Source organism: Ambystoma mexicanum, chromosome 7q (genome assembly GCF_040938575.1).
Source record: "Ambystoma mexicanum isolate Mex_15411 chromosome 7q, UKY_AmexF1_1, whole genome shotgun sequence".
In the NCBI taxonomy this organism is placed as follows: Eukaryota; Metazoa; Chordata; class Amphibia; order Caudata; family Ambystomatidae; genus Ambystoma; species Ambystoma mexicanum.
In genome coordinates, this window is record NC_090941.1 from 237078329 (window position 1) to 237222507 (window position 144179).

Sequence of the window (144179 nt, forward strand, 5' to 3'; positions counted from 1 at the left end):
AATCACAGTTTCATATTCTGAATTGTGGCGCGCTGTGTTGTGACATAATGTGTGTTGTCTTCCGGGTTCTGTGTAAAGTCGCGTAGTACTGGAGACGACTGGGCGTGTTTCATTACGCACCCTGTAACGTCACGGAGAAAGGCAGGGAATATGAATGCTTTGATAATATCAGGCTTAGTCGCGGGAAATATGATTTAGTGTCGCAAAAGCAAGTCAGCCAGGTCAATAGTGCCAGTCATAGGATTATCACATAATGTCGACGCACACCAGCCGGATTTATCGTTTCTTTAGTGGACAAAAAGTCGGTTGACGCCCCTAGGAAATTGTACTATTAGCGAACAAAAGGAGTGCTCTTAAAACACTTTCACCCTGACAACGAACAATACAAACAACGTTCTCAGAACACCCCCATTTTGTGTAATTGCAACCATTTCGGGACACTGCGAGTGTTCTTAGAACACATTCAACTAGACAGATTACAATACGGACAGCGTCCTGAGGACACCCCCAGTTTTTGTATTTACGGACAATTAAGTACACCGCGAGTGTTCATAGCTCATTTTTACCTTCCTTGCGAACAAAAATGACACATACTCCGTCCTCTAAACACCCCACCATTTAGTTTATTTACAAAATGTCAGAACAGCCGTGTTCTCCGCGGACAAATCGAACGCAACAAAAAGGTCTAGCACATAAAAAAACAAAGCATTGAACCTATCTCATACTCCCCCACCCTCCCCAAACACTCTTACACACCAACACACGGCACTAAATACAATTTTTTATCCACGTTTCACTGCGCTGTACACGGTTGACTGCGAATACAAGATGGCGGGCGCCACAGAAAATCTGACGCGCTCCACGCCCCTCGCCGTCCAATCATCGAACACGTCGCATGTCCGCGGACATGACGCAAGCCCATGGGCCAATCGGGGTGCTGTCCCCGGAGCGAACAGGGAAGTCCGTCCGCGAAGCAAACGCAGATATCACTAATTTTTTTGCCTTTCATTTTAGTCATTTTTAAAAAAACTACTGGACAGATTTACACCAATTTTACAAAAGCACGCTTTTGGGACCAGGCTGCCGCTCCTGCCGCAAATTTGGTGTAAATCCGTCCAGCGGTTCGGGCTGTAGCCGTGCGCAAAGTTTTTTCCCATTCAGTCTATGGGAAAAAAAAAAAGTTTTGGGACCCCCCCTATAACTTTTCCCCCCTGGACGAATCCTCACCAAACTTTGCAAAAAAATTCAGAGTGATCCAACTACTTTTTTTGCAAAGTTTGGTGAGGATCCGTCCAGGGAGAGCGAAGTTATAAGCCGCCCAAAAAGTGCTCTTCCTATGGAAATAGCAACTTAACCATAACTACATGGCCACTACCGTGGCCATGTAATATATATATATATATATATATATATATATATATATATATATATATATATATATATATATATATATATATATATATATATACATCACCCTATACTTAAGGTGGGTAGGACTCACATAGTAAATCTGAAAAAAATGAATTGCTAATAACGCTTGAGTTGTGTGACGGATTTTGTTCAAATTGTGAAGAAAACTAGGTACTGCCATTAGTGGTTGGGGGGAGCTAGCGTAGATATTGGGGGATCTTGGTGAGGACTTGGGAGAGCAGGAATGCATGTTGTTGCTGTTTTTTTTTCCTATAGCCATGGCTATAAAAAACATAAACAAACAATATTATTGGGTTTAGTAATACGCTCCGCTAGAGAGGAAGGAACCTGGTATATCCTCGGTTATACCCGTGGCTAGCCGATATTTCAATCACAACTGCGTCAGAAATATGTTGAGTGTTATGGGGGAATGGCAGAGGGCAAGGAAGGTGAAGAGTGCATTAGAGAAATGGGGTGAGCTGGCAGAGGTGTGGGGGACACTTTGTGAGGGCTTGGGAGAGCAGAAACGTATGTTCTTTTTTTCAATGTTTTTCCGATAGCTGCGGTTATGACAAACAGAAGCAAACAGTTACATTGAGTGTTTGTATACCTACGGGTATACAGCGTGGTGCCAGGGCATACGAGCCGCTTAAAATATCACTTCAGTCGATTGGTTGTAACTGTAGACGTGGCTATGTAGAATAGCCACGGGAATGAAGCCATACATTTCTGTGCAATGATATTATTCTGTGCATGTTAGACCACACAATTGTACATATGTTTATGATTACATATCCTTACCTTTACCCTTGTGTAATTTGAACTGTTGGCAATGTGTGTTTTTGAGGGTATTTTAAATGTATGTGTATCCTCTTCTATAAGAGTATGTTTATAGCCGTGGGTGGAATAAACGCAGTTATTATAATAGATGATTGAAAAAAAAGTTTTGCAATTGGTTGGTGTTAGTGATGCAATTATGTACTTGCCTGTTATCGGCTGCAGTTAAAAAGTGTCGGCCCTTTTAGTATTTTGCTCACTACTGTCCTCTTTTTGTGCCATTGATTTTGCAGAAGTATTTAGGCACTATTTTGTAGACATTTGCCATTCTCATTGCCAAACCCACAGTGTGTGCATGCAGAGCCTGTGGCTGAAGTTGCTAGTAAATATTAAAATGTGTGTTTGTAGTGTGGTGTGTGTCTGCTATATCAAGTAATTGTTGTTTTTTTGTTGTTGCTGAAGATTACAAATTTAATTTTTAATTAGATTATATTCTGTGCTACATTTTCATTGTTTTTGGAACGTATACATTTTAAGACAATAAGTTTCAGTTAAAATGTAAAGGTTTATTTTCAGTGGAAATTCTGAGAGTGCACGTGTCCTGTGATTTAGAGCTTGCTGTATTTTAAACTGCTGTCCATCTTCTTACAAATTTCTATTTGGAGATTCAAGAAGATGTGGATGAATTCCTTGCTTGTAGTCCACTGCAAATATATCCGTTTGGTGCACTGATCCATGTAGAATGTTTGTCTTGTGAAGGAATTGAGGTTGGCCTGAGGTTAAAGGTTTATTTGCTTGGACCTGTTTCAATCTTTGTCTGTACCTCCACCATGAAGCACATCCTGCTGTCTGGAGTTTTCTCTGGCATAAAATGACATTTTCAACCATGACCAAATCATGACATATGCAGCACATAACTTGTTACTGCTGTATATTGCGGGTTGTTAGCAGTGGAAGAGACTGAGTATTCCTGCTTGATGTTGGGGTAACAGCTGAGAGTGCACTTCTAGCTGGTGATGTTATAGCCGGAAGAACAGAATATTTTAAAGGAACACAGGTGGAGTTCTGATTGGGGTCCATGTGATAGATTATGGGTTTTTTCAATCCATCTTTTTTCCCAATGATTATTACATGTGAAGACTCTACAGTGTACTACGCACAAATATTGTTTGAAAGATAGTGCATATGATGTACTACATATGAGGGTAAATATATTAAACATATGTGTACAACTGTAACTAATTTATTTTCCATACAGTATATTCTCTAACTATTTAAATATTATTTTTTTTACCGACTGAAAAGTGCAATTTAGGCCATAATTACTGTGCATACATCACTGTGGCAATATCTAGTGTCTCTACCTCTGTGCACCCCATGTTTCCCTCCTTATCTACATCTACCCAAACTCACCAACCCTCTCTACCCCAACCACCCACCATACTCCCTCCCTCTTTATCATCTGCCACCCTACCTTACTCTGACTACCTCACTTACCCAATCTACTTATATCATTTGTACCACCAATGTACTGCCACCACCTCTTTTCCCATCCATGCATCCTACCCACACCCTCTCTACCCGTACCCAGCCTACCCCCACCCTCATGACCCCTACCCACTCACTCTACAACTACAGAATCTATGTATGCTTCTGCACCATTCTGTCACTATATCTTATACATCTCAAATTACAACTGACAAGGACTACTGAATACACACATATATACATATGTAAATAATTTTCTTTTAAACATTAATATTTAATAGCTGTGGCTAGGTTACAAGCGATGTGAGTAGGTGAACCACACTCGCAGTTAATCACAGCAAATACTGGACAGCATAACTGCGGCTATGATAGTGCCAATCACTGCGCAGAACGCGTAGTTGTGGCTATCCGCAGGGCACATGAGTAATTGGGGCTCTGATGAAGCACAATGATTTCTATAAAGACAGTCTAACTGTACCAGACTTATCTATACTTCATGTTAAATTCAAAAGCAAGAGCAGTGTAGGTCAGTTCCAAGTCTAACTGTTGCAGAAGTGAATAGCGTGTATAAAAAGTACACTATTCATCCTCTACATTCCCATGAAGTAATGGATGACAGTCTAGAACTGTACCGGATGAAACAAACAAAAGGTGCACCAATCAGTGTGTGGGTGAAAAAAACATTAGAAGCGTGCTTCTTCCCTATTGTGTGCCATAGACCTTGTAACAGGGTCCCAATTCTTCCATCACCGATTTATAGCTAAGTTGCATTTTATATGTAATAAAGAAATACTCTACTAGGTATGGTTGAACATTTCTTTGGGAAAAACAGTACCCAGTACATGGGGCTCCACACATACATATCTAATTGTGGATTAAAGATGCTCCTAAGTATGGTAAAGAAGCTGATGGCTGTGTGATGGAGTTCATACAAAAATATATTGTTTGTTCCATAACTGCTCAGCATGTTAATGTGGATATACCGAACAAGGTTCAATGGTTTCCAATGCACTCTGTGGGAAGTACTGCCACAGAAAATATAAAAGTAAAGATAAGTACTACACTCGGTGCAGATTTTGCTGTCCTAGGCCTATAACACTAATTGGTTGAGCAGCTACTCTTATGTAATCAGTTTGAAAGCATGTCACTGGTAACATACATAGGAATACATACCATTTAACAAGAGATAAGGAATGTCAATTCATTAATAATTACAATCATGTAATTGCTCAACTTTGGAATGCAACTATTGATATATAGTAAATTGCAGATAACACAACAGCTTTTGCTTGCTATTTAACAGTTTACATGACGGAAGTTGAAAGAGCAATGTATCTGAAGTGTTGGCAGGCTCATCAGCAGACAAAAGTCTTAGTCAGAATCTTCTAAGCTTTGTTCTAGAGTGTGGAATCTATGAAGCTGCAGATCGACTAACTAGATTGCCTCTGTGTGGATGTAGCATTAAAGTAGTATGTATACATCTTGGCCCATCTACTTCAAGACATCAGGTATTGAAAACATTGAGGGAAATTCAGCAGATAGCTGAAAGTGTACCTCATAGAACAGAGATTTTGAAAACCAACTTGATTGATACATTTTTATCCAAATAGGTCATCAGAGTTGGTTAATCTTTGTTTGAATCAAGCAGCAGAATGCTACTGATATTGAAACATTGAAGCAAACAATGACAGAGGATAGTTAAAAGTACATTGATGTGCTCGTCTAGTTAGACATGACAAACCAAGTCCCGTCAACCATATGAAACTATCTTGCCAAACAGCAGAAAATAAATCATGCATTTATGTTTGCCTTTTGAAACTTTTAACAATCATATTTTGTAAAAAATACATTCAAACATATGTAAAATTTGACCAGTGCTTGGAGCCATTGGAAAAAGGTAGTACACCAAGAAGAATGCTTGGCAGCTAAAATGGCAAAAGAGACTCCTGGAAGGAAGTCAATATGTGTTTGGAAAGCCTTTAATACACATGTAAGTGATGCTCACCATGGAAGAAGTGTAATGCAACAAAATAAAGTTGCTGATAAATTATGAAACATCCCTAAGCTCACAATGAAGAGCAGATTAATTGATTCATTACCATTCATTGACTATTTATTGATAGAATCTAAGGTTCTTACACAGTCTAACACATGACAAGCATGAATGTTCTTGTGTCTATTACAGGCCTCCACTGGTGTACATTAGTGGTCCACCTGAAACTAGAACATCTACTTAATTCATGCTTTGAAAGCAATGATACAAACAGTTACTGATTGCGCTCTGTCATGTATTTTAACTGATTCTACAGGCTTAGCAGCATTCAACATAGGTGGTGTTACTTTTCATTCATTGTTGATGCTACCAGTGGAGCATGATACTGCACTTAAGTATCAAAAACCTGTTTAAAATGCAGCACAAGAAGTAGGAAGACTTATCAGACAATTGAATGCTTTGATTGAAGATGAAGTGAGCATGGTGTTTAACTTGTGTATGTAACATGTCTTGCCCTCCGGGAAAGGACAGGGAATGTGTCGTGCCTCCCTGAAACCACTGCTGGGCCTGGGGACGTTCAACCCACATGGTAGTCTGCCGCCCAAGGCCAGGGACATGATCCTTTACCACCCTGGACTCTGGCTGGGTTGTGTTACAGCTTCTCCCTCTGGGAAAGGAAGAGGACCCTGCTGAGGCTCCTTGAAGCCACTGCTGGGGTTGTGGATGGTCAAACCACATGAGGGTCAGCCGCACAAAGCCAGGGACATCACCCCCGACCATCCCGGAGCAGTGGTGGGCTGCATTACAGAATTGCCCTCCGGGAAGAGATGGGGACCCTGCTGGTGCTCCCTACGACTGCTGCTGCACTTGGGGATGGTCATCTACCATGCAGGACAGCGGGCCAAGGCCAGGGAAATAACCCCTGTCTATCCTGAAGCCCTGGATGACCTGCTTTACAGTTTCTCCAGCAGAGAAAAGATGGGGACCCTGCCGGGGCTCCCTCAGAACACCACTGTGCTTGGAGATGGTAGTAATACATTCTAGGGCAATTTGCGTTAGTCAGACCTCTGTGGATTCCCTCTGTGGACTCCCACTGGTGTCTTCTTTTCAGAAATGTATGGGGTTCCCAGTTTACTTTGTTGGCTGCAACACCCCAGGCCCAAATCTGTAGGTTGTCCACAAGAGCAAATTCTTGCAAAATGTACTCTCCCGAAACACTTGGGGATGCCAGTGGTTTAGCCTTTTCCCTTTCCACCCAGATAGGTGCACCCACACATGTGAGGTACTGTTTTTGTTGGGACACCTGTGGAAACGTGGTAAGGTGGGACATGTGTTGTTGGTGGCATGTTTCAGTGGTTTCCAAGTGTAAAATATCTGAAAATTGTGCTTTTTCCCTAAATTTCTGAATTTGCCGTGGCTTGTGGGTAATACATTCTAGGGCAATTTGCGCAGTCAGATCTCTGTGGACTCCCACGGGTGTCTTCTTTTCAGAAATGCATGGGTTTTCCTGTTTTCAGTGGCTGACATACCCCAGGCCCAAATGTGTAGGTTATCGACAAGAGAAAAATCATAAAAATGTGCACTCCCGAAACCATTTGGGTTACTAGTGGTATAGCCTTTTTCCTTTGCGCACAGGTAGGTGCACCCTCAAAAATGAGGTACTGTTTTCATTGGGATAACCTGGGGGAATGCGAGAAGGTAGGACATGTGTTGTTGGCGGCGTGTTTCGGTGGTTTCCAGGTGGCAAATGTCTGAAAATTGTGTTTTTTTTCCCAATTTCTAACTTTGCCGGGCCTTGTGGGTAATACATCATACGGTGATTTGTGCAATTCAGACCACTGTAGATTCCCAAGGGTGTCTTCTTTTCAGAAATGCATGGGGTTCCCCATTTGACTTGGTGGCAGTGACACCCCAAGCCCAAATATGTGTGTTGTCCACAAAGCCAAATCCCGTCTTCCCCAAGGCATTTGATGTACCAGTGGTTTGGCCTTCTCCCTTTGTGCCCACGTAGGTGCACCCCCACATGTGAGGTACCATTTTCATTAGGGACACCTGTGGGAATGTGGTAAGGCAGGACATTTGTTGTTTTCTCTTGGTTTTCATAACATTATCATACATTTGCTTCTGCGCTTTGTTACACAACCATTTAATTTCCCAAATGTAACCTACATTTAGTCGCTGCTTTAGTCAATGTAGACTTTTGTAACCTGCACAAGTCACCTAACCTTCAAAAGGTGTGCTTGTCCTCTTTCAAAAAATGCATGCTTGTCATTCCTCACCACATTTGTTTTCCTCATTTACACATGCTAAATATGTCTGTTTAGGCCATCAGCATTAACATCCTGTCACAGGTTTCCCCTTTTCTCACCTGTTTCCTTTGCTTTGCGGAATCCTTAGACGGGGTCTTCTTCCGTGTAGTTCGGGTCTTGTACAAGCCCGCTCGGCCGTCTTCGGATTCCAGGATTCGTTCAGCTACTTTGTCCGGGATCAAAGGAAACTCCAGGAAACTTGGAAAGATGGCAGCACACGGAGGCGGTCTGCGCGGAACGCAGAAAGAACAGGATCGAGGAAGTAGAAGGAATAAGAATAGGAGGAAAGGCCAGGAACCAGGAAGCAACACAGTTCCAAGAGTACGAACTACGGCACACATCAAGCCACAGCTATCAGTAGCGTTGAGACGCGCGGAACCGCAGGGGAGTGGCTAATTTATAGAACGTGCTGCATAGGACGTAAAGGTCGATAGACCGTGTTCCGTGTTTACGGCCATGTTGGGTTTACTACAGCGAGTAACCCGTGCTAGGGACCAGGAAGACCAGAAGCGGTGTGATCGATGGATCATGACAGCATGCCCCCTTCTAAAACCCGTTCCACCGGGTTTACCTGGATGTATTCGGTGAAACCTTCTGAGCAATCTGGGGGAGTTTAAATTCGAGACTGGTTCCCATGTACGTTCACTAGGTGTATAGCCTTTCCATTCCACCAGGTATTGAAGTCGGCCTCGTCTATATCGGGAGTCACAAATACGAGAAACTTCATATTCCAGCTGGTCATCGACAATCACAGGACTAGGTTTCAGAGTTGTCCGGGTGGTTTGGATGAATGGCTTCAACAGAGATTTGTGAAAAACTGGATGTATCTTCTTCCAGGAGTCGGGAAGTTGGAGTCGAAAGGCCACAGGATTAATGATTTCTTTTATAGAGAAGGGCCCATAATACCGGGGAGCCAACTTATTCGGTCTGAGATGTCAGAAGTTTTGAGGATAGCCATACTTTATCCCCAATAGAGTAAGAAGGTCCTGGTCTTCTCTTTGAATCTGCTTAGTGCTTGGTTTGGATTCGCGCTCTTTCAAGATGTTCCTTGGCATCTCTCTGTACATTGATGAGTGTTTCAATCCAGGAATCGACAGTTGGAATAGGTGTTGGGTGTGGAAGAACAGAAGGTAAGACCGAAGGGTGGAATCCTTGGCTGCAGAAAAAAGGGCTGGTCTTAACAGCCGGATGATCCAAATTATTGTAGGCGAATTCGGCCACTGGTATTAAAAGTGACCAATCATCCTGGACTTTGGTAGAGAAGCAATGAAGATATTGTTCAAGGGTTTGATTCACTCGTTTTGTGACACCATTGGTTTGGGGATGATACCTCGAGGAAAGAGCTTGTTGGATCCCTAGTATCCTGCAGAGGTGTTTCCAAAACTGAGAGATATACTGTGGTCCTCTGTCCGATATGATCTTGCAGGGAAGTCCATGCAGTCGGAAGATGTGTTCCAGGAAAATACCAGCAAGTTCTGATGAGGATGGTAATTTATACAGAGGAGTAAAGTGAGCCATGTGAGTGAATAGATCAATGGTGACCATGATAGTGGTATAACCTCTGGAAGGCGGCAATTCCACAATGAAGTCTGTAGCTATGATTTCCCAAGGTCTTGTTGGTGGTGTTGGCTGTAATAAGAGACCTGCTGGTTTCTGGTTATCATGTTTGTTCTGATTACAGACGGAACAAGATTGGATGTACAGTTGTACATCAGTCTTCATCTTGGACCACCAAAATTGTCTTTGTATTAGACGGAGGGTGTTAAAAATACCACGATGAGCTGAGTGAAGAGTATCATGGCAGAGATTTATTATCCTTTGTTGTAGTTTCTGTGTGGGGATGACCAGGTTAGTATCCTTGAACAAGTATTCGTCCTTGATTCTTAAGTCCCATTGATTCTTCTCTGAAAGTCCTTTCCAAAGTTCTGAAGTCTGAGTTTGCATGTAAATATCTTCAAGGAGGTTGTTTGCTTGAGCTGCAAATATGGTATGAGGAAACATCTTGGGATATGTCCGATCTTCCAGAGGTCCGTAGTCTGGACATCGAGAAAGGGCGTCAGCTATTATATTTTGGGTTCCAGGGACGTGGTGAATCTGAAACTGATATTGGGTAAAAAAGAAGACCCACCGAGCTTGACGGCTATTACTACATTCCAAGGCTTGCAAAACTTGTAGGTTTCGATGATCCGTGGGGACCTGGACCGGAAATTTGGCTCCTAGAAGTAGATGGTGCCATTCTGTGAAAGCCTGGCGGATGGCTAGCAGTTCCTTTTCTAAGACGGAGTAATGGGTTTCACTAGGAGTTAATGTCTGAGAAAGGTAGGCGATGGGATGTTCCAAGCTGTCCTCGAGTTGTTGTTTTAGAATGGCTTCAATGGCGTAGTTGGAGGCGTCTGTCTCCACTATGAATGGTCGATTGACATCAGGCTGAGCCAGGATGGGAGCTTGTGTAAATTCAGATTTTAACTGTTGAAAGGCTTTCTCTTGGGCTATGGTCCAAAAGAAGGGAACATCTTTTTTCAACAAGGCAATGATGGGTTGGACTATCTCGGAAAAGGAAGGTATGAATTTCCTATAGAAATGTATCTGTTTCACAGAGGCGGGGCTAGGCCAGGATAATATAGCCTTAACCTTGGATTGATCCATACCGATACCATCTGGAGTAAGGACAAAACCTAGGTAGTGAACGGTAGAGGTATGGAAGATGCATTTCTTGAGTTTCACCAGGAGCTTATTTTCGCGTAAGCATTGTAATACTGCCTTAACATGTTCTTCATGCTTGAGAGGGTCCTTCGAGAATATTAGAATATCGTCCAGGTAGACAATCACAAAAAGGAACAGCATGTCCGAGAACACCCGATCCATGAAACGTTGGAAAACCGCTGGGGCATTAGCAAGTCCAAAGGGTATGACTAAGTATTCAAAATGCACATGTTCTAAAGGCTGTTTTCCACTCGTCTCCTGCCCTGATACGGATCAAATGATAGGCGCCTCTGAGATCCAGCTTGGTAAAAACAACTGCGCCTCTTACTGCCTCCAGGATATCTGAGATCAAGGGCAACGGATAGAGGTCCTTAAGGGTACACTGATTTAGACCTCGATAATCCAGGCACGGTCTGAGTTCTTTGGTGTCTTTCTTAGGAACGAAGAACAGGGAGGCCCCTGATGGAGATTTAGATGGTCGTATGGTGCCATTTGCAAGATTTGTATCCAGGTACTCTCGAAGGTCTTTCATTTCAGGTTCTGATAGGATAAACATCCTACCAAAAGGAAACACTGCGGAAGGTTCCGTTTCAATAGCACAATCTTCAGGTCTATGGGGAGGTAAAGCCTGAACAATGGCAGAGGAGAAAACATCAGAATATTCTTGGTAAGTATCCGGAACCCGGATGATGTTTGAGACTGAGATTGTACCTTGATAAGTTGTAGGCAGTCCTTCCGATGGTGTAGGATCAAGGTCTGGATGTAGGCAGTGGGACATTCAAAACTCATAACCCAGTGAAGTGGGAGAATGGGAGAAAAGACTCCCCAAATCTCCTTGTGCCCCTGGCCAAGAGGATCGCGGCCCAGACACCCGCCACAAGATGAATTTGTCTATCTACCAGACGACCAAATACCCTGGTACAAGAACATACGGATGTGCCCACCAGCCTGCCCTACTCAAGCCGACACCTGCGCATGGATGAACTCGACTAAGCCCTCTACAACAAGCACCGACATCATTAGAGATGCCATGACGACCTAGCCAACTGTGAAGAACACACGTGCAACCATGCACACTGGACACTCCCACACCAATCCACACAAAGAATATACTCAGTGCTATGACGTAGGTGACGGATACACCCACTGACGCGCATCTTTATTATTTTTCACATAGGTTTTCCGAAATGCAGAAACGCAAGACGCACAAAGCACTCGTTTACATGCTTGCTGACGCTTCTCCCGACCCTTGCATCGTGATGAAAATACAACGAAGACATGATACGGCCTATGAAGCCATGTGACACCGCAACATAAGTGCCGTGCATTACACATCCCCACCTATGAACCAGGCCCAAGAAGGCCGCAAGCAAGAGCCGCCATCTACACTGAACGAGCAAGAGTACAAGTGTTGACCATGCAGAACGAGCCCAGCGAGAGCTGACAGCCAAGGGAGCGATGTTGCAACTCATATGCTACCAGCCGAAGCCAAGGTCACACTTGTAAGCAAAAGCAGGCCCGCAGAGGCAAATACAACTTTAAATGTGCCGAATTCTGCCTCAGCCACGGTCTTTCCTCACGTGACCAAGCCAAACCTGACAAGGTGCCAGACCCACAAGGGAGAAGTCGCCTGGGTCCCACGTCTGGGACACAGGCTGCAACAATGAAATGACCCAATGGACACCTACAGCGATGGGAATGGTCTGCTCTCAGGCCTATGAGCAAATCCACGCATTGTCTGCACGAACACATAGTTACATATTGTTGTAAATGACAGGTACACCACGAGCTGGGAACAACGATGGTCCCTGAATGGGGGGCTCGGGAGTGGACCAATCAGAACATGGGGGCACTCATCACTGACGCCACTAACATTAGCCAATCATTAGGGGTCTTTGTGTAACAATTTTCATGTATCTAATAGAAGGGACAACCCAAGTATACCACCTGACTGACCCTCAACCACTAACAACGCACTCTATATGTATGCTATACTAACCCTACCACTCGAGGAACCAATCCAGAGTGGCGATAGGTTTTTCGCTAACTTTCCCAGGTGACGCAAGTAGCGCGTCATACTGAGGCAAAAAGGGGCCTGCGAGCTCCATGAATTTCAAGAGTCTGGACGGACGCGTACGACCCTAGACCCATCCCTGCCGTTATTCAAAAAACAGCAGAACCACCTTGCTTCTTGCGTGTGTCTCATACTCATTTTTGGGAAACGCAGGAGGAGTTGGGGCCTCCCAGCCCGAAGGTCCGCGTACGGCTCAGCCGACCCCGGGAGAAACTCCCCGACAAGTTGGAGGCACTTCTGAGATCTGGTTACGATCTACCTTTTTATTTTTCCGAGTACTCTAGTTGCGAGGAGGCCCGGCGGCGCGGCCCCCTCTGCCGCTGCCCCCTTTTTGAGGACTACAGGACCATCGCGGAACAGCGAGAAGACCGGACAGCGCAATCCGGATATTGGCCCTCGGGAGCCGGTTGAGAAGTATCCCGCCCGCGGTTGGCGAGTGTCCTGACGTGGTCCAGACGAGGGGAGGTGGCGAGCCGCTTGGAGGGGTGCACGCAGTCGAGCAGCCCCGCATCAAGAGAACTTGGTGAGTATGCCACACCCAACAAGCAATGTGAAGTTGTGAGGGATGGGGGAGGAATGGAATAAGGGAGGTGGGAGGTGGGAGGTGTTACCAAGGTGTGCGGCGAAGATTTGATAAATTAGTGTTGGCGGTGAAGTGATTGGTAGCTGGACAAGTGCGAGAGCAGTCCGCTACGCTACGAAGAAGAGTGGGCGGAGCACGAAAACATCACGTGCTACCGCTCGTAGACACTGATTCGCTTAGGTTGCGACCACCTGTAAGGGTGTGTGGGTGTGGGTGTGTGTGTGTGCGGTTTCCTACGAATTGGCGATTATTGTTCAATGAGTAGATGAGGATCCTTATTGATCGAGCAGAGAAACTCGATAGATAGATGACGTTTTCCTGTAGGCGGTAGCGAACTGGTTGCCTAATATGGAAGATAATTGGCTGGTTAAGCCCTCCTGTTGAGGGGCGTATCACACGCGAGGCGACGCAGTGTGTGCAGTCTGATTATATTATTGGTTACCTTTTTCCAGGCATGACAAGAGGACAGCTGTGGGGTTAACGGGGATAAATAGCAAAACTTATTTCGAGCATTCTGAAGTGTGAAAAGAACTTACCAGTAGTTTTGGAAGAGGTCAGCGACGTCACCCGTAGGGCTTTCATAGGATACCTCGACCACACAGCGTTGTTGAAGAGTGGTGGGGAAGCGAATAGTGGTAAGGCGGAGGGCACGGAGGTCAACGGCAACGATTAAATCGGGGCCAGGTGGAGAGGGGGACGTGACCGCGCACGGAGAACGCCGGCCACGACGAGTGAGGAAGGAGGAGGAGGGGTGAAGAAAAGTGGGACGGCTATATAAGCACGTCACATAGGGCACGCAGCCGCAGGGGGCTACGTGCGCCTTGGTCGAAGGGGGCCGTAACAGTATTAAGGAAGAGAAACAAAGACAGAGAAAAGACAACATACTTGCAAGAACTATATTTGACTGCTTTTTCTTTTTAGCGGACGGTCGCAAGTCCCCAAACTACGGGGCCAGGTAACACATCTGCAATTGTCATATTTGATTGAGTTTATTTTTAACAAGGTAACGACTACCATATTGAAGGGAGCTAACAACACAGTGCTACCATGTCATATGGGATAGGATCGGGAGGGTGGGGAAAAACCCTCACTACCCCGCTACAGCACATATGTAAAACACTATCACCCCATAGGGAGAAACTAATTAAATACAGCATAGAATGGACACAAGGGACGGACAACAAAATGACGACACCCTGGCCGCCTAACGGCAGTTTCGACCCATATGTCCAACACTCGCTACTGACACATCTACATAACACATACAAAGGGAAGAAGTTGACGCACCATGTGGAGGTGTTTAACTTATGGAGGATGTTCCAGGGGTCCCGACCAGGACCGACCGGAATGTTCACTGTGGGGGAAATAAAGGAGAAGAAGAAGATTAAGGAGGAAGAAGAGAATGGGGAAAGGAGGTTGAAAGCACACAGTGCGAAGTAAGAGGACAAGAGGGGGGGGAGAAGCTTAGCAATGTCAATGAGGTAGAAATAAAAAAGGAGCGGAGCGACGACATGCCCTTAGCGAAAGTAGTGAAAAAGGAGGAAGGGGGCTTATATCCTGTAACGGAACTACGAGAAGTGGTAAGGCAACAACTAACGGCGACTATGGGGTATTCGAACCCAGCATACAGCCCACCACCATATGCAGCTACAGGTGGCTACACGGGGGGGTGACGAGTGCGGTTGGGCCAACTTATACGAAGATGCCCGCAAGGGAAGGGAAGACTAGTGAAGAACAAATTGCAGCCATAGGACACGACGAGTGGGTAGTTGCGCAGGTGTTATTAAAATTGGGACATTAATGGGAGAAGAGAAGGAGGTAGTAAGGAAAATGAACGAGGATGATGACAATAAGAGTGAGATAAAAGGGGAAGGAGGAAAAGGAAGGAAGGGGAACGGTTAAGAGAGGAGGAGGAGATTTTGGAGGAACGATTGGCCGAGTTAAGGAATGAGCAAAACACCCTGATTAAACAGCTTGAGAAGGAGGAAAGAGAGAGAAGGAGAGAAAGGAAAGAAAGTAAGAATGAGTTAGAAAAAATGAGGGAACGAACTGAAGAACGGAAGAGGGAAGCTGAAAGGATGAAGGCGGTAGCAGAAAGGGTATCTCGAGCAGCACAGCGCGACAGGAAAAGGGAGGAAGAAGAGAAAGAAAAGGAAATGGAAATATGGAAGAGAAAAATACTATCAGAAACCACAAAGAAATACGAGGAAGGGAAGGTAATAGAAAGCATATTAGAAAGGGAAAGAGAGAGATGGGAATGGAGGAGAGAGGAAGAAAGGATATTAGAAACGATGAGTAGTGAGGTAATGGAGGAATTAAAAAAGAAAAGAGAGGAAATAGGAGGAGAAATAGTAGAGAAAAGAGAAGGGGAAAGAGGAGATAGGAGAGGGGAGAGTGGGATAAGGAAATATGTACGCAGGGACACAGAAGTAGCAACAACATCAGCACAAAAGGGAGCAATTGGTAAAGAAGAAGTGGGGGGAACGGATCTAATAGATTTAAAAACAGAGACAATTGGGGGGAAAAAGACAGATTGGGGGTTGTCGCTCCTGGAGGATTTTTGCAGCGAGGAAGAAGAAGGAATGGGGGGAGAAGGAAGAAACGGCGAAAGGGAAAGCTTAGACAAATTGTACATCACCCGCACCAACAGGGAATCACCATGGGCTTGCAGAAGGAAGGAAGAGCTGGGGGGAAGGGAGAAAGGAGAACAAGGAATGGCGGGAAGGCAAACACGTGCAGCTATACCCTCATCATCTCGTCCAACATATCCACCCACACCCGCTCCTGAACACACACCCTACGCCGGCAGGCTTAGAGATCTCCCCGGACGCAGGCAGGAAGAATGAACACACATGCCCACATCAAAAAAAAGGAAATAATAAAAGAAGGGGAAGAGATGAAGGGGAAACAGCTATGAGCGGGGGAAATATGGACATAGCAGATGACATAGACGACACAGAAGAAGAGGAGGGGTATACGGACTCAACACCGTGACACCCGGGGGGGCAGATAGGACACAATCTAATGCCACTTTTGGAGAGAGGGGGGGTTAGACCACAATACGTCCCTTGGAAGCATGCAGATGAGGAAAATATAAAGTGTAGGCTCCCATCACTAAGTGGAGGAGCGGGAAATAGATATATGAGATGGAAAAACACACTGCAGGACAGAAACTGGCAGTAGGAGACGTGAAGGGCCTACTAATATCAATATTAGGGGATGCAGCAGATGACATCTGGAAGAGAGCGGGCTTCCCCGGGGTCACAATAACAAACACATCACATGACGGGGCGCCATTTGCGAATTGCAGGCATGCATTATGGCAAGCACTAAGGGTACAATACCCAGACACCTCAGACATAGGAGCAATTACATCACGCACGATGCGTGGGAACGAAGATCCTGTTGATTATATCCAGGAAATTCAGGAGAAGTGGCGTATGGAAACTAGAGAGCAGTGGGACAAGACACCGGCAATATTTTATCATATACTAATACAAGGGCTCCCGGAGGCAGTACAGAAACAATTGAAGAAAGTAGTGGGGATGGAAGCAAAGGCTTGGCCGGAAATACAACTGACAATAGTATACCATTGTAGGACATGGCAAGAGAAGATGAAACAAAAGGAAGAAGATAGAAAAGCAGAAGAGGCTAAATTAGTGCAGAAAAAACGGACTAAGTACACGATGGAAGGTGCACTAATAACTACACCTACAACAATGACACCAAACCCCACGCAAGTAGTGGCCACACAAGATCCCTCCCAAATACAATCACCACAAATTATAACACAACAGCTGCCACCACCACCACCATACACGGCTAACATGGGAGGAGGATACATGACATCAGGAACTGGATATTATAATAACAACAGGGGAAGGGGAGGAATGATGAGGGGGAGGGGATATGGCTATCATGCACAACAACAAGGGGGAGGATTCAGAAGCTTCTACCCCACTGGGCAACCAGTATACCAGGATAATTCTGGAAGTTTCCCATGGCAGACCAGGGAACCACCTGTATGTTGGATTTGTGGAATGTTAGGACACATGTCACGCACATATAGAATGAGACCCTCCACACCAGCATGGGGGGAACAAGGACAACAAGGGCCTACAAGGGAGCAGCAAGGTTACTAACAGCTGCAGGGGCCGCCAATGGGCAGCACGCAGCAACAGTTAGTAACACAACAACAGCCACAGACATATTCACTACCACAACAACAGGTAGCAATAACACAACAACACCAAGTGCAGCCAGTGCAGCAGCCCACTCAAATACAGGACCATAAGATAACCTGCACTGATACACAGCTAAAACAAACACAATTGGGAAGGGTGACTGTCCTGGGACACAACCCTTACACAGGACGTCCTTGGTCTGTCCCATCCTGTCGGTAACACCTAATAGTGCAGAGGAACCACGCATTGAGGTAACGATAGGTGACAAAAAATTATCATTCCTTGTTGATACTGGGGCAACCCGGTCTTGCATAAGGGAAGGGAAATTTAAGATATCAGGTGAGGCCATGAACACCCAAGGATTCTCTGGGGCTAGGTTGTTGGTTCCCTTTACTGATAACATCTCTTTATCTATTGGAGATTATGACATGTCCGTCCGCTCCTGTATTCAAGGGAGTCCCCAGTAAACATACTTGGGAGAGAAATAATCAGCAGGCTAAATATGACAATCTCCTTCACGGAGGACGGCATAATTTGTTCCACTCCAGGAATAAACATGCTCACTGCACGGCAAATTCTGCAAGCATACTGTGGACAGACAGTAACCATGGCTGAGCCAGTGGACGGCAAACTGTTCCAGTACGGAACGGACATGGCATTCGCCTGGATGCCAGGAATAGAAGGAAAGATCTGGAGGAGGCCAGCAGCATATTTGTTCAGGCCTGAGACACCAGCCAATGAAACGGAAGGGAAGGTGATTTTGGTGAGCATCGAGAGTATTATAGCGACTGCTGATTATATCGCAGTACATGCCCAAGACCGGGAAGGGAGAGCATGGAGGGCAGTGATAGCGCTGGCTGAGGGATGCAGGCTCACCCAGTGTTCGGGAGAATTCTCTGTTTAGGCTGAATTTCCTAACCTAGTGAGTCCCCCAGCAGCTTTGCTGGATTTCGGGAGTTTGTTTTTTTTCCATCCTGCCAAGAGTGAGACTCTTTTTCTCCCACTCTTGGACATGTATGTGTGTAATTCCCTTGAATGTCAATGTGTTCTATGGGCTATGGAGTCTTTTACTCCATAGGGTCTCATATGTTTTTCTATGTGTGTTACACCGCCCCCTATGTGCCGTAGCACTGGGGCGTCCTAGCGGACCTCCACCATAGACTCCATACCCGGGGACTGACTACTGTCTCCCCGGGCATGTAAAGTCACCATTGGCTTTACTAGACCTAAATTTACTAACAGAACTAGTACAAACCATCTTATTGTGGAAGTACTAGTAGGGGTAATTTGATTACTCCTGGATCTGTTACTCGAGGGGGCACAGTCCCGTCCCCCCGTCGAGTTTTGGCTGGTGGCAGTGGAACCTACTTGTTATGTTCGACCCCGAACCTAACCCTATGGGATTCGTCCCATTGTTGGAGATTGATACCTTTCCTCGTTAATCTCTAACATACCACCGGTCTACTTATCGTAAATAAGTTTATCGGATGGTATTTTCTACCAGAACTCGGTTTTTAAAATGGCGTCTGTGTTCGTCTCTGTGACTCCTAAACCAAAGGTTGAGCCCTTTGTTCCACTTTTGGCGGGCTCTGTACAGAGACCATCCAAAGTGGTGCCATTCTGTCTGGGTTACCACAGGGGTGTGGGAGGGGGTTTAGGCACCCTGGACCGAGTTGCCTTGCCAACTCCGGTCGCACTCTAGAGTGATTGACCCAAGTGGTGAGCCTTCCCGCTCACCACTTAGCATGTGTTGATTGACAGCTAGGCTGAATAAATGGGGGTTTTCTGCATACAAGCAGGGCTTTTGGGACTGGATCTTCAGAAGTCGCCACAGGACCTAAGAATCCGACGAGGGTAACGCTGAGCCAACCTGCAACAACGACACCTCCGGTGGAGCCCTGCTGAGCCGACTCACCACTTCCCGACGACAGAGGAGATCTCCCTGCCGGAGAGTCTCTTCCCCTGACTGGTGGGAACAACCAGTCGCCTTTGCTTTTTATTCGCCTCAGGACACAGTGGTCGAATTGCCCGTGCAGCGCACCTCGGCAACCGGATAGCCACTACCCCTGTACCGCGACCAAAAGGTGGTGCCTTGTGATGGAGCACTCCGCAGCTGGTCTCTTCCCTGGTGGTGCACCGGACTTCACTTTTCTTCGACGATGAGAACCTCTCTACTCTTGGCAAAGACCCGACGTGCACCCACCACCAGGAACAACTGCCCCCGCCGGAGCTGTCTCTCCACAAACAAGGTACCGTGTCCGCCTTGCTTCCCTTTCGATCGGTTCGAGTGAGGTGTCTTAATCCTCTCCTTTCCGTTGGTTCGCCTCCAAGCTTTTCTCATTTATTGTTCTGAACTGGTTCAATCTGCCGATAACAATTTGCTACAAAGACTTGAATGCATCTCCACTAGAGACTTTTTGGGACATAACGCCTTGCCTCTCTCCGAGTGGGCCTGGCCTCTGAACTTTATGATCTATTGTGGTTCTTGCCTTCTTACCGTACATTTTGCCCGTGAAGTATTGAACTGCGTTGATTTGGTAACCTGCCTATCTTTTTCTCTCCCGTCCTAACTGATATTAGAGTGCCATCTAGGTTGAGGTATACACCTCTGTCTGTAAATAAGTGGTGCCGGTAGAACCTAGACTTGTCGAAATATTGCTAGGGGGATTGATCGTTTCTTCTTCGTAGAGTAATTGTGTTTGATTTGTTTGCCGTGAAAGTGCCATAGTGTTTTTCATAGATGTTTTCGTTATAAATCAATACCTTAATATCTTTACACTAGGCCTCGTTGCGTGTTTACTTGTCTTGCTGGGAAGAATTGCCCTATTTTGTATACTCCACATAGTGCTCAACTCTTCTTGAGGGAAGTCTGACTGCTCAGCCACAGCTACCAAGTGAATCTGTGTGGTACAGACTGCTACCAAGTGGGTTCACCGCCAAACGCCTGTAGTCCTAAATCTTTTGCAGTGGTCCCAGAGGGAACTGCACAGGTTTCCACCTAACACCCAGGTGTCCGATGAGGAGCTCTTTTCAGAAGACAAGGAAGAGGGTGAAATGGTATTCATGATGAGTGTGGATATATGGCTAAGAGTGACATATAAGCAAGTGGCACAGAAAATTGCCATGGCACTTGAAGCACCCGCATCTACACCAGTTCCCTTTTACGAGGAAGATATGGCAAAAGTTCCAACATCTCTGAGGACCACCAGTCCCTATGACGTGGGCTGAATAAAGAGTATCGGGGGAGTAAGAATAAAGCTGAAAAAGGGTGCAATACTCCCTAGAGTAAAGCAATACCCACTATCAAAAGAGCCAGATGAGGGCATCTACGAAACAATAACGGCCCTAATAAATAATGGCATACTGGTACCATCAGAATCACCATGTAACACGGCCGTGTACCCAGTGCGCAAAGCTAAATGTTGGTCTTGGCGTTTTATCCAGGACCTCAGACCCTTGAACAACATTGTGGAAGCAGAATACCCCATAGCAGCAAACCTGGCCACAATATTATGTGGAATTCCAGCAGAGGCCTCACGGTTCACAGTGATTGACCTCAAAAATGCCTTTTTCTCAATACCACTGCATCCAGGTTCACAAGACTTGACAAGCTTCACGTACAGAAACACAAAATGGAAACACACCAGGTTACCACAAGGGTACTGCGAGCCACGCTCAATTTTTAACAGAGTAATACAGATGGACTTGGGAAACGTCGAATTGGAAAGTACGGTGCTGCAATATGTTGATGACATAATAATTTGCAGCACAAGCGAGAAAAGGTGCAGGGAGGACTCATTGAAAATGTTGACAGTATTGGCGGAAAAAGGTTACAAGGTAGACAAAGAAAAGTTACAGTATTGTCAGGAACAGGTATTATACATTGGTCAAGTAATATCCCAACACAGAAGAAAGATTGCACCACAAAGAGCACATGCTATATCAAACACGCCACTGCCACAAACAGTGAGGGAGCTGCAGCAGTTCCTGGGATTGTGCAACCACTGTAGAGCATGGGTTTTTGATTACAGCTCATACATAGGACCCCTACTTGAAGCATTGAGAGAACGCAATATCAACTGCTCCGGTACTGGCCACCCCAGATTATGAACGGCAGTTCTTTATCTTTTCATATTGCGACTCAGCGGTACTGAAAGCAGTATTGGCTCAGAAAACAAGCATGGGACACAAGCCAATAGCGTTCTACAGCAGTCACTTGGACCTTGTTATGTTAGGCCATTTCCCTTGTGAACAGAGTCTCGCCGCAGCTGCATTCGCGGTAGAAAAATCATCATCTATTACAATGGGGTGCCCAACCAAACTATTTGTGGAGCATGCACTATTTGCAATATTGAACAAGCCTAAGTCCACACTAACCACGCAGAGGGCGTCAGGTTATGAGATCATCTTGTCTAGACCAGAACTATCAATTGTTAGATGCAGTACAGTTAACCCTGCAAGGTTCATAGCGGAAGTTATTGAGGAAGGTGATTATGCTCACGACTGTACGCAGACTATCGAAATGTACTCATGTACTAGAAACGTTGAAGAGGATGCGCTCAATGGTGGAGAGCTCTTGTTCATTGATGGGTCATCAACAATAGACCAGAGTGATGGGATAAGAAGAACTGGAGCAGCAGTTGTAAAAATGACAGAAGATTTGCTGTGTGTCCTGGTGAAATGTGTACAGTTACCACAGCATTATTCGGCTCAAGCAGCAGAATTGGTTGCACTGATCTTGGCGTTGAAGGAAAGCGTTGACAAAAGAGTTACTATATATTCTGATAGCGCATATGTCACATCAACTGTCCACTCAGGGTTGATAAAATGGCAAAGAAGGGGGTTTAGGAGAGCTGATGGTACACCAGTACAACATGCTCTCTTGTTAGCTGAATTAATTGAAGTAATCAATGATCCCCAAGAAATAGCTTTGGTTAAATGTCCCGCACACACTAATGGAGAAGACCATATCTCAAAAGGGAATGAAACAGCAGACGCACATGCCAAACAAGCGGCGTATTTTGGTGAAATATGGAACCCCCCAGAGTCAGAGAGAGGGAGAGGGAGGGGGATGGCTAAACAGATGTTGATGAAAGAAGGGTACACCCATCTCCCAGCCACACAGATAATGGAATTACAGGCGGCCGCACCAATGGCAGAAGAGGAACTATGGGTAAAAAGAGGATGTACGATGTCCCCAACTGACGCACTGTGGCGTCAGAATAACACTGGAAAGGTGTTCATGCCATTGGCACTGTTGAACACCGCCCTGGCCCAGCTCCATCACCCAGCTCAAACAGAAAAGGAAGTCATTGCAGCACAAATTAGGGGAGACTGGTTCTGCCCGAGTTAAATTCTCATGTAACAAATTTTATCAGCAATTGCCTTACATGCCAACAGTTTACGGCCGGTCACACGCTGCAAGTGATAAAAGGTACTATACCCCGGCCAGAGGGACCCTTCCTGCACATTCATATTGATTACGTTGATATTATCAATGTATGTCAAGGAAATAGGTATATGATTGTAGTGGTATGCCCATTCTCGAGGTGGATTGAGTCAGGACCCTGCTCACATGCAGATGCGTTCAGAGCAGCTAAATTTCTAGTGAGGGAGGTTTTCCCCAGGTGGGGTGTGTGTGAAGTGCTGCGGTCAGATAACGGCCCACACTTCGCTAATGAAATGTTTCAGCACATCACGTCTTTGCTGGGCATTAAGCATAAATTTGCATGTGCATATCACCTGCAGGCCAACAGTATTTGCGAACGCCTGAATGGCCTATTGAAAGAAGAAATAGCAAAGATACAGCAAACAACAAAGAAGAGCTGGTTGTATTGTCTTCCGCTAGCTCTATTTGAGCTAAGGAATAGGCCAGGGTGTGACCACCACCTCACTCCTCACGAGGTGGTGACAGGACGACAAATGCGCCTTCCTCTAATGCCTACATCAAGAGCATTCACAGATTATGAAAACAAAGCAACTGTTCTTGGTGATGAAATGTATCAATATGTGTCTTCTTTGATTACTAGTGTAGCGTTTGTATCTCAAAAGCTCGAGCGCACGCGGGGCGGGTCTAAGAGTTGTCAACAAGAAGACACCTACAAAGAATTGGGAAAAGAAGGACTAAGCAAAATTGCTAAAGGTGACCACGTGCTACTCCGCAACTTCAATAGAAAGTGGAACGGGCCACGCTTTACTGGTCCTCATTTGGTAGAGGAGGTAGCTACAAGAGCGGTGAAGTTGCAGGATAAGCGTGCTTGGAATCACCTACACGACGTGAAGATCTACAAACTCCAGACCCGCCCTAGCGTTACCGACAGAGCCATTGGAAAAACAGCGACAGCATCGGCTGCAGAGAAGGAGACGTCGACCACAGCTGACGACATTAGTGTCACTACACCCGACCACCCCCCAGAGTCTTCAGAGACAAGTACTGAAATAGACACTGGACACTTGCCCACATCCCATCCCATGGTCACGAGATCGAAAAGTAAACAAACTTCCGCCAAATGAGCCCCAAACCCCCTGCCCGCTAAGGTCACCCCCAATTGAAGGACATTGTTTTGTGCACACACATGTAAACACGTGTTTGTTTTCTCTTTTTCTTCTCTCGCACATGCAGGTACCGTGTGTAATTGTATTGTTAAGAAAATAAGTAACTAACAGTGTACATTGCCCCGGAGTAGATGCTACCCACGGATGATAACAACCCTGAAGCCCTATCACACCAATTTGTATATCATATAAGAAGGCCAAAGTACCTAAAAAGAAGGAGGGTATGCGTATATTACACCGCATTTGTTTTGGCCATAGAACAACCACTTCCCCATCTTCATCAGCACTTACCTGCTCTAAGAGATAGATCACTAAGGTTGGCGTGGGAACAGCTCTTCGCCTGGGCACTGAACAACTACTTGATAGGGAGAGCTTGATAACAACAACTAACAATAATAACAAGCGAATTGAGAATTTTCAGGCGGGCAACTTTAACGTCACAAGAATAAGCTGCCGGACTGCAGCAAGGTAAGAGCAAATGCCGGTGAGACTAGATTTTGTAATAAAAATGATAGGAGTACTGGTCATCACTTGTCTATTGGCTGCCTCTGTATGGCAGAAAAGTTATGCTATCAATATTATGGCTGCACCCAAACCTAACATACCCCCTCCCATGGCTGCAACAGGTGTTACGTCAGGTGGTACTAGCAACCCTCCGCATAAGGGAAGTAGAGTTAAACGCAGCACATACTCAGATGATAAGGGTATTGATAATTACATAACAGATTCAGCACACGTCTCGAACAACATGTGGTACCAGCACATGACCCAAATAGGTAAGCAGACAACAGAAGGCAACTGTTATGTTTGCTCATTGATCCCATATGCCATGAGTGCTTCTCGAACATTCGTCGCCACAGAAATAGAAGAAAAGACGGCACGATGTATAGTACATCTGGCACTATTCCAAACGAGAGGGCGATTTCAAGGAACGGTGATGAGAATGGAGTGGAAAACGTGTGACACATACCCGTACGAAAACAATTTCCTCAAGTCATATTTGAGTTACCACAAGAGCAGTTTGCATGCTGAAGCGTACAGATACATGACAAGTGGCCCTGAAAAGGGAGAAACGAAGAAAGTAACACTACAATACCTATCATGTTATTGGTACGCCACTGAAGTTCCTGGTACATAAGGCTTTTGGGAAAGGCCACTGGTAACAATAACAGGGAAGGTATACATGAACAACGAATGGGACATAGGAGTGGTCGGTAGCAACATGGTAACAAGAGAAAATATTACCACCATAAAGGAACACAATGACAGATGTTGGACGACATGGGGCAAGTACGTACCCATGCTGACATGGATGGAGAAGGATGAAGACCCAATAAGCATACTACCGCTGAACGCGCCCAAGTTATGCTACCAACACAGAGGAAATGTGGAGGTGGGATACAACACCAACTGTGGAAGCGTGTTAGAATTACCAGAGGGGGATGCTGGAACGGCAGTGATAATGGATCACTATTGGGCCTGCGGAAATAAGGCATATCACACCCTGCCCCCATTGTGGAATGGTATATGCACAATGGTACACATCAATGTACCATCGCTAGTGGTGTCCCAAAAACATGTGAATATGGCCAACTTCCCTAAGATGGATGAAGGGAACAAGAGGAAGAAGAGATCTGTACAATCAAAGGAGAGAGAGAACAACAACAACAACAATAATGTCCTAAACAGGAAAAAGAGACAAGGAGAACCCTTAAAAGGAAACTACCTGTGGGGAAGGTCGGAAACAGCACTCACTTCTATCCCACCAGAACACAGGTTATTTAGCAGAGCTGCTATGTTCTTCGCGTCAATAATACACCCTGGACTACAAGCTTATGCAAACACTAAATGGCTCCAGATAACCCGATGGGAACTAATGATGACCATTAATTCAACAGTAAACGGATTCAATGCAATAAAAGAGGAACTGCGAGCGGTGAGAATGGTAGCACTACAGAACAGATATGTATTGGATCTCCTCACAGCAATGGAGGGAGGAGTTTGCGCAAAGATAGGACAATCATGCTGCACATTTATTCCTGCTAACGATGCAGATAATGGTACACTTACCGAAGCAGTATCACAACTGGCCCAGATGCACTCCAAAATGATGGAAGAAAGTAAAGGAGTGAAGAAGGATGATAGCTGGTTTTCATTGTTATGGTCATGGATGCCATCATGGCTGTTGGACGGGCTGAAGATTATAGTTGGATGCATAATACTGGCCGGAGCTGCATTGATTATAATAAGGTTTTGGAAGGCCAGGAAGGCTTGCACTACAGACAAAATGATCGAAATGGTTGGTATGCACCCCTTGATGCCAACTGATGATCACCAGCACACAGACACCATAATAAAGGAAAGAGAAAAACTGCGCAGACAGATCATCACCAACCACCTAGACCCACCATCCGTAAAGCTCGAAAACCCAAGAAACCCGAGGAGCTACATCGGAAGATGGGTATACTGCAAACCGGGAGGAAGTTGTGTATATATGTATTGGTCATTTGAGGACCATGTCAACCACTACGGACACCTGGGAGGAGTGACTAAAATATGGAGAGTAAGAGGAGATAGAGAAAAGGATATGTTTGTGGCCGACAAGTCGACCAGAGGGGGGACTGAAGTGGGAGAATGGGAGAAAAGACTCCTCCCAATCTCCTTGCGCCCCTGGACTAGAGGATCACGGCCCAGACACTCGCCATGAGATGAATTAGTCTATCTACCAGATGACCAAATACTCTGGTACAAGAACATACGAATGTGCCCACCAGCCTGCCCGCCAGCCTGCCCTACTCAAGCTGACACCTGCGGCATGGATGAACTCGACTAAGCCCTCTACAACAAGCACCTACATCGTTAGAGATGCCATGACGACCTAGCCAACTGTGAAGAACACACGTGCAACCATGCACACTGGACACTCCCACACCAATCCACACGAAGAATATACTCAGTGCTATGACGTAGGTGATGGATACACCCACTGATGCGCATCTTTATTATTTTTCACATAGGTTTTCCGAAATGCAGAAACGCAAGATGCACAAAGCACTTGTTTACATGCTTGCTGACGCTTCTCCCGACCCTTGCATCGTGATGAAAATACAACGAAGACATGATACTGCCTATGAAGCCATGTGACACCGCAACTTAAGTGCCGTGCATTACACATCCCCACCTATGAACCAGGCCCAAGTAGGCCGCAAGCAAGAGCCGCCATCTACACTGAACGAGGAAGAGTACAAGTGCTGACCATGCAGAACGAGCCCAGCGAGAGCTGACAGCCAAGGGAGCGATGTTGCAACTCGTATGCTACCAGCCGATGCCAAGGTCACACCTGTAAGCAAAAGCAGGCACGCAGAGGCAAATACAACTTTAAATGTGCCGAATTCTGCCTCAGCCACTGTCTCTCCTCACGTGACCAAGCCAAACCTGACAAGGTGCCAGACCCACGAGGGAGAATTCGCCTGGGTCCTACGTCTGGGACACAGGCTGCAACAATGAAATGACCCAATGGACACCTACAGCGATGGGAATGGTCTGCTCTCAGGCCTATGAGCAAATCCACACATTGTCTGCACGAACACATAGTTACATATTGTTGCAAATGACAGGTACACTACGAGCTGGGAACAACGATGGTCCCAGGCTGGGGGGCTCGCGAGTGGACCAATCAGAACATGGGGGCACTCATCACTGACGCCACTAACATTAGCCAATCATTAGGGGTCTTTGTGTAACAATTTTTAAGTATCTAATAGAAGGGACAACCCAAGTATACCACCTGACTGACCCTCAACCACTAACAGCGCTCTCTATATGTATGCTATACTAACCCTACCACTCGACGAATCAATCCAGAGTGGCGATAGGTTTTTCGCTAACTTTCCCAGGTGACGCAAGTAGCGCGTCATACTGAGGCAAAAAGGGGCCTGCGAGCTCCACGAATTTCGAGAGTCTGGACGGACGCGTACGATCCTAGACCCATCCCTACCATTATTCAATAAACATCAGAACCACCTTGCTTCTTGCGGGTGTCTCATACTCATTTTTGGGAAACGCGGGAGGAGTTGGGGCCTCCCAGCCCGGAGGTCCGCGGACGGCGCAGTCGACCCTGGGAGAAACTCCCCGACACCAGGAACAAGGATCTTGCTGCCCAATTGATATACGGGTTGTGTCTTTGAAGCCAGGGCATTCCCAAAACCATGGGGTAATGGGCCGACTTGATGATGTCAAAGTTTATTTTTTCTCGATGTTGGTATATAGCAAGCTCGATCTCCTTGGTCTGAAGGGTTATGGGTCCAGAAGAAAGGGGTCTTCCATCAATTGCTTCCACAGGTTGCATGATAGTCCGGGATTCGTTAGGGATATGGTGTTTTAGGACCCATTCATGATCTATGAATACCCCCATAGCCCCACAATCGACCAGTGCCAGGATGGGATATATTTCTTTCTTGGATGATGACAAGAAGGCCTGTAAGATTACCAAGGACTTTTGTCCAGGAGAGTTCAAGGATGGATTAGAGGTGGAGCAGACATCTCTCTCCCGAACCTGTGCTCCATTTAGGATCGGGAGCTGGCGTTTCCCGAGCGCCATGGAGGGGCAATTGAGCACTCTTACTAAATGTTTGTCGGATGCACAATACATAAATAATCCGCTATGGATCCATCGCATCCTTTCTTGGGGGGTAATGGGTGCACGGAAGGCTCCTAATTGCATTTGTTCAGGCTTGTTGCTTGTAGTAGAAATGCATTCAGAGCTCGAAGGTATCTCAATGGAGTTCTTCTGGAGTGGTAACTTGGTTTTCTTTTTCTCCGCCCTTCTTTCCTGAATGCGAAAGTCAATTTGTAGAGCGAGATCGATTAGGGCTTGATAGGAACTCGGGCGTGCCACTCTGGCTAGTTCATCCTTGATATCTTCGTTTAGCCCTCTTCGAAATAAGGTAAAACAAGCTTCAGAGGACCATTCCTTAGCCAGCTGTTTGAAGCGTGTGACATATGAGAGCATATCCTGGATACCCTGCTAGAAGTTGAGTAGACGTTCCTGGGCACTGTAAAGCTGTTCTGAGTGGTCGAACATGTTCTTAAGGGCCTCTATGAAGCCGTCATAGTCATCCAGGAGAGCATCCCCAGAGTTAACCAATGGGGTGACCAAGGTCAGGGCATTCCCAGAAAGATGCGAGATAATAAAGCCCACTTTAGCCCTGGGCGTAGAAAAATAATAAGGCTTAAATGTAAAGTGGACCAAACAGGAATCTAGGAATCCACGAAGGCTCTTTGCTGAACCGTCAAACTTTTCAACGACACCGCCTAGAATTACACTCTCCTTTGTGGTGGAATCACGGGATAACACTAATTGTTTTAATGCAGCGTTTTCATTCTTTAGGTTTTGCACTTCGGTCGTCAGCTCTTGCATGCCACGCATAAGGTCCTGGACGGCCGCTTCCACGTCTGTATCAAGATCGGTCAGGTGGCGTCTCAATCTGTCACAGGTTCCCTTTTTCTCACCTGTTTCCTTTGCTTTGTGGAATCCTTTGCCGGAGTCTTCTTCCGTGCAGTTCGGGTCTTGTACAAGCCTGCTTGGCCGTCATCGGATTCCAGAATTCGTTCAGCTACTTCGTCCGGGATCAAAGGAAACTCCAGGAAACTTGGACAGATGGCAGCCCACGGAGGCGGTCTGCGCGGAACGCGGAAAGAACAGGATCAAGGAAGTAGAAGGAATAAGAATAGGAGGAAAGTCCGGGAACCAGGAAGCAACACAGTTCCAAGAGCACGAACTACGGCACGCGTCAAGCCACAGCTATCGGTAGCGTTGAGACTCGCGGAACCACAGGGGAGTCGTTCCGTGTATACGGCCATGTTGCGTGTACTACAGCGAGTAACCCCTGACGTGCCAGGGACCAGGAAGTCCAGAAGGGGCGTGATCGATGGATCATGACACAGTCTGTGTACTCAATGTTTGACTTGTGGTATTGCTTTTATTGTGAAACATTACAAAAAATGTTTGATTTCCTAATAAGAAGTGTCAAGGGAATGTAGCAATCTATTGCTTTTCTCAATATTCACAGAAGCCATTACCTTACGGGTCCAACCACGTCCAGCACATACCTTTTTTTCTGTCATGTTTCCAATTTTTCCCCAAACTATAGGAATTTTACCTACATAGTTGTTGCCTGACCTCCACAAATGACCCCTTACTAAACTTGGAATTTTGTCTACTTTTCAGAAATGTATGCCTTTCTGTCTTCCCATTCAGCTTTCCTACCCTCCTCTTCCATTCCGCCCACGCATGTCCTATTGGAAAAAACTGGTAAAATCGCCTACCTCTCATAAAACTGATGATAACCTTATAAAAATATGTTTCACACTCAACCTGTTCTTAAATACCTGGGGAATGGCAAATTCAGAACAGAACACCATTTGTTCCTAGCTCTTACACGGAAATAACCACAGGCTTCTTTGTACATCATTGTATTGGCATTTTTGACTCTCTTTTTGGTTATTTTCTCTCACCCCCATACAGTTAACTAGAATTCCTTGGTGGCAATCTGACCGCCTACATGTGGGAATAAAATGGGCCAAATTTGGCCAAGATATCACATGCAACAAAAACGTTACAAGGGATTGAATGGAGACATACCAAAATCACCAAAAAAGGTCTTGGCACTGGGAGGGAAAACCATTGGCAGTTAAGGGGTTAAAATAACCTTATTTTTGTCTTTTTGGCTTTAAAATATATTTTTTCTATGTTTCAGTTTTATTTAATGCACCTCCTAACAAATACTTGAATCCATATTTTATGTATTTTCAGAAACTGCTTCAATGCATTTTGAACCTTTTCCAGAAAAATCTGATTGCCCATATCAAAATCTGATTGCACTCCATCTCTTTGAAAAATGTTGACAATGTCAAAATTAATGTTTTCATTATGAAAAGATGCCATGCCAACATCTCGCAAAAAAAGCACATTCAGCTTTATTCAGATTGTGCCTTGCATTTTCCATTTGTGGACAAAATAATTTTGATCGCATCAACATTTGTCTCTGAGCAATCCCATGAAAACATTCAAAAACCTCCACAATGCACAACTATAATATCTGGACATTGAAAGTGAGCCATAATCTTACAGAATTATAGTAAACTCATCCAGTTTAGCCAAGACACTGTATACCACCAAACCTCCACTCCTTCCAATCCAATAGTACCAGGCATACCACACAATTCAGTGTACCCTATTCATCCAACAATCTCCCAACATTCACACAGTGAGCTTTTTCATAGCAATAGCAATATCAATCTTTCCTACACACAACAATTAAAACATTGTCTACCCTCTATTTCAGTAAACCACAACCAGAACATCTCATTGGCTAGTCCCCACAGTCCCCTTTCCATGCTAGGCATCCTTAATCGACCTGGATGTGACACACGCTGTTCGCGGACTGCTGCAGTGTCCGTGGATGTTGTAGCACAGGCCAGCTCTTCGACACTTTCCATTTTCATGTTTGTAACACTCCACCATTGGCTGCTTTCAAACAGTCACACATCTATCCAGCAATCACATCCGAAATCTCTACACCTAACCATGTGATCTCAGTTCAACACTTTAGATGTACAATTGAACACTGAGTGTACATATCACCTGTTTATCACAGCCATCTGCATGAAAAACTACTGTGAAACTCTCCAACATTTCTATTTCCAGATTCAATAATATCTGCATCTAACAATACATAGTACAGGCATGCTTATATTTTTTAAAGTATTGCCTGCAACTCTTTTACAAATATGTAAAGAAGGTTCCTGCTACTTACCCTGTAATAAGCTTCTCAATAAGCATATTCTCTTTTTTAACCACTCCAGCAAAATCCATGCATTGCAGCATTGAGCACTTTCTCACATCAAGCAGCAAATACTTACAATGCTGTGCATTTAAACATGTTTCTTTTTCGGAGCAATTTGATGAAAGTTATATGATTCATATGTCCATTTATAGCAGCACTGAGTGTAACTTTTTACTAACTGAAGGAAATAGTAGATGCAAAACATTTGTACAACATTTTTAAGTGGCGCTATGTGTGTGCAAGTTTAACATGTGGAAATAGATGCAGACATGCCAACATGACCCATTCCAATCTGTAGGTGTTTATAAAGGTTTTATTTTTTATTTGCATTCTGTGACTTGTAATTCCACATATCCCATTATACAACTCAGACTGCAAGTCCCACAATGCAAAGAAAAAACACAGGATTGGAATGGAATATTCGAAAGTGCGACATTTATATTGAATGAAAAATATAAAATGCAGTGTGTTTAAAAATGTTTCTTTTTAGAAGCATTTTCATGAAAGTTAAAAGATGCATAAAACTAATTCACCATTGCCATATATACCCACTAACCTTCTTGATCAATTACAGGAAATAAGAAGATTGCCAAAACCAGCTGCTGCAAAAAGAATACCCTACACATCCTACAAAGAAAGTACATTAATGTACCATGCATATTTCTGTAGATGTAACAATAAACCTCCATTATATATTAACCCAGAGTACTCTTTTCCAATCAACATTTATTTCAATCTATCTCATTATATTGTACCATGCACACTCTTTCTGTTCCTATTTCAACAACACCATTACAACACCCACTGTTTCCTCAAAACATCACAATGTCCCTACTTATTCAATCACACCACCATGTCCTTCTTCACTAAGCCAACCCCATCACTCCTCTACAGACCCTTACTCTTCTAACCTTCCAACCCACAACTATTATGCCACTTCACAATCAAACACCACTCTAGTCATGTCTATAATAACTACCACACACCCATGCACCATACATACATATACATTCCACAACTTTTAAACCTAAAGTTTCATTTTTCTGAACAGACACAACAAAATGCCTACTAAAAACTCTGTAGAAAAGAAAGAAAAAATAGTGCAGATAAGAATAAAAGCAAGCCATATATTCACCCACCTCTAAAACAATGTATAGAAAACATTGAAACAAAAGAGCTAGTAACCTCACTCAACAAAACTAAACCAGCCACAACTAAAAAGGTAACGCCCCTCTTCCAGAAACTAAAAGTAAAAAAAAACATTTACCAAGAAAAGTAAACCTACTAATGAACCTACAACTATATCTACCAGTTTTACCACAGCCACTATAAAGCAATCCAAAAAATCTATGTTACAAAATGTTACACCGTAGAGTTCTTCACAATCTTATAAGAAAAGCTGAAAAGTCACGATCTACACTTAAAAACTACTGCACACGACTAATCCCAAAAGCTCTAATTGACAGCACATTTCTACAAAAGAGAACATTGTTTATATTGATTTTAAACAGAATAAAACATCTACATAAACAAATTAATAAATAACAAAAAGTACTTCTAAACAAGTGCAATGTCAATATAAATACATTTTCAAACTTCTGTAAAGGTAAATGGATTCACACAACCAGCACATATTTCAATGAAGAGACTTATAAACAAGAACAACAAAAAAAAACAAGTGCCATAAACAATGATGACCGAGGGTATGAAATTTAAACTAAACGTTCCTACAACCCAAACAAACCGTCCACTGTACTAATGGACATGCAGCTCAATTTTTTACGTATGGCAACAAGCCTTTAAATGTTTTCAACACTTCCTCAATCACTACAGAAAAAAGTAAAATGAAAAATATGCAATTCATGGACTCTTGTTCAGTGCACAGCCACAATGCACATTGAGGACATTCATTCGCCTGCATTTTAGGAACTGCTTACAAAAGCACATTCCACCACATCAAAATGTTAGCAACACATGATGCAGCTATAAAGAATCCTCTGCGTACACTATACTATGCAAAAAGTCCTGCTTTAGACATGCAATATTTAAATTACATTCTCCTACATGGAACAGCCACAGAACTCCTTCACTTTGGAACTTCAGAAAACATTACCGAAAACTTCACAAACAACCTCCTAACAAACACATAGACAAAAGAAATTGCAATGTTTCAAACCACATCTGCTGAAATACCAGACCAAGTGTGTGCCTGTTGTGCAGAACCTTTTATAAAAAGAGCACAATACTAGAAGATATTTCCTACAAAATAGAGGACAACAAAGAATCCCAATGGTTACAATTAGTTTTATTTCTAAAAGCAGAAAATAAATACAAAATAACTGACTCTTCAATAGTTTGCATGTACTGCAAAATAAAGCTCAACAATAACCAAATGCTGTCACGTGCCATCACTAACAACTTGAAATATTCTCACTTCCAAAGGATCTCCAACAACTTAACTACTATGAGAGTATTATAATACAGACAGTGCACTCATTTCAAGCTATGTTATGCCTTCAACTGTACACAGCTATGACCTCCATCTGAGTTACTAAAGTGCATCCATGGCAAAGTAGTATATTTGACATTAGATCTTAAATAAAATGTAGAAACTCTTGGAGTTCAACACCCAATAGATAAATCTTTGATTGTACTAGTTACTTGTGTACCAACAAAAGACAAAACTATTTGGCAACAACTAGTAGGCTTAAATAAAATTAGACAATCCCTACAAAATCTGAAAGAAAAAAGTGAATGCTACAAAGCTATAAACATAGAGGAAAACTTAAAAGAAACCACCCAGATAATTCAAGATTTAGGTGCAACGGGCCAATTAGAATGTGTAGATCCTGTTACTGCAGCCAATATATTACACCAGTATACAATTCACCCACTACACTCCAAGGACACAATTGAAGATGCATTAGAAACATATCAAAAGCCTCAAGCCAAAGAATCCCCAATTAGCATATGGGAAAAAAGTGTAGAAGCACGTTCTTTTCCTTTACTCTTTCCTACAGGAAAAGGAGGAAGATATGATGAAAGGTCGACACAAATTAGTGCATCAGAATATCGCTCTTTATAAATGTATTCTGAAGACTGCAGATTCAGACAAAATGTAGAAAAGATTTTCCAACACCTCTTTGAAAGTGAACTGGTAACTCTATGTTATAGATTTGCACACACATTAAAAACAGGCTCACATTTTTTTAAACATGTTCACTACCCAACTTCTTAAAAAATAAAAGACAAAATATGAAGTTTTGCAGCGAAGCATCACAAATATCCTGGCAAACATGTGTGGTACAATGGAATACTCGTTCCTTTGTCATTCTGCTATACTTTGTATGCTAAGGAACCTAGGCATATGGTCTATTACTTTAAGTTGTGCAGAATATGCATGGGATGACTTACACAACTTCTTACACACTGTAAACCAAAATAAATATGAAATAGATTTAAAAACATCAGGAGAACTGTATTTTCTTGACCATGTCAATGTATCAAGGTACTTTCACCGTCTCTTCATTGCCGTGCTGTACTGCATCTGCAATAAAACTACCCATCAGAGAAGTGCAACACTTCTTTTGGAGAAAAGAATATCAATCCAGAGGAGCACAACATATCCAAATGCTTTTGTGGATAAAAGATGCTCCAAAATGTGGCCATGACAGTGATGCCATAGTTTTCCAGTTTATTGAAAAATACAAAACCTGCAACATACCTTCAGAAAACATAGATAGGTAACCTACATACAGAAATATTATGCTTCCAAAAAGGTATGTGTTGCAAATACTGACAATGTAGATAGAAAAACAAAGATAAATACTATAACAAATAAAGCTTTGGCTTCACTAGACCAGTTTCTTAAAAAGGCCAACTCAATAGTTTGATGTCTTCTCTTAGACACAGTGTAAAAGGCAAGTCCCCTAAAAACACATACAACATTAAAAGGAACCAAGCATCCACGTACATCAATGATTACAATGCAATGTAAACGCCACAGCCATAGTCATTGACAGCACCAACATCCCCATTTCGAGCCAAGTAAAAATGCTAGGCGTTTACCTGATTTTAGTCTCACTATGAGTAAACCCATCAGTGCCCTATCATCTTCTATTGCATACACTGCCAAACTCATCGCATTGAGTCAACCTTTTCCTTCACAACAAAACTGCATCACTCTCGCCAAAGCCCTCATACTTGCCAAGACTGATTACTGCAATATACTACTACTAGGCACCTCTAAAAAAACTAAATAAATTGCAACTACTGCAGAATAAAGCATTAAGAGCAGCTCTAGGCATACACAAGAGTGACCACATATCCCAGCTCAGAAGAGAGGCAGAGTGGCTACCTATCCAAGCGAGGATGTTCCACTAAATCCTCACACTCACACATAAATGTGTCACAGGTAACACACCCAACTATCGAAACTAAAGTATCAGTCATAAAATCACTACAGAACACTTAACAACACACTCCTACACATCCCGAGATTCAAGAACTCGATAACAGGCAACTCCAGCTTCCCAATAGCAGCACCCAGAATCAGAACTCCCTCCCAAACCACATCAGCAATGAGCATTCACTAATCAAATTTAAGAAACACCTAAAAACCTGGTTATTTAACAAATATAAGTGCCACAGACACTGTGCTCCACATCAGCTTGCCACTGCCCAATTCTCAATTCTCCTGTAGGCGATTTTAGGGATGGCTACACCACTTGCACTCCATGAACTTTCCACCGGAACTAAGATCCAGACCTAAGGAATAAGCCTGCGTCCAGATCCTTTACATTGTAACAGAGTTATTTTTCTTGCATGTTTTCCATTGATGATATTACTTATGACATTGTGTGTCTCTGTACTGTTCCTGTAACTAAAACATTGACTATGCATAATTACTCTGTACCCATAACTACCAAGATGTATACTGTATAATTACGCCATTATACCTGAGGGTTTGGTCATACAGCAAATGCAATAAACACAAAATAAAACAAATAAATTGCCCTCTTGTGGAATGCAAACATAGACATACAATACATTGTAGACAATTTCACTGCAGTTTCAATATATGTCATAGGGCCTCATTACGAGTCGGGCGGTACAGGGTTAATGGCACCGATTAAGGTGCCGGTGCCGTCAACCACGTACCGCCCGATTCCGAGTTCCCCTCGCGGGACCCGCTCTGCACGTCTGGTCTCTCCAGACGTGCAGAGCGGGTCCCGCGAGGGGAAGAGGGAGCAAACAACGGGCCATCTCGTAATGGCCCGTTATTTGCTCATTTACCATTCCCACTCAGCCCTATGGGGGCTGAAATGGGAATGGGGAAGGACCGTGTCTGGGTCCTCGGAGGAAGGAATTACCAGGCCTTCTGACCTCGGAATGGCCCGGTAAGTCCTCATTTCGAGGACCCGGACGTGATTTCGGCGGCAGCCATGCCGCCAATAGCGGCATGGCTACCGCCGAACTCGTAATGAGGCCCATAGTCTATCTCACCAAAGCTGAGAAAAGAGAGCTATCACATCTCTGGGATGACATATCATCTGACAAATCACTGTCACAAAAATTGTACAGCTTTGGTATAAAAATGTTCTGCCATAGAGAATATGGTTGCTATGAAGCTGCAGACCATTTTACAGTTACAGCCTTATATGGCAAATCTGAACAATTTGGGGGTCATTACAAGGTTGGGGTAAATGGGTTAACAGTGCCAGCAATGGTGCCAGCCCTGTTAAACCCCTACCGCTGCATTACGAGGATTGCTCAGGGGACCCGCAAAGGACACCTGGTAAAACCAGGTCGCGGGACCCACAAAGGGCACCTGGTAAAACCAGGTGCCCTTAGTGGGTCCCGCTAGCAGACCAGGGAGCTAGCAACAGGTCCATTATTAACGTGCCCGTTATTAGCTCCCTCCCCATTCCCATTGAGCCCTATGGGGGCTCAAATGGAAATGGGGATGTTCAGGGTCTGGGTTTCCTGAATGGGGAATTACCGGGCCCTCCAAGGTCGGAATGGCCCGGTAATTCCTCATTCAAGGAACCCGGACCCGGTACCCGGTGAGGGGGTAACCATGCCGCAAATTGCGGCATGGTTACCTCCAAAGTCATAATGACCCCGATTGTCTGTCTAGACCTTGGACCAGCTTAATTCGGAAAAAAGTACTAAAATCCTACCTAGAGTTAGAAACAACAGCCATAAATGATTGCAGCAGCCAGGACATTTAAAAAATAAATAATGTAATTGACACATACTGTAATTGACACATACTACCCAAACAGAAGTACTGCTTTGGAAAACATCTGCCTGTACGATATAGCCCAAAACAACTTCTACAAAAACAATGTCACACTGGCAAATATTCAGTCTCACTTGTGAAGGAAGCCTAGTAAAACTTCTCAAACCCAGCATAATTTATCATATAAAGTTATCATTTAAATCTCTGCAACATATATAACTGCATTACATGGCCATACTGCAACTTTTCAAACCTTGGAGAAAAAGAAGAAGAATTATTAGGTGACTATGACTCATTTTGAATCTGCATTCAAAGCAACTAAAAGCAGTATAACAAATGTCAATTTCAAACAATACAAAGAATTTTTGTACAATGAACTCCAACAAGAGGAAGACATTGAAGCTCAATGAGATGAAGACACTCCTGATGACAGTCAACCTTCTCTCACAGCAAGCCAAAAACCACGTGGAGAACTACTCATTCTAAATAAGAAGAAATAGCGATGACTGAGGTAGAAATATCATCTCTCAATATAAACAATCTGAAGAAGACTTGTCAGTGCTCAAATCAAAGCTAAATGATGAACAACTCACCATTTATCTACAAGTCACTGAAGAAATTGAACATGGTTTTAAACATGAAAATAAAACTTGTAGCTGTAAACATTATGAAACTGTGCTACGGTATCTACGTGGTGAGGCTGGTTCTGGTGAATCATTCTTAATTAAAATAATCAGTACATTTCTGCAAAAATTAACAAATAACAACCTTGTGGCTGGTTTTGCTGCCTACAGCATAGGAGGTGTAACTTTACACAGACTATTCTTCCTTCCAGTAGAACACCAAAACAAATTAGAATACTACAAATGATCAGCAGAAGTTGCTACTAAAGTATGCAGAATTCTGGAAGAAATGAAGGTGCTCCTAACAGATGACGTAAGCATGGTTAGCAACCTCATGTTGGCTTTAATTCACACCAGAATGCAAGAAGTCCTAAAAGCCGACTACAAACACAAGTAAAAGGTCAACCTGTTTTTAAAACATTAGGACACAAACAATGCCGCAGCACACTCAGCATTGGAAATATACCCAAAACATGCATCAGTCTGCAGAACTCACCTATGCTAACCTATGCTAACATTTTAAAAAGCATTAGAACTGGTCTGTTTAGATCTGCTTACTAAAGATGCAAAATCCATCTTAAATAGTAGACTAGTCCATGAGCCATATGGGCGAAACACATCTGCTCCTCATGTCATTGAACAATTAACTCAACAAAATATCAAATGAATGTCCCTAAGGCCAATCCTTGAAAGCTGTAATCAATTCAATGAGACAATGTTAAAAAAAGAAATGCAAACCATATTAGATATCCGCTCCACAGACAAACTAGAAATTCACAGCATGACACTACCTATGTGTCTACAAGCAACAGCACAACTAAATTACTTAGAAAAATCTATCTCCAACATGGCTGGATTCAATAAAATAGTAACTGTGTGCTTAAACTGCAGTGCAATTCTAAAATATAACCTTGATGTAGAACAAGGTTTAGTCAATGGAGCAATTGGTACAGTTGTTGGTTTACAAACATATTCACATGCCAACACCATTCAGTTTGTCAACATCCACTTTGACAATCTTGCAGAAGTTAATAAAATTGGCCGCACAATAGCATGTTTTTTTAATGTCAAAGACATGTATGTACGCAGAGAACAATTCTCTCTGTCTCTTGCATATTCTGTCACTATACAAAACGTGCAAGGTCTATCTCTAGATCATGCATTGATTGACATTGGCAGCACAGTCTTTAAAGAAGGTATGAGTTACACTCAATGGTCTCTTCGTAGTTAACTTTGATGCAAAGTTAATGCTGACATTCCTTGCTTCCTAGAATTCAACAATCTTTGTGCACTGTACACCCCATACAGATATATACCCGGTGTATACTATCTCTCATCTACCCAGCTCTGACTCCACCTCTGACTCTGCCCTCAGCAACCTCCATCTTTCCATCACTAGCACCCTTGATATTCTCGCCCCAGTCATGAGGATCCATCTGAAACCTGCCTCAAAGCGTAACACTTGGTATGACACCGAACTTGCAGCCCTGAAACGAAAGTGAACGGCAGCCGAACAGAGGTGGCTTACTCCAGGTTCACGCTTTGACAAACTGGACTGCCGCCTGCTCCAAAGTATATAACGACTCACCATCTGTGCAAAGAAAAAAAGTCCACACTCCAATAACTCGGCTGAATATTCAAAATCTGCAGGGAACTAGCCAACCCCTCTACAGTTTCCTCCTCCCCTTCTCCTTCCCATGCCCTCTGCAATGCACTGGCCTCACAGTTTGCCACTAAAACTCAGGACTTTCTGACCATACTTTCCATACTCCCTCACAACCCATCCCACTGTCCCCACCACACTCCACCCCCTCTCTCCTCCTACCTCCTTCTCCTCCTTCTCTCCAGTCACACCTGATGGAGTTACCAGAGTTGTGCAATCCATGATGGTCTTTTCTAAACAGGTCTCCCCTTGCTCATCCAGGACCATCAAGGCTAACATTGGCTCTCTTGCCGATACTATCGCTGATTTCTGCAATCAATCTTTTGTCACTGGAAATGTCCACTCCCCCTTAAGCACTCCCTTCTGCGCCCACTCCTGAAAAAACATCTTCTAACCCTAACTTGTTGGTGTCCTCCACGACCGTCAATCAGGATTCCAAACATCCAGACACACGGAAACTGCTCTACTGAATACCCATGAATGAAGAACTGCTTGCATCACCGGACTCCAACTCCCCAGGTGTCCTTATCCTTCTAGATCTCTCCTTTACATTTGACATAGTAAACCATTCCATCCTCATACAAATGCTCCATGATACACTTGGTATTTTGGAACAGGCACTGGATTGACTGTCCTCTTTCCTCACTAACCGCTCTTCCCAAGTCATCCTGGGCCCCTTCTCCTCTCCTACTTTTTTCATTGACCTGTGGTGTACCCCATGGCTCTATACTCTCCCCCTTGTTCTTTAACATCTACCTTGTTCTCCTTGCACACCTCATCTCCTCTTTCTCCTCCAACTTCTAATGTTACGCAGATGACACACAGTACTTCCTCAAACTCCATGGTGAACCTCTTGCACCCTCCATCATCCATGACTGCCAGTCTGTAATCCAGTCCTGTGTGCTCCAATGATCTCTGCCTCAACACTTGTAAAACTGAGATCCTTTCCATTGGGACCCCTGCTCCCCCGTTCATCCCCTCACTCAGGCCTTTCTCCTTAGGCTCTCACCCTGCACCTTTAACTGAAGCCAAAAACCTTGGAGTCACCTTCTACTCCTCTCTCTCCTTCCTCCCTCACACTCAGGACATTGCCAAGAAGTCCAACTATCAGCTCTTCCTTCTCAAAGGAATTTTACCTTTTTTCACTTTCTCTCAGAGGCTCAATATGACTCAAACCCTGGTGTTCTCTAGGCTTGACTACTGTAACATCCTCATCCTGAATGTTCCTTCTTCCACTCTGCAACTCCTCCAGCTTATCCAGAATAGGGCAGCAAGACTTATCCTTGGCCTTATGTCCACGGACCACATCTCTCCTGCACTAAAAAGTTTTCACTCACCCCCGGTTGCTGTATGATTGAATTAAAATCCCTCTGCATCATCCACAAGGCTGTCTGGGCCCGGGGACCACACTATCTTCAACTTTATCTCACTAAATACTCTCACTCTAGACCACTTCGCTTCTCTGCCACCAACTCTGTGTGTGAAGTGTTTTGCTAAACAGAGAGCAGGGGGTTGCTCACTTTCCTCTGTGGGCTCCCTCCTTTGGAATAGCCTCCCGTTCCCCCTGCACCATGAGCAGGATCTTCTCAAATTCCAGAAGCTAATTTAGACTTCCCTCTTCTCCTCCTCTGTCCCCCCTTCTCCCCTCTGCTAATCCCACTGTTGCTGATTCGGTGTCCTTGGCCCTTATGCATTCCAAGGGCCTTGACCTCCCACACCCATTCTTCCCAGTTTATGTCTATCCACAACACTTTACATCTGCACACCCTACAGTCTGGAGGCTCGCACATACACTCCTACAGCCCAGGCCGTGTAGCATTTAACATTCCTAGCACTTCGTCTATGGCTCACCCACGAGCTTGGACTCCCCAGCACTCTTCCCCTCTTGCCAATCCTTTCTGCACTTGCACGTTCTGTATACTCACAAGGTATAGTAGGTTTGTCCCTCTCCCTCTTCCCACTCAGCTCTTAAATTTTGTGGCGTAATGTATTTCCCTCCCTAGCTCCCTCTGTGCCCTCTTGGCACTTTGAAACAGTATTTTCTTATTGTATAAGCACTTAACAAGCAAACAATAAATAAATAAATAAACAAATACCTCGAACACTAAAAACTTTACAAAGAAAACTACTACAAACTAAAATCTACAACAGACCTACCACTAAAGAAACAACAACCAACTGCTTCTCCATCAAAAATACAACCAGAAAACTATCTACTAAAATCTCTACTGCAAATCCCTCAGAAGAGAAAGACACAAATATCTCTTCTCCCAAAACATCTGCAGGTCCATCAAACGATGCAGAGGCACAACTCTCTAGTCTATTTAAATTCAGCAACTCGACTGGAGTAAATTGCTATGCAAATATAAAAATCACTCTTCTCTTCCAATTGTCACCAATTATTCACAACATTTACTTAAACGGCTCAGACCAGTTGTGCTAGAAAATGCTCATCCTTCATAGATATGCCACAAATATTCCTGACAGCACTTACAGTGTCTCAGGTATAAGGCAAGAATTGGACTACTGTGAATGAATTGTAACATTTATCAAAAGCACACAAGAAGATCCTCAAGAATTCCTAATGTTCTTACAACAAGTACTGGAAACCAAAATCATCCCTATAAATGAAATGTTTCATATACATGGAAACAAACATGCACTCTCTGCAACCATGTTTCACAAGAGCACATCCCTAACAAATGATTTGTACATGTATCCATACCAAATTATGAATCCATTTATTTTGCCAGTGTCTTCAGAATGCAAATCATGGCATATTATGCACTTTTTGCAATTCAGACTATCGTTCCAGCATACAAATAAACTCACAAATTCAACATATCATACTAACTCTTCTAAGAAACAATGCAGATGGTACCAAAAATAACTGTGATCTCACTAGCTTTACACATGGCCAAGTGTCTCTTGGCAACAAAAAAAATAAAACCTTCACAACAGTAGGCATATTATACCACACTGGGGCCAAAACCACTTCAGGGCACTATACTGCATATGTCATTCAAAGAAGTGGTTGGTTTGAATGCAATGACACCTATGTTACTCCAAAACATCGGTTATCGCCAACCTTACAAATTCCTACTTAATATTCCTTTAACCAAAATGTACCCACTAAACTGTAGCACAATCAACAGGTAGAATACACCAACAGGTATCTAACTACATCCATAATACTACAGTAGTACTTTTATAAGTCAATCTAGTTAGAATACGCCCACAGGTATCTAACTACTTCAAAAATAACCTTCATTACAATACATTACAAATACGCCATAACAATTCTTGTTACTACAAAACTTCTTTGATAGGCTAATGTAGTTATAATATACGCCAACAGGTATCCAACTACTTTAAACACTCCCTTAATAACAACATACTTCAATCAAACATACTATCACATTTACACTCACATAATTGTAATATGTATTTTCTAATCCTGGATGGATTTTTTTCCCAATTACCAAATGATTATTTAATGTCAATACAACGACAGTATACCATACACTCATGTTGTACCACACATAGTACACAGAATGTAGTTAATCAGGATCATAAAAGTAAATGTATATGCAAAATGGTATGCAATTAAAGCTTTTAAACTACTTAACAAATTATACTCTTTTTTTCCCCACAGAAAATAAACCAGCTAATCCAGCTTCATTACTGTATGAAACTAAGTAAACATATCAACTATAAACAAACACATAATCCATAAGTACTATGCTGAATTGTACTACAGTCATAAAAACCATATGCAGTTCAATTATATAATTCCACCATATTACAAACACTTTATACACCTAATACATTACCTATATTTGACATACACACATTACCACTGTGGTGGTTGTGACCAATGGGAAGATACTTCGGGCCATGGTTTAAAATTAGATCAATCAAAATTAGTGATATCTGGGTCTGGTCTGCTAACTCATTTCCCGATTCAGTGTCTGCGGACACGTCTGGGCCAATGAGGGGGCGGTGTGATGTCCACAGACATCGTACGCGCCCAGCGATATGATACTCCAAAGCGTGAGGTATGTCATATATTTTGAAACGGTCGCTATGTTGAATCCATGGACAGCGGGTGGTGTCCACGATAGCGTGTGGAAAAAAAGTCTGTAAAACACATTTGGGGTTATCTGGTGTCCAAATAAGGGACTGGAAAGGGTGGGGCAGTGGAATATAGTCAATATGAAGCTGTTTCTATAGGTAAAAAAGGGTTTGCAGATGCCGCCGAGTCCGCAGACATCATTGCTGACCGTGCATACCCCTGTGAGGAAAGGGTGGGGGAGTGCAATAAATTTGACATGGAGCTATGTTTATAGGTGTCAGAAAGGTGTGCATGTGCTTTTACTATAGTAATATATGTATAGTAATTATACGTAATGTAGTGGGAGTATACAGTATTTGTAATATGGTGGAATGATACAATTGAACTGTATATGGTATTTATGATAGTGGAACCATTGAGGATATTGCTCTTTGGTGTGTAGGTGACACCCAGTCCGCGGTCACGTTTGGTGTCCACAAACATATTTTGGATTGCTGGGGGTTTAGGGTGAGTTTTGTTAATTGAAGGTGCATTGTATGCACCTTGATGGTTTAATTGTATTGTAGTGGTTATGGCCAGTGGCCAGATTCTTGGGGGCACGGCCATAGGCTTGTCCCCAACAATCTGGCCATTGGCCACATACAGTATAGTAGTATTTGTATAGTTATTATAGGTACTATAGGGGGAGTATACCATATTTGTAATATGGTGGAATGATATCATTGAAGTGTATATGGTGTTTATGGTGTTTATGATAGTAGGGCAATTTAGGTCAGCGCTCTTTGATGTATCCTCCACCTTTTATACGGTCAATCATTGAATCCTCTTTAAACAGTTATATGTTACCTTTAGTAGCATGGCCAGGGACTGGACTGGATGACCTGTTTTCCTTACTTACTGCTCTTCCCAGCTGCAAGTGGGTCATTTCAACTGTACCAACTCACCTGACAACGTGCAGTGTACCCCAGGTTTCTATCCTATGCTTGTGGTTCTACAATATCTATTTCATCTCTCTGGCTCACCTGATGTCATTTTTCTTTTCTCATTTCGGGTGTTATGTTAATGACACACAGCTTTCCTGAAACTACCTCTACTAATTGATTCTCCTTCTTTTTTATCCCTGATTGACCACCATCCAGGCAGTGTGTGTGGTTAACAATCTCTGTCTCAATGCCAGTAAGACGGACATCCTTCTTATTGTTACACTTATGCCCTGTTTTCCTCCTACACTTTGGCTGCCCTCTTTGGGCCCTCGACTCTCACCAATCTGTTAGGCCAAAAACCATGGAGTCATCTTTAATTCCTCTCTGTGCTTTACTCCTTACATTTTGGAGCTTGTGAGGAAGGCCCACTTTCAGGTTCACCTCCTTACAGGCATTCTACCGTTCCTCACCTTCCCCCAGAGCTGAACATCTATAGAGCCCTGTTGCTTTCTAGGGTAGACTACTGCAACAGCCTCTTCCTCAAACTCCACCTTCTTTGTATACACCCCCTTCGGCTAATCCAGTATCGCGCTGCAAGACTTATTTCTGGCCTCAAGCCCAGGGATTGTATCGCTGAAGCCTTATATGTGTACATCAGCTCCGGGTGGCTGTAAGGATGAAAATCAAGATCCTCTGTATCATTGAGAATGCATTGTGGGGCCTGGACATACACTATCTCCAACTTTGTTTCCCTAAATACTTTTGTGCTAAAGTCCTCTACTCCTCTAACTCTAATTCCCTGCTTGTAAAATGCTTTTTGAAACAGGGAGCAGGAGGCATGTCTCTCTCGTTGGCCAGTGCCTCTATTTGGAACGGCCTTCCTGCTCTTTTTATACTTGAGCTGGACTTCCTTAAGTTCTGGAAACTTTCGCAAACTCTGTTTTTCTGTTACTGTTTGACTAAATCCCTTCCCTGCTAACTCATACCATTTATACTGAGACTAGTTGACTGGTCCCTCATGAATCTGATAGGTTCCAGGCCCTTTATGTATACACACTAGTACACCTCCCCCCTTTAGTACTTCCCTTGCATGTGTACCATCTTGCGGCTGTGTATCCCGCCCTTAGGACTCCTCTGCACCAGCAGTTAGCCAGTGGCCTCCCACCTTGGCATCTCTTGGCACGTTCCTTCAGGGCTCCTATCAGCACTTCACAATCTATACTCTCTTTTGTATGTATGCACTTTTCTTACTACACAATGCATGTGTGCATTTTTAGGAGCAGTGTGTGACATTTATTTGGATAAGTAAAGGGAATGTAGATGCCCCAGATTTCTAGAAGTGTGATAAGCGACAGTTGGTGTGTGTGCTTGTTTTGGAAGTGATTGGTGGATGGATGTGTGACTGTTTGAAAGCAGGCAATGAGGGAGTGATGCAAATATAGCAGTAAAACGGTAAAAGGGCATTGTGGTGCAATGGTGGGTGTATGTGTAAATATTGAAGGGGATATCTGTACTTCTGCCCCTTATATGGTAGGGTAAAGGCAGAGAACACCAAAGCAAGGCTCTTATTTTGGTTACATTGAAGGAGCAGCCAGGCGTAAGTTTTCAGGAGGTGATTTAGGCTGATTGTTAAGTACAGTGTTTCCCAAAAGCCCCCACAAAGGAATGTCCACACACTATGTTAGGTGATAACACAGATTCTTTATATAAAAAACGGATTTCTACCACTACCAGATATACATATACATAATAACACTTTGTACTTGGAATACTTATTCAAAGAATAGGAAATATATACACTATGTGGTACCACACAACATTTACATTTAACAATAGATGCACTAACTGTAGTCAGTTTTAAATGGGCATGCACATTTTTAAGTGAAGTATAAAAGCATAGAATAGGGATGAAAGTAAGGTTAGTTATGACAGTGGAAGAATGCTTTCTTCAGACTAGATAAGTAATTCTGAGTGAGGATCCCGCCACCTGGGCAACCTGTAATGGAAAAACTAGGCAGTCACTTATTTTGTCTTTTACAGCACAGTCCAATAATGTTCAATGACCTTCTGTTTTCTTTTAAAATGTTTTACCAACCCCAAAGTTCCTGAGAGGCCACAGGAGAACAGGATACAAGACGAATCTGGGACCTCTGGACGACTCCTGAGGCTAGAAGATGGTCTTCCTCGTCACAGTACCTCTGGCAGAATTACTCGCATTCACTAGATGATTCCCTTTGAGGATGAAATACCCCTTGGAAGAAGGAGCCACTGGTATGCTGAGTCCACGAGAAAAATGTAACCAAAGTCTTTCTGAAGTGCAGCAGTTTTACTCTTCGTGGTGTTCCCCTTTGGTCAATGATTGCTCCGACTGTATAAGTCCTGTGACAATGAAACTTTATGTGGGCTCCATAAAGGCTTGGTAGATGAGAATAAGACTCCTGGTACCCTTTGATGACTTCTGGCAGCGACAGGTGCATAGGTCACTTTTGGTGTTGGGTTTTGGTATATCGTGGTATTCCAAATTTCGGTTCTGCGGTGGTGCAGTGCAGCACAGTACTTTCGGTGGCTTCTGGCAACCTGGACTTGACCACTGTAGTGGACCTCGGACCCTCACCAAGTCTGGACCCTTGTGCCCTCGCCGTTAGCTTCTGGTGGTGGGAAACCCACCGATGGACCTTCCTCTACCCTCTGCAGTTGGAAAAGGTGGTCAGTGATGATGGAAAGGATGTCCTTTGAAATGTTCTTAGGCAGTTTGAACCTTTTGCAGCTCTGGGTATCCAGCAGCACTATGCCTGGGTACCAACTCTTCCGGGCAGTAGACAGCAACGGCTTCCAGCAGTCACGAAATGTACCTCTGCACCATGGGTGATACCAATGGACTTCTTCGACTCAAAATGTCTGGGTACTCCTCTTCAGGAATCACGAAGACCCCTTCTCCAGATGGCAGGCACAGAGGACTGGCTTCCAGGGCACTTTGATGAAGAGCAGCAGATTGCAAGATGGTCCATTGTAGCTCTGGGAGAGGTCTCCTTTGCAGGTCCTCTCTCGATCAGTCTTTCGGAGCCACACCAGTTTCAGATTGCACAAAGAAAATGCTGCAGCAGACTTCTCCTGCAGCTGGGCTTCAAGGAACAGCTTCTTCTTCCTAAGCTTTGACTTGGTACAAATTGGTAATAGAGAGGTCCCCAAATATATGCATCTGCCCCCCATTCACTCTGACTGAGCCAGGCTCAACCAATCACGCAGAAGGACATTCATGCAGGCAGGAAGCCAATCGGGCTCGGGGTCTTCCAGGCCATTCACTCCACCCAGACACCCATACCAAAGATTGTGGATTGGGTTAAGTATGAAACAAATAGTGTTCAATATATGAACACTCCCGTCCCCTGCACACCTTAGTGCTAATAAATCAGCTGGATTCTTAATTAAAATGTAAAAAGTTAGAATTGATACAACAACATATTGGTTTCTAAAAATTCCATTCAAATCATCCAATGTTCTTTATTCTTTAGTATTCAAAGGGCAGCCAAAAGTGCTCAACGTGTTTCAGGAATGTATTCCCCTTCTTCAGGACCCAAAAACTGCAGATAGAAACATAAACAAACCCAATGTCTTACACATAACCTTTCCTTATGCACATATCATTGCATCTCAGCATGATGGTAGTTAATATGCCTCATCCAAACTCCACATTGTTAACATGCTAGGAGGTCTACAGACTAGATCCTATGGTATACTGTGAGCATGCCTCAAGCCATTGTAAATAGATGTGGGCGACCAACCATTTTCATATGCACTCGTCTATACAGTGTCACTATTATGTGATGAACCCTCTAATTTTGGCCACCCAAATTCATGAGGGTTAGGGGGCGTAACTTAGAGGCCTATCCGGCCTCTTCAACTGTTTCCAGCCATCGTATTGAATAAAGTAAAGCTGCAGGGGTGTCAAGTGGAGCAAATCTTAAGCTGACGAGATGCTGATTAAATTCAAAACAGAATTACAAGTCTAAAAGCAAATCTCACCAGAATCTTTGAACCAAAGTATAAAATATTACAAGTACCCAGCGCTGTGGAGGCTCATCTTCTGAGTCCCCAATAATCTCAGCACATAAACCCGGTGGCCAAAAAGTCTAGCATATGACAACAAAAATGGTAATACTGTTTTAGATGTCAGACGCCAAGGATACTAATCTCGCGTCATCCGACTCTCATAATTCAAGCAAGCATAACCAGAATACATTCAAATTAATGTCTAAACCCTCTCCCACACACAATTTGATCATCTATTCTGCTGTGAATATCGCTGCTGTTTTGAATCTAATCAGCATCTCGTCTTATATTAATTCCTTGTTTGTAGACCATCATAGGAGGTGTAGGGAACAATTTAAGAAGTAAAGGACCATGTTGCAAAATACCCCAAATCTTTTATGTATATTGTTAATTTGCAAGTTCTGTCTAGAGAATGTAGACACACATAGCATATGGGGAGACTTTTGGTCATAACTTTAGAATGAGAACTTGTGTAGTGTAATAGGTTGTTGACAACAGTTGGTTTATGCTATATTGTAGTCACCACATTCCCCCAACAATTGAGAGATGAACATCCAATAAATGCAAATCTGGTGTCCCTATTTCTAGAGTGAATATGATGTGGGAATGTACTTGGTTAAGATATTCAAAAAAGACTATTTTTCTTATTAGACCCACACCAGATGTCAAATATGTTGTCTATATATCTTTTCCAACGCAATATCTTGCTTGATCAGTCAAGAGGTTCTAATACAACATCATCTCTTGTCCCCTGCCATCTTAGCTGTGGAGTTCCACAGGGGTCATCTGTGTCTCCGATTCTATTCAACATCTATATTTGGGCACTTGTGTTTGTCATCCGCTCCTACGGCATTAGGTGTTACTCCTATGCCAACGACACTCAGATACTGATCTGGTTAGATCTCGATCAGGCTGAGAGGTTGTCATGCCTACGGGGATGCCTGACGGCTGTGAGAGCATGGATGAACCTTAACTGGCTCAAATTGAAGAAAGACAAGACTGAGGTATTGGTGGTGGGTTGTCCCCCTGATCCTTCACTATGGGTATCCTCCTTCTGACCCTCCTCCCTCGGTATCCTTCCCTCTCCTGTGAATAAGGTGAAAAACCTGGGTGATATTCTTTCGGCTTCCCTATCCATGGTCAACTACGTTTCTGCTGTGTGCCAGGCTAGACTTTTTCAGTTGAAGGTCTTAAAGAAGGTTCTCCCTCTGATTGCCGCTCCTCTGCGCTCACCAGTGGTAGCAGCCCTATTAGTATCACGGCTGGTCTACTGCAACTCACTGTATCTGGCACGGGTGGCAACTGGATCCCCGTACGGTGCACACATATCCCCAGTATTACGCTAACTGCACTGGATCCCTCTAAACCAGCATATCAACTTCAAAGTTTTAAACATAAACCATTGCGGTATACATGATCAAGGCGCTGAGTTCTTGCAAACTAAATTTCACCCGCTATTGTCCCACTCGCCAATTGAGCTCAGCCTCCGCTAACCTGCTTATCGTACCCTCCTCTTACCGTATGAGGATCGGTGGTAGGGCTTTCTTTATAGATGGAGCCAGACTGTGGAATGAACTACCTCTCCCAATAAAGGAACTCCCAAGTCATCTAGCTTTTAGGAAAGCAATCAAGACATTCTTGTTCGAGTAAGCAAGCTCTATTCTGGCCCTATCTGCCGCCCCTGGTGTGGATATATGCCCGTCTCTCCAGCGTCAAGATACTACTGGTGATCGTGCGCTAAAGAAATGACCGTAACATAACAACATAGCATCCAGGTAAGCATACAGTGTGTGGGGGGGATATAGCACAAGCTTAGTATGCATCACCTGAGATGGTGCACTTCTTAAGTGTTATTCTCTGTGGGGTCCTGGGGCTCTGGAATAAACATATTGCAAGGTGCAGCAAACCTACCTAAGAATATAATTCTGTGTTCGGTATATTCAATCCACCTAAGCTATACGGTACTGTCAGTGGGTCCTACTTAATGTGAGCAGACTTTCTCCCCTAGACAAAACCAGACAAGACCAATTGCACTATCCCAAAAAAGGTATTTGTGAGGCAAATGGGTATATTAAAGCGAACAAATACTAGAAGTTGGCAAGAATTACCATTTTAATAAGTAAGATTGTAGCCATGAAAGAGAGAGGAATTGGCACCCACTCCTTAACACTGAGCTGGTTCTCAGCAAGGAGCGGTTCATAGTTCAGTGCATATAACTGATCAGCTGAGTGTGCTATATTTATTCCCAAATATCGAACTTTCAGAGGAGACCAGCAAAACTGCTGACTGAACTTCTACAGTCTGACCCCCTTTGTTAGCTGGAAGAGCTCGGACTTGCTCCAATTAACTGGCAACCGAGAACCGCCCAGAGTTATTTCATCCACTATCGGCTGAACATTACCCTCTGGATTTTGATTAAACAAAGCCAAACGGTCAGCTTATGACAACAGCAATACATTTGGTTTAAACCAACGATTCCCTCTGTCAGTATAATGCTCCTGAAGGATGGCGGCTCCACAGCCAAGGCAAACAATATTGGGGAAAGGGGACACCCCTGCAGCGAACCCTTTGACAGAGAAAGAGATGCATTCAGATGTGACACAATTGATATAGACATTGGCTGTGAATTTAAAATATAAAAGTGATACCAGCTTTATGTAGTAAGGGCCCACCCTCATTCTAGTCAGCCGCTCCAACAAAAAAACCCACTCGAGTGAATTAAAAGCCTTTTCGCTATCTTTAAAAGCAGCAACAGCAGGGATCCTGGGGTCAATCACCTGCATTATACAAGAAAAGCTTCTGAAGTTTGAGCTCAGGGGCACGCGGGACAATGCCTGATTGGTTATCAATAATCATGTTTGGTAATAAAGGTAGAATCCTGCGGAGCAATACTTTTGCAAAAATCTTATTGTTGAGATTTAACATTGTCAAGGATTGTATCAGAGGGTCTTTAGGCTTTGATAGAACTATAATTCTAGCCTCATTAGTTGAAGGGAGAAGTTTGCCTCGATTCAGAGAAATTTCATAGATCCCCAGAATTTCTGGAGCTAAAATATCGGCATATTCCTTGAAGAATTCTTTAGTCAGGCCATCCGGCCTGGGAGCCTTTCCTGACTGCAGGTCTTTTCTTGCTGCACTGAATTCCTCTATCAATATTTCCTCTATCAGTATGGGAGTCTTCCAAGGTGCCCTCTGCTCATCATTCAGCCAAATCAGCATAGCTGCATCAAGATCGTCATTCAGGTGGGATCTGGTGTGGCTATTGGGAACTATTCAAACCTCTCCATGACCCCTCACACCCCCTTAAAGACTGACCTATTTCTCTTATAGAATACAGCCCCCCCCAAAGAAACAGGAATAAAGCAAGGCCTTATAAATGGGGAAAAACGTCATTTAGGAAGATTATGGAGTCTAATTGGCTGAAGAAACCTGGTAAATCAACTGAGAGGGCCCATATTGACAACATAACCAAATGAATAAGCCTGTCACTCATCAAGAACTGCTGACATTGAATAGATGATAAATTATCGTGCAAGATCGCTGAAGTCCACCATGAGTTTTTCTAGGATTCTTCAAAGCCAAAAAAACATCCTGTTCTCTTGGTAGGTACGTATTTTGTCGCAGGGATTCAACCATTGCCACAGGTCACACTTAGAGAAGTTTATCAAATAAGATGTTTTTTATTAAAGTTTCTGGAAATTTGGACCTGACTCCCATTCATTTAGTGCTTAAGACATGAGCCATTGACACATGTCTCCTTACTTTTCAATAACTTTTCAATATTTGTTTATTAACTGTTTTTATTAACAGTGCTGTGACAAAAAAGAAAAAGGTTACACAAGTACAAGTTAGTCAAATCTATCTCCAGTGGAAACCTAGTAGTGCCACCACAATTTGGGTCAAACTAAACAACAACATATTGTGCAACATATACTGTTGGCTACACTGCGGACCCACATCCACAATATTATAGTATGCCACAGTGGATGCTCCCCACTTCAGTGTGTCCCATTAGTTCTTGTCCTCAGACCCTTCTGCCATCTTATGTAGCAAGTAGTATCTGAAGCAGCTCAAAACATCTCCTGGTCTAGTCGCTCGGTCTACTAGACACTGGTATATCTCCTCACACTTGTTCACCATCATCACCTCACCAAGCATTGATCCTTGAATGGTGTGCTCTTATCCATCCATCACAGCGCAATACAATTTTGAGCCAGTATGATATGATATGATAGGTTATTTATAACACGCTTAATACCCAGAGGTTTCTAAGCGTGGACCCCGGGATCGAGCCGGTGGTGCTCCATGTCGTCTTGCTTCCAAGGCAATCACGTTGCCCCTGAGCTATCCTCATGACACAGTAGTAGCGACAGAGCCACAAATCTACCCAATGTGTTAGGTAAAGGGGGAGGAAGGCCCAATAACATATCAAGTGACATTCGATAGCAGAAGTGCCTGCGACTTTGGCTATTATGTCATTCACATCCCTCCAAAATTCAGCAATGTTCAGGCAAAACCAGGTCATGTGAAGGAAGTCAAGGCCCTTGTGCTTACACTTTCGGCATACTCCAGGTGCTGTGTGGTCACATTTCTTGTATTTCTTTATTTATTTACTTATTTAATACATGGTGTAAGCCAAACATCACTGCTGACACAACAACATGATGCTTCGGATTGGAACAAAGGTTGTGCAGTCATGTTGTGGCCAGTCTTACAACGGATACAAGGCATTACCTGCTTAGAGCACAAACCAAAAACAACTTCCCAACCTCCGCCCTCACCCCCCATGTATATACTCAATGCAATATTTACGGAGTGGTAGGGACTACAATCATTTAGCGGTCAGGCCCACCCAACACCCAGTGATGTCTCACACGGATAAGGAGGCAACAGTTCCAAGACCTCCACAATGTTTTGGCCGTGGCAATGTCCTATCCCGGTAGCCTTCAGGTGTGTAGCAAATATGTACAGGGACTCTATACATGACCCTCAGCACTCATCTCTTTCAGCTTCTATTTTCACCTGCTCCCCCACTGCCACACATTCCCATAGGAGTGTGGATGGGGTGACCCCCCAAGGTACGTCACGGCAAGCTAATTAGACATACGGCTCCACAATCTCCCAGAAGCGGCCTGCCTGTCGACTACCAGAAGGTGTTTATATTTACTATGTTCCAATATTTAGCAAGTAGGATGTTCTGAACTTTAAGTGGAGTGTAATAAGCCTGTTGCAAGAACCGATATTTCAGTGCCCAATGCCTATAATAATAATAATAATGTATCATTTACATAGTGTTACAAACCCTCAGGTATCTGAGTGCTGCTTATTATTACCCACGGTGTGTGGTGCTCATTTATCGACCTTGGAAGGATGAAAGGCTGAGTTTGAACCTGCTGGGATTCGAACCTGCATCAGCAGGCTCTGCACAGATGTCAAAGCGAGCGCTTTACTCTCTGTGCTATCAGACCAGTATCAGGGATATGTACCGGAAATGCCAGAAAGTCGCACTCCACTGGGCATCATCTATAGTAGACTCCAACACAAGTTTCCAGTGTGTTCTAGCCATTGGGACAACAACCTGAGAGGGCCAGATTATACAACACTGAGACAGATCTTGTGGCTGTGGCAACAGACATTATATACCTTAACAAGGGACTTGCCCTAGGTTCATCAGACATGCATGAATACCTACCTTTCATCTCCCCTTTTAGTCGAGTATACAGCAGAGCAGCAGTGAGGGAAGGGGAGAGAAACTCCTGAAACCTCTCTCAGGTGACACATTTCCCATCCTGGAACAGATCCTCAGATGTAACTATCCCTGCCCTGTGTAGCTCACACAGGGTACCTGTATCCTCTGTGAATGGGAGACCAGCAACATTATCCAGTTAAGCATGCAGTGTGTATGGAGGCTATAGCACAAGCTTTGTCTGCAACACCTGAGATGCCCTCATCATGATTCCCACCGGGTATAATGAAGAGCGCCGGCATGTGGCCTCTGCAACTAGAATGGTTTGCAAGCGAGCAGTTGACGCCAAAATGTTCTCAAGTTTTATTCTCTGTGGGGTCGTGGGGCTCTGGAACCAATATATGGCATGGTGCAGCAGGCCTACCAAAGCAGATACATCAATGTTCCAGACATTGAACCCACCTAAGCGATTTGGTAGTGCCAGTGTGTCCTTCTTAATACAGGCAGACTTTCTGCCCCTGACAAAACCGGACAAGACCAATCGCACTGTCCGAAAAAACGTATTTGTGAGGCTAATGGGTATACCAGCGAATAAATACAAGCACTTGGTAAGTATTATCATTTTAACTAGTGAGATCGTAGCCATGAAGGAGTGAGGAAGTGGCACCCACTGCTTAAATCTGAGCTGGATCTCAGCAAGGAGCGGTTCATAGTTCTGTGCATATAACTGAGCAGTTGAGTGCGCTATATTATTCCCAAATATTGGACTTTCAGAAGAGACCAGCGGAATTGCTAACTGAATTGCCCCAATTTTGGTTGAAACAGACGGTGCCCGCTGTCAGCGTGATGCTCCTGAAGGATGGCGGCTAAGGGCTCCAAAGCCAAGGCAAGCAATATTGGGGAAAGGGGCCACCCCTACTGCGTACCCTTTGACAGAGAAAGAGAGCCATTCAGATGTGACGCCATTTTTTATAGATTTTGTCTGTGGGTTTAGAATACAAAAGTGATACCAGCTTTATGTAGTAAGGGCCCACCCCCTCGCTAGTCAGCAGCTCCAACATAAACCACCACTCAAGCGAATCAAAAGCCTTTTAGGCATCCAAAAAAAGCGGCAACAGCAGGGATCCTAGTGTCAATCACCTCCATTATACACTTAAGCTTCTGAAGGTTGTGCTCAGTGGCAAAGCCCGATTGGTCATCAATAATCATATTTGGGAATTTTTGCGGGCCAAGATTTTTGCAATAATGTTATTGTCAAGATTCAACATCGACAAGGGTCGATACGATTTGGGTATCTGAGCTTGCTTTGGCAGGAGTATAATTCCAGCCTCATTAGTTGAAGGCGGAAGTGTGACTCAATTCAGTGCAATTTCATACAACTCTTAGAATTCCTGGAGCTAGAATATCAGCGTATTCCTTAAAGAATTCCGCAATCAGGCCATCTGGCCCTCGAGTCTTTCCTGATTGCAGGTCTTGTATTGCTGCACTGATTCGTCTATCAATATGGAGTGTTCCAAGGTGCCATGTGCCCATCATTCAGCCCAAACACTGTAGCTCTATCAATATAGTAATTCAGTTGGCATCAGGTTTTCTCAAGCTCAGAGATATACACAGACGTTTATTGATGCAAAAAAACTGAATGAATGCCCTCAGAACTCTATAGGCACCCTCCCTTCTGTGTCCATCAGCGATATGATCTCTACCGTGCTACGTTCGCTCATAATTAAGTGAGCCAGCATCTCCCCTGGTCTATCAGATTCAGCATACTGCCTAGCCAGGGGTCTATGAGCATGCAGTTTGGCTACCCTCTCAGCAAGTGTGTGCAAAACTCAGCGTGACAGTTGTGAACATCTAGCAACAGGAGGTGTGTTGATATGGACCTGGTTATCATATAGCGATTTTACACGCGCCTCACAGACATTCAGATCCCTATGAACCAGCGTTAAGATGCCTGATTCCTTAGTGGCGTAAAGCCCCAAATATACGCCTTAATATCCCACCAGGCAATAGTAGAATCCATCATAGATGAACGGTTGATAGTGAAGTACTGCACTATAGCATATTGAGCCTCTGTTCTAAAAACTAGGTCTGAATGGGACTCAGACTTGAACCTTCAAGTTGCTGTGCAGGGGGTATTGTTGTGCATACTAACCTCTAAGAGCACCGGCCCATGATCGGAGAGGGCTCTGGTCAGGATATCACATCTGACTGTTCGACTTAGAATGCTGATGTAACCCACATCCCACATATTCATCCGCCAGTAATTATCATGTGCTGACAAGTAGAATGTATAATCTCACGTATTGGGAAGCTTAGTCCCCAAAATATCCAGCACAACCATAATGGGGAACACCTCCTTGATGATATTGGCTGAGTTGGGATGACCCTTACCCAGCTGGGCGGACTGACCTAGTCGATCAGCAAAGCGCAACGTTATAGTCCCCACCAATCAAGACCTCTAACTCAGGCTGCAGCGTGCGTTTATCAAACTACCCTCCATAAATGCCCACGTGTTTGCGCATTGAGTTCATTGAGTTCAGCACTCCTGTGGCGTAAGTGCAATAAACAGCATATCAACACTGCTCACCCTATGTTCTGGTTATTTTGGAATGTGCACTTTTTGTGAGATGTGTTTCCTGAAGAAGTGTTATATCAAACATTAGTACTCGGCACGCGCTGTCCACGGGAAATACTACAAGTGGATTGGCTCTTTTCCAAGCCATACCACACGGTATTCCCGTGGACGTACGACTTGCCTGCCTTTGTTCGCGGCGGGGGGCATGACAGCCCCTTAGCCAATGAGGAGGCTCAGAACGGGTCAATCCCCGCTCCGAGCCTCCCCAAGGCTGGAGGCTGCCTTCGTCCCCCGCCGGGGACTCAGGTACGTTTTTTTCCCTCCACCCCTTTCCCCTGCAAGCTATCGACTCCCCACCCTCCCAACCCCACTTACCTTCTTTTTTCTTTTTCTCAGGAGCAAACGCGCTAGGAACACTTGTGTTCCCAGTGCGTCTGCTCCCGATGTCTGCCATGGAAAAGGAAAATGGACTATGTTTTCCCTTTTCCGGCTGCCAATTTATTAGACTGTTTTTTTTTTAAACCCTGTAACTAGGGGCCCTGGGGGCATTACCTGGGGCAGTATTGATACCCGCCGCCTAGGGTATTATTGACACATTTTTTATGTGATAGATGAGTATAGATTATAATTAAAAAAAACAAGTAACTGCACAGCACTGTGATGTTATATCTTCAATGTATATTTTGAAATTGTTTAGTTGTTAATAACTCGTCTAGAAACTTTAAGCAAGTATGTAAATGTGTCCTCTGCCGATTTTCCAGAAAAAAATCACTGTATACGTCATTTGGTAGAACATGCATAATTCATATTTTAAAAAGAAGGTGTACCCAATTTCAAAGTCCAACGAATGAGTGTGAATGGACATTGTATGCTCTGTGCATTTTTTCCTTGCGGTTTCATTAGATATTTGCATTATCTGGCACTCTGGGACATACTTCTCCCTGTAGGCAGCCGAATGGACAAACGTCCCTCATTAGAGTTTAGAGGTTCAATCCTGCAAAGGGCACTCACCGTGGCCCCCCAACTATCTGCGCCTGGTGCACGGCACATCCCTTAACATCCATCACATAACTGCTGCGAGAGAAAATGTGTTTGTTGTGGTCCTTCTTTCCCACAGCGAAGCCGATTGTAGATGTAAATGTTTGAAACCTTGAACATTCGAATGTTAAATGCATGGTGGAAAAACGAGCAGAGCATCCTGTATGTCCTCCATAACCTTACTTCTGTGCCTAAGTTTGAAAAATGCAGATATACAAGTTTTGGAGAGGGCATACATCCTCCAGATACTCATAATGGTCAGCGCTCTGCCATCATTAAATGAACAAATACAGATCTGCTTAACTGTAGTAAAGTAACACAAACGTACATTATGTTTAATGTGAAGCTTTCCAATTCAGACTTTAAAGACGAGCATTGGTAAAAAGCCTAAAGTTTTCTCTTTTGCAGTTTCGCATTGCATGTCATATTTATAGCCAGCAATGTGTGCCCAGCTCAAGGAGCATGCTAGCTGAAGAGGCAGTCATCAAGTGACCTTTGTGACAAGAGCTTCTTGCTTCCGCTGGCGGATGAATTGCTTCTAACAATGGACATCAGAGGCTGACGCAAAAAGACTGACGCTTACATGGGCCTCATTGTGAGTTTGGCATTCATACAGCAGTTCATCTGGCGTTACCACGGGATGCAAGTGGTAGCAATTCCCCATTTTTGGAGACTATAGGATTCCATGGGATTTTATGGTGTTTACCACCAATTTTCTTCTGGAGTTAAATCGTCCTCCCTGCTACCAAACTCACGGTACGATGGTGCTTTAATGCAGCGATAAAGTGGCGATAACGGAATTGCCACCAGTGTACTGCAGTTTGTACCCACACTACATGACTTGTACTGAGGCCTATGTTCTGCTCTCGAGTCCCCATACATGGTTTTGATCTTTGCACCACCTTGCGTGTCATCGTCAATAATCTAACAACATATCAGCAATCAACCCAAATGATTTCCAACAGAATGGTGTAATGCCAAACACTGCATTTAACATGAGGCCAAAACGTAGGACTGTACCACTCTGACATATGATATAGACACAAATGACATAAGAGTCTGCGTAGAAGGGCATGGACTTCTTGGTAACACTTTTTGGATGCAAGATGAGAATACAGTAGGGCTCCAAAACTAAGCACATTGTACCTCCTATACGCATGCAAAAAGGGCATTAACATCCTACATATCTGCTAGTTATAGCTGGCGTAAGGAGAATTCAATTGTTAGACCATAGGCTCATTTATAGTGGGGAAATATTTGCGCCGCATTCATTTTGAGCATCCGAGAGAAACAATGGTGCATTTTTAACCAGCGATTACCAGCAAGTTTTACTTTTAGCCACATAATTACATTTAATACAATACCTCAAACACTCCAAACACGTGAGGCCCCCAGCTGTAAAAATGTGGATAATCCACAAGCAGGTGCAAATGCAGTTTTAGTGGGCTGTTGTTGCAGCAGAACCAAGAAACCCTCTTGCAGATTTAAAGCACATTATGCTTTTGAATGGCAGCCCTGCCACAAGCCCCAATGCATCATGTCATTCTTCCCTCCCCTACTATTGCACCATTTCCACTACAACTAGCACCACACTCCCCAATGTGAGAGACTGAAAGTGAGATAAACAGAAAGCAAGGAATAGAGAGAGAGCAACAGAGATGGAGAGAGAGAGAGAGAGGGAGAGACAGAGACAGACAGACAGAAAAAGGGTGGCATATGGAGGTTAAAAAAGAAGATATGGATGAAGTTATTGAGAACTGGGGGTGACTGAGAGGATGTGTCTGAGTCAATGTCTAGGAGTAAGACACAGACTGTGACTTGGACTATTTTTTTTTCTTTTTTATTAAAATGCATTTGGTTTACATCTTAAACCTTACATTTATCATTCACATTCAATCTACATTGTTTTCCTTATAAAAAACGGCACCATCTTTGTCTTTTATACTTCTTCATTACTGTTACTGTTTTCCAGCATGATAGTTTCCCAGAAGTGAACTATGGTTGCAACCATCTTTCTATTATTTCCCATCAAGATTTGACTCCATCTTTCTTCTTTTTCCATTTCTACTGTGGCACTAAGATGTTTGTCGCTGAAGAGCAGTCTTTTTTTATTTAGTGCCTCGCATTCCATAATCACATTATAGAGAGTTTCTGTTTTTCCTATTGTTTCACAGAATCTACAGTCGCTATTTGCACTTTTATTTTGGCTCCATTTCCCCTGAACTTCTCTTGTAGGAAGTAGGTTCAGTCTGAATCTTAAAAACATGTCTCTAATTCTTTGATCCGGGTATAATTGTAGGTAGTATGGAAGTTGGTTGAGAAATCTTGCCTCTCCCTTGCATTTCAGTGTCATTTTATATCGGTCTTTCTGCCCTTGAGTTTCGATCGAATCAGTTCGGCTCAGCTTCGTTTTTGCGATTTGAGGCATTTTCGTCAACGTCTCCAATGTAATTCCTTTTTTGTTACATATACTCATAGACGCTTCTTTCCATTTGTTTAGTGTAGCATCATTAACGTGTCCTTGGGAAGTTCTTAGTATGTCCAATGCCGGTATCTTATCTTCGCTGTTCATTTTCATGAATAGATCAAATATTTTCCATTCTATGATTGATTCTAGTGATTGGAGGCCCAGTTCATAACGAATGCGTGTCATTGGCATGTTCTGGGGTAGACTTAGTACTTTCCGCCAATAAATCGCCTCCAGTTTCATCCATATGGTTCTGTCATGGTTGATCATAGTTTCAGCACCATATGCAAGGATCGCTGTGACCTTTTGCTTGTAAAATGTTACAACTGGTATGAGAGAAAATTTCCCGACTTTCTTATGTATTGACAGACCTTGTCTGGCCAGCATTCTGGTTTTAGCTTTTAACTGTTCTGCCCATGGCGCTTCTGTCAGTGATTGATTGATCCCTATCCCTAGATATTTATAAGTTGTGACCTGGATCCATTTTTCTTCCTGGAGGTAATAATGAAAGGTTTTATTATCTTTTGATTTCTTCTTTGTCAGATACATTATTCTTGCTTTCTTCATGTTTATTGTTAGTTCCTTTTTTCAATGTATTCATGAGTTTTGTTTAGGGCTTTTTGTAATCCGCACAGTGTTTTTGCTAATAGAATAATATCATCTGCATATATCAAACAAGGTACTGCAGTCACATTTAATTTTGGGGGATTAATGCTCCGTGTACATATGGGCTCTTCAAAAATCCAACGTGAACAGACTGAACAGTGCAGCTGCTAGCGGACACCCTTGCTTTAAGCCATGCCAGGTGTTAATTTGCTTTGTTATTATTCCGTCCGATGTCATTCTCACTTGTATTTTTGTGTTAGTGTACAAGAGTTTTATTAGTTCTAGGATGTCGCTAGGACAGCTCCATTGTTCAAGTTTGTTCCAAAGCAACTCTCTATTGATTTTATCATAGGCTAGGCTCAGGTCGACATACGCTGCTATTGTATTTGTTTTTGTTCTTTCCGCTTCCTGTTTCATCAGATTTAAGATCATAAGATTTATATTTGTACCGGCATTACGCACAAATCCTGTTTGTCGCACTGCTTGATGTTTTGTTTGTTTATCCCAAATGTTTAATCTTGTCAGTATAAGGTTGCCAAAAATGTTCCCTAACGGGTCCAGGAGAGCCAACGGTCGGTAGTTCTTTGGCTCCTTAGATGATCCTTGTTTATATATTTTCCAGGAATCAGGGACATTTTTCATACGGTTAATCAGGTCTATAATTTTACCACAGAATTGTGCCCAAACTTCAGGGTTTTGTTTTAATGTGGCATTTGACATGCCGTCCGGCCCCGGGGCCCTTGATGTATTTCGTTTTTTTATTCTGTTGGTAATTTCATCAATATCGTATCTTATGTTCCATGACTTTTGCATGTGTTGCTGAATTTTATTCATTACTGTTGGTCTTTCTTCGTAGAGTGCTGTAAAGTACTCTACCCACGCGGCTTCTGGGACATCCACTATCATTGCATCCTCTGAGTTTTTATTCGATTTCAAGAGTTCCCATAAACGTCTCATGTTACAATTTTTAAGGGAAGCCATCATAGATTCAGCGTTTTCTTGATCTTGCATCATTTTAGCATTTTTATGCCAGTTTTTGAATTTTTGTTTTGCTTGGCCAATTATTCTTTTTTTGGTTTGTGGAGATTCCTTTTGTGCTCTTTTAATGATCGCTTTTTTTTTCCTTTTTCTTTTCTGCGATAACTTTGTTATAAATATATTTTCGTTCTGGCTTTGAGTAATGAGTCAATCGCTGCTTCATTTGGAATTGGTTGGTTAACCATCCATAATTAATTTGATTGGAATCTTCTTTCTTTGAATTCGTTAATGTTTCTGTGATTTCATTTAATCTGTTATGTGGAATTCTCAAACGATTCATTCTATTTGATAGCGTCAGATTGGGTACATTTATTTTGACTCGTTCTCCTTTGTTCATTTGCCATGAGCGCTTTAGTATATAGTGGTCGCTATGTTCGCTAAATAGATTTTTGGCTTCGATTTTAGCTTGAGTAATTCCCTTACTAGTATAGATATAATCGATAATTGATTTGGTTTTTCCTCTTGACCATGTTGGTATCGGTTTTGTTGCTGCATTGAGGCCATCCCATCTTTCCAAGTTTCTATTGCGTGTCTCTGTTATCCACCTTCGTGCTCTATGTTCCAGCAGTTGGTCTTCTATTGGTTCTCCTTTATCGTCAAATAGATGCAAGTTGAAATCTCCACATATAATACATTCGACATCTTGATACTCCTGTGCGATGTTGTCTATCTTAGTAAAGATAGTATCTATTACCGTTTCTTCTGGCACTTTCCTTGGATTCCAATATACACTGGTGATGTTTAAGTGTTGGGTCCTTGTAGTCTCTTTATTACTCTGTGGTTGTGTCATCGCTTGCATTTTGACTAAGGTGTTTTGCGCCCAATTTCCTATGAGCTGATATTCGATAATTTCTGTTGCCAGGTCTTGACTGATTAAGGTAATAAGTGCTGCCGATGGTCTGCCTCCATTGTTGTTAATTGCAGGGTTCATGTATATAAGAAATTCTTTGCATACTGGGGGCGCTGTTAGCCATGTCTCCTGTAAGCATATCACTTTTACTGAGTTCAGCTAAGGTCGTTCCATTTGGAAAAGATGCAAGTGTCCCCTAGTATTCCATGAACATAGTGTTACTGTTTGTTTCCTGTTCGTTGTTATTGTCTCTGTTTTTTTGTTTCCTCGTGTCTACTCTTTTCCATACTAATTTCCCGGCAGAAGGGTGATTTTTCAAAATTCCATCTGTTAGGTGTTTTGTTGTTGTATTGTCTTGGATTCATTCTTTTTTGCTCATCCTTGTACCATCTTTCTTTCTCTTTTTCATTCCATCCTTTATTATCATTGTATGAATTGCTTACAACACTACTGACGTCAGAGTATGTTCTGTTACTCTCTTGGTGAGTCATGATGGATATTTCTTTCGTTTCATTGGGCAATTTGTCATCATTTGACACTCTGAATCCTCTTACTTCCAGTTCTTCAGTACATGATGATATTAAACTCTGCAATTCCCTTGAGTAACAGTATATCCAGATTTTATCCAATCTTTGTTCATCTCTAAATTCAATTAATTTCAGATCTTTTGATTTTAACCTTTCCAGTTTTGGAATTGTCTTAAAGAGGCGTAATAGATTGGTTCTATTCATCACAATGTTAGCCTCTTTTTCCGATCTTCCTTCCAGCTTTAGTCTGATTACACTTTCTTTGTAGTAAGGGTCTACAAATTGTGGTTGTTCAAGCTGCGATCATTCTTCATTCCTGACTTGTTTCTTTCTTCGTTCAGATCGTTCATAACTATCTTTGTTTGTTACTTCAGGCTGTTGTTCCTGTTCTGATCTCTCTAGTCTTGTTGTGATCAGGGTGCTATTTCATGTATACAGATCTCCATCAGAAATTTCTTCACACGATAGTTCAATTGATATATATGATCCTGTGATGGTTTCCTCATAGCAGTCGATCACAAGCATAGATGCAGGATTTGGTTGTGGTTCCTGTTGCTCGTTTCCTATTTTGTCTTTGTTTTGAGCATTCTCTGATTCGTGTATTGAATATGTGGAAAGGTTCAACAAGGATTCAATGTTTCCTTCTTCACTTGTTAAAGCACTAACGGACTGGATGTTATCGCCATCTCTTATTATTTCTTGGGTTTGGTTGGTTTCTTCTATTCCTCTAATTCCAGTGTCACTTTCCTTTATTACTGGGTCTACTGTGCTCATTTCTTTGTGTTTTTGGGGCTGTGATTTTTTGATGTTATCCTTAGCGCTTTGAGCTAGATTCCTAAGAAATGCTCTAGATCCCCTTTGTTGTTTTTTGGTCTGCTTTTTTGCCGCTAGCGTTTTTGTTTTATTTGAATTATTCTGTGTCTGTTGTTCGAATATGCTATAATTTACATTCCCTTATGTTTTCTCAGTCTGAGGATCTATAGTATGTGTGGTTAATTCCACAATCCGGTTTGTAGGATTTTTACTTATTTTATTCCTTAGTTCTTCAGATGTCAGGTCTATTAGGAGAATGTAATTATGACTCTCTGCTTCATCATTATGATGGTTCTCCCTCCTAGACTGTGCGCTGTCCCCTCTTGTCTTAGCGGGACCTGCCTTTGATGCTCCAGACATTTGTTCTTTCTCCTTTTGGTTTTTTCCTTCGCAGTTATTCCTCGTTAAAGATGTCTTTGTAAACGAGATTAAGGCTTCCATGAGTGTTGCTTTATCCATTCTGTCCTGTCTTGCTATCTCTGCAAGACATTGTTGCCATATATAACTGTTTTCTGCTTCTATGCTGAGCCGTTCTTGTATTTTATGTATCAGTTGTTCTAGATTCTTTTGTTTGGTGAATATGGAATTAAGTATCGTAGTATGTTCTTTCGTTGTTTCATTGCCTGCTTCTTGGAGCTTTATGTAGGGTATAATTGTTTGCGTTGTCACAGCTATCAGCATATTCTGTAGATCCAGCATTGATGTGGCAACTGACTCCTGTTTGTTTCCTGGCTTAGGTGGACAGTCGCCAACAGTTTCCTCTGACTTATGGGCTGTTTCCTTGCCATTTGTTTCCATGTTTGCTAATTGCGTCTTATTTACAGTTGTATAACTTGAGTCAGCATAGTTTTGCCAGTTATTAGTTTCATTGCTTGTTTCCAATGATCTTTCAGCTAAATTAGCTTGTTTTTTGTTTTTCCTACTTATTTGTTGTAATTTCATCAGTGTTTCAATTTCTGTTAAATCCAGCGATAGGCGTTCCATTCGACATTGACTGATTGGAGCAGTTTCTTTCATGAATCTTTCTGATTTGGTCGCTCTTTGATAGTACAATTTCCATTGTTCTTTTGCCTTTATGGCCTTTTCTTTCTGCGATAGTAATGGGTGATCATATTTACTGGTATCGCTTTCCTGTGTTATAGTTTTGGAACAGAGCTTTTGTTCAATAGTTGTTTCCAATTATTTTTAATTTTTCTATTGTCTGTTTTTGTCTCTTGATCCTTTTCCCCTTTCCTCTGAGGGTTAATTTTTTCTTTGGCATTTGTAGCTTTAAGATTTGTCCATTTATTGCACTGTTGGTCGCAATTTTGTTGAATGGTTTCTCCTTCCAGCGTATCACCTGGTTTGTCTTTTAAGGGTAGCAATAGATCATGGTTTTTCCTGTTTATGTTGTTGTTTCCTCCCTTTGCGGGTCTTTTCTCTTTAGGTGGTGTGCTGTCTGGTAGTTCCAACTGGCTCAGGTTGTGCCCCTCTTCCATGATGCTGCAATTGCTGTCATCTTGTTTCATCAAATTTTCTGACATCAATTTAGTTTTTTGTCTCGTATTTCTCTGTGACAATTGTTGGGTTAATGTTGCTTTGGTTTCTTCTGATACGGTCGTCATTTTTCCGTGATTCACTTTGTTTTTCCTTGGAGCAGATTTTACTTGCTCCGTTTCTCACCGTTCTCACTTTCCGTTCTCCCTCTGGCTGCTGCCACTCTGCGTTCAGCACACGCTATTAGCACGCCGCGGTCACCGCTCACGTTCCCCGCCTCTCCTTCGGTACAGGAGCTCGCTCTCCCCGCAGGCGCGTCCGCGCCGTGAATGGTCTCGGCAGCTTTAGTACTAGGTAGGTCGGCGTCAGGGTCGGGGGCGGGGGATGATTGTAGTTTCTCTATACGTGTGGGGGTCAAAGGACTTACTCCCGCAGTCCCCCCACACAGTTCTCCTTCTGTTATGCGATCCACACCGTATCTTGGGTGCGAGATCTATAACACTCGCTTTGTACAGCAAATTAGGTTCAAAAACAATAAAACAAGGCGTGAAGGAAACACTATGGTGCTCTTTTCTCGGCTGTGTTGTATTCAAGGTTTCCTCAGTTTTGCAGTGCGGGGATCAAAGGACAGTTCCCGCAGTCCCCCCACGCTGCGGTTTTCACAGATTTACCAGGCTTCTGTGGTCTTAAATTTCCCTGGTAATGTCTGGTAACATCTGTTATACTCAGTCTGCTGAACTCTTTAACACTTTTGCTGGTGTAAAGTACAAGGACGTGTTCTCATTTCAGCTTGTATTTATATTGTTTCACCTAATAGAGTTTCTATCAGTGTTCGATTTTCACGTTTAACACGTGGGCTTATGTGCGCACCATATATTTCAAGTTGTATATGCGCAGCGGGCTGATCTTACCTGAGTGGGTTGTGTCCTCCGATCCGCTGATCCTGTGGACTCCAACAGACTCCACACTCCGCGGCCCGCTCCGCGGCCAGGAGTGATAGTTATACAGTTCTCTGTTGCCTCCTCCAGCAATAGACACGGAAAACAGACTTGACTTCAGCAGACTGTCCTAGTTGTAAATTATTCACAGCAATTTATGTGAATTAGGTCATGTCTGTAAATTACTGATTTCTACCAGTTGGAAGCCTGAACCCTGCAGACTCAATTACACAATCACGTGACGCTCTCGTTTACAAGCAGCTCAAACGATAGTAGTCACTATGACTTGGACTAATACAAAACACTAGAATTAGGATGAATGATGGGGAATGTGCAACGATCGGAATGTGGAATGAGGAAGAGGGTCTAGGACAAGTTTATGACTGACTGATAGATTGCGCCAGGGAGGCCGATGAGAATGAGGGATTAGGATGAGGAAGAGGGTGCAAGATGAGGAATAGGAAGAGGCAAAGTGAATAGATTCTAGTATGAGGAAGAGCGACTAGGATGACAGACTAGCATGATCAAGAAGGACTAGTGAGAGGAAGTAGGATGAAGTGGCGGTATAAGGAAGGGGAATAGGGGTTAGGATGAGTGTGAAGAATGGTATCTGGTAATGGTGTAGAAGCCCTGACCTTTCTGATTTTTATTAAATAATACAATGATGCAGGTACCCATTTAAGAAAAGGGGGTCTGCTAAGCAGAACCTCCTTTCATAAAGTTTGATTCCTAAAACATACTATACACATGTACCCTGTTGTGTGAGTCTCCTGACCTGCATCACTTGCCATTCTATGACACAAATCAGACTCAGAACTCACGTGTACCCTATATCACAGTGGATGTGGCACAAGTCACAATAGCCAGAGGTTTCACTTAACTCCTGCATCTCTGAGCGAAACAAACCTGATAATTGTGGCCCAGTGATCTCAGTCCAGCTGTGGAAAGACAATGTGGATTATGGCTGGACTGCCTATCTTGGCATCATCAAGCAAGACAATAGGGAGGGAAGCTGCTCATTTTGATCTTATAGGATGTTGAGTAAACCTCTCTCCAGCCCAGGTGCATCTCAGCAGTAGAACACCTGGGAACTATTCTTCAAAGAGACACACCCATAACAAAAAAGCCAACCTCATTTCAGGGTGTTGCATAACAGAGGGACTTTGAAATTGCAGGCATGGAAAGGGGACAGATTAGAGTAGCCAGAAGGGACAGAGGTTTACCATATTGGTTTTCTTCAATGCTCTCCCTCCTAACTGTCCCCTCCTTGTTACATAGAGTAAAGCATTATGAATATGACACAAGAAGGCAAGGGCCACTTTGCACAGTGACAGGGATTGGACCCCTTGCTGCAGGCTTGCTGTTGTCCAATCCCATGTGACCCCTTGCCTTTACGAAGAAGAGGTTTCCCATTGCTTCTTTGATCAATTTTGGACTTTCAGAAATAACAGATACATTCATTTGGACACTGTTGGGAGAACAGTCCTTTCCTGCACGCTCTATCAGAGGTTAAGAAATGTTCCATGGCAAAGGAAATTACTGTGTTATCACCTTCTCTAACGAATGGCACTCTTTTATGATGAACCAGTATACAGGCTCCTCATTGGAGAAGAAGGACTTCTGCTGGTGCTAGCTAGCCTCACCTGAATGGGAGTGAGGTAGGAAAAGACCTATCTTGGATTGGAACTAACAGCACCAAAGAAGTCAAAGTGCTGAACTTCTGTGTTCCACGCTTCGAACCATCCTCGAGCCAGAGTTAATCATGTTCAAATGATTTCAAACCATTAGGACCCACTGTCATGCCTTTGTCACTCTCCTTTAACTTCGAAACGCTGTGATAGTGCATCAAAACAGCTCACCACCACATTACAAGAGAAGAGCGCATCACCTGTCCAGCATGAAGAAGAAGCTCACTGCTGAACAAGATTTCGAACTGCCGCATCTTTGAACAGCACCTCGAACTGCAAGGATTGTCACATCAAACTGACACAGATCTTGCCTCAAACGGCTGGAAACATTGTTTCACCCGATGATTCAAACTAGCTGTACCGAATGCATTGAACCAACTCGAGTGTTTAAACTAACCTGGCTCTTTGTATTTCATCTTTCAAAGCTTTACTGAACCGCAGAGTGCGTCACATCAAACCCAACTTGACACCAGCTTGCAACCTGTATCACCACAACATGTTGCTTTTAAACCCAGATCAACATGCATTTACACAGCTGAGAATAAGAGACTGAGGTACTTTTGACAGACACACACCTCTTCATCCACTTTTGAACCCTACTGATTTATAAGAGAGACGTTTATTCATGTTCTGAACTTGCAGTGATGATAATAATATGGTGGTATTTATACAGTGCTTGAGCTTAAGTGCTTTACAGAGAACATATCTACGTGCAACATCACCCGGCATGAGTTGGTACTCATTTATCAGCCTCTGAAAGATGAAAGGCTGTGTTGGTCTTGCCGGGATATGAACCTGCGACCTGCAGATCATACATAGATTGCAGCAGCGAGCACTCAACCAGCTGAGCTATCTTACCGGCTGTGATCTATTATTATTATTATTATTATTATTATTATTATTATTATTATTATTATTATTATTATTATTAATTATATTTATTGAGCATGGATCCCAATTCAGGAAGCAAAAGATTGTTTTAAAATCATAGACACAAGACCATGTTGATGTAAGTGGAAAAACAAGGGAGTTGCATTATAAGAAAAAGGAGGCAGAGAGTGGGCCATGTACCAGCAAGGGTTCTAGAAGCAACCAGGGCAGAAACGGTGGGGATCAGATCCCGCAGTATCAGGCAGGGTGGGGAGTGGAAGGTGTGGGGACCTAGATGTTACTGAGGAGCCAATTCTTGAAGAGGACAATCATGAGTTCCTTCTTGAAATTTAGAAGTGAGTCTTGTGGCAAAGATAAAGACATATCCTGTCTTCTGGTTCTTTTCTTCCTCCACCGGCAGAGTTCACGTATGCACATGTTCTTACTTCGGGTGGAAAGTAGGCCTCCAGAGATGCTGATTTTCTCATTGAGGTAGCTTGGGGCTTCAGGGTGACAGCCTTTTAGATGATCCAGCTGGATATGAAGATGATACAGGATTGCAGATGAAGTCAATACAATTCCATGAGGGTTGGGGTGATGTGGTTGAATTTGCAGAATCCTTTGATGAGTCGTGCCGCAGCAAACAGGACAGATCTCAGGGTTGTCAGATTAGTCACTGGGAGGCCTTCCAAAAGGTCATTGCCACCATCCAGGTGGGAGATGCCCAAGACTTGGATAGCAGATCTGAAGTTGTAGTCTTGGATACAGTGCTTGATTTTACGCCTGAGAGAAAGTTGGTACCAAGCCGTTTGTGTCTTCCTTGCTATGTGCTGCTTGGAGGAGAGGAGTTTGTTGGTGTTGGCCTCAAGATGGCCAGCTTGGGTTTGAAACCTTCAAGGTGCATATCTGAGAGCTAGGTATGGATGCCAGGGTGTTCAGTGGTGTTGGTCAGCAGCTGAAATTCACTCTTTGAGGGGTTGACCTTCAGGCAGCCACTAGACATCCAAAACCAGATCCAAGGGAGGCAGACCTTGAGCCTGTGGATGCCATTGATGGAGGATATTGTGAGGTAGAACTGCATGTCATCTGCGTATTGGTGGGTGTGGATGTTATGTGGAGCAAGGTGGTTTCCAAGTAGTTTCATGTAAATATTAAATATCACAGGGGAGACGATGGATCCTTGAAAGTCTCCACAGGTGAAGGGTAGAGTTGGTGATCTGGAGGAATCCATTTGTACAAGCTGGTAGTGGTTAACAAGCAAGATTTTGAACCAGCTGACGTCAATCTCAGTGATCCCCATGTGGCGATGTAGATAGTCGTTGAGTGTCTGGTGGTCTACTGTGTCAAATACTGCAGAGAGATCAAGGAGAACCTGCAGGCAAGAATGGCCATCACCAATGATTTTTAAGACACAGTCAATCGCTTTGATGGTAGCTGTTTCTGTGCTTCATCTGGGTCTGAAGCCAGATTGATAGGACTGAAGGGCTATCCAGTTAATATGTAGAAAAAAAAATTTGAATGACAAAAATGTTGAAAATGTTACCTAAATAAACATTTTTGAATCTTTTCTTTTTTAATTTACATGTTTTTTTTGGTTTCGCGGGTAAAAAAAAGGGTTAAAAAAAAGCGGGGTTGGAGGGCACCCCCCCCCCATTTCAAACAAAAAGAACAAAAAAAAGACATTTGAAAAACATTTTTCGGTAAAACGTTTTTGACATTTTGGCTTTCGAAATAATGTAATTCGAAATAATCACTATAAACCGACTGAAGGAGGTTATTGGCTTCAATAATTTTCAGTAGGTGCATTTTTTACTGCTTTTTCCAGGATATTACCTGAGGTAGTAAAGGTTCGGTGTCACTTTTTTGAGAAGCAGAAGGAAGTGTCCAGTTTGAGGGATGAGAGGAATGTCCCTTGAGTAAGGGAGCTGTTGATGATTTTCAGGTATGGGAGAACTGCTTCAGTCAGAAGGTATGGAGTCAGGGATGATGTTGTGCAGTGCGATGTGTGCTTGAGCAAAGTTAGCGTGGCACTGAGGTCTTCATTAGTGAGTGGCTTGAAAGTTGTCCAGGTAGCTGTGGTTTTTCAAGTTTGGATGTGTATCTAAGATCATGTAATCTAAGATTGTCAGGCCGATTCATGGAATAAATGTGCGCCGAAAATTCCGGCGCAGAGGGGCCTATACGTGCGCTGCGCCGAAAAATAGCGAAAAGCGCAGGGAAACCAGCGCACGTCGATTCATGGAAGTCCGTGCGTAAGAAAAGCATAGGACGTGCGCTGAAAAAGTGCGCGGCGCACGCCGGCGCACAGGTCAACCAACGGCGTGCGCCACGGCCACTGCGCTATCACTCCGAGCGCAGCGCACAGCTCCAAAGTAGGCGGAACACAGGGCGGGACACTCGGAATGGGGAATAAAATGGGGCACAACACTCGGAATGGGGAAGAATGTAGGCGGCACAGGGAAGTACAGGAGGCAAGTGCGCGGAACGCCCACACGCTCTCCGGCAACACGTATTCATGGATTCGAACAGGGCAAAACAGCGCTCGATCAAACCAGCGCACAGGCCCAAAAACGTACGCCACAAGTAAGCAGGCGGTAGCGTCCCGACGCACTCAACGAAAGTGCGCCAAAACCTGCGCCAACAAATACCACCCACATACAGCAATGGGCCATACCGTGACCCCAAAGGACTAATGATGTGCAAAGGTGTATGCCATTTACACGGACACCCACTGTTCAAAAATTCGCGCGTGTGTGTACAACGGGTTGCGCGAGAAGTCACTCGCGCGATTGCCCTGGGCACGTGTATCCCGGGGTGCGGGGAAGTCCCACACGCGATTGCCCTGGCCACGTCGATATCAGGGGTGCGTGTGAAGTTCCACACGCGAAAAGCCAGGGTACGTCATTTACAGGGGTGCGCGGGAAGTTTCACACGCGAAAAGCTAGGCTACGGGAATTCCAGGGGTGCGCGTGAAATCCTACACGCGAAAAACTAGGGTACGTCATTTACAGGGGTGCGCGGGAAGTTTCACACGCGAAAAGCTAGGCTACGGGAATTCCAGGGGTGCGCGTGAAATCCTACACGCGAAAAACTAGGGTACGTCATTTACAGGGGTGCGCGGGAAGTATCACACGCGAAAAGCTAGGCTACGGGAATTCCAGGGGTGCGCGTGAAATCCTACACGCGAAAAACTAGGGTACGTCATTTACAGGGGTGCGTGGGAAGTTTCACACGCGAAAAGCTAGGCTACGGGAATTCCAGGGGTGCGCGTGAAATCCTACACGCGAAAAACTAGGGTACGTCATTTACAGGGGTGCGCGGGAAGTTTCACATGCGAAAAGCTAGGCTACGGGAATTCCAGGGGTGCGCGTGAAATCCTACACGCGAAAAACTAGGGTACGTCATTTACAGGGGTGCGCGGGAAGTATCACACGCGAAAAGCTAGGCTACGGGAATTCCAGGGGTGCGCGTGAAATCCTACACGCGAAAAACTAGGGTACGTCATTTACAGGGGTGCGCGGGAAGTTTCACACGCGAAAAGCTAGGCTACGGGAATTCCAGGGGTGCGCGTGAAATCCTACACGCGAAAAACTAGGGTACGTCATTTACAGGGGTGCGCGGGAAGTTTCACACGCGGCTCTGCTGTGTGGGTCCTCACAGGTGTTCCATTCACACCCTCCACGTCCCCTGCATGCAACCCACACCACAGGGGACTACCCTGCACACCTGCTCATGCCTCCCACCACCCCCACCCCCCCCCCGCAGTCAGGGGCACCTGCCAGAAGGCCCCCACCCATGTCTACCACCCCCACCCCCCCCCCCGTAGTCAGGGGCACCTTCCAGCAGGCCCCCACCCATGTCTACCACCCCCCCCGCAGTCAGGGGCACCTACCAGAAGGCCCCCACCCATGTACCATCCATGTCCACCTTCACCTGGGTCACAACCCCACACAATCATGACCGTAATGGACAGTCTGCCCTGCAAGAATTCCCAAACAACTATCCCATCCACCCACATATCAAACACAATGACATGTGACACACCCAATGTAAATCATATGAATGAACACATGTCTGTCACACACAGATGTTGCAAGTGAATGTCCAAACAACCCACATGTCATGCATGAAAGCAATGAGATGATACAACACATTGAAGGATCAAATGAAAATGTATTAAAAATAAACAAGGATGGTAAAAATAAAAAACAACAATAAACATGCAATGCAAACTAAATAATAAAAAAGCACAACCAAAAAAATCAGGAACACAAATTAACAAAAATTAAGTAAAATAGGGGTCCAAAATCAAAGTCCGAAATCAAATCCAAGTACAAATGAAAGAAGAAACACATTGCCTCATGTGAAAAAATCAAACACATATTAACATCCCTCAAACTATCAACATGATGATCCGGGTCCATGAGCCCTAATAAATGAAACCTAACTATTTACACTAAGTAAGAAACTGTCTATATACAAAAATGTGGTGCATTGTCCTTTGGCAACCAAATAATAACATTAAAACAAAGGAAACCTAACTACAACTAAACTACAGAACTATATACAAAGGCGGCGGGCAAGTCCTGCGGCTCACTGATCGTTGTTCCGGGCCAGGGCATCATCGAACTCCCGCTCGATGTCCCGGAGGCGGCCCCGTTCCACAGCCCCGAGGGTCCGCAGGGACGCCGATGTACCCACCTCCAACTCCCTGCGGATGGCCTCGAGGCACTCGGCCCGCCTCAGGGCCCTCCGCATGGAGTTCTCCGCCCTGACCATAGCGAGCCGCGCCTCTTCCGCCCGCCGCCGCTCCGCATCTATGGCATGGCCCAACCGCTGCCACACGGAAGACACTTGACGTCCAGGGTCCTCCTGCCCTCCGGCTGATGCCTGCCCCTCTGATGGTGATGGCCCCGAGCCATCAAGGCTCCCACCTTCTTCCTCCTGCTGCTGACGTGCTGCTGCCGGTGCCCTGACACCTGCTGCCTGCACATCCTCCATTGTTTGGGGTGCTGTTGTTGCGGTGGCCACCCCTGCTGGACTCACGACTCCCGACTGGGGCAGGGATGTGTCCTCCACCAGCTTGGCCCCATCGTCAGAGGCAGCTCCACAGGGCACCCAGGTGACAGGGGGGTAGGAAGATGGCACGGAGGACGACTGGCGCATAGGGGGTTCAGGTGAGGAGGGGGTCGGAACAAGGCCCAGTGTATGGAGGAACACAGCCTGGTCTCCCTGAGAATGGGTCCGACGTGGGCAACCCTGCTGGTGCAAGATGATGCAGACACAGGACCGGGGACAGGATTACACACAGGCACCTCCGCGGCGGCCTGTGCTGCCTCCTGTCCCTGTCCCTGTGCTGCACCACTAGCACCAGTGGAATGCCCACCTCCAGACCCCATCTCAGTCCCTTGCACGGCCTCCTCCTCCACCAAACCCACCACCAACCTGGATGACTCCCTGCCATCTTCCGCCGCGGAACCCTGTGGGGTCTCAGCTGCCCCTTCTGCTGCCGAGGAGTCCAACTTCCTCCTGCGCCTCCTGGACCTCCCCTCGGCAGCTGCGACCTGGGACACAGCACCGGACTCCTCACTCCCCGACGAGATGACAACAGGGGAGGGGAGCCGGGCCTTGCGTCTCCGGCTGGCGGTGGCATCCCTGCTGCTGTGCTCCACAGCACCTTCTCCGCCCTCCACATCAGATGACGCTGCAGGCAGGGAGAGACAGGAGACAGGCATCAGGACACTGTACAATTGACTCACACACATAACAGTTGTACAAGAGTGGCATTGTCATACTCCAGACCTGGCATCACAATCCCCAACACACTTGTCTCCTCAACGCACACACATGAGTCATTCAACAGCCATATTGCTACAGCCCGCTACATACATTCACATACAGCAGCATGAGCAGACAAAGGTGAGCCACACATCACATGATACACACGGACTCAAATACACATGCACACATGCAAAGCACACATCCAAGCATGTGTACCACTCCGCAAACTGTCAGTCATGAGATGAACATCCATGTCACATTTGCAATTCACTCTCCAACATGACAGTGTCACCTGCATCCATGTAGCAACACTGTTGCACCCTTCACAACTACACACACGCACACGCTGCAGACTAATGCACATGGAATCAACATCCATGTGTCACACCACAAGCATGCCAACTCACATGCACAGTCAAACACATGTGCCCACACACAAGCATTTGCACTGCAAGCACACACACACACACATGCACCATCCTTGTCTCACACATCACAGGCACACATGTGCTTGTCTCACAGCCCTGCACACACACATTTATACATGGCCACACAAAGACATGTGCAACATGCACACTCCTGGCACACCACCACACACACAGCTTACAATCAGTATGCATGTACACTCACCGCTCGACTCCAGACGGGTCTGCCTCCCAAGGACCTGGACATGGAGCGCTGGGGATATGCGTTCCAGGACCCAAAGTTCATCTTGCGACAAGTGGCCCCGCCGCCCCTTGGCATCCACTGCCTTCACGAGGCGCCGGGCCTTGTTCAGGGTCCTGGACCTGTAGTCCTCCCAGCGCTTCTTGACTTGATGGAATTCTCGGACTGCCACCCCCTCTGCGTTGATGGCAGTCACAATGTCCGTCCAGATCCTGGTCCGTCCTTCCTTGTCGAGGCGCATCCGTCCGTAGAGGGCATCATACTGCCCCAGGACTCGCTCCACCAGGACAGCAACTTCGGTGGCACTGAAGCTGGTGCCCCTCTGCCTCCCTGGCCGGGGGTTGCCAGTCGTGCCAGATGTTGTGCTCCCTGACATGGCAACCCCAGAGGCAGGAGTGGGTGGCCAACTGGGTCCTGGGGCTGGGCTGTGGAGCGATGGTACGGCAGTCGGGAGTCTTTGGTTCCAGCAGGGGTGGTCACAGCAACTGCACCCCTGGCTGATGTGCAGGCAGCAAACAGCAGGGCATGTGGGCAGCAGGCAGTCAGGCAGCAGCAGATGGCAGGTGGGAGCGTGCTCGGGGCTCTGGGGGGCAGGATTCCGGACTTAGGGGCAGGAGCGTGGTCTTCTGTGTGTGAACGCGTGGCCAGCTTGATACGGAGTGAATTGGCACGTGAAAATCATGCACGTCTGCGTGGAATCCGAGGAAAGGCCGCGTAAGCACGTCAGCACGCGTACGCGATTTCATTGGTCCAAAGGGCCAGGTGCGTAAGCGCGCCTATGACGCACGGCCGTTTCCCAACCTGCATGATTGGTCCAAAGGGCCAGGCGCGTAAGCGCGCCTATGACGCACGGGTGTTTCCCAACCCACGTGAAAAAAATAAACCTCCCGCGCGAGCGCGTCAGCACGCGTATCCGATTTCATTGGTCCAAAGGGCCAGGCGCGTAAGCGCGCCTATGACGCACGGGTGTTTCCCAACCCACGTGAAAAAAATACACGTGCCGCGCGAGCGCGTCAGCACGCGTACCCGATTTCATTGGTCCAAAGGGCCAGGCGCGTAAGCGCGCCTATGACGCACGGGTGTTTCCCAACCCACGTGAAAAAAATACACGTGCTGCGCGAGCGCGTCAGCACGCGTACCCGATTTCATTGGTCCAAAGGCACACAGCGAGTAATCGCATATTCAACTGCGCGCGTGAAAAACGCCCGGTTACCATTTACATCTGAATACAATTACAATATTAATAACGTACATTTAACCTGGTAAACCTCGAGCATGTAGTCACACACGCTCGGCCACGACACGTGCAAAATTACAACAGGCAATACGGAAAGACGTACGCCTGCAGGAAGCAGGCGTACGTGACCCGGCACGTCTAAATATTCACGTGAAAACATCCTACAAGCTCAGTGCAAAGATGAACATACCGTTCCTAGCAGCAGTGGCTGTGGGTTACCAAAGGAGGAGGAGGAGGAGAGTCAGGGCCAGAATTTTCTCACCCAGAACCAGCCTATTCGGGATGCCTGATGACCAGGTGTATGGGAGGTACAGGTTTCCAGCACACATCATACTGGACCTGGTCAGTGAGTGGGAGGATGACCTCACATCACCCACCCTGTGCTCCCAAGCACTCAGCCCCCTGCAGAAGGTCCTGAATGTACTGCACTTCTTGGGCACTGGATCTTTTCAGCGGACAAGTGCCATAGTGGGTGGTGTGTCACAGGCCACGCAGTCACGCTGTCTACACCAGGTCTTGAACATCATCACTGCACGGCCATCAGTCCGCAGGCACATATATCTCCCCAGGACTCCTGCAGAAAGGCGGGCGTGCATCCAGGAATTCTATGGTGTGGCGCAATTCCCCAAAGTGCTTGGTGCAATTGACTGCACCCATGTGGCTCTACGTCCCCCCAGGGCAACAGAGCACATCTATAGAAACCGCAAGCACTGGCATTCCATCAACGTGCAAGTTGTATGCAATGCCAAGGGAATCATCACATCAGTATATGCCAACTATCCCGGGTCCACCCACGACAGCTTCATCTACAGAATGTCTACCCTAAGCCGGGACCTAGAGGCTGGCCAGCATGGAGATACATGGCTGCTTGGTGAGCATGAATGCCACTGCACATGCATGCATGTCAGATACAGGGTCATGTCACAACACCACTAATGATACCCATTACCACCTCCGCAGGGGACAGTGCCTACCCTATCAGCCACCACATGATGACCCCAATCCGGAACCCCACCACGCCACCCGAGGTAAGGTACAACACAGCCCACATTGCAACACGGGGCATAGTGGAGCGCACATTCGGAGTGCTGAAGTCACGCTTTCGCTCCCTTGACCGTTCTGGCGGGCAGCTGTTATATGCTCCCCCACTAGTGTGCAGGATCATAGTGGCAGCATGTGTCCTGCACAACGTTGCAACACGCCGGGGCCTGCCCGTGGACATGGTGGTGCCCCCACATCCACAACCACATGCACGGCCGTTGCGCATGGGAGGGGAAAGGGCACGGGGGGAGGCAGCCCGTACGCAACTGGTGGCCAACTTCTTCACCTAGGAATCACAGTGCTGGCTAGTGCACACTGCTCTGGCACATACCATCTGACGATCAATGATGACACTACCTGACAATGTCACAAAATTTCTTGGCAATAAACTGTCAGAAACACATCAGCCTGAGATTGTTAACATGGAAGTGTCACTATGTGTGCACCCCTACCTACACATACACCAGCAATGCATAACTATGAAAAGACACAACTCCATTCATCAAAAATGCATTGGCACAGGCGAATTGCTACATTACAACATTGCCATGTCATCCAATCCCTTCACAGTCCCGCCACAGAGGACACCATGTCATGGTATGTGAGAGCAAACAAACTGACCCTCACAACATGACACCGGTGTCACAAATAGCAGTGCCCCAAATGGAACATAGCCGCACTTGAACAGCTAACCGTGACGGAGGCACTACTACACACCTGTGTAAGAGTCATTTCAATCAAATTACACACCAACCCACCCTGAAGCCCACCAAAACAAGACACAATGCATGTAATCAATGGTAGTCTCAATACCTGATTGTGCTGGTATGTCCTCACCATCCAGATGTACAGTGATGGCGCCACGCAAAAGTGTCACTGCACATCTACCGACATGTAGTCTGACTCCAGAGAGTATGCCCGTGTGAAGAACTGTGTGAAATACCTGCAAAACATGAGTAACATATGTAAGTTGAGGCACATATCAAACCATCATGCATAGTTAGGTGCAACAACAATGTACACCATGAATGTCTACACAGTATTGACTATGGACTGCCCAACAGCTCATGGAAGTCCAATGTCACCGTGTAATTTGCTGTCACTTGGGCACACCCTTTGCAAGCCCATGGAAACGGAAGCAGGAGGGGTGTGGATGCCAGATACCCAAGCATCGAAACCAAACTCAGGACAAGCCTGCATGTGCCCAGCCACAATACAGTGTATGCCCAGGTACCCACACAAGGCAACACACTTGAAAAATAAAAATATGATGAGAAAAAATGGCCATGAAAGGGCCGGCGGGGAGGGGGGGGCCACCTATGAGGTCCGAGGACAGGATGCACGCCACAATCCACCTGTGTGGATCATGGGAAGTAAAAACACCCCATAGGCTCGTGGCCCACACGGCTACTCTGTTGTGGGAGATGAGTCGCTATCGCTCTGGCCAGACCCTGCAGCTGACTCAGGAGGTGGGGGAGCTGCCTCAGAAGATGGTGTGACAATGGGAGGCAGCCCACGCAAAGCCCGAGTTTGCTCCTCCATGGCTGCAAGCAGGCGGGTCTGGAAGGTCTGGTTCTGGATTATGATCATGCGGAGGTCCCCATGCAGTAACTTCCGGGATGACCTGACCTCCGCACGAGTTGCCTGCATCTCGGCCGAGAGCGTCCGTGTCAGACGCTCCAGCTGCTCCTCTGTCCTTCTATGGGATGAAGCCTCAAGCTCTGACAGGGTCGACCTGAGGTGATGGAATTCTTCCCTCAGGCCTTCCCTGTGGCGCTGGGACTCCATGGAAAGTGATTCCCGCAGAGTCGCCAGTCCTGCCCACCTGTCCATGTTGGACGCCAACATGTCCTCCCTGTGTGCCTGGCAGATGGACTCTGTAGCCTGCTCCAGTCGCTCCATCAGCCTTTCTGGGGGGACAATGGAAGTGGCCACCCTATCCATGGCCTGTGCAATCATCTCGGATGATGCTGCCTGTTGGGTGGCCATACCGTAGATGGATTGCTCCCAAGCGGTATTGCCAGGTGGCATACGGCCACCACGTTGGCAGGCACCACACCTGCCTGGGGCAAGACGGACTGCGCCTTGCTGTGCCGGCAAAGCCTCAGGCTGCAGGACTGCATTCCCTCTCTGATCTGCAGCCCCAGGAACAGGATCAGAGATTGTGTGGTGTGGCCCTGCATCCGTAACCACCGGAGGCTGAGCTGCCGACACTGACATCCCCATTGAGGGCAATAACCCGGCTGCAGGTGGGTCGGACAGAGGAGATTCTCTCCCAAGAACACTCACCTGCGACTGCACATAGGTGTCATCCTCCGAGTCTACACCTGAATACTGCTCGGGGGAGGAACCCCCAGAGACACCCCTCGACAGCACGACCTGCAGCACTTGTGGGTTTTCACCCACAAACACACCACGTCCCTCACTTGTGGAAGGTCGGCCCGGGTTGCCCTCCTGGGACGGCTCCACCACCACATCCCCAGCATCAACAAGTGCGTCGTCCCCTGCAAAGACATGAAAGAGAGAAATGGAAACAGGCATTAGCACCATGGCATACAACAAGGGCTGATGAACAACAGAGCCAGTAGTTCAATGACACATGTCCCACATGACTGGGAAACCTCCTATGCATTCACCATCACTGGGTCTGGAGGGGAGGCTCAGGGCACACAATGATGACACAGAGAATGGAGAGCAACGCCTGCTCCCCATGCTGCCTAGCACTGGCATCACACATTGGCCGGTGATTGCCATGTCAAATGCACATGCCATCACACACATGGCATGTGACATAGCCACCAAGTGAAGAGGGAGAGGAGGGCAACTATTTTGGATTTTGGCCACTCTGGTCCTGACATTGCTTCATCACATCAAGAAGTTAACATGTTGGACATGGATCTGCCAGTCCCAATTGGCCACGATGCACAGTGCCTTGTCAACATTAACAAAATGCAGTAAACAATGAGATTCCACCTCCCCATCACCTTTTATGGATTCATATAGCATTCGTGAAGCACCTGTACAGAAATGTATGAAGGAACAGCGGAGCACTGAGGGGTGGTGGGGCAGAAGGGGATGCCATTCAACAATCCTACTGGTGCTGGTGTCATTCATGTAACGCAAGTGCAGAGGTGGGTGGCACAATGAAGTGCAAGGGGAAGTTGCGGCTGGTAGTGCTGTACAAGGTAAGTAGGACTTAACGTCGAGGGCAGATGGTGGTAGGCGCAGACAAGTGCTGGGGGGGTGGCCTATAGGGGTACAGAGACAGTCATGCAGTGCTGTGGGCTCGGAGGGGACAGGGGAGGTACACACTGCATCTGGCTTGGAAAGGTCCTTGCAGATTTCAATGTGTCCTGCAGAGTTGTCAGATGCCGCAGATATGTGCCCTTGGATTGGGGCTCTCATCTTGGTGAGAAGGGTGAGACGCTATTGCCTTTGGAGCAGGTGGCAGGCCAGTTTGCCAGAGGATGAGCATGATGCAGGCCATTTCCTCGCTGCCACCCGGCACCTGTGTTTTGGGTTCACAAGATGCGAGTCATGCCAGGAGTCAGCATTGGCATGGGGCTTCAGGCGGATTGTCATGACCGTGGCAAAGACATCCAGTGTACCTGACATAGAGTGGAGCATGGAGTGGGCCCTGTCAGGATGGGAGTGAGCCTAAGGGGGAGCTGGATGGGGGGGAGATTTTGGCTGCATAAGCCTCGACTGACACACACTTCATGGGTTGGAATACCAAGAAGGTGTGTGACAGTGGTGAGGGTGGCTTTGCCTGTGGGGTGGTGAGGGTGAGGTGGGAGGAGAGGAGAAAGTGATCACTCCAGGAGAGAGGAGTGCAGAGAGGGATGGAGAGGGGAAGGTCAGATGAGATCAGAGCATCAAGAGTGTGCCCTGCAGAATGAGTAGGGACAGACGGGAGTTTAGTGGGTGATAGGGAGTTGCTGAGGTCACGGAAAAGTCACGTGGGGGGACAACAAGCATGCAGGTGGATGCGTACATCACCAAGGAAGAGGATTTCAGTGTCTGGGGACATGAGTGAGGAGGAGAGGTGAGGCCACTCAGAAAGGAAGTAGTACATTTGACCATTTTTCCGATACACAGTACGCACAGTTTGTGAATGTCGAGGTGAGATGGAGAGAGACGTCACACAAGCCATTCCAGAGGGGAGTAGGTCTACGTAGGAGTGACAGTGGCAGGAATACCCTCAGGGAAGGCAAGGGCACACCCCCCCCTGCACAGTAGTGCCGGGCCAAGGAGAGGATCTCCTGAACGTCAGGTAGGAGTGTGTCAAAGATGCAGACAGAGCTGGCCGTCAGACATGTTTCCATGAGACCAAGGATGTCAAGCTGCATTACCTCATGTAAGTGACATATATTGGAGGAATGCCTGATGCAGCGGCAGAGTAAGGAGTGTAAATGTGGAGGAGGTTGACAGCCTTGTAGGACTTACGGGGAGTGCTACAGATCAGAGGTGCAGCTTGTGTAGGAGTTGGAGTGGGAGGCGGAGAAGGATCATGGGAGGGTGCAGGGAGGCAGTGCAGGATAGATGAGGAGAGAGGAGGGGGGACAGCAGGAGAGGAAAGGAAGTTGATGAGATGTGGGTAGCATTTGTCAAGGAGAATAATGTTGGCCTGAGGTCCTTGGACTGAGATGCTCCCATTACCATACTCATCAATTGTGGCCTCTGAGGATTGGAAGGAGGCCAAGAGTACACCCCAACGGGTCACACCATTGATGGTGGAAGAGGAGCAAGGAGAGAGGACTGGGACCATGTGAAGGGTCCATGGGACAGGCAAAGGCATGTATGAGCAGATGTCAGTGAGAGTTAACCTTGAGTAGGCTCAGATGTACTTGTCAGCAATAGGGTGGGTCGCATTGGAGGGCAGGGTGCCCTCATTTGACTGTTTGCAAGCAGGTGTCGTGAGTAGGGCACGATGGTCTGAACAGTAGAAGTCAGGGAAGATAGACCATGAAGAGCAGCATGGAGTGTGAGGGAATGGGGCTTGAAACCAGATGGAACAAGAGCACACAGGTAGGAGGTGGGTGTCAAGGCAAAATCCAGAGTATGACAGCATGTTGAGTGCCATGTATATACAGAGGACGCATTAGCATGTGGTATCATTGCATGTCAGGCATGTGACGATGGAACTTGAATGCCTGGGGGAAAGTGTAGGAATGGTATGTAAGACATAAGATGAATAGACAGGGGAGAATGAGCAACAATGTCGTGACAAAATGACAATTCAAGGGGAACTTCCATGGTGTAGGGCCATATGTGCACTGTTGGCAGTAGGGATAGTGGTGTGGGCACATGGTGTTGCACTGAACATACTGGATGAGGCACATGGGTGACACTATCAACTCTGCCACACACCCCCTTGACAGGCACCCAACATGAAAGCTTCGCACACACACCATGCACATTGATATAACACACATGCATGTGCACTCACCGGATGATGCCTCGTAATCAGGGAGATCTCCCACACCTTGGAGTTGTCCCTCGGTGACGTAGGATCCAGCTACGGACTCGTGTGGTGTGAGTTCTATTTCCTGTGCTGGGGACCCACCTCCAGTCACCAAGGTTGCGGCATGACTTGAGGCCAGCTTATCCTTTGCCCTGCGCTTAAGGTCATTCCAGCGCTTCTGGCAATCACTAGCTGTGCGCCTCACTACTCCAAGGGCACTTATTTTGTCAGCAATGGTCTGCCAGTGTGCCTGGCGTCTGGCATGTGTGGTCTTGGACCCTGCAACGATGACCATTTCCCTATCATGGTCTGACACATACTGAACAAGTGCATTCAGTTCGGCGTCTGTGAAGCTGGGCTTCCTTGATGGGCCGGACTGTGCAGCCGTGCCTGGGGCATCAGCCTGTGCCGGACGTGCACTCTTCCTCTTCCGCTTGGAAGGGGGTGGGGATCCAGAGTGTCCTACGCCGCTGTGGACATTAGGGGCAGGAGCCGTGGTGGACTCAGTACTGGGTGTGTGGGATTGCACACTCAGCATGGGAGTAGGTGCAGGCATTGGGGGTAGAGGGATAGGGTCAGGCCTGATCTGAGGTGCATGAACTAGGACCGACACAGTCTTGGCAGGGTGTATGAGAGGTGGGGTGGATGGAGCCACACCCTGGCCACGGGGGGCAGCAGATGACCTATCTGGCATAGATGCGCGTGTCCTGATGACACCAATGTGCACCGGTGCACGTGCAGTGGACCTGCTGACCTGGATGTCAGCGATGGAGTCACCCTCGGACAGGTCTGGTGCCACAATGGGCTGGTCCAACAAGGGCTGATCAGGGTTGGTATCAGCCACATGACCCTCAACCTGGGGGGGGGGGAGGGGGGGGCATGGGTGTCCCTGACTGGTCCTCCAGACTGGGGGGGACAGGGGCACCCTGCAAGTCACAACCACGTCCCCTAGTGGATCCTCCACGGCCACCACGTGTGGCTCGGCCACCTTTGCCACCCTTACGGCTTGCACGCCTCCCAACCATGGCACTGATGTTATTGTGCGTATGGGAGTGGGTGTGCACAATTGTCCTGGGCAATTGGGTGTCAAAGGGGTTGGGTACCAGATGGTATTCGTACCCTAGTGCAGTGGCAAGGCTATATGACACCCCTGGGGAAAGATGACGGGTCACGCAACGCACAGGCACCCCAAAAAAGTTAAGGAACGTGCACGATACCCCTCCTAGACCACGTGTGCGTATGAAAAACCCTGCACTACGCTGTGGCATCCAGTAACACAGTAATGAATGTATGCGTGTCACACGCAGCCTAGATTGACCTCTGAAGAGGTACGTGACACACGGGGCAAGCACAGATGATAGATGCGTGCGCAACTCACCGTCTGCCAGGGAGAAATGCATCAAAAAGACGCGCGTGTGCGCGTTGGCAACACCCCCGCCAAAAGAAGAATGGGACGCTGTCTGAGGAGACAGGACAACAGTAGAAGGGAACGCTGTGTGAGGAAACAGGCCCAGGAAAAAGAGCAAAAGAGAAAAAGCTGTCAGAGGTAACAGGGAGTACGACCTTTGAACGCCGTGAAGTAAATCGCGTGTCAACTGACAAGAAGTACAGAATACACCAACTCGCTCTCCACGAAAAGCACGTACAAGCAAATGGCGTTCTACATGTACCTTTTATGCAGGCCCACAGGTCCTGCGTCACTTCCGCGTGTAGACGCTGAAGGGCCAGCCTCCAATCACACGCATTGACACTGGCTTGTGTTTCTTTCACGCGTGTTGGGAAACGGCCGTGCGTTATAGACGCGCTTACGCGCCTGGCCCTTTGGACCAATCACGCGTGTTGGGAAACACCCGTGCGTCATAGGCGCGCTTACGCGCCTGGCCCTTTGGACCAATGAAATCGCGTACGCGTGCTGACGCGCTCGCGCGGCACGTGTTTATTTTTCACGTGGGTTGGGAAACACCTGTGCGTCATAGGCGCGCTTACGCGCCTGGCCCTTTGGACCAATGAAATCGCGTACGCGTGCTGACGTGCTTACACGCTGAGGGCCTTTCCTCGGATTCCACGCAGACGTGCATGATTTTCACGTGCCAATTCACTCCGTATCAAGCTGGCCACGCGTTCACACACGGAAGACCACGCTCCTGCCCAGAAGGCCGAGTTACTGCCCCCCAGTGCCCCGAGCAGCCTCCCACGTGCCATCTGCTGCTGCCTGCCTGCCTGCCTGCTGCCACCGTGCCCTGCCATTTGGTGCCTGCACATCAGCCATCTGCAGGCGTACAGTTGCTGTGTCCACCCCTGCTGGAACTGAAGACTCCCGACTGGAAGAACACCACTCCACAGCCCAGCCCCAGGACCAAGTTGCCCACCCACTCCTGCCTCTGGGGTTGCCATGTCGGGCACTGAAACATCTGGCACCACTGGCAACCCCCAGCCAGAGAGGCAGAGGGGCCCCAGCTTCAGTGTCACCGAGGTTGGGGTCCTGGTGGAGCGAGTCCTGGGGCAGTATGATGCCCTCTTCGGAAGTAGCCGCGCCAACTATGAAGGACGGACTCGGATCTGGGACGACATCGTGACTGCCATCAACGCGGAGGGGGTGGCAGTCCGCGACAACCGACATGTCAGGAAGCGTTGGGAGGACTGCAGGTCCAGGACCCTCTCAAAGGCCCGGCGCCTCGTGGAGGGGGGCCGGGGCCACATGAGTTCGATCCAAATGAGGGTCCTGGCACGCATACACCCAGCGCTCCACTCCCAGGTCCTTGAGAGGGAGACCCGTCTGGAGTTGAGCGGTAAGTGTGCAGGCATTGCTGTGTGAGACAGTGCATGTTGCAGTGTGCTGGTTGTGTGATGCTGTATGTGTGGAATGGGCCTTGTAGGCATGTATGTGTGCAGTGTTGTCATGGCGATGCATGTGCGACCAGTAATTTGTGGATCACATGGTTGTTGTATGTGTTGCTATGCAACCTGAGGAGGCCTATGCAGATTGGACACATGTGAGCATGCAAGTGTATGTTCGTGGACATGGGTGTGGGTGAGGGATGGATGCTGATGCCAGGTACATGAATGGTGTCGAGGTCGGTGTACTTGACCTGCATGTCTGTGACTTTTGAATGGCATGGATGCATGACACATGTCTGTGACACTGTACAGATTCACTGATGCTGCCTAATCATCCTTGTATCCACTGTGTTTGTGATGTACGAGGCCACATGGATGTGACAGAGGTGAAGTGTGTGCGTGTGATTTGCATGACCAATGATGCATGTGTGTTCCATGACATCGTACTTTAGAAGAGTGCAGTGGACATGTATGTTGATGTGCATGCCATGGACCATGGGTGTTGCGTGTGTGTATTGCCTGACCCATGTTTTGTGGAGGGACATGATAGAAGTGTACTTTACCATTGCCAGTCATCTGATATTGCTTCCTGTGTAGGGGACCATTGTACAGTGCCCTGATGCTTGTGTTCTATGTCTCCCTCTATGCAGCGGCTAGTGATGGAGAGGGCGGAGACGGCGCTGTGGAGGTAGACGGCGGGGATGCCCCCACGGCTGCGGCGGAAGGGGTGGGTGAGCCCCCACAGGGGCCAGCTACAGCGGAAGAGGGCAAGGAGCCATCCAGGTTGGTGGTTTCTACAGAGGAGGAGGCGGCCGAGACTGAGGCACACCTGAGGCCTGGTGGGGGCATCCCTGCTGGTGCAAGTGGTGCAGTCCAGGGCCAGGGGCAGGAGGCAGCACAGGTCGCCGTGGAGGTGCCTGTGCATGTCGCTGTCCCTGACCCTGTGAGTGCACCACCATGCACCAGCATGGATGCCCCGTCCCAGGCCCGTCCGCAGGTGGAGGGGGTGTCTATGTCATCTGACTCCCCTCCACCTGCGGACGAGGGGACCCGTGGGCGCATGGAAAAGGTCCTGATTGGGGTCGCGTTGCGCACGGGGGTCATTCGTGATGACGTGCGTGCTTCCCGGGAGGAGCACGCACATCATCACGAAGAGCACCGTGCCGACGTGGCCCAGTTGGGATCTGCCATTGGCGCGGGTTTTCTGCAGGTGATGGCCAATGTGTCGGGCATCTCCTCCTCTGTGGAAAGTATGCGCCGGTCGTTCTCCTTGCCGTCTTCCGGCCCAGTTGACACCAGGGCCCCCTGTGGACCTGCCCCGACCAATGCAGCCGGCTCAGTGGGGATCCCATCCCTGCCACAGTCGGGAGTCGGTGGTCCAGCTGGTGTGGACACCATGGCAACTGGACCCCTGCAGGTGGAGGATGTGCCGGCATCATCAGGCAGGGCACGTGCACGACGGCGTCGGTGGATACCATCAGCCTGGATGCCGTCGTGCTGGCAGAGGCAGTGGCTGCAGAGGCAGCGGCAGCGACGTGGGAGGCGTCATGGCTCGGGGCCATCAACATCGGAGGGGCAGCCATCGGCTGGAGGGCAGGAGGACCCTGGACAGAATGTGTCTTCCGTGTGGCAGCGGTTAGGCCACGCAATAGATGCGGAGAGGCGGCGGGCTGAAGAGGGGCGGCTCGCTATGGTCAGGGCAGTCGACTCCATGCAGAGGGCCCTGAGGCGTGCCGAGTGCCTCGAGGAGATCCACAGGGGCTTGAAGGTGGACACTGCGTCAGCCCTGCGGGCCCTCGGGGCCATTGAGGAGGAACGCCTCGGGGAGATAGAAAGGGAGTTCGATGATGCCCTGGCCCATAACATCTCTCAGTGAGCCGCAGGACTGGCCCGCCGCCTTTGTATATAGTTATGTAGATAGTAGGTTTCCTTTATTTTTATTTATTATTTGGGTTGATTGGACAATGGCCCACGTTTTTTGTATATAGTTCGCATTAGTTAGGTTTTGGGTAGGTTTCATTTTATGGTTTTTAGGGATATTGGACCCGGACAATCATCTTTGTACATAGTTTGTGGATGTTTTCGATTTTATTATTTGGACCATGGGGCAATGTGTTTGTTTTTGATTTCCATTTTGATTGACTCTGCACCCGTTCTTTTGGATTTCACCTTTCATTAGAATTTTTTTTTTTTTTTCCTGTTACTTTGTGTATTCATTTAGGTGTTTCTTTTTTTTCCTTCTTACATTTTAATACATTGTTCTTTTGATTCTATTGTGTGGACTTCTCTCATTGGTTTGCTGACTGTCACAATCTGGGTTTTCACAGTCATGTGTTGCCATTGTGTGAGTCTGACGGACTTGGACTCATGCGCATACTGCTCATTGGTTATGTATCATGTAATGGGTATTTGATTTTTGAATGGATGTGTACCTTGGATGTGTGTATGGACTGGGGTGACATGGGGTGGGATGTGGTTGCCCATGGGATCCTGGGATCTGTATTGTGATTTCCTATTGGTAGGGGAACATCTGTGTGGGCCTGGTGGAGGGTGCCCCACAGTGCTGGGGGGTGGGTGTGGTGGGAGGCATGAGTGGGACATAAGTGGGGGCCTGCTGGCAGGTGCCCCACAGTGCTGGGGGGTGGGGTGGTGGGAGGCATGAGTGGGACATGGGTGGGGGCCTGGTGGAGGGTGCCCCATGACTGCTGGGGGGTGGGTGTGGTGGGAGGCATGAGTGGGACATAAGTGGGGGCCTGCTGGCAGGTGCCCCACAGTTCTGGGGGGTGGGTGTGGTGGGAGGCATGAGTGGGACATAAGTGGGGGCCTGGTGGAGGGTGCCCCATGACTGCTGGGGGGTGGGTGTGGTGGGAGGCATGAGTGGGACATGAGTGGGGGCCTGCTGGCAGGTGCCCCACAGTGCTGGGGGGTGGGGGTGGTGGGAGGCATGAGTGGGACATGAGTGGGGGCCTGCTGGCAGGTGCCCCACAGTGCTGGGGGGTGGGTGTGGTGGGAGGCATGAGTGGGACATAAGTGGGGGCCTGCTGGCAGGTGCCCCACAGTGCTGGGGGGTGGGTGTGGTAGGAGGCATGAGTGGAACATAAGTGGGGGCCTGGTGGCAGGTGCCCCACAGTGCTGGGGGGTGGGTGTGGTGGGAGGCATGAGTGGGACATAAGTGGGGGCCTGCTGGCAGGTGCCCCACAGTGCTGGGGGGTGGGGGTGGTGGGAGGCATGAGTGGGACATGGGTGGGGCCTGGTGGAGGGTGCCCCATGACTGCTGGGGGGTGGGTGTGGTGGGAGGCATGAGTGGGACATAAGTGGGGGCCTGCTGGCAGGTGCCCCACAGTGCTGGGGGGTGGGTGTGGTGGGAGGCATGAGTGGGACATGAGTGGGGGCCTGCTGGCAGGTGCCCCACAGTGCTGGGGGGTGGGGGTGGTGGGAGGCATGAGTGGGACATGGGTGGGGCCTGGTGGAGGGTGCCCCATGACTGCTGGGGGGTGGGTGTGGTGGGAGGCATGAGTGGGACATAAGTGGGGGCCTGCTGGCAGGTGCCCCACAGTGCTGGGGGGTGGGTGTGGTGGGAGGCATGAGTGGGACATGAGTGGGGGCCTGCTGGCAGGTGCCCCACAGTGCTGGGGGGTGGGTGTGGTGGGAGGCATGAGTGGGACATAAGTGGGGGCCTGCTGGCAGGTGCCCCACAGTGCTGGGGGGTGGGTGTGGTGGGAGCCATGAGTGGGACATAAGTGGGGGCCTGCTGGCAGGTGCCCCACAGTGCTGGGGGGTGGGGGTGGTGGGAGGCATGAGTGGGACATGAGTGGGGGCCTGCTGGCAGGTGCCCCATGACTGCTGGGGGGTGGGAGTCATGAGCAGGTGTGCAGGGTAATCACCTGTGGTGTGGACTGCATGCAGGGGACGTGGAGGCTGTACAGGGAAGACCTGTGAAGACCCAACGATCGGAGTAGCGTGTTCAAATATCCACGCCCCCCTGAAATGGACGTAGCCTAGCTTTTCGCGTGTGAAACTTCCCGCGCACCCCTGTAATGGACGTACCCTGGCTTTTCGCGTGTGGGACTTCCCGCGCACCCCTGGAATTCCCGTAGCCTAGCTTTTCGCGTGTGAAACTTCCCGCGCACCCCTGTAATGGACGTACCCTGGCTTTTCGCGTGTGGGACTTCCCGCGCACCCCTGTAATGGACGTACCCTGGCTTTTCGCGTGTGGGACTTCCCGCGCACCCCTGCAATTCCCGTAGCCTAGCTTTTCGCGTGTGAAACTTCCCGCGCACCCCTGTAATAGACGTACCATGGCTTTTCGCGTGTGGGACTTCCCGCGCACCCCTGTGATGGACGTAGCCTGGCTTTTCGCGTGTGGGACTTCCCGCGCACCCCTGGTATTCCCGTAGCCTAGCTTTTCGCGTGTGAAACTTCCCGCGCACCCCTGTAATGGACGTAGCCTGGCTTTTCGCGTGTGGGACTTCCCGCGCACCCCTGGTATTCCCGTAGCCTAGCTTTTCGCGTGTGAAACTTCCTGCGCACCCCTGTAATGGACGTACCCTGGCTTTTCGCGTGTGGGACTTCCCGCGCACCCCTGTAATGGACGTAGCCTGGCTTTTCGCGTGTGGGACTTCCCGCGCACCCCTGGTATTCCCGTAGCCTAGCTTTTCGCGTGTGAAACTTCCCGCGCACCCCTGTAATGGACGTACCCTGGCTTTTCGCATGTGGGACTTCCCGCGCACCCCTGTAATGGACGTACCCTGGCTTTTCGCGTGTGGGACTTCCCGCGCACCCCTGCAATTCCCGTAGCCTAGCTTTTCGCGTGTGAAACTTCCCGCGCACCCCTGTAATGGACGTACCATGGCTTTTCGCGTGTGGGACTTCCCGCGCACCCCTGGAATTCCCGTAGCCTAGCTTTTCGCGTGTGAAACTTCCCGCGAACCCCTGTGATGGACGTAGCCTGGCTTTTCGCGTGTGGGACTTCCCGCGCACCCCTGGAATTCCCGTAGCCTAGCTTTTCGCGTGTGAAACTTCCCGCGCACCCCTGTAATGGACGTTCCCTGGCTTTTCGCGTGTGGGACTTCCCGCGCACCCCTGCAATTCCCGTAGCCTAGCTTTTCGCGTGTGAAACTTCCCGCGCACCCCTGTAATGGACGTAGCCTGGCTTTTCGCGTGTGGGACTTCCCGCGCACCCCTGGTATTCCCGTAGCCTAGCTTTTCGCGTGTGAAACTTCCCGCGCACCCCTGTAATGGACGTAGCCTGGCTTTTCGCGTGTGGGACTTCCCGCGCACCCCTGCAATTCCCGTAGCCTAGCTTTTCGCGTGTGACACTTCCCGCGCACCCTAGAAAATCGCATGGGCCGCTTGCCGTGATGGTCCAGGGTTAGCGTAGCCCCTTGCGCTGGTTTGTGATTTTTATGAGATTTCCCAGCGCAAGGGGCGTTCCTGGGGGCGTAACTGGCGCTGCAGCGAGTCGCTGCGCCACTGTGCGCCACGGCTGCCTGGGGAAGCTAAAATCCATGAATACGCTGTGCGCCGGATTCGGTTTTGGCGCACGCGGCTGGCGCAGACTATCGCACGCGCACGCTGTGCGCCAGCCGCGTGCGCTACTTGTGCGCTGAATTCTATGAATTACCCTGTGTATGCAGTAGATTTGTCTATGGCATTTGGTATGGGTGGTCAGGTGGCAGGTTGATGCAGTGTTTGTTGTTTGGAGAGAGCTCTGCATTAATTTTTTACCTTGGCAGTGGTGCTTTGGTAGTAGCTGTCCTACACGGTTTTGATCACTCGTCTGCGTGTAGCACAGAGTTCCTTGAGTGGGGAGAGGTTGGATGCACTGCAGGATTTTTTATATGCCTTTTCTTGTTTTCTGACGGTTTGTTTGTTGAGCTTCAGTTCTTGAGTGTACATTGGTGCGGAAGGTTTAGGCTCCATGGTGCATTCTTTCATTGGGACATGGTGGTTTATGTTGGTTGTAAGGGTGGTGTTGAGTTCTTGGTGAAGGAAGTCTCATTCCGGGTTCATCAAAGGTAGGTCAGCACCGGTGAAGTGGAGTTTGAGGTAATCTGTCAGAGGTTCCACTGGAGAAGTTCTTGAATGATCTGATGGCTTTTTTGCTGGGTTTCCAATGGGGTTGCCTGACCGGTGGGGTGTGAATAATCTCAAAGGGGCCTGCAAGGTAGTTTGACCAGTCGAGCGGGATTGGAAAGCTGTAATGGAGGGTCGGCAAGGCAGTAATGATGAGGTTGAGGATATTACCTTTCCTGTGAGTTGGGTCTTTTGTGTACTGTGTGATGTTCAGACTGTCGGAAGTGGAGAATTTCCTTCATTAACTTGGTTTCTGGGTTGCTAGGGATATTGAAGTCATCATGGAAGATGATGTCGGCATACGTGAGAGACATAGTGGTGAGCAAGTTTGTGAAGTCTTCATTGTAGGAGGTGTTGTGCTTGGGTGGTTTGTAGATGAGGTGAAAAGTGACTGTGTCAGTTGGGGAGAGCGGAAGTAGCAGGAAAGATTTCTGAAAGATCCAATTTTTCAGACATCCAGCTTGATGCATGGCCATGATGCCTTTTGAATGATGGTGAGGTTGCTACTGATGTTGTTTGGATGGTCTCTTTGTAGAGTTTTGTAGCCATTGTGTATGAGGACATCTAGGATGTGGGTGGAGGTGGATGTCATCCAGGTATCTGAAATTAAGATGGCATCCAAATCATCCAAGTCATGTGTGCTTTTGAGGTCACAATGTCTGCTGCATTGTTGGTTGATGAGCGGACCTTGGTGAGCCTCAGTTTTCATGCATTGGTGCATGATCGACTGCTGAAGGAGTGTATCATTCTTGTCACAGGTGAGACTGCTGCAATGTGGTGTCCATGATGTTGCTGGTGATTGGTGATAAGTAGCAATGGTAGGATTGGTCGGTTGGGAGAGAGGGCTGAAACACATATTCGAGGGAGCTTACCTGATATTAGAGGAGCAAGGGTTCTGGTACTGGGTCCTCTCAGTCCGAAAAGGGCCTGAACAGGTCCAAACAGGAATTGCCATGTTCTTTGTCTGCCCTTCACTTTGGAAGCCCGGGCGAGAGACGGCCTTGATCTAAGAGTTATGAAGAGGAAAGAAAGAGGCTGGACTAAGTGGGCAGGGGAATGTACACCTTGTGACCAAGATCTACTCGCACCTGCTCACCACTGCAAGTGAAATAAGGCTGCCTGTAAAATGTGAAAAATGGCTGTGGGCAGAGCAAATGAGTTTTAGGGCATGAACTTGTGAACATCAGCCTCCTCAACGGTGTTACTTTCCACAGGGATTGGTTCTTGCAAGTGCATTCAACTATTTTCACATGATTCTCTTTAAATAAAGTAGATATATTTTATAAAACCTTAATAAGACATTGCTTTATTTTGGAGTCTTGTACTATTGCTGTTTGGGTTAGTGCCTTCATCGTATTCATATCAACAATATTGCCTGCCCTTGGCCCACGTTTCCACAAATGTTGAAGGACGTATATCTCTTGACTGTGCCCATTTCACATTTATGGATGGGATCACTGTAGGTTGGCAATAATGTGAGAGGTGTGTAGGTGGTTTAGCCACTACTCATTCTGCTGTACTATAGAACAGTAAGCATTTAGTCACAGTGAGACAGAGAAATAATGGGCTTGGTAAGGGACTGGTATAATTGATTAGAATGGACAACATGGATAAGGGAATAGGACTGTAGACACATTTGAGGCATTATAATAAGGAACATGCAGTAAAGAATAGGGACTAAGATCAGGAAGAGGGACTAGGATGATAAAGAGTAAGAGGTACTAGGAAGAGCAGGAGAGTGACTATGGTAAGGAAGAGGAAGTAGGACAAAAATGACATAAACTGCCTAGAAATAGGAGAGGGAATGGGATGAATGTCTAAAACAAGAAATAATCACAAGGAGTAAAAAGCAGGACTAGACAAAGGAGCTGGGACAACGAAGAATTAGACGGGCTAGGATGAGCACAATTTAGAGGGAATGGGATGGACTATGAGAAAGGCGATTAACTAGGATGAGTAAAGTAAAATAATTTCTTGGACACAGAAGAGAAAAAGGGACAACAATGCGGAGAAAGAACTACAATAAGGGACTCAATAAAGGAAGAGGAAGTGAGACTAGGATGGGTTAGTAGGAATAGGATAAACAAGAGAGACTGGAAAAAAGGCTGAGGAAAGGGGTGAGAGACTATGATGAGGAAAAGGGACAATGATGGGGAAAATAGACTATGATCAGGAAGACTAAGAAAAACTAGAATTTGCTGGAGGAAGTAAGACAAAGAAGTGAAACTGGGACAGGCAAGAGGGATTTGGATGAGGACAAGGAAGAGGGAGAAGGATGTGAATGTGGGGTAAGGATAGGAAAAAGAGTAAGAGAAAATAGCATGAGGAAGAGGAAAGGTGTCTAGAATGAGGAAGAGGGGCTATAGAAGGATGAAATAGTAGGATGAGGAAGGACAAGGAACTTGTCAAGAAAGAGGGACTAGGATAAGTAAGTAGAGGAGTGGCAAGAAAGATTGAGAGGAAGAAAGAAAGAAAGAAAGAAAGAAAGAAAGAAAGAAAGAAAGAAAGAAAGAAAGAAAGAAAGAAAGAAAGAAAGAAAGAAAGAAAGAAAGAAAGAAAGAAAGAAAGAAAGAAAGAAAGAAAGAAACTATGATTGGAGTGAGACTAAGATGAGGAAGAGAAGAGTGGTTAGTCTGAAGTATTGAAAGAGGGAGTAGGTAGATGAAAGGGGATTAGGATAATTAGGAGGAAGAGGGAAGATGTACCAGGCAGATGGACATGTATGAAGGAGAATGCCAAGGAAGAGAGACTAGGATGAGGTAGAGGAATGGTGAGAATGTCGGACTAGGATGATCAGGAGGGACTTAAATGATAAACGATTCTGATGATCTCTCTTAAAAACAAATATAAATAAAAATGCAGTTTGCAACATGACTGTAATGGATTTTCTTTGGAGCATACACAACCAACAGTTATGGAGTGTGTGTGTGAATATCTACATTTGTGCATGTGCTTGTTTGTGTGGGGAGTATGAGGATATGAATATGTGAGAGACAGGGATGAACAACACAGTAGACGGATTAGAGGGGTTACAAGCATATCCAATTAATCAAATGGAAGCCAAGGGAACACTACAAGAAAATCAGATAACGGCGTGACATCGCTTCAGACGGAATATGTATTGGGGAAGGAGTTGGGAGGTGTTTGGAAGTTATGTGGTCATTGAGAATAGAAGGCTCTCTGGGAGGGTTGAATGAGCACTGAGGGACATATTGGAAAAAAGCTCTGAGGTGTAACGGGCACAGGAGTCTGAAAAAGCATTGCTTGTTTCCAGGGAACACTCTGTGAAAAGGAGCAATTGAGGCATTCTTAGAGAGAGTGCAGGAGCATATAGAGGTTAGTATAGACTATGACAGACCAAAGAGTGCACTGGCACTGAGCATAGAGGAACTCATACTAGCCACATTATTTGCCGAGGGCTTTCCAAAATGTAGGCCCCTCGAATGAGCCTGCACCCACCGGGTTTTAAAGGGGCTAATGACCTTTGAGAGTGAGGTAACACAAGGAATCAGAAAAAAAGTACTAGATTGTAACTCTGGGTTGCAGGCATTTGGCATACTAGGAGGTTATCGAAGCAGTAATGATGGATTGTGCCAGTGGTTGATGTTTCAATCTTCTGGCACTTCCAAGCACTTAGAGCATGTTGTTAGTAGGGAGTCATATGAAGGTGGGAATGGTTGCTAGAAATGATCATTGGTTATGTGGTAAGTAGAAATGGTGGAGAAAGACATCACTGTTTAAATGAGCACAGGGAAGGAGGGATGCACAGAAAAAACAGGAACAGGGCTGCTAGAATTTAGGTAGGAAGGAGTGCATGAAAGGAGTAAGAAGAAAACACGTGGTCGCACAAATAACCATGGCAAATAAACAATGACATCTAAATGCCTCCTTTCTTAAAGGAAGATTAACGACATAAGACATAACCAGTGCCCCTCCCCCTCCCGCTCCCATCCTTTGTGGGGTCCCCCAAGGAGCCTGCGTCTCCCCACCCGATACAACCATTTTACCAAACCCCTCTTCGACCTCCTGGACTCCACTAGCATCTTGTACACAAATTATGCTGACAACACCCTTGACTGGCATTTATGAGAATGATTCCATCACTATCAACAAACTGTACTCGACAATCCAGGCTTGGATGGCCACAAACCAATTATGTGAAGAATGTGGGTTTGCTCACAGAAATTGCACACACAACCAGAAATGAAAGTGCTCAATTAAGCATGATTTAATGCACATAAACAAACAGCCGACACGTGTTTCGAGCAACAATGCTCTTCTTCCAAGGCTGCAGGGTTATAAAAATATATGTACATGTTTGTCAATCATACATATACATTTCCAAAAATGATAAACATCCAGACCAAACGTATAGGCTGAGCATAATAGTGGCATTTTGTATAAACATCATAAAGTAGCCCAACAAGGTTTGCCAAAATAATTGTCAAAATCAAGGAAACATATAACATATCATGGCAGCGGAATAATAAACATGAAAGGATATACAGCCAACTGTTCATTAAGGTTCATGAAAGGATCAGGTCAAGTGCCATGTATGAAAGAAAAGAGAAGCGAGAAATACAATAAATCAGTGATTGGAACTGTCCCGTGAATCCAAAGCTGATCACACCCATGTCCAAGTGCACGTGAATTTAAGAATTAATTTTACCTGAAGAAGCTTTAGGTTAGCTCTGGTGCTACAAAAGGGAAAATAATGTATGGCATTGTATAGCCACAAATACAGAAATAGCCAAAAGCCTCCATTGCGGCTTGCGAACAGAGAACTACTAAGCATCCACCTTAAAAAGTCTGGCAAGTGCCAAAGGTTCTTACCTATGAGGTTGTAAATTGTATATCAATTGGATTTACAGATCCGCTACAAGCGTAGAATTGCTATATTAACCACACAAATTTAGTTAGATTAATTTATACAGACATCAAAAATTTAAGTAAATTCACATACCAATATAAACGCTATTGCGTGTTGAAACTGGAGTTTTCAAGGCAAGCATTGAAAATTAGCCAAGTTAGACGGCACGTTCCCAGCGCCGGGGGAAGGGGAGGCAGAAAAAGGAAGGAACTAATTAGTAAGAGTGATTGTTGCTCGCAAGTGCGAAACGGTCACGTGCGTAAGCCCCCAGGACTCACTGTCTGTAGGGGTCTACGCAAAAGACCTGGTCTTACCGTCGTTTCCACACGTCTGGGAGCACTGGAGCCTCGCGCATGAGGGCTGAGCTCCTGTTTACATAGATATGGGCGCCGTGTGAGCAACTAGAAACGCTGAAGTAAGCGTTATCTCACGGCGGCCATGTTGAGTGTGAAACTCTATACTTGGAAAGGCCGTTGACGTTCACACACTATTATTTTCGATTGGAAGTCAAACGGGTACTAATAACTATATTGGCCAATAAATAGAGTGATTGAAATATAAATGGATGCACAATTTAATTTAATTTAGGAAAAAAATAAAATAAATTCTAGGCCACTGACACCAATATTACCAACTAATTGCCTTCCCATATTGTTAAAATGATTGGTAATATTGGTAATGGTGCAGCACAATTAAAGGTGCCACACCAATTTACCTGTTGCTATAGGGGGCACAAGGGACGGAGGGACACAGCTATTGAAAAAACAGCAATTCGCATTACAAATTAATTAACAACCATAATTGAAGGCACCTATTTACCCCGATTCTCAGCATCGCGAGCGTACGGTCCAATTAGAATATTCTTATGTAGTCGTTACTTGTACACATGAGACATTAGTGGCTACCAGTGTTGGTAACACAAGACAGTTCCCAGCCAAAATGTATGATAACATGTATGGAACCCCATACTGGTCGAATGAAGTAATTAAGCAATGACTTTAGAGAAATACAGATAGTTCATGATCGCTGTTGAGACCATTGGATACAGATCGATATTGGCAAATTAACCCTGCTTCCAATTGTCTCAATTTAAGGGTGAGATTACCACCACGTTGTGGTAGGGTTACTTTTGCCAACAAATTTAATCTGTGACTTGTTGTCTAGCTGGTGAGTTTTTGCCAGTGCGTGGCGATCAGGTATTTGGAATCATGGTTGGAAATGGTAGGTAAGTGCTCCCTTATTCATGTCTTGAGTGGCCTAATGGTGCTACCAATGTAGTCCTTACCACATATGCACAAGATGCAGTAAACACAGAATTTTATGTTGCAGTTAATGAAAGAGTTCACTTTGAAAATGTCAAGTTTCCCAAAATCAATTTGAGAGGTCTCAAGTGCATGACAACGCATTGAACATCTTCCACATTTATGAAAGTCTTGGTTACATCTCTGACTAAGCCAAGTTGTACTGAGTTGCCGATTGTCCATAAAGGAAGGGGATAACATATTTTTCAGATTACTTGCTTTGCTGGAGATAAAATTAGGAGAATTGTCCAACCATGGTGAAATCTCTTGATCTAATTGAAGTAAGTGCCAATGGCGTTGAACAACAATGCTCTTCTTCCAAGTTAGAGCTATCTTTGTTGTACCGTGTGATACATTTCAATTTATTCATATGTGTAGAGTTGGATCAGATTTTGGGAGTGAGTAAATCTACCCACTTCATGTTTCGTACAGCATGTTCTGCTTTAGTCACCATACTTTGATCATACCCTCTAACTTTAAATTTCTCCCGTAGGAATTTGCATTTGTCTGAGAAGTCCCTGTCATTTGAGCAATTCCTGCAGGCTCTAATAAATTCCCCTTTGGGTATATTATTAATGACCAACTTGTTATGGCAACTGGAAGCATGTAGGATTGCATTGACTGAAGTTGCCTTACGAAAGGTTTTAGTAACAATGGTAATGCCAACCAGACTAATTGAAAGATCTAAAAAATTAATACTGTTACTACTATATTCATGAGTGAAAAAGATGCCCCAATCATTGTTGATCAAGTAGTTGGCAAATCCATTGAGACTGTCCACTGTACGCGTCCATACCAAAAATACATTGTCTATGTAGCGTTTCCAGACATGAATAAATTCAACAAACGTATAATCAACAAATGCAAATTGCTCCTCGAAGTGATGCATGAAAATGTTGGCAAGTGCTGGGGCATAGCTAACCCCCATGGCTACACCAATTTTCTGCTTGTAATAACAATTGTTGAACAAAAATACATTGTTACATAGAGCACAGGACAACATTTCTTTGACCATGACAATGTGTTCAAAATAAGATGCATGATGTTTACGGTAAATTAAGTCAACACTTGCAATTGCTTTTTCATGGTTGATAGAAGTGTATAAGGCTTTAACATCAAGCGTGACCAACACCATCCCAGAAATGACTTGTAAGTCTGACAGTATTTGAAGTATATGCATTGTATCACGCAAGAAGGTGGGGATTGAAGTAACTAAGGCTGCTAAGCATTAATTGATGTAAATGGAAATAGGTTCCATGATGCCCCACCCCCACTTAGAATTGGTCTTCCTTCAGTTATATGTATAAAATGTTTATGTATCTTAGGCAAAAAATATGCGGTCGACATTACAGGCTCGTTTACAAGAAGGAATTGTTTTTCAACATCTGTTAATAAGCCATGTGAGTGCCAATTACACATTAAAGTGCTCACTTTATTACGGAGCTCGGGTAAGGGGTTAGTTGAAAGTTGTTCATAGCTAATGTAGTCCTATTTATCCATCAGAACTACATTACGTAATGCAGATTGTTCAGAAGACGATAAATTGTGTTTAGAGCTGGTACATTTTTTGTTTTTTGAGATATCCTCTGAGTGATGGATATCATTGATTACAGCCTGATGGAATGTATCATTTATATTATCTTTCGGAAAAATTGGTACACATTTTGATTTGTTTGAGAGTTCTTTACTTTTCAGATTTTGTTGTTGTATGTCTAATTCTTTCATTAGATCACTGACATTCATCATTGGATTTGTAGAGCTGCCTCGTTGGTAGTTTCTGATCCAGGAAAACCAGCGGCCAGGTGGTATCTACATTTAGATGTAGGTCATTTACCAATGCAATCTACAGAAATCTATCTGGAGGCTCCTTAGACCAATTGTTAAACCACAGCTAATTGAAATGAAACATGAACTATGTGACCAACAGAAGAAATGTCATCCTGACGGAACACACAGGAGGAAGGTGCATGTGGGATAAGTACGGAACAGAACACATGAGGAGGGAAAAGTAGCATCTCCATAAACAGGAATAGGGAACAGAACCCTTATTTGGGCAAGTTATGCATCTCCCCCTCTTCAATTTTGAATGTGAAAGTAACAGAGAGTGTGTGCAATGTGCTTTTTTCCAGCTGTGAGATGATCACCAAAGCACTGCTCCGCTTTGCTTAGCTGGTGGGCAGCTTCATTGCAAACGTCATTCGAGGATGAAACGGCAAACCTACTTCAGTGATGCAAAAAACTTCAAATGCCACACCTGATGTCCCCAACATGTATGTTGGTAAGGCAGCAAACCCATCCCACCCCTTAGGCACTTTAGGGTTAGGTGAGTCCCAATAGGAAGAATTCTAATGATCCAGAGGGCGGGGGCATCTTTTAGGTCCCCACAGGACCATAATACTGTGCGTAATTCAGGTGCTTAGGCATGGTACGCGCATATAGGCAGATGCCAATTATTTTAGCCATGGTCGAAGCATGAGGCCTGCAAAGCCATGCATTATTTAGTATGACACAGGCCCAAGCCTGAAGGAAAAATCTGAATAGGCCCAAGCGCTGATTAAAGAGGCCCACACTGCTAGCTTTTACAGAAACCTTCCTTTGTTCTAAAATTGCTGCCAATATGTGTGATCTACAAAGAATGTTCCCTGCAAGGCCATGAGGCAGTGCTGGACACCATGGTGTAGGTGTTATCCCACACAGGCCAGAGCAGGCCTCCGAACCACACCCAGCTAATCACGAGTTATAGCCCCTACAACTGCTCCAGTCCCAAGATCCCTGAATTCCAAGATACCAGTTGATCCCAGGCCACCGACCATAAACCATTCCACCATAAAAGATCTAAGAACATGGTCGTCCCATCTTTATTTCATAATGATTTGTAATGCGAGGTACAGTGAGGGATAAATGATAGTTCAAAAGCGATGGTGCAATTGGGATGAGTGAAGGATGTGTGGGGCTGTACAACCTCGACACTCTCCCTGTGCCAGTCTTTGACCATGCCAGGTTTTTACAGCATCAGGTGCTACTCGTATGCAGATGAAACACTGTTACTGATTTGCCTTGATCTGGATCAGGTTGAGGTGTCTGAATGCCTGCAAACGTGCCTGACTGCTGTGGGTCAATGGATGGGGCAGAACTGGATGACATTGAATGGGGACAAAACTGAAGTATTGATGGTGGCTTCCCCCCAACACTTCACTGTGAATCTCCTCCTTTTGGCCTTTCTCTTTGGGCCCTCCTCCCGGCTCCTTCTGCTAAGGTTAATAATCTTGGCATAATTATGTCAGCCAAACCGTCTCTCGGCCCCCAAGTCTCCTCGCTATGCCAGCAACGGCACTTCCAGTTGAAAATCCTTAGGAAGGCGATCCACCCGATTCCATCCCTGCTGCGTCCACCTGTAGTAGCAGCGATGATTTTGAGCAGGCTGGATTATTGTAAATCCCTGTACCTGGCACAGCCTAAGGGGCTGATTGGCAGATTGCAGCACCTCCAGAATCTGGCAGCTAGGCTGGCAACTGGTTCTCTGTATGGGGACCACATATCCCCAGTACTCTGTTCTCTCCACTGGCTTCTGGTGGCACAGCAAGTCCAATTCAAGGTGCTTTACATTGTTCATTGGGCCCTGCATAGCCTTGGGGCAGAGTACCTTTGTGCTAAATGTGAGCGTTACATTCATGAGTGAAGCCCGCCTCTGGCTCCAGGGTGTCTGGGGTAGGCAGGAAGTGAGGGAGATGCCCGAAACTCCCTGTGCTTAGTCTCCTAGAAGACACAAATGCACTTTGTGATGATTGGCTGGCTGATTGTTCGGTAAGGACAGCCACCCTGCTGGAAGACTGATAGCTAGACTGGAATTAATGGGAGAGAACTGAATAAAGGGCAAGTCTTTTGGCTTGGAAGTCAGAGTCGACCACTGGACGAAGAAACCTAAGAAGAACTTGAAGAGGACACCCGCTACAACTCCTGGATCGTTTGCCCAGTGAAGCCCTGCTGCAGTGCCGAAATGCCAAGTTTGCATCGACAGAGAAGCCCCTGCAAGGATTACTTCTCCCCATGAGTTGATGGGACCAATGAACTCCAAGGTAAGCCACCTGGACATCCATCTTGGAGCTTGTTGAATTTCCAAAGAGTTGCAGCTGGAAAACGTATAGCCAGGGAGAGGGACACCAGATTGTGTGCGTTGCTTTTAAGCTGGCCAAGAGATCCAGGAAGATCCTCTGGAATCCCAGGAAGCAGGACTGACTGAGCCTGAGACCCCTCAACAGAGTGCGGGTGCCCAGAAGCAAGAAAAGTCCGTCTCGACAGCCAGGAACCGCAGTGTTGCTATTTGCGGTAGACGCGAGGAGCTGAAACACTGCAGTTTGCTGGTTGCATGTTTTGACCATCCCTGTGCAGTGCAGGAGTGTACCCCGACGTCCTCCCTCTTGTCCCCACAACTGAGGCCCAGGATCAGTGAGATCTGCAGAGCTGCACAGGAGCAGGAGTCATCTGCTGCATCTTTTCTTTATTTTAATGGTACTGTAAAGGGTCTGAGAGAACTTACCTCTTTCTGTAGAGTTGCTTGCATCTTCTACTACTCACAAGTCTAATCAACTTGTGGCCCTACATTTGATTCTTCTTCTCTTCAAAGATTTCTAAAACATTGTGCAAAGACTTTCTACTTACCTACAAAGAAGTGCTTCAGTTTACATAAACTTTTGCCTATTTACTTTAGCTTAGCCTCCTCTACTGAATGACTCTTATTGGGGGATCTGAAAGTATTTGCCTGCTTAAGAATATGTGTTGTCTATTATTTGTTCTAACTAATCTTTTCCTTTGACTTATTACCATATGATCCTAAATGCAACAGTGATATATTAATGGCCCCAGCACCCTAGTAATTGAGGTCACCTGAGGATGTAGGTAGTGTCTGTGGGACATCCCAAAAGGGTATCTACTGATTTAGAGATATTAAGAGTGTGTATTTCATGAAGTGTATTGAGTGTTACTATTGTATTGCTACCTTCTGAAGAAATCTTATTCTAACTGACTGATACATAAATTAATATTTCTTTTTATTCAAGAACCCTTGAGTGTAAGAGTTTATTTGAATACTTGTAACTGTAAATCTCTGTCTAACTCAACTACAGCTCACATTGACCTCTCTTGACATAAGCCTGGCTGCTCAACATGCTACCAAAACTGTGTTGTACAAGCTTATACCAAAGGTTGGGTTTCCTATACCTGTAGTCAGAGTTGTTTGTAGTGTTCCCAGTGGGTATTGCATACAAACGTTGCCTAACAATTGGCAAGGGTGCACATATTGCTCATAAATCACATTGCTGAAAGCACCTTTGGCTGCACCACTTATATTACATCAGGAGCTAATTTATAGGTCCAATTAAGCCCTTGCCTTTTAGAAGATTCCTTACATAAAACAAAGCTTCCCTTTAACATCAATAAGGTAACTCAAAGTGGTGTAATGCATCATGTGTTACATGTATCGTTCTAGTATACCACGTGCACCATAATTAGCATGTGGTTGATTGAACATCAGCTCTAGAATCCTCAACATTTCACATATCCACTGCTCGACTATACCATAACCCTCTGGGATTGGCATCACAATGTGCTGATGCTATTGAAATCATCTAGTTGTGATCAAAGTGAACTCTTATTGATAAAAACGTGCCAAGCCCACTGAGGAGATATACAGCTCAGTGTTTCCCATTCTAAACCCTTAGGAAAGTATATCATTTAGCGCAATTGCACAGGTATGTTCACTTTCGAAAAAACAGTACATGCAAAGTGCTTCAACCTTTCCCTAAAATCAAGGCACCGTCTGACTACTTCAAAAAAAGGACACGTATTATGGTTAATTTTATATTATATATGATATTTTACCCGCACGAACAACACTCAAGTGCATGTGACTCATATTATAAGACACCAAGGAATTCCTTGAATGTAAAATGCACGTAACTCGTTTTCAAATCAAAATAAAATATTTATTTTATTACATTTGTTTCACGCAGCGAGGTTACAGAAAGATTGATCATAATTACACACAGAATGTTCACATTGTTACACAGTGGGATTAACGGCTTGGTAATGGGCAGTCATTCCAGCAATATGGCAGGCATAACATAGTTATAGATTAATACACAAGGAAATATAATTTAAAGCATTCAGTTGGATGGGGTACATTGGTCAATAAATACAGAGACTACCAATCACCGCGCGTGCTGGTCCACCACCAAAAAAAGCTAACGTTAGCTTTAAAAAGATTGCAACAACGATCCAGCCTTCTTAACCTACAGTATATTTGAGATCCACTCCGTCTATGAAACCTCACACTGCCAAGTACACGACTCTGATTTCTTCCATGTTAATCAATAGCCTCCGCAACGTGTAATTATTTGATGAGGAGCTATCCCTTCTGCGTGACATAGACAGAGTGTCATATCTACAAAGGTCTCTTTGATTAAATAATAATTTTCTTTTCGGGAATAACGGTAAATGCGCTTGGGACTGAGCTGTATTGATTGCAACGGAAGACAGCAATTTCAGCTATTGCTGTCAGCAAAACTTCTGATTAAGGCCTAGGTTCGTAACGATTCAAGGGCTTATTTCCGTAAAACTGTGGCGTATATATGAAGGAAGCCTTCTATTAAAATAGGGTGTATGTCCATAATGTTATGTTTAACGCAACAGAGTCTACATTTAAAGTTACGCCCACACTTTGACACAATTCATAAAAGACTATTGCGACCCAATTGTTTTCTCTCTAAAGAAAGATGACATTATAAATGTGTTTGTCTGAAGTTGAAATTAAAGCGAGCAGTGACATGCTGTCACAGTGCCTGCAAATAACTTTAAAAAAAAATGGTACCTCTGCGCAGCTACCATCGTTGATTATTGAAATATGTTTTTTCCCAGCTTTCAGATTGAATTAAGCAAAGCCTGAACATACCTTTCTTTTAACACCTTTACTGCCATGGGAACCCCTCCCCGCCCCCCCAAGTGCCAAGGCCTTTTTTGGTGATTTCGGTATGTCGCCATTCAATGCCTTGTAACTTTTTTGTTACATGAGATATCTCAGCCAAATTTGCCCCCTTTTTTCCCACATGTAGGCGGTCGTCACTGCACCCAGGAATTCTAGTTTGCTGTAGGGGGGTGAGAGAAAATAACCAAAAAGTGAGAACATGTTTTTTTTTCTCCAAAAATACCAATAAAATGATGTACAAACAAGCCTGTGGTTTTTTCCTTGTAAGTGCTAGGAACAAATGGTTTTCTGTGCTGAATTCCACATTTACCATGCTTTCAGGAACAGGTTGAGTGGAAATGAAAAAAATATATTTTGATATAGTTATCAACCGTTTTGTGAGAGGTAGGCAATTTTGTCCTTTTTTTCCAATAGGACATGCGTGGACAGAATGTAAGAAAAGTGTAGGAAAGCTGAATGGAAGGACAGAAAGGCATACATTTCTGAAAAGTAGACAAAATTCCAAGTTTAGGACGGGGCAATTTGTGCAGGTCAGGCAACAACTATGTAGGAAAAAATTCCATAGTTTGGGGAAAATGTGGGAAAAAAAGTATGTGGTGGACATGGTTGGCCTGGTATGGCAATGGCTTCTATGAATTCTGAGAAAAAACAATGCTCCGTTACATTCCAGCTGACTCTTACAGTGCGGAAATCAAACATTTTTTGTAATGTTTCACAAAACAAGCATTACCACAAGCCAAAAACAGAGCCATGATACACAATAGATTTATGCTTACGGCCTAAACAGACATACTTAGCATGTGTCAATAAGGAAAACAAATGTGGTGAGGAAGGGCAAGCATACATTTTTTGAAAGACCACAGGCAGATCTATTGAAGGGTAGGTGGCTTGTGCAGGCTACAAAAGTGAATAGTGCCTAAAGCAGCGACTAACTCTAGGTAACATTTGGGAAATGAAAGGGTTGCGTGACAAAGGGCAGCAGCAAATGGGTAGAAACGTTATGAAAACCACTCAAGCACGACAAATGTCATACCTTCCCATGGTTCCACAGGTGTCCAGACGAAATCAGTAGCTCACATGGGTGAGTGCACCTACCTGGGTGCAAAGGGGAAAGCCTAAAACACGGGTAACCCCAAGTCTTTTAGCACAGCAGATTTTCAGGAATTTTGCTCAACTGCACACCATACAGATTTGGGATTAGGGTGTCCAAGCCACCAAAATTGGGAACTCCATACATTTCTGAAAAGAGAACACCAGTGCAGATTCACAGACATCTGACTTCCGCAAATCGTCCCAGAATGTATTACCGAGAACCCCCGGCAAAGTCTGAAATATGGTGAAAAAAACACAATTTGCGCACATTTCACTCTGGTCACCCACCTAAACATGCTGCCAACAACCTGGCTGCAAAGGGAAAAGCCTGAAAACATGGGTAACCCCAAGCCTTTCAGCACAGCAGATGTTTAGGAATTTTGCTCATGCGGACAACCTACAGATTTGAGCCCATGGTGTTGAAGCCACCAAGGAGAACAGGGTCAACAGGACAAAAAGTACTACTCATTTAAATTATATCTATATGTTTTCAGTGCACACTGGGAAGTGAGTTTTTTAATTTTCAAATTTTAACAAAAATCACACCAACTAAGCAATGAATTAAAATAATCTTTTTAGTTAAGTAGGATAATATAAAGGGAAAGAATTTAAGGTGAGCAGACTCCCACAAGTGTTGGTTTCTGAGGACTCTATTATACGTATATAGAAAACCCCTGTTTAAAGTTCAGAAAAGCCAGCTGCATTTCAGGACACTCTGGACAGATAGGGCAGGCGTCTGCTCACTCCACTCTCAAGGATGGTCTCCTGCTCTCCATCATAGGATAAGATCTTAGACCTCCCTAGAAATTGACAGCTCCACCCAGATGCACTCTCAGCAATCTTCTCTGGTGTTCCCAAACAGCTGTCATATTGTAAATTGGAGCAGCTCTCTGTTGATGTTAAATTTCAGCAGCTCTCTCCCTTCCTCCTAGTGCAGTCCACCTTCTATAGCAGCAATGACAGCACCAATTTTAGAAGTTCCCTGCCAGAGTTCTCGCAACTAGGATTGGACTGTTACCCTTTTGTCTCCTCCCAAATCCAGCCCATCTCAACGGATTAGTTAAAAAGTCTGGTGCAGACATATGGCGGCCCCCTTTGCAATCCCGATGTGTTCGCCTGTCAAATATTTGGCAAAAAATAGTTATGTAGCAAAACTTCATACTTTTACTAGCAACTGACATAACATACATATTTTCCAGTTCAGTTAACCATGGTGAATTGAATACAACTACAACCAGATCTGCACCATGTTGCATGGCTGTTTGGCATTTTTCTGCTGTTTTCACAGAAAACATAACAGTTATGAACATGTGATTTCCTACCCATATTCCTAATTTTAGTTTCACCAGTTTGCCAACTCTTACATTCCGGACATTTTCAGATCAGCCAGGAACCCAGTTTAACTGCCCATTACAGTTCCCTAACGCATTGGTGCATGAATTTTATATCTCCAAAATTGCCTGGAAATTATTTAACATATGGTATATAAATGAAGAAAATCGGCCCTTTTGTTGCTGTGAAAAAGGTCTAATTTATAATAGTCCTTTTAAATTAATTGTCAATCTGTATGTCCAGGCAACGGGAGATCTGATTCATCCAGCCATCTGTCTCCTTAGGCCAGCCTGTGACCAGAGTTTTTGAGGAGTCTCTGTGAGGTTGGTTGTTTGCCCTTTGGGGATTTGTCCTGCTATCTCTGCCTTTAGATCCAGAAGGTCTGGGGAACCCTTCGTTTTCCACAATTTCAGCAGGACACACTTTATTGCAGTTGTAATTAGATGGGGGATGTAACATCCAGACTTGCACTGGGGGATTTCCTTTTGAAGTTTACCCACCCACAAATCAAAAAGAAAAACAAAGTGACTTTTCAAATGTCTATTTCTGTATGCAGAACATAATATACATTACTTTTTTGTCAGCAGGCACCATGTCTTTTACCCCTGACATGTTTCCTGTTAGCAGTGGCACATTGTTCACATTTAAGCTACAAATACACATGTCAAGCCAGTTTTGGGGTCCGCGTTTAAAAATCCTGCTTTTAAGGTGAATGGGAATTTCAGTTTTCACTTGCAGCCACAAGAAAATTCGTTTTTGTGTGAGTGATGAACAAAAACTGCTTTTCATGTGAAAGAGACTTCAGTTTGGGGCCTTTGAATGCACCCCACAACTGCATATTTGGTATCAGTGTGTTGGTGTTGTAGGAGTGAAGGATTGTTTGTGTGAGTAATGCTCCACATACAGGTATGGTTGTGGTTATGTGTGAGGTGTCTCATGATGATGTTTGTAGTCTCTCGTTGTAGATGAAGACTCACTAGTTCATCTGTATTGGCAAATGTTCCACATGTTTACATTGTGTGTTGTATCTGGTGTCATCTCATTAGCCTCTGCACATTCGCTGCTGGAAGTGAAGTTTATTGTACATTGATTTTCTTTCTGGTCCACTGATGTTTAGGTGCTCCTTTGGCACTTGTTTGACTATGTGTATGTGCCCACACTTCATTCAATGTTGTGGGTATTTGGCGTTATGGGTTTTGTAGTGAGATGTGGCCTCAGTGTGGATAGGTGGGCTTGACACATCACTTCTGTAGAAAGTGGTAGATTGCTGCATCACTCCCACATCATAGACACCCACCGCACACATCTGCAATCACTCACTACACGCTCTCATATCATGAATCACCTCTGCCACTGAAAGGCTGCTGAGTTCCATGATTGATCTTTCAGTCTAGCAGCACACATGTTCACAGGCTGAAATGCATCCAGGCATTCTTTATGATTATGCACAGTCTAGGATTCCTTGTACTTCTGTACTCCAAAGGCATTCACTTGCAATGCTTTGAGTCCATTGCAATGGCACAAATGCACTATACTTAAGCCACATTGCATTGTGTTGCCATGTCACATGTACACGGGGTGACCACAGTGTAGGTGGTGCAACAGTGTGCTATTCTGTTGAAGTGCAGCTGATTGTGGTATTCCAGGGAGTTATAGAAGGTGCTCCAGTCCTGGATGAAACAGCAGTGTTCCCAGTTGATCGTGTTGGAGGTGGATATTTGGCAGGTATACTTCATGGTGGAGGCAGGCTAGAGGAGTTGAGGTGAGTTAAGGCTCAGAATTGGATTAGTAGGTGGGCAAACTGCCATGGGTCTACCAGGGGTGATGGACGGAAGTGAGTGGGGTGGTATCAGGACTTGAGGAGGCTGCCTGGGGGTTGGGGCAGAGGTCAAGGGGTTGCGGGGAGGAGGGTGTACTAGCGTCAGACTGTCTGGGGGTGTGGCGGAGATCATGAGTTTGTGGGAGGGGTGTGTTCTAGCAGGAGTCTGCCTGGGTTTTGGAGCGGAGATCAATGGGGATGGTGTCAGGATTTGAGGGGGCTGCCTGCCGCTTGAGGCTGGAGGTCAGGCAGGTGTGCGGAGGGGTGTACTGGCAGGGGGCTGCCTTGGGGTTGTGGTGGAGGTCAGGAGGGTGATTGGAGGAGGGTGTAGAGGCAGGGCGCTGCCTGGGGGTTGAGGTAGAAGTCAGCAGGTGGGGTGATATCAGCAATTGAGGGGGCTACTATGATTCAGGGGTGTAGGCCTGCAGTTTAGGCGCCTTCAAACTAGGAGTGATGGTGGCAGTTTCGCAGGGGTGCTGCCTTCTGATACGGGGATGCCACACAGTTTTTCCGGGGTGCTGCCTTGAGTTACGGGGTGATGGGCCTCCATTTTTCTGGGGTGCTGCATTGAGATACGAGTTGATGACATGCAGTTTCACCGGGGTGCCTCCTTGAGTTATAGTGGTACAGCACTTAGTTTATCTGGGGTGCTGTCTTGAGTTACTGGGTGATGGCATGCAGTTTCGCTGGGGTGCTGCCTTGAGTTACGGCGAACAGTATGCAGTTTTGCCGGGTTGCTGGATGATGGGGAAAGGGTAGACGCAAAGGTTGTTAGTTGGTGCTGCTTTTGGTTTGTGTAGGAGCGTGTTGTGTGCGTTCCAGCGCAACTAGATTTTTTTTGTACCTTGGATTGCTTTGTGCTTTTTGTGTCCATGAATAGGTGGAATGCGCCAAAATTCTGAAAAGCCGCTAAGTTGTTTATGGCACCAAGTTGTTTGCGGTGACTTTACAATTTTTCTATGAATTAGGAGTGTTTTCTTTTTCCTTTTTCACCAAATGAGACACCAGGACCCACGTTGGTGCAGGCAGCATATCAATTAGTGTTTTTGGGTCTGTACGCCCAGTAGTAATGTATGTCTAGGGGAAGGGTTGCACATTATTTGTGCTGGCACATGCCCACGAGAAGTGGACAGTTCACCCTTGTGTTTCAGACGACCCTTGCATAATTTTAAATTGTGCAAGCAAAAACAAGTACATCTTCATTTTTCACTAGTGTGGTCCTCGGTGAATCGTGGTTAACATATGTGGGGCCTCATTACACGGATGGCGCTAAGGGATTACCAGCACCGGTAAGGGCACCGGTGCCGGTAATCCCTTAGCACCATAATACGAGGTCCCTCAGCGGGTCCCGTCCTTATCGTGTGGCCAGACCACACATTAAGGAAGGGACCCGCTGAGAGACTTCAGGGCAAATAACGGTACCGCTAATAGCGGTACCGTTATTTGCTCCTTCCCCATTCCCATTGAGCCCTATGGGGGCTCAAATGGGAATGGGGAAGGGCCTTGGTGAATGGGGAATTACTGCCCCGCCAACCTTGGAATGGGGCGGTAATTCCCTCATTCACCAAGGCGGAATCGGTAAAATACCGGCGGCAACCATGGCGCTAATAGCGCCATGGTTACCGCTGTCCGTGTAATGAGGACCGTGGAGTCTTCTTGCACACGCGACTCCCGGAAACAACGGGGATGGGGAGAGAATACATGACAAAAATATCCAGAAGTAAAACAAAAATATGTTAATGCACGTGACTAAATTAAAGCGCCCTAATTAGTTGTAAGTGCATTGCCATAAAGAGATCTGGGTGCTGGAAGCAAGAATAGATGTAGATTTCCTTTAGTGGTCCAAGAGTTGTGAATGGGCAGAAGTGGTGCGCCCGTGCATATGATTGTGTTAAACTTCCACGGCGTTGAACTGCTCAAGATGCACGAAACTGGCACATCAGTTTAGGGATAGATGTAATGGTGCACATTTTGGTCAAACATCTAAGCGTGTTTACATGGCTTAACATCTCCATCTTTTGAGGGCGGAGGGATTAGAGTGTGACCAGCTCAGGTTCATATTTGCGTCTGGAAGCCTTAATACAGCCGGCGATTTCGACATGCACATTAGTCTGCTTCCCTGAACGGAGTGCACTGCACATCCATCGCCCACTGGAAAATGCCAGGGGGCCTTATGAGCCAGAAAATGACAGGGGCATAAAGAAAATGGATAAACAATTTAGGCAGATATTTATAGAGCTGCGGATGCACTGGCTGTGTCGTAATGATAACAAAAGAGCGCGCAAACAGACAATGCTGCGATCCTAATGATGAGGTGTATGACTCATTGCCTGCCTGTCTAATTTCAAGGAAGATTAAGAAGTCGTTTTGCAATATGAGAGCTTGCCTCCGCTTTTCGTCTTTGGCAGTGCACTTATGGTAACATTGTGCCTTTCTTAAAAAGTTCCTGAAAAAAAAAAAAAGTCTATGGTTTCTTTCGAAAAAAATTGAAGTTCTATGCCTGGACTTTAAAGAAAAAGAGATGTAAGTGTAAACGGCCCCTTGTTCGTCAGACGTCCATTTCAAATTTAAATCGCATGAGCCAGACATGGTCATTTTGTAACAGCGCCTAGAGGTCCATGAGCTTTGTGCACTACTATACATGCAACAATAAATTAATAAATAAAAATGGAGATCAAAGATTGAACAAGCGCGCTCCCCGAAATGAAAAAAAAAAATTGAAGAACAATATATTGTTCAAATATGATTTTTCTGTGATACCTGTACCCTTTAAAGTTGTTTTTGTTAATCTTTTGCGATAACATAGATTTTCTGAACAAGTCAAGCATTTTCAAATTGACATACAACTGCTTTGCAAAACAAGGTTGTTTTAAAGTCTGATCGTACAGTTTTTTTTTTTTTTTTCTTCATCATTCTTTTCACAGATGTAACACATACCTCTTCATTGGGAGCCTGGCAGGGTAGGTTGGTGCTAGACATGCGAAAAGTGTAAATCCGCCAAGGTAACCTAATCTTTAAAGTGAAAAGGTTTATAGAGCGTCACATGATTCGCTGATTTCAGTAAGGAGGCCGGCGATCTCCACGGATCTTATCTTCGCCCACATACATCAAGGATGAAACTGTGCCAGAAATGCAAGTGTGCCAATAAAGATTGCCCATGCGACCAGCGCAGGAAGTCTTGATTCTATTAAAGACACGGAGGTGAGCATTATGCTTTATCTTCTTTAATTACTGCTAACCACAGCTTTTTAAATCTTTCTTTGTTTTCATATATAACACTTTTTTTTTTATAACTCGTATAAACAGGGAAAAGAAAAAATGAAAACATCATCGTCTTAACATGACAAAACTACATTTCCCATGAGGCTTCTCTGCCTGGTAGTCCCACAGCCTCTCTTTCACTGTCCAATCCGGCAATCCTTCCTGCTATAAGTCCCCGTTTCCCTGGGACCCTTCCTCTTCTTTTGCAGCACACTGATTAACTGAACAAAGTCTAAAATCCAACTCAATTATCGTAACTCCAAACCGAAATTGTCTTTTCTATCCTCGATAGCTTTGCCGTGCTCTAAATTTGCAGGACTGCTGCCTTCCATACACTAATCTCTGTTACTCTTTTGATCCTCTCCTACGCAAAAAGAGAAATGCGCATGTTAGGGAAGGGGAATACAGTTCGTCACATATCATAATCAAGTCTTTACGTACACAACTTTGAAACTGTTACAGATCATAACATAACACTCATCGCTGTATTCCATAGGGTGGGATAATGCTCGCCTCCGTGTCTTTAATAGAATCAAGACTTCCTGCGCTAGTCGCATGGGCACTCTTTATTCTATGACAAGACCGGAGGCGAGAATTATGCTTGTTCAAAGCTTTCTACCACAGCAGCTGCTATATTGGATAATGGTTTGATATAAAAAGTCTTAAAGACTGAGTCGCTCGACCAGTCTGCTGCTTTCATGATCTCTTGCAGCGGAACTCCTACTGCAAAAGCCCGTGAAGCCATTGCTCCCCTGGTAGAATGAGCTCCATATTTAGACGTGTCTATACCTGCCAATTCCATTATTTCCTTCACACATCTAGCTATAGTCGCTGATGTGACTGCTTTGTATGGTTTTATACGCGCTATAAGCAATTGCTTCACTCCTTGTGGCCTAACCGTTGCTGTCGCTGCTTCATAACACTTTATGCAATTTGCCACACACAATTTCTCATTGTTCGGCCAATATGGGTATGAGATCACTTTAGAATTGGTCGTTGTACGCTGCGCTATGGTAAAGGCTATCCCTTCTGGGTAATACATCTTTCTGTCTATTTCGAGTGCTTTAACGTCTGAAACTCGTCTACAAGACACTAGACAAAGGAGTGTAGCTAATTTGCCTGAAAGTTGCTTTCCTGATAGGAAGTCGTTACTAGGCCATTGCTCGAACAGATGTATAATTTTTTGGACATCCCACAGTGATGAGTACTTGGGTCCGGGAGGTTTGCTCATCTTCACACCTTTCAGCAATCGGGACACCGCCGGGTGTTCCCCTTTTGGTGCCCCGTCCACTAACTCGTGCCCTGCGGAGATTGCTGACCTATATACCCCTACGGTCCTGAAAGCTCTACCTGCTGAAGGGAGGCTGGCTAAGAAATTCAATACTTGCACTGAAGGTGCTGAAATGGGAGATATACTCCTCCTCCTGCACCATAGGTCCCAGGCTTGCCATGCGGAATTATAGCTCCTGATCGTAGATGGGGCCCATGATAGATTGATAAGTCTTGTAGCGTATTCTGAAAGGCCTGGCAATCGCCATCTATGCCTGAAATTCTGCACCCTATCAGTGACAAGGATTGACTCTCTATCAGAGGATGAGGAACTCCTGCTGGATCGACCAGCAAGTCTGGTCTGTACGCAATCTTCTGTGGAAAATCCGTAGAAAGTTCCATCAGAACTGGAAACCAAGCTTGCGACTTCCACTCTGGTGTCACTATCACTATTCGCGCCTTGTCTCTGTGCACTTTTGCTAGTACCCTCGCCAGCATCGCGAAGGGGGGAAAAGCGTAGTGCTTCTGCGACCCCCAATGATGCATGAACGCGTCGGTGCCTTGGGCTTCCGGGTCTAGTCTCCAGCTGAAGTAGTTCGCCCGATGAGTGTTCAGCCTCGAGGCGAACAGGTCTGTGTGCAGGGGACCCCATTTTGCTTCCAGTCTCTCGAATGTGTCCCTGTGTAGTTTCCAGTCGCTGTAATCCACTAAGTGTCGGGAGTTCCAGTCCACCACTGAATTCAGGGCCCCTGGGAGATACTCTGCCTTTACTGTGATCTGTCTCTGAAGGCAGTCGTGCCAGAAATCTTTCGCTAATTCCGCTAACATCTTGGACCTGGTACCTCCCAGTTTGTTGATATATCTTACTGCAAATATATTGTCCATCCTGAGAAGTATGCTGCAGTGTGCTTTGCCCCTGGTAAATGCTTTCACTGCGAAAGATCCCGCTAGTAACTCTAGACAATTGATATGAAGTTCTAATTCTTCTTTTGACCATCTTCCTCCTGTCTCTATCTCGCCACATCGCGCCCCCCAGCCGGACCTGCTGGCATCTGACTCTATAACCAATTCTGGTACGTCGCCGAAAATGGCGCGGCCGTTCCAGGCTTCCATATTGTGGAGCCACCAGATGAGCTCGGACTTGCTTTCGTCGTCTAAGGGCATTAGTCGATGGTATCTCCAGCCTTTCCTTAGGTATTTGATTTTCAGCCTCTGAGGAGCTCGATAGTGTAACAGCCCGGGAAATACTGCTTGTATGGATGCTGCCAAAAGCCCTACTATCCTGGCTAGATAACGAAGAGAGATCAGCGGCTTCTTGAGCGCTGTCCTCAGATCTTTCTTGATAGCCTTCATTTTCTGAGTTGGAAACTCCAATGTAGCTTTCTTTGTATCTATGGTGAAGCCTAGGAATTCTAGTCGCCTGGTTGGCGCTAGCTCTGATTTGTCTCTGTTCACCAGGAATCCCAGATTGGAGATCAGCTCTATCGCCCAGTGGATCTGTTTTTGTAAGCGGTCTTTGTCTTCGGCCATGAAAAGGATGTCGTCTAAGTAGACGATCATCCGACATCCTTGTTCTCGAAGTGCTGTCGCAACGGGCCTCATGAGCTTGGTGAACGCCCATGGTGCGCATGCTAGACCGAACGGCAGGCATTTGAATTGCCAGAGCTCGCTTCCCCATCTGAATCTTAGGAAGTGTCGGAAAGGCGCTGCTATGGGCACGGTGAGATATGCGTCTTTCAGGTCCAGGCGCGCTAGCCAATCTCCCTTCCTGAGCACATCTCCCAGTAGATGGATCCCTTCCATCTTGAAGTGTTTGTACACTAACCAGCTGTTGAGCTCCTTCAGATTGATCACTGGACGAACTTTGTCCTTGCGATGTACTAGGAAAATATTGCTCAGGAAGGAATGGGCGCTCTCGGTCAATCTCTATCGCGTTTTTCTGCGCTAAAGCTTGGATCTCTGCTCCTAATAGCGCTTCTTCTGTTTGCGTCATTTGAATTCTGTGAGGAGGCCGATTCTGCACTGGATGATCTATGAACTGTAGCATAAATCCTTGTACTGTCTGAAGGACCCACGCATCTGACGATAACTCGCGCCAGTTGTGCACATAGAGCGTTGTCCTGCCCCCCACAGGAGGATAGCTCGCTGCGCATTCTCTCACCTGTATTGTTGTTCTGATGTCGGTAATATCCGCACCCTCGACGTCCCCGCGAGCCTCGTCCTCTGTTCGGGAAGAAGGCGTCTTGTTGTCGGGTCTCCCAATATTGGGCTCTGGGGCCTTGCGCTCTCCTGTTATTGAAGCGGCCGGTCGAGCGGCCTCTATATCGACCGGCCCCTGAAAAAACTCTTCCCGGAAACACCTTCCTGATGGAGGCCTGCGCCTTCTCCAGCGCCGTATATGTACCGACGAACCTGTTCATCTCCTTAACGAATGTATCACCGAACAGGAGACCCTGGGCGCTTTCTCCGGCTTCATAGGATGGTAAGTCCCCCAGTTTGCTATCAATTTTCAATAGGGCTGATCTGCGTCGTTCCGAAGATATGGCGCAGTTCGCATTGCCTAGCATGCAGACTGCCCTCTGAGCCCAGCTTGCTAGGATGGATGGGTCGACTGGCTCCCCTGTATCTCTGGCTCTTTCAGCCAGGTCCATTATCTTTGCTATAGGGCCGGCTATGTCTAGAAGCTTGTCTTGGCATGTTCTCCATGCCCTATCCATACCTTTCCTGGTGTCTTTCCCTGCCTTCGTAATGAAGGTTAGCATCTTTGCGTCGAGTTCGGGTGTATCTGCAACTTTCCCAGTTAGCTCTGGCCTCGGACACTCAGCTTTGAGTCTGAATCTAATGTCTTTTTCCATAGGCTTCCTCATTTTTTGGGCCATGTAAAGGGCTACTCTTGGAGAAGGCGTCCAGTCTGTCGATCTGGGGTGCCTTATGGTGTCCGGGTCGAACATGTCTGATATGTACTCTTCATCCAGAAGGGCCTCCACACTGCTGGCTGTAGGCTCGCCTGCACTCTTTTGCGAGACCACGCTTACTTTGCTTATGCTTTGAACATCCTCCTCTGGCTGTTCTTGATCTGAGTGCTCCGAGGATGATGAGTAGGCATCCCCTATATTTTTCGCCCCTGGGGTAGAGGGTACGAGGTTGGGCAGGGCTGTCTTCGTCAGGAAGGCACTTTTAAGCCTGTTGAATGCATCAGCCACCTCTAGGGATTTATCCTTCCCTGTACTTTCGCCCGGGGGAGTAGAAGAGTGTTTCCTCTTCCGGGCCACTTTCTTCCCCTTCTCACCTTTTTGCAGAGGATTTTGTGTGGAGGTTCCTTCTCCGGGATCATCAAGCGTGCCAGCTTTTCTGCCCAGTATCTCTTCCAAGACTAATAGCCTGTCTTGTAGAGGCTTAACTCCTAGTGCTACGGCTTGAACTAATGAGTCGCCTAGCACTTTCTTGAAGCTTTGGGAGAGGTCCATATCTTCCTCCATACATTCTGTTTTCTGGTCCAGTCCTCCTTCGCTCCCTTCACTCCAAGCCTCATTTCCCATGCTGTATGCCATGGTAATTGTATGTGCCGTACAGAGGAAACTAGTGGGTTAAAGACGTAGCTCCTCTACAATTTTTTTTTGTTTTCTTTTTTTTTTTAAATCTGGGATACCTCTGCTGTGCTAGGGCGAACCGCTAAGAAAATGGCGAAATTCGCGCTCCTAGGAACGAAATAAGGGCGGAGGACTGGCCGTACGTTTTTTTCCAAGCAGGAAAACGTTTCACTGAGGAGATAGTAAGTCGATGCGCATGCGCGCGCTTCACCTTGTTTCTAAGGTCGGTTGGGCTTACTCCGCGTATTACGCGAGCTCTATCAACGTTAGATGCATTGTCGTGCGGCTGGCTGCCTGAGCCCTAAAGCGAGTGTCAGATCACTCGCGGGCTCGGCAGGCGGACGCTCTGAAATACGCTATGCTACTCGCGAGGTCGGCGCAAATAAAGTTTCGCGCGAACGCTTTGTCGCTTGTTAGTTACACGCGCGCACAATTAAGAATAAGTAAAGGCCATTCTTGAAACGTTTCAATAGACAAAGATAGTATAATCAAGCACTATCCGTAATAAACGTCACTTATCTGTGGCTGCAGCAAAAAAGAAGAGGAAGGGACCCAGGGAAAAGGGGATTTATAGCAGGAAGGATTGCCGGATTGGACAGTGAAAGAGAGGCTGTGGGACTACCAGGCAGAGAAGCCTCATGGAAAATGCAGTTTTGTCATGTTAAGACGATGATGTTTTCATTTTTTCTTTTCTCTGTTTATACGAGTTATAAAAAAAAAAAAAAAAAGTGTTATATATGAAAACAAAGAAAGATTTAAAAAGCTGTGGTTAGCAGTAATTAAAGAAGATAAAGCATAATGCTCGCCTCCGGTCTTGTCATAGAATTCCAGTAGTCCACAATAACCATGTTCACCCCTGATATGGGCTGCTGAATTTGTCATTATTCATCACAAGAGAATGTAGTAAGCAGGGGACAAGAGAAAGGGAGAAAGATTGGTGTTCGAAAACATGATCACCGACTCTGCTCTCCCTCATTCCTTCTGTGCCAGGTTTACAGTCAGTATACGCATGCGTGAACGTGCCTCAGCCAGTGGACTTTATTGAACAGAACAGAACATAACAGAACAGAAAGGGGGAACCAAGGGAATATGTAAGGGACACTACCTAACTGCATATATGAACAAAAGTTAACATGTTGCACTTGCAGGCGCATATTCAGCACAAATAATTTCCACCTGGCAGGCAATCTATCTCTCACTGGCCAATTTCTAGGTGAACCCTACCTTGGTGTGCTCTTTCATCATTCTGTTTAACAACAACCTGTACTCTGGATATATTGTTTTGTGTCCCCTCTTTATGACTCTTCAGGGACATAGTATGCAGCGCCGTGAAGGGCACACTGCCACAGAAAGATGGGCGTTGCAGAGGATAAAGAAATACAGTGAAGCACAACTGTGTGTGGTCACCTGCTGATGCAATTAGGAATAATAAAGAACATAGAGAAAAAGAGGCCCAGTATATTATTTATTTATTTCATTTGTAAAGCACACATACAACCCGGAGGCTTTGAGGCGCTGTTGCGGGTACAAGTCAGGGAGGCAAGCTTAGTCAAAAGTAAAGTGTTTGTTGCAAAGGCAAGAAGCAAAGTTAAAATGACATTGGTTGCATTGAGGCATAGCATTCTCATACAAAGTCGTACTGTAAAAACTGAGGTAAAGTGTGGAAAAAGCTGCCGTCATGATGGGAAGGGTAGTTGGGTTAAGAGAAGAGCTGGGTTGTGGGAGCTTTCTCAGCCCTCGGGGATGGGTCATTCCAGAGTGTGGCGGCATGGTAGGGGAAGCCGGAGCCTTCAGCTTTGTATCTTATCTTCTCACTTAGGGTACAAGAAGCCTATCCGTGTAGGAGGTCAGGGTGGGCCTAGAGGAGTGTTCTTTGGTGATTCTTTGTGTGAGGTAAGGGAGGGCTGTATTAGTGAGACACTTGTGGGCAATGGACAATTTTTTAAAGGTGATCCATTCCTGGATGGGCAGCCAGTGAGCTTCTCTTCTGGCTTTGGAGATGTGTTCTCGTTTTGGGATATTAAGGGCTGCTCTCAGAGCGTTATTATGTATAACTTGCAATTTTTTAATATTTCCAGCAGAAGTGCCCGTAAAGAGGATGTTGCAATAGTCTAACTTGGAACCAATGATGGCCCAGACAAAGGTGAGGCAATTGCTGAGGAAGAGTCTGGCTGCATTGAGAACTTTACTTGTGTAAGCTGCCGAGGAGGCAATGGCACTAACTTGTCTGGACAGGGTGAGTGAGGCATCAAGGTATACTCCTAGTGTCTTTTCTGTGGTTGAGACCGGGATTACACAATGGTCGATCTGGAATGAACTGCATTGAGTGTCAAGCGATTTGCGGGCATTGGGTGTGCCGACAATTAGGATTTCTCTCTTGTCACTGTTTAGGCAGCAGTGATTTGCTGCCATCCATGCCTGAATAGTAGATAACATGTTGTTGAGGGTGTTGGAGTCTTCTGAGTAGATGCCTGAGAGTGGCATCAGGATTTGCGTGTCGTCGGATAGTTGGTGTAAGCTATGCCGAGGGAGTCTAGGATGTTAAAGAGTGGCCTGGTGAAGATATTGTAGAGGGTGGGGTGATGCAGGACCCTTGGGGGACACCATAGGTGATGGGGAGGGGGAGGCATTGGCCGTGTATGAGAAGACTCTCATAACTCTGCCTACCCGGAAGGATGTAATCCAGGCAGCAGCATGTGGGGAAAAGTTGGCATTGGTGGTAAGGTGTTGGCAGAGGATTTGATGGTTTACCAGGTCGAACCCTGCAGATAAATCTAAGATGAGGAGCAGGGCACAGTTTCCTTTATCCCTAATCTTGTCTAACTGATTTTTGAGATCGAGAAGGGCAGATTCCATTGCATCTCCTGGGCAGAAACTGGATTACTCCAAGAATAGCTGAACCTGCAGGTAGGCTGCATGGTCTAAAATCTTTAGTAGGAAGGGGACAGTTGTAATTGGCCTGTAGCTGGATGGAATGGATGGGTCTAGTGAGGTTTTTTTTTTAAGAAGGGGGAGGACCCAAGCTCCTTTAAGACTGGTTGGTACAGTACTTTTAGAGAATGAGGCAGTTATGACTGGTGCTAGCACATCAGCGCAGTCTTTGAGGAGGTGCTGGGCAGATGTCACCTTTGCATTTAGAGGGTTTCAGGCTTTGGATTAGCTTTAAGACTTTGCTTTCAGCAAGGTCTCTGAAGGTGAATTATATGGTGGAACGAGTTGAATGGGGAGGAATCCAGTTGACTTTGGAAATTGCTGGGTCGTTATTGAATGTGGCTTGCTGAGACAGTATTTTTTGATTTAGGGTGCCGATTTTGCCTAAGAGTGCTGCTTGAATGTTAGAGCACCATGATGCGTCGTTGGTGATGGTGCAGGGTGGTGAGGAGCGGGATTCTAGTTCCCAGTAGATGGTAAAGATTTCTTTGGTGTTGGAGGAGGCTGTGCTAATTCTGTTGTTAAAGGAGTTCGATTTTGCTCCGATAGTGGCTGCCTTGTATTGTTTGGATATTATATTAAACTAATTTTTCATAGAATGGGAGGGGTCCTTAAACCAAGTGAACTAGGCTTGGCGTTTCTGTGTTGCAAGTTCCATGAGGTCCGGTGTAAACCAGGAGTTTGAGTGTCTAACTAACTTGGATTTGTGAGTGGCTAGGGGTGTTAAGATATTCACAGCTTTGCAGAAGATTGTGGTATATGTTGCCACTAGTGCAATGGGGTTAGAAGCAAAAGGGGCTGGAGTTCTGGGGTGTTATGCAGGACAAAGAAGTGGTCTCTAGTGAGCTTATTTGAGGTTTGTGTTACTACAGGAGGTAGAGGCTTAGATGTCGTTTTGACTGGTGGGCTGCGGGATAAAGAAGAAGATAATGTTATGGTCAGACCAAGGACAGGGAGTGATGGCACTGGTGGTGATCTTGCAGTTGTGGTCGGCAAACCAGTCAAGGATACGTCCTTTAGAATGTGTAGGCGAGGTAATGCATTGACAGAAGTCTAGGGTGTTGATGGTGTTGGATAGTGAGGATGTCTGTGGGTCGTTTGGGTCATGGAGGCACAAATTAAAGTCTACTAGTAGGATCATTTGAGAGGAGGCTTTAAAGTTGTCCTGTAGAATATGAAGCAGGTTTTGCTTGAAGGTTTTTTGGGGGGGCAGGTGGGCGGTAGAGGAGGTGGATGATGATAGTGCCTGTTGGAGAGGGTGAGAATTTGAGTGATAGGATATCACAGGGACCCTCAAGGGTGGGCATACAGCTTCTGATGAGGAGGGATTCTCTGGCAGACTCTATCAATCCAGAAGATGGTATATCCCAGAGGTATAGCTAGGGATAGTGCGGGACCACAGGCCCCGTGAAGCCAGGTCTCAGATATGGCTAGGGCATCAAGGTTGTGTTTGGATACAAGGTTGTAGATGTCTAGTGCATGTCGGGGCTAGATGCTAGTTGTATGGCATGGCTGTTGTGTGGTGAGGCATTGTTTCTGATGGTATTATATGGAGGGATAGGCTTTGTGTTGACTGCAGGGGGCACAGGCGATGTCTTGATGAGGAAATAATTCCTTCCTAGGATTTATGCCTAGTCTAGGAGTAGAGAACCGGGCAGGTACAAGGCTGTGTCGGTTGAGCTGCAGAGTGTTGAGAGTGAGCGAGTTGGCATGCGTGGGGGTGGTAAGGAAGTGGTTATGATGGAGGCATGGGTAGGGGAGGCAGCCTCGGGATGTGGGACATTGTGCGCAGGCACAAGTTGGCATTTCTGATGATGTGAAGTTAGGTTGATGTGGAAATGGGGGAGCAACAGAAGCGAGAGCGCAGTCTTCGTTCCTTAGCAGGGTCATGGAATTTGTGGGTTTAGGTGGATCTTGATTCCCGGGTCGGAGGAGGGGCGGGGCTACTACTAGCTGGCAAGTGGGGTGGAGGTTTGTGTCAAATAGCAGGCTGTTATGAGCATGTTGAATGGAGAACAAATGGTCGGGCCGCTTACCATAGCAGGTGGGCCGGTCCAGCAGGGATCCGATGAGGGAATGGCAATGTGGATATTGTAGTTATTACGTGCAGCGACTGGCTTGGGAACAGAAGTCTTTGTGGAACAGGGGATTTAGAGTTAGAGGAAAGGCAGCCTACCGGCAGTAGACCGATTTTTCTGCCGGCGTAGCAAGATGGAAATGGCTGCCCCTATGCTTGCCATAAATGCAGGCTGGGTGATGGCCTTTTCTGGGGGTGAGGCAGTGACTAAGGTATTGCTGGCTACTGATGGCAATCTCGTGGCCGATGTGAGCTGAGTTGGTTCTGATGCCACGTGTTTGCTGTTAAACGTGGGCCGAGCGCTGGCCATTTCATGAACGCAACACAGTTTTTCTTGTAGACAATGTGCGGACAGCAGACCCTCACGAGTGTGTGGTTTGAAGGTAAGTGTTGAGTTGAGGAAGGCGCTGGGTGCAGGGCAAGGGATGTTTGTGTGGCAGGAAGTGCTCACAAAAGCCACAGGGAGGGAAGCATTGCTTGCGGCCATGCCACCTTTGTTAGAGTTGCAAGCATGGATTTCGTTTGGTACTGATGTAATGGCATCAGAGGGATCTGTGTTGTTTACAAGACGAATAGTGCAAGTGCTATAGATGTTACTTAGCGGACTGGCGTAGCACACATTGCGTTTCAGAGGCATGTCCTTATTACAACTATATAGGTACGCATTTACTGGGTAATCTGCAATTTGTGTAACTCTGTAACGTTTTCTCGGACATATCAATGCGTATACAGTGTAAGGGCAGCGTTTGAAGTAGACATATCAATCTTATGTAGCACATATGTAGGCAGATACTATAGTCAATGATGGTCTGTGCTCAGAGTCCATTAGTAATGGCAGACAGTACCTGATGCAAAGCATGTCTGACTTCGCGGCCAACGTGGCTGTGCCTGGCGGAGACAGCTGGTAGAGGCCTTGAGTGTTGCTCTTTTGTGGGGGCCGGCTTCACCGGCCAGCACAGGGGGTTGACCGCTTCGAGCTGGGGCACCAGCCAATCATGGTGCAAAAGACATCCTATTAGTGTTCCTATCATATATATGAATGAGTGCTCTTACCATATGCATGAATGGGGAGCACAGACCACACCATGGCGTAGTCTGACTGTATGTAGTTGAGCAAAAATGTTTGTACTTTGAGAGTTAATGAATGGTGAATGCCTGTGTTCTTATAGCTCATCCAAACGATGATTCTTTTTTTGTGCACAGAATCTATGCGAGGATGAGCAGATAATGCATTTGTTTTGTTTTCATTTACCAGTGTAGACGGATACTATCATGTGAGGTGTAATGTATCTGTGCTGCATTTATCAAGACAAGACAGTTTTTGTTATTATCTTTTGGAATCATGTGTTAAAGGATAGTTCCGGGACTTTTTTTTTATTGTCCCTACGGTTCGGCCATGTGTTTTTAAGCATAAATCGGTAGATCGTAGAAAACTTTCCTATGGACCTTACCCGACTTTTCGTCCATTAACGCACTCGAAATCAGCCGCCATTTTGTCATAATCCTATCATTTCCCCCCATCTACCTGGCTCACCTGCGTTTGCGGCACTAAATCATATCCCCCGCCCCTGAAACAGACTTTATCTCAACATTCATATTCCCCGCCTCTATCCGTGACGTGACTGTGCTGCGTAGGCAAACGCGCCCAGGCGTCTTCTACGCGACTCCACACAGAACCCGGAAACCAACACAGATCAGCTCACAACACAGCGCGCCACAATTCGGAATATGAAACTGTACTTTTAAATCAAACCGCAAGATTGTAAATTTGGTAAAGTACATTTATTTGACATCAAATGTTTAGAGAATATTCAGCGATTTGCATTTTTCTTTGCTCTCGATCCAAAATAGTTCGTCTTGAGGCAAGCGATGTTCGTGTGCAGTACACAGGGTGTTGGTTTACGATAAAATAAGCTCTTCGGTCGCACTGATAATCGCATGGCTGTTCCAACAACGAGGCACTAGGCCACCACAACGGTATGTATGTTGCATCTAGCCATTAGTACCGCGTAAGGGCATACTTGTACTTGGCGATCGTCCCATAAAATGGTCAGGGTGGTAACGTTGTTCACGCGGAGAAGCAACTGTAAAAGCCATCCGCCGGTGTCTGGTACTCGTGACACATACAATAATGAAGGCTGTACCTGTTTTAAAAACATAAAAAATGAAATTAGTCTCACCATCAGATCTTTATTAAAATTATTCATTTTATATATTAGGTCGGGAAATTATTTCATAGCTAGGACAGTGCAACTGGGTATTATACGTCATTTCCAGTAACCCACCCCCTCTCCTCTGCCTTTTTCAGAGCCGCCTGAGCGCAAGTGGACCACTTCGTCACTGATATGATATAATATGGCATTTGCAACGCGCCTATACACAAGTGTTTCAAGGCGTGGCGAGGCAGGGAGGGGGGGGAACAAGGAGAAGACAGACAACGATCCTACTAGGCCAGGTGTCATTCAGATCGCGCAAGTGCAGGGGTAGGGGGAAGGTAAAAGTGCAAGGGGAAGGGGAGGGGGGAAGTGGAGTACAAGGTAAGTAGCATAAAATAATAAATACATAGGGCCAGCTGGTGGCGAGTGCAAGGTAAGTGCAGAACAAGTGCTGGGAAGGCGGGGCTGTAGGATACTGAGACAGTCCCCCAGTGCAGGGGTTGACAGGGAGGCAGTGCAGGTGGAGAGTGGAAGGGCCCAGGACCGAGGTCGCAGACAGTGGACCAGTTGTAGCTGGGGAGAGGGAGAGAGAAACCAGAAGCAAAGAGGAAGGTTTTGAGGTGCTTCCGTAAAAGGAGATGGTTCTCCTCAAGATAGTGCGCGGTACAAAACAATATGCCACATAGAACGAACAAGTACAACTTAACCCGTCTTTAAAGCTACTGTATAGTAATTAAATTGCGGTATAAACTCATCTAAAGAGTTACTTACATTATATTTGCATTTTCCATTGTGTCTGTGCGTAGGGCAGCCCCGAAATACCACTCCTTCTATGCCGACGTTATTTCTTCTAATGAACGAACATTAAATGGCTTTCGTTTCTGAAATTATATTCATTATCGTTTCTTACGTTATTGCACCACACCCCCAAAAAGAAGTCTTTCGGGATGGTCCCGGCCTGTCAAGGTCAAATAACAATAGAACCTTATACTGAGTCGTGGGCCATTCCGGCACCCGAGCAAAAAATCAAAGCAGCTGACCTTCACTTTGAACGAGCACACATTCCTAGTTAGCTACATTCAGTGTAAGGCCATCTCACAGGACTTGAAATTTACACTCCATCTTTGCATTTTGTCTGCGTGCATTTGCAGCCCCAGAGAACCATAAATACGGAGACATTCTATATTTTTTGAAAAATGATTTATATTACTGTTTGGTTTAATTTAATGCGCAAATGAACAAGGTTGGATAGACACATTGCATGTACACTGAGCAATCACTTTTATTTACACATTACATAGATACACATATTCAATGGGCCTGCAACATAAGGAGACTCGAGAGAACAGACAATCAAATTACAATCATTTAAACCGTGATGTGTATTTCTCAATGAGCTCTGCTTTAGGTGGACATGGAACAGAGGCAATGTTGGGTGGCAATGCAGTTGTCCCCTGCACAGGTTCGTTCACAACTCCATGTATGTGCCTATCTAGGACATCAACAATAAGTCTCTCAATAAACTCATATTGCATATCCTCAAACATTGGTTTGACCACCCATTGTTTACTTCTTTTAGTGAAGGCCTTATTGTAGCGAAGCGTCCCTAAAGTTCCGGTCATCCTACTTTGGTGACGGCCAACATTACGGTTATGTGCCAAGACCGCTAGAAAAGTACGATTTATCATGCCCTCCATGCCAAAATGCAATTGTTTTGGCCTGTACTTTAGGCACATATTGTGGAACACCGCCAAATCTCCTGTGTGGCAGAATTCCGTGAGTCCCCTCAAATCTCTTGTTATAGTTTTATCAAATACAATCTTTTCAATGGCTTTGTGAGTGGGTGATGAAGGAATCAACCACTTCTTCTTCCGTGCCTCCTCTGTGGACAAATGGCCATGTTCACAATTGTGGAAATGTTGGTTTGTGGTCCAGCGGTGAACGTTGCTACAGTGTAGCATTACTGACCGCCATTTTTCCAGTAGAATTTCCAACGACCCTCCACATGTTTTTGAGCTCCACCAAAGATGGTTGCTGATTGACTTGGACCACTGTGAAATACCTTGCATATCTTTTTTTTTACCTGCAGCCGACATTTTTTTATTGATTGTTTTTGCAAGATGCCATACGTCAAATTGGTGATTTATATTTTTGTACTCTTCTCTCATTGTCTTGGCAATTGAAACGTGTCTGTCCGTGGCTATCAGGTCGATCACCATTCCCCGCGATTGTAGTTCTTGCAATGATGCTACAAAGCCAACTTTCTCCATGGCCACTGAGGATGTACTTTGTGACACCTGCACGACCACCGAACTCACAATTTTCTTACTTTCCATGTCCTGAAAGTGGTAGGTGCAGTACTTGGCTGAAAATCCTGGGCTGTCGCACTGTCCATCACCGGCTAGCCTGAACCGTTTGCCCGCGAATGTACTATCAATAGACATTTTTTCCATTCTCCAAGCTTCGCTAATGGCTGGAAATAGATAATCGGTTTGGTATTTGTAGAACAGAGTTTTCGCAATGAAATGGATTCCCATAAACTGAAAGAAATACTCTAACTTTTTAAAACTTGAACCACTAAAAAGTGTGGCCGCTGCACAAAGTAGATTGCCTGCTGGCAGTTGCCCCAGCATGGGTTGTGCAGACCATGAGAAAGGATGATATTTTGTACAGGTGGCATGTATTTTAAGGTTAGTGCCTCGAATTGCACGAGTCACATTAATCAATGGCTCCCCACATACTTCCCACCAACCGAATGCCCACATTTCATCCTAATAATAATATCAATCAAACAACTATCGAATACAATGAATTTGGCCTCTTTCCTTATACTGTCACTCTGCATCCCAGCTGGTTCGGCCTGTAACGTTGAGGACATGTCACTCACATGAAAGGTAGAATCTCTGATATCGTCTTCCGCTATGTTCAGTGATATTGATGGTGTTTCATTGTCGTCCACTTCATTCTCTTCCATTGCAACATCTGTTCCTTCTCCGGCGATGGGTGAATAAAACAATTTCTTCAACTTTCTCGCGGTCTTAGTTTTTGCGGGTGTGGATTCTGTGAATTTATCTCCGACTGCATCCGAACTACCAGGAGGACATTCACTATCAATGGCTGGTGGTGGTATAGCTCCGTTGTCAATCACTTCATATTCTTCCCATTGGCACGATGCATCTCCAGTCTCAAGTCCCTGCCAAAAGGTTTGACAAGCAACATCTCTCGTTCGCTTCACTGTCTGTGTAGATCTAGTTCGTACACCCACTCGCAACTAGAGGACAGATTGGAAAATGGATGTTCAGTTTAAACACAACTTACAGTATTGAACTATTAACAGTGAAAAACAACATAATATAGTGACCAGGACACTAACCTTCTTTTGCTTTCTTTTCTTTGAAACTTTCTTGCCTCGAACTTCAACATCAGGACGCTGTTGCTCCGACTCGACTGCAACGACTATATTTTCATGATAAGCACATCCATCACGCACTGACGCTCCATCGACTCCCTGAAACATAGAACTTTCATTAGTATGTATAATAATATTGAAAACACAAAATGTACTTGGGGACCAATACCCACGTACATCTCAATAGCAAAACACGAATGAACGCATTGTGTAGAACATTCAAACGACAATTATTCACGCATTGTTGATCTAGTTAGATGGAACTGTCAAGATCCATACCTCGGGCTCCGCATAGACTTCCATTGATGATATTATTGAAGATGACGCTTCATCAACTCCCTGAAACACAGTAATTGCATTAGTATGGTTTTCTATTTTGTTAAAAAGAACATAAACTTTGTGCAGGCGTCAACGGCTCATCTAAATAGACCTGCACAAATGATCAGTTGTCTAAAATAAATAATGGATATCTAAATATGATTCGATTTGCTCGATCGTTGGAAGTGTCACCACCCAGAGATCTGCATCAACTACTAGGGGTGATGTTCTTGTAGAAGAAGCTCCGTCATCTCCCTGAAACATAGTACTTGCGTTAATAAAGAAGGAAGTATAGCGGATGCAATCACGTCATAAGATCTCGCTTGATCGAACTGTCAGTATCCATACCTCGAAATGCATAAGAACATCAAGGGACGCTGTAACTGCGGTGCACACTTCTGCAAGCTGTTGCGCCGACCCGTAACTGCATGCTCCCCCTTCTTCTTGGACTAATGCTCCATCGACTCCCTGAAACATAGGACTTTCATTAGTAATGAACACAATATTGAAAAAAGAAGACACATAGGAGGGCGACGACAGAAGGACATATCAATGGCTAAAAACGAAAGAAACATTGTGTGTAACAATCACGCTACAAGAATGCAAGATCTGATGATCTCCATCGATGGAACTGTCCGGAAACGTACCTCGAGCATCTGAGTGACATCAACGGTTGTCGTCAATGCGTTGGACTCCTCAGCATCTCCCTGAAAGACAGTACTTGCATTATTTTGGATAAAAATAATTATAACTGAAAACAAAGACTAGAGCACGAGTACTAGGGTGTACCATTAGGTAAAATAATTACACGATAAATTAAAACTATTGATTTACATGCCTAAAACAAGTCAGTGGCAGAATAGCTAAGTAAGATTACCCGATAGGCGCTTGAAGTGGCTGATGACTGCAATAACGACACGGATGGAGAATCTTCCGCCTTCATATTGAGTGGATACATAAATGGGGAAATTATTGTTAGCTAATGCTACACACTACCGCAAGGCCGAGAGCTAAATCCGTAAACTTGACTCACCAGTGGAGGGATGTGGACGAATAGAGTGGGAATAGCGGTTGAGAGCAATTTTCGCTTCGCTCGCGGTGTGTTCTTCTTTATTAGCAATGATGTGGAGTACATGTCTGAGCTAAAGTGCCTGCTGCAGATGCGGTATCGATCACCCCTCTTGTCCGCAAAGGCTTCTAGGACTCTACGTTCAAGCTCAGACGGTGGATATCCGCAATATCGGACCCATTCTCTTATCTGATCTATTGTCTTAGGGAAAACATGCATTATAGTACCTTCAGATTTTTTATGGGTCTTCGAAGGGCAACCGCCAATGGAACAGGCAGGCATTGTGGAAAGTTCTGAAAAGTAAAGATCAACAATTCTCTATGAATACCAATGTGTTAAAAAATTAAATGACACATAAAAGGTTCAATGCAAGGTTCGTTTTGGTTCTTGGAACTATACACGTTATTCACATGTGGATAAGTATTTGAATAAGTTTAAAAAAATAGAAAAATAATTTGACTAAACTCAGAACATGTGACTAGTTCCTTGCATGTACTGTCTTCAACGAAAAGAAAACATGGATGCAATTTGATGACTACTAGCAAATAGATATAAATTAAAATATTGGACGCAAAATGATTATGGTACATGGCCTTACCTTGACGAACAAACAGTTAGATGCAGGGATCAGAGTAGTTTCTTGTCGTAGAACAGGGAGCAGTTCACAGGTTTCAAACTGACGAGTTTGCTCGAAGTGGTCACGGAAGTTCACAGAGACGAAGAGCAGATAACCAGCACCTTCACGGGTTGACTAGCAAAGCGCAAAGAAGTTCTCATTAGAAATATGAAGTGGGTTATAAAGAATTCGAAACAGGGGTGTGTTTGTGAATGAATGACGTGTATATGTCGTGGCATTATGCGGTTTGCAGGGGGGCGTCCAGCGTGAGGGGGGATGCTTGGCAGGAGACATGGGGTCTGGAGGTAGACATGGGAACAACAACCCATGCTCTATAGACCACTTTGAAGTGTACATGGTCTTTGGCACCTCTTGGCCTTTATCGCTCTCTGACAGCTCCACTTGCCAGCACAAGTACCCCGGTGCGAACTGACTTTGATAGGGCGGGGGGGTGGATTGGGGCGGTGGTCGTGCAGACAAGACACAGGAAGACTCGTGAATGGAGACACACTTATGTGGATTGCAGGGGGGCGTCCAGCATGAGGGGGGATGCTTGGCAGGAGACACGGGGTCTGGAGGTAGACATGGGAACAACAACCCATGCTCTATAGACCACTTTGAAGTGTACATGGTCTTTGGCACCTCTTGGCCTTTATCGCTCCCTGACAGCTCCACTTGCCAGCGCAAGTACCCCGGTGCGAACTGCCTTTGATAGGGCGGGGGGTGGATTGGGCCGTGGTCGTGCAGACAAGACTCGTTTGCCGCAGGGCCTCACCAAGGAGAGGCCATCTAACTGCATGTAAGAGGCAGGCTGCAGGATCTAATACTTGGAAGGCAGGGGGGTGAGTTTATAAATACCTCACCCTCCCAGGAGAATATATGGGTGCAGTTCACCCTGGAGACCCTGGATGCCTAGGCAGTTAGTCAGCAGCAGGCTGGCCTGTGGTGGCAAGGCGGCACGGGCCAGAGGGGGTCATCTCTGTACCCGGTGCCCAAAAGGATGATTTATTATGATCAACCATATTGATTATTTACCTATAACCATGTTTTGTATCAATAAAATCCAACAGCCTTTTATTGCCAAAACTTGAACAAAGTGGTGTGGTAAGTATTTTTGGGGGAGGAGGCAAGGCCGGGAGGCTTGATGCCAACCCGCAAAATAACATATGTATGTCTGCTGCATATGGGTTCAACGGTTATGTGGATTGAAGGTGGGCGGCCAGCGTGACGGAGGATGCTGGCCGGAGACATGTGGTGTGACAAGACAAGGCACAGGAAGACTATTCAATGGAGACACACTAGATTCATTTAAAAAATCAAAACAACCATTGTTAAAATATATGTTGGGTTTTATTTTAGATCTTAATTTCAATTGAACATAAATAATAAACATTAGACATTGTAAAGTTCCGGTTGCAGCACATCCAGGGAAAATCGGCGGTATTGTCCACTGTCGCTGGGGAAATGTTGTCTAATGGCAAGTACCGCACAGGCAGGTATTACTCTCCAAACGCGGTGTCCGAGCCTCCCGTGAAGCCACCAAGTGAAGCAACGATAGGCCACCAGCCTGTACCACCTGTGAAAATGAAAGATGCAAACTGTATTAAAATGACAAAACTTTCTTATCAATGTCGATTCAGGTAAAAAATGTCATTCTGCTTTGAAAAAAATTCGATTTAGAAAATGCACAATATGGAACCAATTTACATGCGTTCGAATGATATGTAGATGTAATTTTATATGTGGGAGACGACCATGAAATAGTAGTGGCATCACTGACATCACAACCAGAGTATACTTACTCGTTACTCGGATTACACGGACGAACAGTGCCGCGAAGTTCGTGCATAAGCACCATCATCATCCTCAACACGGTCCGTGAGAGGCAGGCTTCCCTGAACTCTGGCAGCTCGGTGATGCATTGCGGACTTGGCTCGCCTTCCGAAATGTAGGCCAAGCACCCGGAATTTTCACGGCAGCAGCAGTTCTCCTCCTCAGTTGGCATTAGCTCGCACCGATTGCACGTGCACCAGGTGGAGACGCCGTCCATGCGACATGGTCCAGGCTCTTCATCCGTTGACTGGTCTTCCCAACTGCCATCCGAATCCCCATCATTTTCGCGTGCTTGCCTTTCCAGTAGTTCCTCCTCGGTGTACTCGGGCTGGTACATATACGGCATTATTGTAGCCATAGAGTGGTAAAGAAAGTAAAATAATTTACAGAGATGGTACAGGTGTTCACAAGGCCTAGAAGCAGCGAAGGTAGCTGACCAGAGCACAGAAACGAGTCACAGAATACTCAAAGTAACACAGAGAGAGTAATGGAATCGAAAATCTGCTGCTGTGTGTTGTGAAACGGTGTGTTTATACTTATTGAGGAAAGAGGCGTCCTGCCATTTCCATGGCGACACTTCATTAGCTGAGGCGCAGCGATTGTTGACACGAAACGTGCTTTGGCGTTGGGAAATGGGCGGTACGCGTCTGCTGATGTCAGGCTCAGGGGCGGGGGATTTGATTTAGTGCCGCAAATGCAGGTGAGCCAGGTCGATGGGGGGAAATGATAGGATTATGACAAAATGGCGGCTGATTTCGAGTGCGTTAATGGACGAAAAGTCGGGTAAGGTCCATAGGAAAGTTTTCTACGATCTACCGATTTATGCTTAAAAACACATGGCCGAACCGTAGGGACAATAAAAAAAAAGTCCCGGAACTATCCTTTAAGGTAAAGGCTGGTGGCGCCTTCGAAAAACACTAAGAAAGCGTTCATGAACTGCTATGTACCGACTGATATCATATTAGTGCTTTAATTTTTACGTACCATAGCTACACCAAGAGGAGTCTCTTTTGGTGCGAAATTCCCGACTTGCTGTTAGCCAGGCTTGAAGCAGTGCCCGTCCTAAAATGAGTGTTAAATCTGATGAATATTCTGCTTGTAGGGAAAGAACACATAAAGGGGAGGATCAGCCTTCTAATTCTCACGGATTCATGTGTACATTAAAATATTGTAAACGTGTGTGTGTGTGTGCATGTGCTTGTTCAGCATATCTTCTCACTGGGAGTATCAAATATAACTAACACAAAAAACAAAACAATGTTCAATGCAGATGGTATCTGGTTCTGACATTTCTGACCAAACAGATGAGTTTCAAAGAGTATAGAGAGATACATATCTTAGAGACAGAGGGGCAACACCTCCAACTATGCTTTCCCAGGCTTAATGCCCATCGTGGCTGTATTAAATCAGATTGCTTCAAAGGCATCATGATTTTTTTAGAGTAGAAAGTCATTGGGCCTCATTACGACCCAGGCGGAAAACCATGGTGCTAATAGCACCATGGTCCATGCCGGTAACTTACCGACTCCGCCATGGAGAAAGGGGGAATTACCACCCCATTACAAGGTCGGCGGGGCGGTAATTCCCCCTTCCACCATGGCCCTTCCCCATTCCCATTTTTGCCCCATAGGGCTCAATGGGAATGGGGAAGGCGCTAAGTATGGTACCGCAAATTGCGGTACCGTACTTAGCACCAAGGTCCCTTTGCGGGTCCCTACTTTAACGTCTGGTGTTGACCAGCCGTTAAGGTCGGGTCCCGCAAAGGGACCTCGTAGTCAGGAGCTAATGGGTTAACGGCGCTGCAGCCTTTTACGGCGCCGTTAACCCATTAGCGCCAGGGTCGTTATGAGGTCCATTGTCACATTTCAGCTTGTGCATCATTTCAACATAACTGTGACTGTGGGGTGTGTGGGACTCAACGGGATGGAGAGCTGGAGGTGAGGTACCCTGGTTACAGTCCATGACAGATTTAGCTATTATATAAAATGTAGGACAGTAAGCAGAACATGTTGTGTTTTAATGATAACCATCTGCCTGCAGCTTTGTTCAGCACAGCTTTAAGCCTGAGTGATTTATTCTGCTATGTTGAATATTAACATGTTTTTTTTAATTTTGCATATGTGTATAACTCCACATAACTCCATACATTCACTAGAACTGCATAGTAGCAACTGAAACATGTACTGACAGAGAAGGATATGAATTTATTCAAGATACCACTGTTGATGATGTATAAGTTGCAGGATAATGTGTTCTTAAAACAAGCACTGCTGTTCGTCTGTTGAATCTCTGTTTTGTGAGCGAGAGGGCAAGAGTCTCCTGTTTATCGTAGACCTGGAAGGCAATAGAGCCGGATTAAGGAAGGAACACAAAAGGTACAGATACTGCAGAGGAATACAATAAGGGGCGTCATTAAGAGTCTGGAGGTAGCCATGGCGCTATTAGTGCCATGGCTGCCTCCAAATCGGGCTCCATTACCGGGTTCCTGCAATGGGGACTTCCCGGGTCATTCCGACATAGGAGGACCCGGTAATTCCTTCTTGCAGGAACCATTCCCCATTCCCATTTGAGCCCCCATAGGGCTCAATGGGAATGGGCAGGGAGGTAATAACGGGCAGATTACAACTGGCCCGTTATTACCTCCCTCTTCCCCTCGCGGGACCCGGAAAAGACGTCTGGTTTTACCAGACGTCTGATCCGGGTCCCACAAAGGGAACCTCATAATCGGCGCTCCCGTAATGAAGGGGGCCAGTCCCGTACCAGCCCCCTTCATTACGGGAGCGCCAGGGTCGTAATGAGGCCAAGGTCATTGAAATCCCTGAGAAATGAATTGTGCGTTGTATTTACCAAGCCTGTAGATTGTAAATTGCCATATGGGTTTAAATGTGGCCTAAGTGTGAGCAGAATGGTTTTGTGTTTAGATTTGAGTGAACTTGCATTTCTGTGCCCTTCTCTCCCTCATTGGAGTGGGGGATGTGAATTGTGCTGACAAAGTCAGAGAGACTTTTGTGAACTCCTAGAGAAAATAGGCAATTAACTAAGTGAGAAATGTAGGAATTTGTAATGAAGTAAAGCACCTCAATGCTGTAACATTGTATATGGTATTAGACGCAAAGGGTGCTTTTTGGTTGTATCTAGAGTGTTTCCTAAGAATTCTTTGAAATGATCAGCGTGCTTATCTTTGTAGCAGTGAACACAATGAGGCTCATTTTCGAGTTCCCAGTAATTTGGCGGCGCGGACCTGTTATGTTTGCATTGTAAGATAAGTGTGTCCCTGCCACCAAAAACCTGTCATTTGCACTATGGGGTACATATCTAAAGGGCAAAAAGTCACGTAAAAGCATGACGCCGCCTTTTGCCCTTCACATCTGCGCTATGCAGTGCAAAGTGCAAAAATGATGCCTGTCATGCTGGCATGCCAGGCAGCGTTCACTTGGGATTGAGAGCATCGCTTGCATGGCTGGCACTTCTCACAATGAAAAAGAACGGTCCGCGACATGCGAGCAGTATCATTTTTATTTGGGAAAAGTGCAGGAAAAAAAAGCATGTCAGACAGCATTTATTTGTAATTATAAATGCTGTCTGCCAGGCAAGCATGTCAGACAGCGTTTACAATAGATCCCTAAGGGGTCCACCTGCTTTATGCATGAAAATCCATGCCTGTGCAAATGCTGGAGCATTTGTAAGGTGGAAATGCAAGTTGTGTTCCGCCTTTCCTCACCACCATATACATGCTTAAAAATGAGCCATAATTAACGGAAGGAATATAAGTCTTTTGCAAGGCATTTTCTCCTTTCATTAAAGCTATGGCTCCATTGAACATGAACCCCAATGGGTTTATTGGGTGTAATTGGCTTTGATAAATCACCCGGTGCCATTTCAGACTCGCTTTGAAACTGCTTTGCAGAGTGATGCATGGTGTAAGAAGATATGCCACGAGATCCAAATGGATGGTTGTTTTTCATTGCCTTTGGACATTGTTCAAAACTGCGAGTTGGTCTGCTGAGTTATGAGGCCGAGCTTCTGAAATATGTGTGCAGAATGGCAGTGTGACTTCAGATTCAGAAAAGACAGAGGAGCCTCATGGCTCTGGTTTGTGAAGCTGCCTGACCAGTCTGGAAGCTGACCAGGAAAGGGATTTTCTGGGAATAACTAATCTGGTTAAAAGTATTAAAAGAACAAAATGAGAGAAGTCAGCATTGAATTGTATATCATGAACTGGGATAGAAATTAGCACGGGAGAGTTATAGCAAGCAAATTATTCCCTTGTTGAGTGTTGTACTTCTATAATAAATGTAAGGGCAGCCAATTGAGAGGGTTTTCCAGAGGTTCCCAGTGCCAGAAATTCTAAAGTTCAATAGTTAAAAAAGTCAAAAGTGTGGTAAAGCAGAGATCTCTTTACAACATGCATAAATGACCTGACATTTGCATCCTTCGGGGGCTGAACATCACATCTTGTGCCTGCTAATCATCGCAAGTTGTCTATTCACAGATCAAAGTTAATGATTTCAAGGGTTTTTTGTGTTTTTCTTTCTTTATTGTCCCCCACATCCCCTGAAGCCCATAATACCAAACATGGGGATCGGTGGACACCCTCGCAACGCTCGCTCCATGTTCAGCATTATGGGAGCCGATTTCTGTGTGAAAGCCGAATGCACAGTAAATATGCATCAATTCTTTTTTTTTCTTGCTATTTTTGGGCAATACCATGTGAACCATATAACAGGACTGTGAGAGAGAGGTGGGGGTGACTGATTAAAATTACATTGGATAGGATAACTGATTTTTCACAATGGAGGGCAAGTTGACACACCATTCAAAGCCAGATTAGGTTAAATTATACAAACAGAACCTGAAGCCTGTATAAGGTTCTGTTAAAGGGTGTAAAAGGAACAGTTCAGCCTGTGCTGATAGTGTGAATGGACTGTGCAGAAGCCATGCATTAAACAATAGCACCACACCGTTGATTGAAGTATCAGTGTTCTACCACACAAGGGTGTGGAAGAGGGCCTCAAGGACACACCAACTATCAAAGACAGTTTAAGAGTTTTTATTAAAAGGATTGAAAGAGAGGTCATTAAGGACCAACCACCCCCCTCTCTCTCTCTCTCTCTCTCTCTCTCTCCTCTCCTTTCAGCTTTTCCATCCCCAAGTGTCCCTTTATCTCACAATGATCAATAGAAATATCTAACTTCACCCATCTAGTAGCTAGTTTCCCAGGTGATCTTATCCAGGGGTCCACACTAACAGCAATGATACATTGGATTAGGTGCCTTCCATTTGTCCTTCCCTCTCAAACTCCCAAATTCCTTTGCCAAATTCCTTTGCCTGGTATTCCCCATGTCTCTTTTTCCTTGTTCCTACTCTCCTCCCTGTTCTTCCCCTCACTGTCTTACCCTTCTCCCTCTTCTCACCCCATATCATGTCCCTCCAATTATGTCTCTCTATTTAACCTCCACTCTATTTGTTACTACTCTCTCCCCTACCACTACTCTCTACTATTCTATCCTCCCACTACACTTCACTTTTTTTGTTTGTTCTTATTTTGTTTATTTGTGTTTTTATTTGTTTATGGTTTAGTTAAAACCTTTACAAAACATTACACATATACAAAACCAAGTACGCATATAACACAATAGAAACATTTCAAGTATAAAACATCAGAATAAAATGTTTACATGATCGATGTAAGACGCTAACTTTCTCAACAGTGATACATATGAAATACTATCGAGTACAGGCCTTGAGTGCAGAATGCCATTGCATAACAAACAAACGTTGAGACTGTATAGAACAGCATTAAATGTAATAATACAAACAAAGACACTCAGATAATTTACAGTTAAAAACTCAAAGCAATTTAATGTAGTCAATAGAGGAGGAAGCCCTCTCAGGTTATTGCACAAATTACTATCAGATATAAAAGGGTACCGTTACATGTAGGACTGACCAGACCATGTTATTCATATAGTTCTGTACATGAAGGTTCATTCATGACTGAGCAATTCAGCTTCTATGACCTTCAGTGATTGTACCAGTGCAAATATCAATGAATTGTGGTTTCCTGACATCATCCTATTCCAAAGCGAGGCTAGGCAATCTTCAAATTCAATATTGGTATATTTTATTAGCCTCGATACTCTAAATTGCGAGCATTCTAGTACAACATGCATGAGTGTTTCCTTAGATTCAGCACAATATACAAGTCTTCAATTCATGTCATGGTCATAGCCTTTTTCACTACCCAAGTGCCTAATCCTCTCTCGGGTGTAAAATTGATTAAATTTAAAACACATATAATATGTACGGTTAAAATTACAAGGAAACATAGTTAAGTACGAGCAGCACCCATCTCTGTTCCGAGTGTGCTTTGCATATTCCTTATAAGTAGTGTATTTTTTGAGTCCTTCAATTGTTAGAATCCAGTCCCTTCCAAATAGCTTTTTTTTAACAAAGGCAGGACGCAAGCATAGATCGCTTGGCGAAATTCCAATTCCTTCGAGTAGTGCTTGCATCTTCCTATTGTTTTGCATAAAGGAGCCTTAAAAACTACCCAATGCCATTTGATGGAAGTCTTGATAGAGCAAATTCTTGGGAGGCTCAAGAATTCTGGCATAATTAAACAATGCTCGCCATTCCCATCTACAGGACAATGAGATGAGCCCAAATTTGTGTCAGATTATACAGTTCGGGATAGATAAAGAAAGGTGGAATGCAGTTTTCAATAAACACCCCTGCAATGTGTTGAGGTGCGTTTTAAGGTTAAACAAGCATAGATCAAGAGCATATATAAGAACTGATTCAACCTTAAAAGTAAAGAATTCAAGCAGTGGAACCAAGGAGAATTTACAGTATTTAGAAAAAATCACCTTAATTTGGCTAAACAAAGGTCTTGATTTCACAATAAGTCGGTCAGTCCATAATTTAATAGATAAGGCATTGCTCATATAATAACCAAGATAAATCATTTCCAACAATTGGGAAATGACAACTCCATCAATTTCCCATCTGTAATGCTTCATCTTTTTACCTGCATCGAACACCATTGTGGTAGTCTTGCTAGATTAGGTCTAAGATTGTGCAAATACACACATTTTCCAAATAGCTCTAGCTTCCATGGAAGACCGGAGGGAGTAAGATCTAATAAAATAAAATCATCAGCGAATGCTAACCAGTGTAGCCGCAGGGTGCCCAGTTTGATGGCAAACGTGTTCAAATCGTTCCACTGTTCATCATGGTCACTTAAGTACAGATTAAACAGTGTTGCTGCCAGATTGCAGCCCTGCTTTAGTCCAAGAAACAACATCACAGAATCAGTCAATGTACCATCCTGTGTAATTCTGACCCTGTAAGAGGTGTTCATGTGAAGCATTGCAATCCAATAGATCAGAACTGCTGGGATATCTAAGTTGGCCATCTTATTCAATAGCAGATACCTCACTACAGTATCAAATGAGGCAGACATGTCGATAAACACCATATAAATTGGACTAGATCCTTTAGTTTTAGTACGAGCTAAAATATGGGCCATAATGGTTGCATTTAGCATAGTACTCATACCTCTACGAAATCCAGCTTGAGATTTCGAATAAATATTATGTAGAGAAATATGTTTTTCTAAGTCATATAAAATGAGAATAGAAAAGACTATCGCGGCAGCATCTGATAAAGAAATGGGATTGTAGTTGTCCGGAATAGCTGGATCACCTTTTTTATGAATAGGGACTATGATAGCAGTAACCCACATTTCCAGAAGAGAAAAGGACCAAAAAAAAAGATCAAATTTGATTTAGAGAATGGTGGCCCATAACCTTGCGTCAGCCTTGTATACACACAGTGGAATGCCGTCTGGACCAGCATCTCGCGAATGTGACAGCCTACCGATGGCCCACTCCATATCTTGTATGGACCACTTAAGTGATTGCATAGCTGCGCTTTGTTTAAGTAGATAAGCAATACCAGTAAAATGAGCTGGAAGTTGGTACTTTTTGGCAATGTATGCTTTCCAAAAATCAGCCGGAATCATATTATTAGAAATGCCACTACCTCAAGAATCTGGCTGCTTAATTACTGACCAGATAGTAGGGGTGTCATGCTGACAAACGGATCTAATCATAGCACAGTTCACTATATTATAACCCAAGATCAGAATACCTTTAACTTTGTTCTTATATATTTGCAAGATATGATTTTTCAGAAAGAGAAACTGTGATTTACCTAATTGATCAGTTTTAAGAATTTTCAAATCCTTATTCTTTGCACACATTTTGAGACTATAATAAAATGAGTGTTTGGTAGGTACTTGACCTGGGTTCTGTTTTGAGATGAGATAAGACAAGGCTGTAGAAACAGCATTAGAAACTATCTTGTCCAACTGCTGGAATCATTGAACACACCGAACCGCGACTCCATGTACATTTAGGGGACAATTCCGTACAGCTGATGAAACCCAAGTCCCATTCTTCGAGGTAGGACACCCATCTCTTCCCTCTCAACCTAGCCCTCTCAATGCCATCATTTTTCACTCCTTCTCCCTCCCTCATCAAACCTCATAAGACAAGATGAGTTAAAATTGCCTCCAATAAAGATTTCATAATTAGAATTATGGATATAGGAATTCTCCAAGCATTTGTCAATATCATCAAACATTTCGTCAATTTGATGTTTAATCGGATTCCAATAAAGGCTCACCAGTAATAATGGTTTACTTGCCCTTCCTTTTAGAGTCACAGCTACAACTAATAAATGCTCAGATGTATACATAAGCCTAGTCTGATACTCCATATTATTCTTAATGACAATAGCCAGGCCACCAGAAGGGCATCCTTCGTGGGCCTTAATGGCCTGAGAGCAAAAGGTTTGGAATCCCTGTAGAACCAACACATCAGTTTTCATAGTTTCCTGCAGGAGAATTACATTCGGAAATTTAGAGGAGGAAAGAGAAGCAAACCACCTTGATAGATTAAGGTAACCACATGAATTTCATGAGAAAATCATCAGTTTAAGATTCTTCTGATTCTGGGTCATAGTTTTACCTAGTTTAGCAGAAAAAAATGTTCTCAGTAATGGCTCTATCCATGACAACTTCTTGTTGTTACCGGCAATGGATACCAATTGCGTAATACACAATTTCTAATCTGCTGAACCTCCAATCCCTCCACTAGTTAGCTCCTCTACCAAACCATGACTGATCACTTGATGATGCAAGAATTCAAAGGCAACCTCCTTGTCATTAAAGTTATGTAAAGTAAATTCTAGATCCAACAATTTGGACCTGTATGATAAATTCAAGGATATTTGCAGATGGTAAGTAACACATCGCTCTTTGATTATTTTGACATTGAAGTGAAATCCTGTTGAAATCCTTTGTAGTCAGTATTCTTAAAGATGTAGTACAAGAAATTAATTCAAGTAGATAGCTGCAATTAATTCTTGCATCTCCCAGAACGTCAGCCTTCCCTTCAAGCCCAATGATATTCATTGCACTGCTATGAGACTGCCCTGGGATCTGATGGTTATAAGATTGAGCTGCAGTCCCATTGGCCATCAGGCTCTTCTTGGTCAAAGAAGCTGTTAGCAAACAGTGTATTCCACACCTCCACTTTCAATCACATTGCCTGTCCCAGATGGCAATCCTCTCTCCCCTAAATTGGTTATGGGACAAGGTATGTCTCCATTGGCTATCTCTTGAGCATCAGGAAGTTGGATTGCAGACTCAGGTGAGTTTAGAAGCTTAGTTAAAGATTCCGAAGTTAACAATCCATCTTCCAGAGCTTTTCTCAGGGTACCCAAAATATGAGCATGGGATTCGGTCTTGGAAGAACTTGGTAACAAGGAAGGTCCAATTCCCAGCTGGGAGGAGGAGGGGTGCTGTTGTGTAGACAAACCACTCCTCCTACACTCCATGGTGGAAATTGCAGGATTCGCAATGGCTTTGGGATTTGAAGCATTATAAGAGACCTGAGGTATAGATATAATAGGAGGGTGGGAAGTGTTTCCATGTGTACACTGATTAACCGGTTGAGATACCGCAAGATCCCTGGACTCCCCCAGAGCCAGTTATTATTACAGGAACACCGGCGGCAAACATGGCAAACACTGGGTCCTGCACATTCGTATTACAACAAGCCTCCACATACGAGCGACTTTTATTATCCTGCCCATAGATAGTACCACTGGGTTGAGTGAGGCCACTATTGCAAGCAACAGGGGAATCACCAACACCGCTAGGCCGTACGGTTTTATGTGTTCGCTTCCTTCCTTCAATCAGAAAGTAGTTGAGTAGCATTTTTTGTTTTTTCTCTATTTCTACCGTAAATTCAGAGGGGAATATCTCTTTCCTTACACCATTCTGGTTGGTATTCAATAGTATGACTACATGAGACTCTCCTTTAAGAGGCGGTGCGACCATTGTTCCCTTTTTAATATCCAAAGTAGTAAGGGCAGGATTAATAATCTGTGCATTTGCTTTGTTAGGGAAGAGGTGAGATTGACTCTCTTCAGTTAGCTGCTTAAGATCTATTATATCATCTTCGATATTAATCGGACAGATATCACTATTATTAGATTTCAGTTGTTTAACTTTAGCTGCAGGCATATTTTTAGGTTTTTTTGACAACTCGTCAGCAGCTTTCCTTCTCTTTCCTGCATGTTTAACTGCTCGCAGCTGTAATTTTTTGGTACGAGTTATTGGATCCAAATCAGCCAGAGGAGCATTAAGTCTTAGCTCTGCTATTGTGAATTTCAGTGCCTTCATGTCATCTCCTGGTCCTGCCAAAGGGTGGGCAGGAGTCAAGGGGTTGCCTGGGTCACAATCACTATGCACAACAGTTTTCGTTCCTTTGAGAGAAGGGCGCAGGGAAGATGGATCATTTTCCTTGCATGCTTCCTTTCCAGTTTTACAACAGGACTTCCTTGCCATTATGAAGCCTTCTAGTCGATTTAACTCGGTAAGAATATCGTTAATATAGTGTTTAATGTCACGCATCTCCAGATGCGTGACGTCATGACCTCTATCTAACAGGTCCAAAATGTGAATGATTACAGGAAAGGTTTATGGACCCAGGGAATCTGGTGTAGACG